Source organism: Phocoena sinus, chromosome 14 (genome assembly GCF_008692025.1).
Source record: "Phocoena sinus isolate mPhoSin1 chromosome 14, mPhoSin1.pri, whole genome shotgun sequence".
NCBI lineage: Eukaryota > Metazoa > Chordata > Mammalia > Artiodactyla > Phocoenidae > Phocoena > Phocoena sinus.
Window position 1 is genome coordinate 65,246,617 of NC_045776.1, and position 126,768 is coordinate 65,373,384.

At 46.3% G+C, this 126,768-nt stretch overlaps 2 protein-coding genes and 3 gene segments (V, D, J or C); all 5 read right to left on the reverse strand.

Moving 5' to 3' along the window:
- Positions 1-4,468: 4,468 nt before the first annotated feature.
- LOC116739221 (microspherule protein 1-like) lies at positions 4,469-5,980 on the reverse strand. Its single transcript, XM_032603448.1, is given in 1 exon segment — positions 4,469-5,980. A coding segment is annotated over 1 exon segment (1,386 nt). The 5' UTR covers positions 5,855-5,980.
- A 7,262-nt stretch (positions 5,981-13,242) lies between these two features.
- LOC116739226 lies at positions 13,243-13,694 on the reverse strand. The segment is given in 2 exon segments: positions 13,243-13,529; positions 13,625-13,694. Coding segments are annotated over 2 exon segments (357 nt in total).
- A 10,870-nt stretch (positions 13,695-24,564) lies between these two features.
- Positions 24,565-25,194, reverse strand: LOC116765018. The segment is given in 3 exon segments: positions 24,565-24,594; positions 24,656-24,987; positions 25,101-25,194. Coding segments are annotated over 3 exon segments (408 nt in total).
- A 20,177-nt stretch (positions 25,195-45,371) lies between these two features.
- LOC116765019 lies at positions 45,372-46,819 on the reverse strand. The segment is given in 3 exon segments: positions 45,372-45,387; positions 46,227-46,638; positions 46,761-46,819. Coding segments are annotated over 3 exon segments (474 nt in total).
- A 20,977-nt stretch (positions 46,820-67,796) lies between these two features.
- Positions 67,797-120,904, reverse strand: SLC5A1 (solute carrier family 5 member 1). 2 transcript variants are annotated; one of them, XM_032603555.1, is made up of 15 exons: positions 120,759-120,904; positions 118,994-119,065; positions 100,279-100,383; positions 99,618-99,677; positions 98,336-98,440; positions 90,459-90,564; positions 89,294-89,374; positions 87,416-87,636; positions 87,035-87,170; positions 85,524-85,631; positions 81,588-81,738; positions 79,464-79,632; positions 74,692-74,907; positions 73,064-73,169; positions 67,797-69,886 (listed from the first exon to the last, which is right to left on the reverse strand). In XM_032603555.1, exons 1-15 carry the CDS (start codon positions 120,891-120,893, stop codon positions 69,669-69,671), a joined length of 1,989 nt encoding a protein of 662 aa, XP_032459446.1. In that variant the 5' UTR covers positions 120,894-120,904; the 3' UTR covers positions 67,797-69,668. The 2 variants fall into 2 exon arrangements, with proteins under 2 accessions (XP_032459446.1, XP_032459448.1); XM_032603557.1 differs by lacking the exon at positions 120,759-120,904 and adding an exon at positions 119,152-119,218.
- Between the last annotated feature and the right edge of the window lie 5,864 nt (positions 120,905-126,768).

The window sequence follows — 126,768 nt, forward strand, 5'->3', positions numbered from 1 at the left end:
CTTTTTCTTTTAGTTTTTATTTATTTATTTATTTTAATTTTTTGGCTGTGTTGGGTCTTTGTTGCTATGCGCGGGCTTTCTCTAGCTTCAGTGAGCGGGGGGCTACTCCTTTGTTGCAGTGCGTGGGCTTCTCATTGCAGTGGCTTCTCTTGTTGCGGAACTCAGGCTCTAGGCACGCAGGCTTCACTAGTTGCAGCACGCGGGATCAGTAGTCGCGGCACGCGGGCCCTAGAGCACGTGGGCTCAGTAGTCGCGTTGCGTGGGGCTCTAGAGCTCAGGCTCAGTAGTTTGTGGCACACAGGCTTAGTTGCTCCATGGCATGTGGGATCTTTCCCAGATAGGGATAGAACCCGTGTCCCCTGCATTGGCAGGCGGATTCTTAACCACTGCGCCACCAAGGAAGTCCCCTGCCAGCAATTCTTGGTTTAATTTTATACTGTACTTACGGATTTGCTATTACTAAAACATACATGTGGATTTTGTGTGGCAAGGAGCATTTAGAAATATAGAATACCTGCCCTCATCCCAGACTCACTGAATCAGAATCCACATTTACGAGATGCTCAGATGATCCGTGTGCACGTTAAAGTTTGAGAGAAACTGGTCTAACGCATGCTCGAAAGCACTGGTGTGATTTTGATGTGAATTGTCCCAAATGCCTCAATCTGTTCTGCCTCCAACTAATGTGTGCTGCAGTTAACTCCCTGTTTCCTGTTCTATTCACTGTGAGGTTAAGAATACTGTACTTGAGACCTTACCACAAGGCTGGGGCAGGTTAATGTCTTGGTTCCTCCTTTGGGTCTGTCACTGCGGCGAGCACCACTGTATACCAGCCAACAGTAGTATTCAGCCTCGTCCTCGGATTGAGCCCCCGAAAGGGTGAGGGCAGTTTTGCCCCCAAGGAGGGAACCTGAGAACCGGGCTGGGTCCAAGAGAGTTACTGCTTGTGTCCTAAATCAGCGTCCTGGGGGCTTGGCCAGGTTTCTGCTGGAACCGGCATGGATAGTGACTGTTGGTCACTGGTCCAGTGCTGGAGCCACAGGTGAGGGTGACTGCCCCTCCTGAGGACACGATCACTGAGGGCTCCTGAGTCGCCCACAGCCTGGGGACCCTGAAACCAAAAACAGACACATGTTAGGAATGAGGAACAAAGGCAGAGGGCATCCCTCCAAAGGCTGGTCTCTGCATCTGTGTGGACCTGGGCAGTGAGTGAGGAGAAGGAGGAAGAAAGGAATCCAGGCCCATGGTGCAGACATTGGAAGGACCCTGCCCCAGGGGCGGGCGCTGGCTCTGATGGTTCCTTATCCCCTACTGAGCTTCCCTGCATGAAGCGGGTGTGTTGAGTGGGGCATTATGCAAATCTGAGCCCTCTACCAGCCTCTCCACTACCCAGGTCCTCAGCCCTGAGAGCAGCTGCACCGTCAGGGGTAGCCTGGGGTGGCTGTGTGCTGTGGATTTACCCTGTGAGAGGAAACAGCTGCTCTAAGATATTCCCCGGGCCAGTGAACAATTGGTTCAGGGTCCCATTAAATCTGAACCACTGGGGGACTTCCCTGGTGGCGCAGTGGTTAAGAATCCTCCTGCCAATGCAGGGGACACGGGCTCGAGCCCTGGTCCGGGAAGATCCCACATGCCGCGGAGCAACTAAGTCTATGCGCCACAACTACTGAGGCTGCGCTCTAGAGCCCGCAAGCCATAACTACTGAGCCCGTGTGCCACAACTACTGAAGCCCGCACGCTTAGAGCCTGTGCTCTGCAACAAGAGAAGCCACTGCAATGAGAAGCCCGCGCACCGCAACAAAGAGTAGCCCCCGCCTGCCGGAACTAGAGAAAGCCCTGCGCGCCAGCAACGAGGACCCGACGCAGCCAAAAATAGATAAACAAAATAAATAAATAAATATTTTAAAAGGTTTTTTTAAAAAATCTGAATCACTGGGGTTTTCTCAAGTCCTCTGAGAAGACTCACAGCGCCTCCCAGTGGCCTCCCCATGCTGAGGGCATGTGGTCTCCTTTAACAAGTACTAGTAACTGTTGATTTATATTTTTGACATTGCAACTGTATTTCCCAGGCCAATCCACATTCATTGCTTGTCTCTTCTTTGCTCGGTCCTGTTTGTAAATACTTTTTTTTTCTAGCTGTTGTTGAAATCCCACCCCAGTGTTTGTAATTTAATTTTAGCGTTACACGATCTTAATTTCTTATCTAAGTGTTTTGAATGACTAAACGAATTGTTTCATGAACAACTCACTCTATTGGAGTTATTAATTTAGAATCTCAAGTTGAATAAACAGCTGGCTTAAATCAGAATTATTTTAATAATTTACTTTAGAGAATTTTTTAAAATGACCAAAACCTGAGGGTTATAGGTTTTTCTGCCAGTTCAGTGGAGACTAAAGTCAACAAAGTATACTTGACCAACCCCCCAAAAAGCTCTGGACACCAGGCTTGGGTGAGCTTTCCTGGTCTGCAGTCCTCCCTGCACAGGACCACACACTGGTGCTGGGAGAAGCCAGCACTGTCTCTGACTCCCCTGGGAGAAGATAACTGGAAGCTTGAACTTGGAATTCTCTTGGACCCTGCCCAAGTGCCTCTTCCTTTGATGGATTTTAATCTGTACGCTTTTGATGTAGTAAACCATATTTATGAATACAAATATGAGTCTGAGTGAGTTATGCTAGGGAATTATCAAAACTGAACTTGCAATTGGTGTCAGAATTGAGGGTGTTCTTAGGTACCCTCAGACTCTGCAGGATCCCAGCTCACATCGGTTTATCACATTGACGGCATCATTCTGAGTCACCTGTAATGAGGCAACTCCAAGTCTCTTGGCCTGTTAAGGTGCCACAGGGCAGCATAAAGGAAGGATATCCTGGATACTTATGCACACCTTCCCAGTCCTGTATTCTTCCACTGCTCTTGGAAACTGCACACCATAGAAACCCTCCTCATTTTTTATTGTGGTAAAATATTCATAACATAAAATTTACCATTTTAATCATTTCTAAGTGCACAGTTCAGTGGCACTGAGTAAATTCACATTATTGAACAACCGTTACTACCACCCATCTCCAGAACCTTCTCTTTTTCCAAACTGCAGCTCCATACCCACTAAACAGTAACTGCCCATTGTCCCCTCACCCAGCACCTGGAAAACATCATTCTACTTTGTGTGTCTATGAATTTGACTGCTTTAGGTACCTCTTTTAGGGGAATCATACAAGATTTTTCTTTTTGGGACCATCTTATTTCACGTAGAAGAATGTCTTCAAGGTTCATCCACATTGTAGGATGTGTCAGAACTTCCTACCTTTTTAAGGCTGAATGATATTCCATTGTTTGTATATACAACGTTTTGTTTTTACATCCATCCGTTGATGCTATTAACATAGGTGTACAAATATTTCTTGATGACCTTGCCTTTAACTCTTTCGGGCACTTACCCAGAAGTGAAATTTGGATCATATAGTAATTTTAGGTTTAATTTTTTGAGAAACCACCATACTGTCTTCTACAGCGGCTATACCATTTTATATTCCCACTAGCAATGCACAAGAGTTCCAGCTTCTGCACATCCTTTCTAAAACTTGTTGTTTTCTACGCTTTTGGTAATACCATTCTAAATATAAAGTGGGGGGCTTCCCTGGTGGCGCAGTGGTTGAGAGTCCGCCTGCCGATGCAGGGGACACGGGTTCGTGCCCCGGTCCGGGAAGATCCACGTGCCGCGGAGCAGCTGGGCCTGTGAGCCATGGCCGCGGAGCCTGCACGTCCGGAGCCTGTGCTCCGCAAAAAATAAATACACAAATAAAAATAAAAAGTAAATATAAAGTGGTATCTCACTGTGGTTTTGATTTGCATTCCCTGAATGATTTGTGGTGCTCAGCATCTTATCACATGCTTATTGCCCATTTGTGTGGAGAAATGTCTCTTCAAGTCTTTGCCCATGTTTTATGTTGTTGGTGGTGCTGAGTTCTTTATATAGCCTGGATATTAATCCCTTATCAGATATAAGCTTTATACGCACACACACTCACACACACGTATGTATTTTTCCATTGTGAGTTGCCTTTTCACTCTGTTGGTAATGTCCTTTAGTGAGCATACATTTTGTTTTGGGGGGGTGGAACTCAGTGCTTTGTATTTACAAAAGAAAAATAATAAAGGAAAAGTCTGAAGCTAATCAGCTGGAGACAGAGGGCAAAGGTGGGAATCTGGGGGAAAGGGTAGGGTCCTCTGCAGAGAGGGAAGGGGAGGGGCTCTGGCACTAAGGAAGCCTGAGGGTCCCAGCCTCTAGGGGCTTCCCCAGGGCCAGCCCTACCCTCCCCGCACAGACTCAGATCAAGGGGCCAGGAGCTGAGTCTCCCGCAGCCCCCTCTGGTTTTTGCAGGAGCCTGAGTTCCCAGCTCCAGGGCTCTGGGATGGCAGGGGAAACTGAGGCCAGAGAGAGCCCATGGGCCCTGCCACCACTTCTCACTGTGGCGTGATCTTGGCAGCCTCAGCCCGAATAAGGGCAGTGAGGTCCCAGTTGATGAGGAAGATGAATCACAGGCTGGCAATCTCCACCACAGAGTTGTTTCTAAGGCGCCATTTAGAGCCACACAGCACAGGCCGTCCATCAATGTAGATGGGTCGCCGGCCCTCACTGACAATGAAGAAATTACCATTGTTCTTCAGCCTGATGACACCTTGTTTCTGGGAGACCTTCCAGGCTGGACCCTCCAGAGACAGGTCCATGTCAATCTGGTTATCCTTGGTTGCTCTGCCTACGGTGATCTCTCTCGAGCACAACAGGTAATGCAACATGCGGCCCCGCAGCACTGCCAGGGTCTGGTTGTCAAAGTCCGGAGAGCTCATGCCTGTGATGCTATCTACTAGCACCTGCCACTTACGCAGTTCCTGTTCCAGCTGCCGAATCTCTCGTTTCTGGCACCGGTCAGCCACTGTCAGCTCATGTTCTAGGACTTCATCTCACATGTCCTTGAGCTTACTGTCATCAATCAAGTCCTCTGCATTGGAGAAGTTCAGCACTTGGTCCCCCTTGGACAGCGGCTGCACTGTCTGGTCCTCCAACAGGTAATACTGCTTCACGAGCTGCCAGTGGGCCTGCAGAGCCTTGGCAGTACGGGCCAGGTAGAAGGCATCGGGGTGTCTGTGCAGCAGGTCCTGGAAGGTCTCCAAGGTGGGCTGGCTGGTCGATCCCACGTTGCTCAGCAGCTGCTCTTCAGCCTTGCTAAACAGGGCCTTGCTCTGGAAGGTGGCAATGGCCTCTGGGTGCAGCTGTCTCATGGCCTGGCAGGCCAGCTTGGAGATGACAGGATCGTAGAGCAGGGCATACCAGCACTCCTGGACTTCCCGCAGGATGAAGGGGCAGCTGAACTTCACGCCCAGGTGGACAGATGTCAGGTCATTGGTCTGCAACACGGCCCTGATGAGCAGGAGGCCGTCCGCAGGCTTCCAGTGGCCCAGATCCTTGGTCACCTGGAGTGGCTGTTTGCTCTTCTTCACATGCTTCACGAGTCCAGGGGCTGGGGCTGGGCTGGGTGGCACAGGGGTTCTGGGGGCCTTGGACACCTTCTTCTCACTGGAGGAGGGTTCACTCCCCGAACAGTGCCCTGTTTCCATCCCACTGGCCCCCTTCGCCCGGGTAGAGGACTTAGTCAGGCTGCTCTCCACCAGCTCATCGTCAAACTTCTTTCTCTTGATGAACCTGGAGGAGCTTCTCCATTTAGGGATGGTGCCCAAAGCCTGTGAGGAGGCCCGCTTCTGCCCTGCCAGTGACTCCTCATCCTCTGAGCGGCTGGCAGTGCCTGATGCTATCAAGGATGAATTTGGCAGCCCCTGAAAGTCTTTGTCCATCCTCTTACAGTCCCAAAGCCACTGGTTCCAAACCACAGGGCTAGAGGGAAGGGTCCCACAGGCTCATCCAAGGATTCTGACCAGGTGAGCTTAGAGGCTGAGAAGAGATTCATTCCTAGGCTGCCAGCTCCAACAGTTTCTCCGTGGCGACGGCAACAGCCACAGGGCCTAACATACATTTTTAATTTTAATGAAGTTCAATTTATCTATTTTTTAAAAAATAAATTTATTTATTTATTTGGCTGTGTTGGGTCTTTGTTGCTGGGCGCAGGGTAAGCAGCGAGCGGGCGCTACTCTTCATTGTGGTGCCCGGGCGTCTCATTGGGTGGCTTCTCTTGTTGCAGAGCACGGTATCTTGGCACGCGGGCTTCAGTAGTTGTGGCACTCAGGCTCAGTAGTTGTGGCTCGAGGGCTCTAGAGCGCAGGCTCAGTAGTTGTGGTGCAGGGGCTTAGTAGTTGTGGCACAGGGGCTTAGTTGCTCCGCGGCATGTGGGATCTTCCCGGACCAGGGCTCGAACCCATGTCCCCTGCATTGGCAGACGGATTCTTAACCACTGTGCCATCAGGGAAGCCCAATTTATCTATTTTTAATTTTTAAATTTTGCCTGTGCTTTTGGTGCCATACCCAAGAAGCCATTGCCAAATCCAATATCGTGACAACTTTTCCTATTTTTTTTCCTAAGATTTTTATTGTTTTAGATCTTAGGCCTTTGATCTTCTTTTGAGTTTTTTGTATCTGGTGTAAGGTAAGGGTCTAACTTCATTCTCTTGCATGTAGATATCCAGTTTTCCCAGTACAATTTGTTGAAAAGACTGTCCTATTCTGATTGAATGGCCTCAGCACCCTTGTTGAAAATCATTTTGCCATGTACGTAAGGGTTTATTTCCAGGCTCTTTATTTGATTCTATTTATCTATAGACCTACTACTATAGATTTTTTTTTTTTTTTTTTTGACTGTGCTGTGCTGCATGCGGGATCTTAGTTCCCAGACCAGGAACTAAGTGCCCCCTGCAGTGGAAGCATGGAGTCTTAACCACTGGACTGCCAAGGAAGTCCCCTGACTACTGTAGCTTTGTAGTACATTTTGAAATCAGAAAATGCAAGAACTCCAATTTTGTTCTTCTTTTACCAGATTGTTTTGGCTATTTGAGGGGTCCCTTGAGATCGTATATGAATTTTATGACACATATTTCTATCATTTCAAAATGCATTGTTGGGATTTTGATAGGGATTGCAAGTAATCTGTATATTACTTTGAGTAATATTGACATCTTAACAATATTAAGTCTTCCAGTCCATGAACATGGGATGTCTTTCCATTTATTTGTGCGTTCTTTAATTTCTTTCAGCAGTGTGGTGTAGTTTTCCCTGAAAAAGTCTTTCACCAACTTGGTTAAATTTATTCCTAAGTATTTTATTCTTTTGATGCTGTTGTAAATTGAATTACTTTCTTCATTTCCTTTTCTGGTTACATTTGTTGTTCGTGTACAGAAAGGCAACAGATTTTTGTCTGTCAGTTTTGTACATTGCAACTTTGCTGAATTATATTTTAACTTTTTTTGGTGGAATTATTAAGGTTTTCTCCGTATAAGATTGTATTGTCCGCAGACAGATAATTTTACTTCTTCATTTCTAAGTTGGCATCCTTGTCTTATTCCTGAGAGTACAGGAAAAGCTTTTTGTCTTTCGCCATTGAATATAAGGTTAGCTATAGGTTTTTCATATGTAGCCTTTGTTATGTTAAGGTAAGCTTATTCTATTCATAGTTTGTTGAGTGTTTATATCATGCAAGGGTATTGAATTTTGTTAGTGATTTTTTGCATCAGTTGAGATGATTATGGGTTTTGTTTTTCCTGTATTGTGTTAATATGGTGTATTGCATTGATTGATTTTTGTGTGTTGAACCATCCTTGTATTCCAGGACTAAATTTCACTTGGTCATGGGGTAGAATCCTTTAAATATGCTACTGAATTCAGTTTGCTGGTATTTTGTTGAGAATTTGCACATCAGTTTTCATAAGGTATATTGGTCTGTAGTTTTCTTTTCTTGCAGGGTCTTTGGTATCAGGATAATACTGGTCTCATAGATTAAGCTAGGTAGTTTTGGACTTTTCTTCAACTTTTTGGAAGAGTTTTTGAAGGATTTTTGTTAACTCTTTTTTTATGAGACTGATGCACTGCTTACTTCACTAAGAAGGAACTTGTTAATTCTTTTTTAAATCTTTGGTATAATTCACCAGTGAAGCCATCTTGTTCTGGTTTCTTTTTTCCTAGGAAGTTTTTGATTACTGATTTAACCTCTCTACCTGTTTGAGGCCTATTCACATTTTCTATTTCTTCATAACTTAGTCTTGGTAGATTGTACATTTATAGGAATTTTGTCCATTTCATCTACAGAATCTAATTTGTTGGTGTATAGTTGTTCATAGAACTCTCATGTAACCCTTTTTATTTCTGTTTAATTGGCAGTAATGCTTACTCTTTATGATTTTAATTATATGAGTCATCTATATTTTTTCTTAGTCAATTTGACTAAAGGTTTGTCTAATTTTTTAAAAAATCTTTTCAGGGAACCTACTCAGTTTTGTTTTGATTTTCTATTGTTTTTGTATTCTCTATTTGGTTTTTCTCTGCTCTAAAATTTATTATTTCCTTCCTTCTGTTAGCTTTGGGTTTAGTTTGTTCTTTTTTTTTCTAATCCATAACTCTCCTGTCTCTAAGGGCTGAGCTCTCTGAGCATATGAGGATTTTTTTCCACACTTCCCCATGGATATAAATCACTACATGAACATACTACCCACATATAGAGCACAACAATACTTGGGCTGGGCCCCCGTGATGGTGAGGGCAGCTTTATTCCCAATGATGGATCCAGAGAAGTGACCAGGGACCCCAGAGGAGTGGCTGTTTGTGCTGTAGATAACAGTTTGGGGAGCCTGGCCTGGGGTCTGCTGGTACCAGCTGGGGTGGTAACTGGTAGAGACTGACCCAGAGCTATGGCCACAGGTGAGGGTGACTGTCCCTCCTGGAGACACTGAAAGTGACGGCTCCTGGACCACAGTCTGAGAATCCACCCCTAAAACTGACAGGAGAGAGACAGGGCTTGTTATGGAGACAAGGTCCCCTGAGCCCCTACTTGTAGGTGCCCCCAAGGATGCATAGCCCTGGCCCCTGACCTGAGCTGTAAGTGAGGAGCCCGAGCAGAAACATCCAGACCATAGTGGGGACACTCCCAGGACGCCAGCTCTTCAGCCTCCTGGGCTGGAGTGTGGGGTCCTCGGGCCTTTATATGCCTCCGCGACCCATTAGGAGGAGGAGGGGCCTCATGCAAATAAGCTTCCTGCCTCTCTGTGCCCAGTGTCCCCTGATGTCCCCTGGGGGAGGTCTCGAAGGAGGCAGATGCTGGGGCTTCACAGAGACCGGGGACAGCGTGGGGATGAGACAGAGTGATGAGGGTGACGTCTTTCACCAAATGTTCTCCCCAAGACCCTGGTGACCTTGGTCCTCCATGTCTTCCCTGGAGAGTCTGAGAGCTGAAGGAGGAGATGTGGTGTCCTCACGTCCTGCCCAGAATCTAGTCCATCCCAAATCTCACCCCATTCCTGGGTCATTTCCTCCTTCCTCAGTGAAACCCCTGCTTGTCTTCTTTGGAGGAGCTTAGCAGTCACTCCTCCTCCAGTAGTGAGTCCACTGTGACATCACAGAGCCCACGTCTGGGGTGTGAGGGGACAGGGGACTCCCTTGACTCAGCCCTGGACCCTGTCCTAGCAGCAGCGGTGTGGGGACCAGGGCTGGGAGGGCCAACACGTAGAGCTGCATGGCCAGGTTTGGGATGACAGCCTCCCTTTTTGAAGAAGCATATATTATATGACATCCCTTCAATTTAACTGCCAATTTTAGGAGAAAAATTCATAATGTCACATAGAAATTAAGATAACTCACAACATCATAGAAAACAGAGTTGAAATACATGTCACATAACCAGAAATAAAAATAACGCTGTGTGTGAATAAGTATGTGTGAGCATCATGGGATGTTTTAAAACTCCCTTCCCTTTACATTCTGCTGTGGAGCCAAAGGACTAGGAAGGGTGGAGAAGCGATTTGGGATGTAAAGAGGATGAACAGGGAGTTCAAATTTCTTAAGTATTTGGGGAAGAGAATGTAAAAATCATGTTTAACTCACTGTTAATAAAATTATTATTTGGTATTCATATTAGGTTTGCTGGTAAATTAGCTATTTAATAAAATTCACATGATTCGTTTTCACATGCATTTGAGAACCTCAACTCACAGAGGAGAAAAATATTCATACTAAATTATCTTGCTATTATACCAATGTATTGATGATAGTGTAGGGAAAATAGGCAATTCATATCTATCATGTTTTTTAAAAGAGACGGAGTATTGACACAAAAGAAAAACAAAGAATTAGGAACAAAAACACAAATAGTTTCAGTTTCCAAAATTCACTTAAGATGTTGAAAATAACAAATAACACAACAGTGAAAAAATGAAAAATAGCATAAATAGTGACAAAGGGCCCCTGCGTTCATCACACTTTTGCCGTGAACACCCTGGGGGTCATGTTGTCACGGAGACAGTTCCCCCCCGAGGGGTCTCTTAGCCTCTGTCCAGGTATCACTGGAGGTCAAGTTTATTGAAGCAAGTTTATTTTGTTGTGTGACTGTCTGTCTGTCTTTGCCTGAACGGCAGGTATGGGCACTGACCGCATGACGGAGGAGGAGGAAATAAGAGGTCAGCGTGTTACTCAGAGCTGAGAGCCCTCATGTCCCCTTGGGGCCCAGGTGCAGGAAGGTCACCCTCCAGTGAGGACACTGCTGCCCACATGGGCAAGAGCCAGTGGAGGGTGTTCCCAGCCTGCCTGGCCCAGGACCCTGAGCTCTCAGGACCAGGCCCACAGTGCCCGCTGCTGGACTCAGACCCACATCCTCCCCCAGTTCACACATGCAGCCTCCTGGAAGGGCTTTCTGACACTGGCAGCTGGATCTTTCTGATGTCACCATTCAGGGCAGTAGAATGCGTCCCCTCTGTGTAGTTTGGGGCTGAGATATTAATTTCTCCAGGTCACTAATGACCTCCATACCCCTAAATGGAATGCTGATGTGCCAGGAATCCCTGATGTCTGAGTTTGATCTGACCTGCTCCCAGATTCATTACCAGAACATAACCACCTTGAACCAAGTGCCAGGCTTAAAATTCCCAGAGTACCCGTGGGTCATACCTGGTCATGATTCTGTCTGAGTCACCTTCCCAGGTTGATATGTGGTTGCTGTTGTGTTTGTAAGGTCTCCAGGTAGCGTCCCAGCGCTGATTGCACGTCTCTGTTCTTATTTCTGCCTTTGCTGTGAGAATATGATGTTCTCGCGGAAAACGTGTCTTTTTCTTGATTACTTCCATGGGTCTCGTTAACTGCTGAATGATACTGACAGTATTTATTTGCGACTCTGATGTATTTAAGATATTTTTAGTCTAGTTTCATAATCTTTCTCAGTAAAATGTTTGATATAAAGATTGTGACTATAGGGCTTCCCTGGTGGCGCAGTTGTTGAGTCCGCCTGCCAATGCAGGGGACATGGGTTCGCGCCCCGCTCCGGGAAGATCTCACATGCCACGGAGTGGCTGGGCCCGTGAGCCATAGCCGCTGAGCCTGCGCGTCCGGAGCCTGTGCTCTGCAATGGGAGAGGCCACAGCAGTGAGAGGCCCGCGCACCGCAAAAAAAACAAAAAAAGTTTGTGACTATAAATGGCACTCTCATCCTTTCCAGGGCTTCCCCCTGCATTGCTGGACTTAGAAACCCTTATGTCCTGTTACCTGAACTTACTGGATCCGGGTCAAGTTCATTTGTTAAACTCCATAGATTTAATAGGGGTGGGTATATAAGGTCTGTGTCCAAAATAGTGATATTTATCCAATATCACCCCAAACAAAGGACCAGAGGGGGAAAGGTATGACAGGTCATGAAGCAAAATAGGAGAAAGTAAGCAAGTGACGGGTCTGAAAGCCATGTCCTTAATGGGGAGGGTCTCCCAGGACCTGGAGACGAGGAGCTCCTCAGAGTGAAAGCTCCAGGAAAGGGGGGAACCCAGCTTGCTTAGGTGTCAGGGCTCAGGGCAGGAGCACAGAGCCTGGACCAGGAGAGGGACATGCAGGTGGTTGGCAGAGGCCCCCTGGGTCTCCCAGGGCACAGATGCTGGACCTCTGCTTCCTCGTCATCCTGCCCTGTACCTGTGATGGATCATTAGTATCTGGGCCCACAGTCATTGTGTTTGTACTAAGAGACCAGTAAGGAATAGAGACATTTTCACTGACGCCATAAAGATGGACCAGGATGAAAACATGAGGGTCTCGGGATTCAACAGCACAAGTGAAAGCAGAGGCCAAAGCTGAGCTGGCGTCGGTCACAGTCAGGGTCAGACAGGGGTGTGGAGGGCAGATTTTTATCTCACTTCCCCAGAGCACAGGAGTCCCTTGTGGCGGTGGGTAGTGATTAGATATGTGACAGTGGTAATCGGCCTCCTCATCGGGACGGGGCCCAGAGGTGACCAAGGAGGCCGTGTGGACAAACCAAGAGCCAGAGAATAGCACTGAACCCCCAGTGTCCCTCACCTGTGTCCTGGGTCACAAAGGTAGGGCCTCTGTCTGGGATCTCTTGTCACTGTTGCCATGATAACCCCACGTCCCTGCTGCTCCCTGTGCAGGAGAAGGTGCCCTCGGATCAGGGCTCGTCAGGAGCGTCACAGGGGGAGGGGCACAGGCATGTATTGGGGAGTCCCTGCTCCTGACGGTCCCCAGCCCTACCCCCACCCTGCAGTGCAGGAACTCCTCCAATGGGGTAGAGAGAAGAGGAGGACACAGCCAGCACCTGTGGGCTCAAGAGAACCCACTCCCGGGAGTCCCCTGGGTCCTGAGAGCTGTACCCCTGACACCTCAAGTTCTCTGCTCTGACCCTCAAGGAGCAGAGTCCACACTGTAGTGGACGGTCCACCTGCTGGGCTGGTCCCCGGGCTCTGCTGAAGATAAAATGAAGAATGACTCATTTCTTTATAGTAAGAAGAAAGGCCAGATCTACCTCTCTGGTTGCTTACACATGGATAAACAGGCAGTATTTCAGTGCCATCATGAATTATTTTGTTTTATTTTTGTTCTAAGTTTTTAGAAGACTAAGAAGGGTTGAATTAAAAATTGGGAGTAGATCCATTACAAACCAGAATGTACTTCCCAGTACACTTTGTATATATACAATTTAATGTGAAATTTAAAAGTTGTCATGAAAAAGGTTCTGACAGGCTAAGTTTCTTGTTCCACTTTCCCATCTGCCTGTGTCTCTGTGAGGAGCACTGTTGTACCAGGTTGCACAGTAATGCTCAGCCTCGTCCTTGGGCTGCAGCCGAGAAGAGTAGAAGCCCTGCGTTGGCCGAGGCCTCTTTGGATCCAGAGAAGCGGCTGGGGACCCCGGAGCCCTGGTGCTTAATGGAGTCTGAGTTGTAGGACAGGAGGTACCAGGGAGGCCTCCCTGGCTTCTGCTGGTACCAGGTTATAACATAGCTGGCAACACTGTACCCACTGCTCAGGGTGCAGGTGAGTCTGGCTGATGCTCCCAGAGTTGCAGAGAGGGAGGGAGGCTGAGTCAGCACAGGCTGGGAGACGGAACCTGCAGACACAGACACGGGGGAGATGGGGCAGGAGCTGGAGGAAAGATTCCAGGAGTCTGAGCCACACGGGCTGATGCAGGCTGGGGACTGAGACCTGGTCCCCGCGGCCTGGCTCTCCCTGTGCAGTGAGAGAGGAACACGAGCAGGAGAGGAGTCCAGGCCATGGTGCTCACAGCCCCCTGGTCCCCACAGTGGGGCTGGGCTGCCCCAGGCCTCCTTTTCTCCCCCAGCCTCTGCCAGAGGAGGGGCTCCCGTGCAAATGGGTGTCCACCCAGGGCCCACCCAGCCCCTCCCTGAGCCCTGGTGCTGGAGCTCAGCTCACAGCCCAGACTCAAGGAGATGGAGGGCAGCTTCCCCCTTGGGACCCCCTGGGAGGAAGCACCTGCTGAGACCACGCAGGTCCCTGCTCAGGGGCCTCTGCCAGCCAGAGAGGACACACTGCTGAGTCCCCACCAGGGAGCACAGGTCCCGCCCTGAGACCCAGCTCCTGGAGTGAAAGATCCTCCCTGAGCAGCTGTGCAGGGATCCAGGGCAGTCCTACAGCGCACCCTGCTGGTTTTATGTGGGGAAAAGAATCCCAGAAAATGTATGGTAAAAAAACCTATAAAATGCATCATTGCCTAGTAAGGTACAACATTGTCTACATCAGATATAACATGAGTAACAGACCAATTTCCTTATAAAATAGAAAATTTTATGGAACTGCTCCAAAGAATGACATAAGATACAGATAGTTTCACAGGAAACATTGAACAGAACTTCAGAGATCAGATGGTTCCGACTTATTTGCTTCATATTTTTTCACAAAGTTTGAAAAAGTAGACAATTTCCTAGTTCTTATAGAAAACATATAACAGCGATGAAAGCACCTGACTCCTTACACAAAACTATTACAGAATAGTAACATTAAATATTGATGAAAATGTTCTAAATAAAATATGAACAGAGATTTCTTACTAGATTAATAAATTGATACTTTTACTCCCATGATACAAGTTGGGTTCCCTATTATGAAATACTTTAATATAATACCAATAATAAATAATACAATATATTATTGTCTTAAATGATCACGAAAGAAACTTTGACCCAACCTAACAGCAATTCCTAAAAAAATCCACATAAAAATACAAACAGACAGATACCTTTATAATATGATAATACATACTATCTCACACACACACAGATAACATAGTCCTTAAGCCAGGATTTTAGGGTGGTTAAAGATCAGGAACAGGCAAAGGTGACCTTTAGCTCCATTATTATTCAATTATTCTGCAAGTAGTAGAAAGTCAGTGAATGAAATGATGTCAATGGTGAGGACGTAGCATTGATGGGAAGGACCAGCAGTTCTTCCTAAAGATCCAAAAGGACATTTCAGCCTCAGACAGGCCGGTGCTGGTGCAGAAGTGATGGCAGAGGTTTCCCCACTGAGGGACTAGCTGCAGACTGTGACTAGTACAGGTAACAGCTGGTGACCAAGTAGAGATGGTGGAGCCAGGGGGGCAGAGGGGAGTCTGGGCCACCTGCCCAGGGTGAAGAGAGCCTTGGAAGGTGAGAAGCATAGTTTGCCTCCCACTCATGCTGCATCCTGAGTCATGTCAATCCTCACTTTATGGGGGGTCCTCAAGGGGGAAGAGAATGAGAACATCTCTGCAGACACAGAAAAGCGAGGACCCCAGAAGAGGCATCTGGTGTGATGGGCCCAGGGGGGCTATGGACGGGGGCGCTGGGGAGAGGCTGGGGACTCACTCTGCCCCGTGCAGGACTCTGGACCCTGGAGACAAGGTCTGTGACACACGGCAGACGACTTGTCTTGAGCCATCGTCTTGCTGCTGAAACTCGGCCTCTGTTCACTAGTGACAAATAGAAACGCGGAGACAGAGTTTTGGGTGAAGTAAAAAAGAGTCGCTTTTATTGCTTTGCCAGGAAAGGAGGCCACAGCGGGCTAATGCCCTCAAGACTGTGTGACCCACCCTGGAGCAGGTAGTGAGGAGTTTTATAGTGTTCAAGGATCAGGGCATAATCAGCTCGTGGACAATTCTCGGATTGGTTGGCATCAAGGTGACGTTTCAAGCATCATCAACCTTCTGGTTCCAACCAGTCTAGGGTCTATGTGCTTGTGGTCAGCAGTTTTCATCTGGTGGGGGTCTGCTTCCTGTACAAACAACTTAGGAATGTGTGTCAGGCCTGTATCTACCTTCATCTTTCAGGGAACTGGGATTCTGGTGACTCTGCAGGGACTGGGAGTTTGGTGATTCTGCGATGTGGCAGAATTATAGTCTAAATTGATACCAGTTCCCCAGCCCAACAGCTATTCTTTGTCTCTCCATCTTCACATTTCCCAATCATTCACTCCTGAGTCAGCATTTTACTTCAAAAGACGTGGACACAGGGGCTTGTACACGGTTTCAGTCTCAGGACTAACCTGGAATCAGATCAGCCAACAAGAGCACCTGAGGGCCTGAAGGATGCCTGTGATGGAGAAATAGACAGTGAAAGAGGGGTCCGTGTCAGACCTGGTGTATGAGACTGGTCCCCACCTCTGCCTATGAGCAGAGGGAGAGGGGAAAGGAAGTCAGCCTCTCAAGATTGGATAGTTCAGCCAACCAAATATGCAGGTGGCAAATCAGCACAGGAAAGGAGGCTCAGCATCGTTTGTCATTAGGGAATGTGTATTAAAACAACAATGAAATGCCCCTACGTATCTATTTGCGTGGCTAAAATGAAATTCTAGTAAGTGAAAAAAATACCCGACAGGTAGTTTCCCATGGTGATGTTGGTATGAAAATAAACAAATACTGAATCCATTTCCCTCCATGGGTCGTACATCTACACTGGTGAATTGTTTGAAACAAAATAGGAGTCAGAATGTGAAACTGCAGTAACACAGATTCAAAGATGCGCGTTCAGTGAGCATCTTTTTGACAGTTGGCTAGAGCCATGCTGTGGGTCACTGCCTCATGACGTTTATATACTGATTATTGAAGGAAAATCACTTCAAAAAGGGTGAAACGGCCACGCAAACTCTCTCACCTTTAAATTCAACACAAGGGAAGATTCTGGAATTACTAAGCTGGAAAACTTTTAAAAGGAGTGTAACATTTCAAGCACATTTTATGGTACCGAGAAATTTTATAAAACTTTATTCTTCTCCCGTTCTAAGGTTTTTGGCACAGTTGATTTTGAAATTACCATCATGATTCAGAAAGCTCTCATAAGGGACAAGGAGACTTATTTTGGGATCCATAGTGCTGCAATGTCCAAAAAAATCCTCTTAAAAATCCTTCTAATATTTCTTTACAAGAAATACATACATTTCCAACTGGGGTGAACCATCAGAATTCTGTTACCAACATGGATACTTTGCTAGACTCTGAAAAAATGAAGGAATACAACACTTAAAAAAATGTCTGAGTGCCGGTCTACAGAGGTCCCAAGGCTACGTCCATGTTTGACCCACTGATGCCATTTTATTTTCAAAGCAACGCACTCACACCACGCAGTCTCTACACTCAGGTTCATTGCTGGTTCCTGCAGCGCTGACACTGATCTCTGGTGAAATCTCACTCTTGCAGTAGAGACATGTCAAACGCCTTATGTTTGCAGTTGGCCTTCTCATTTGGAGGCTGAAAGCACAGCTTGGGGGCCGGGCACGGGGTTACTCTCTGTCTCTGTCTGTCTCTCTCTCTCTCTCTCTCCACACACACACACACACACACACACACACACACACACACACACACACACATCTTTCCTAGGAAATGTGTGGTACCATGGATTGCCCTCTGGATGGGTTTCACCTTCTGTTCCATTGCTCTTTACTATTGGAAACATGTCCTGAATTCTGCATGTAAGTGACTGTCATTTTTCAATTATCAGTTTTGGTATAAATTTTAGTATGTTCGTTTAAACTTTCTAGAGTTGTCACGGACATTTTCCATAGACAGTAGAGAGTTCTAGTGTGGCACCAGTCTACAAAAGAAATGTTCTGTTGATCTTATCAGTAAAGCTATTAACTACCTCAATAAACGTGTCAAAGCTTGGAAACGAGGGGCCCAGGGTTTTTGTCCCATTCGTCATCTGTCTCTGTCACTGTGCTCGGCACCACTTGTATACACTTGACAGTAAGAGTCAGCCTCGTCCTCGGGCTGTAGCCCAGAGATGAGCAGGAGCCCTGCGTTGGCCGAGGCATCTTTGGACCCAGAGAAGCGTCTGGGGACCCCGGTGCTTATCAGAGTCTAACTTGAACCTCAGGAGGTACCTCAGGGGAGGGCTCCCTGGCTTCTGCTGCTACCAGTATATGCCTTTACCACCTACACTGATGTCACTCTCAGGGTGCAGGTGTGTCTGGCTGATGCTCCCAGAGGTGCAGAGAGGGAGGGCAGCTGAGTCAGCACAGGCTGGGAGAGGCACCCTGCAGACACAGACACATCAGATGAGGAGAAGGGACAGGAGGCAGCTACTCGGGGACCTGAGCCAGAGGAATTCCTCAGGCTGGGATGGGTCCTGGTCTCTGAGGCCTGTCTTACCTGTGCAGAGAGAGGGGAGCATGAGGAGGGCAAGGGTCCAGGCCATGGTGATCACAGCCACTGCTCACGACACAGAGCTGGGGCTGGGCTGCCCCACTCCTCTCTTATGCCTCCCCGCTGGCGCCACAGAGGAGGGGCTGTCACGCAAATGTGTCCCCACCCACTGCCGCTCCCCCATGACCCCTGACAGGTCTGGGGCCCTTGGACCCAGGGAACCTGCCTGATGCACTAGTTTCCCCCATGAGTCGGGACGGGGAGGAGGCAGCTTCCAGGACCACACACGGGCCACGTGCAGGGGACTTGGCCAGGCCCAGAGAGGACACAGCTGCTCCCTCCCCAAAGGAAGCAGAGAGCCCTGCCCTGGGCCTCCGGCAGAGGAGGGCTGCCCAGCTGGGCGCCCCTGTCCTGCCACATCCACCAGAGACGGCCGCACAGCGCCCCCTGCTGGTCCCAGGGCCAACCTCTCCTCCTCTCGCTCTGGTCCACAATCTCACGGTCACCTGTGTCCCTGACCCCTGCGTTTCCCACACGTGACTCCTCCCTACGCTGCTCGAGGCAGGTGTGGTCCTGGTGTAGCCTCACTGATTCGGGTCCCTGCTCCGCGGGCGGCGGTCTAGCGGGAGGCACACGCGACATCCTGATCCAGGAGGGCGTGGGAACCGCTGCGGAGCTGAGGACCGGACTCAGGGAACAGGGAGCACAGCGGATCTTCCCACGCGGGGGCTCAGAGGAGGCGGGGTGGCCCTGGTGCTGTGAGCAGGAGCTGCCGGGGACAAGGACGCTCACAGAGGAGGACACAGAAGGAGGGGACGCTGGTCCTTCCAGAGCAAGTCAGGGAGGAGACTGCACACACCCTGGGGCGCAGGGCTGGGGATGGAGCAGGGCCTGGGCGCCCAGCAGGGACCCCTCGGGCCGTCCTGCCACCTCCCCGTGTGCGGGGAGATCTTTAATCCCGGCGGTGCTGGTCCTCAGTGGGGCCAGATAGAGACCGAGCTCTGAGTAAAACTCTGGGACAGAACTTGGGACAGAGAGACCCAGCCAGGGGACATTCGGGGAGACTGGATGGACAGGACACAGAGGAAACAGGAAGGGGTGACATGGCACGTGGCCTGAGGAGGGACACAGGACGGTGACCAGCTGACCCCAGGCCGTGGGACAGGAACGGGTGGTCCAGATGTCAGGTGGATGCCCGACTGACACAGGTGAGGAAAGCTGCAAGGGCAGGGGTTGGGACTGGGGGGTGGGTGTGTGTACATTTGTCACATAGAGACCCATGGTAGGAAAGCCTGGAAACATGTTAGTAAAACTCAGGACAAGGGACTCATGTCCTCCGCTAGAGGAAGGACACAGGGGCTGTAAGTCACCACCCGATGGGGGACTTAGCTGCATCATTCATTCATCCAGCCAGCCAGCCATTCATTCTCTAGAGGATATTTAAGGACTGTCTCTCGTGTACCAGACACAGGGGGAGGATGGGGATCGAGGACAGGGGCCGGGTCCCTGGAGCGGGGGAGCCAGGCCAGCAGGGGTGAAGGTGATCCCAGAGGACACGCTAGGGTCTGAACCCCAGGTCCCCACAAAGACCCTGAGATGTCAGAGTGTCAAGGAAGCACAGGTCAGAGACTCCAAGATCTCCCAACGTTCATGACGCCTAGAGCACATCACCCCACAGGACAGGCCACATCCCCGAGTGTCCGGGGACATATGATGGGGTTGCTTTGAACGCGCAGATCAACTGGGCAGGATTGATCGACACCTTCACAGTAAGAAGTCATCCAATCTATGAACACGGGTCTCCTTTCCCTTATCTTCATCTGCTTTAATTTTTCTCTGCAAAAAGAAAAATTGCAAGGGCCCCAGACCCTGTCAGGGGTCATGGGGGAGCGGCAGTGGGTGGGGACACATTTGCGTGACAGCCCCTCCTCTGTGGCGCCAGTGAGGAGGCATAAGAGAGGAGTGGGGCAGCCCAGCCCCAGCTCTGTGTCGTGAGCAGCGGCTGTGAGCACCATGGCCTGGACCCCTGCTCTCCTCATGCTCCTCTCTCTCTGCACAGGTAAGACAGGCCTCAGAGACCAGGGCCCATCCCAGCCTGAGGAATTCCTTCTGGCTCAGTCTGTAAGCTTCTCCCCTACTCGGCTAATCCTAGTCCTAAGTATTTTATTCTTTTTGATGCCCTCATGAATGGCATTTTAAAAAATATCCTTTTGCTTCTTCATTTTTAGTAACAAAAAAACCAAGAAATTTTTGTAGGTCATTACTCCTCATAACACTGTGGAAGATCCTAGTTAGAGCCCGATATGGGGTTGTGATAAGAGTTTCTTCTCCTTTTTGTAGGGCAGGTAACAAACAATGGAGCAGGTGGGAATATTGAGGTGGGGTCTGCCGCCCGTGGACAGTAAGATGAGCCACACAAAGGGGCGGCCCTGGACGTGTGACCATCTAAGGGACTGAAATGGCCCAGCACTGCCTCCACTAACTATGGGGGAAAGGAAAAGCATAAAACACTTTTTCTTTTCAGTTTGAGAAAAATGTCATTAATGTATCAAGAACTTATGTAGTGATTTGTGAAACATACATGGTAAGAGCACCCACTATTCTCTGATTGGTGCCTGGTGATGATAATTTGTGGAAACGCCACAAATCAGGAGCAGCCAATGTGACTTTTAGCTCCATTATTATTCAGCACCATTCAGCAAGTGTTAGACACCGCAAGTAAACAGGAAGAATCAATGGTTGGATGATTGAGGGGCACGGAGAGGTAGTTGTTCCAAAAGACCCAAATGTATGATGCACCTTAGATGCTCTGGTGTCAGTGCAAAAGTGTCCGAAGAAATCTCCCCTGTGAGCAAAGCACAGGCGTTCATCCTGAGGGCTGATGAGAGGGGGTCATAGCCCTAGAAACTCCTGGGAATTGGCAGATGACCCCAATGATGGAGGCTCAGGGTTCCCGAGTCAGAGTTCAGGTCTGAGATGACCTCCACCGACTCCCCCACCTCATCCCCTGAGCTTCAGGGCAAAGAACGCTGCATCCCCAGCAATGGGCACATGGCCTTTCTGTTTCCTTTGAGACCCTCCCCTAGGAATGGGCTGCTGAAGGGACTTTGAGGACGGAGGGGAAAGAGGAGCCTCCACACCCCGGCAGGCCCCCAGGGATGAACGTGGACCCAGGGCGGCAGCAGAAGCAGCAACAGAAACTCCAACCAGACCCTGAGCAGGAAGCTGCTGGGTGGCCCCACCTCCCGCAGATGAGAAAAGAGTCCTGGTCTCGGTTACTGCTCTCCTGGAGCTCTGGGTGAGCCTGAGAGGCTGTCACAGGAAAGGCAGGAGAAGCAGCCTGGTATCAGCTCAGCCCAGTGATGGCTAAGGAGGCCAAATGCCAGACTTGGGACCAGGGAACTGATCAGGGACCGCTGTCTGTCCCCCACTAGCATCAGAGTTGAGGAGCTTGGGGCCCAATCCTGGGAGCTGCTGGTCCCAGGACACGTACTGGACAGTCTGATGTGTCCTGATTCGGACACAGCTGGACTCTGGCCCCTGGTTCTGACCTAACCCATCATGGACTCTGTCCCCAGGGCACCTTACCCTGGCATCCAGGGATTCTGCTCAATTTGAGAAAAATTGGACAGTTTTGCTGCCTAGGAAAAGCCTGGGCGGCGGAGGGGGCGGGGTACAGAATTAAGATGTAAACAGATTTTCTGGACCAAGTTCCCTGGTGTGGGTCTCAGACCCCAGTTTTAGGCCAAACAAACAACGGAAGCAGCTGACTTGGTAGAGGATGGTTCTGCCCCGGGAGCCCCAGTGCTGGGGGGACAGCAGGTTTTTGTCTCACTTCCCCCCTGGCTTGCACACTGTGTGACCATCCAGGCTGTCATCATAAGACTGGCAGTAATAATCAGCCTCGTCCTCAGCCTGGAGCCCAGTGATGGTCAGGGAGCCCGAGTTGCCAGACTTGGAGCCAGAGAAGCGATCCAGGACCCCCGAGGGTCGTTTGCTATTGTCATAGATCAGGAGTCTGGGGGCCGTTCCTGGGACCTGTTGGTACCAGCTCACATAATTACTCCCGATGCTGCTGCTGCTTCCAGCGCAAGAGATGGTGACCCTCTGGCCCAGGGCCCCAGACACGGAGCGCGGCTGAGTCAGCACAGCCTGGGCCCAGGATCCTGCAAGTGGAAGAGACAGAGATGGTGATTCTGGGGTCCAGACACAAGACCAGGAAGCAGGGCCCATGGTCTTCCCTGGGTCCCTTCCCCTGTCCCCGCATCCAGTCACCTGTGCAGTGAGCGACCAGGGTGAGGAGCAGAGGGGACCAGGACATGGTGGACATGGTCACGGGGTCCTGCCTTCTGTGTCCCCACAGCTGAAGCAGAGTGTCCCCAAGTCTCTCCTTCCCCTCTTCATACTCTGAGAGAGGGAGGGTCCATTCATGCAAATGACACCCCCCCCCCCACCGGCTCTCTGGTCCCTCCCTGGGCCCTGGGTCAGGTCCCCGTGCTGAGCGTGGCCAGGGGGTGGGCAGGGGCGGGGCTGGGTGGGACCCAGGGGTGGGAGGTCACAGCAGGCAGCCCTGAGCAGAGACCACCAGGCAGTGCTGGGGGGCTGCTCCCAGCTCTCATCTCCCCAGACCCTCAGGAATGGCCCCCGCGCGCCCCCTGGTGTCCAGGCCCTGAAATACACACCGTGTGCCCTGGTGACCAGAGCCCCTCAGGGTCAGCTCCTGCCCCCTGCTCTGTGCACTGTCCCCTCCTTAGGGCCATTCCAGGTGCCCCTTCAGTGTCCCCCGTGACCTCAGAGCCATCTGTGGGCTCCCCCCAGACCCCTCAGGGTGAGTCTGTCCACAACGCCCTTGGCTGCTCAGGGGTCAGGACTGAGGGGGCGTCTGTGACCCAAATTCCTCTTACATCAGGATAAAGTGAGAGCAGTGCTGGCCCCGTGGAGGCCCGTCCCCTTCTGTGCAGGACAGCGGGTCCCCTCCTCTGTGTGACTTGTCCCTGGTGGCCAGAGCCCCCCTTCCTCTGTGTGTCCCCTCAGCCCTGAGGAGGAGGGAGCTCCTCTCTGTGGAGGGGGTGAAGGTGTGGCGAGAAGCCTGGGGGTGACCCTGAATTCCTAAACGCCTCAGCCTTTATTGTGTGTGAAGCTCTCCACACACGAGACCCACCGTCCCCCGTGTCGTGTCTTACGAAGTGACTCCCTCCTGGGAATCTCTCTTGCAGGCACACGTCACAGGCTGCAGTGAACAGGGCCTAGTGATGTTCTTGGCAGTTTTTATTGAGACTCTGAAGGGCTTTGAGCAGCATCTGTTCCCAGGGAGCCTGATACGTGGGGCTGTTAGGATCAACAGAGCCCCAATAGTGGGTTTGAAAAGACATAGTTAGGGGAGTGTTTGGTTGGAAAAGAACAGCCTGACTGAAGTTTGCCCAGCACTGCGTGTGTGTGTGTTACACAGATGGTGTGTGACTGTGACATTTTCAATTTACCAAAATGCGTTACCAAAATATAAGGCCATTACTTAAAATTAGTGCAGGATTTTTTTTTTTTTTTTTTTTTTTTTGCGGTACGCGGGCCTCTCACTGCTGTGGCCTCTCCCGTTGCGGAGCACAGGCTCCGGACGCGCAGGCTCAGCGGCCATGGCTCACAGGCCCAGCCACTCCGCGGCATGTGGGATCTTCCCGGACCGGGGCACGAACCCGTGTCCCCTCAATCGGCAAGCGGACTCTCAACCACTGCGCCACCAGGGAAGCCCTGTACATGAATTTAACTGAAGGAAAACCTATGTTCTATTTTAATTTTACATTGACAAGTGTAACATTTCTGAAATACTATATTTATCTTTGTAAATACTGTATTTTTATCAAGGACATTTTAATAAAATGACACAACAGTTATCCTATGAAATTTTATTTATTATCAAGTGAAAAAGGAGTCTGAGTGAGGCAGGGCCAGAACCAACCTCTCTCTGCCACTCATAACATCCCCACTGGAAGTTTTTTTTTTTTTGGCTGCATCGGGTTTTCATTGTTGGGTCTTCGTTGCTGCGCGTGGGCTTTCTCTAGTTGTGGCGAGCGGGGGCTACTCTTCATTGCGGTGCACAGACTTCTCATTGCGGTGGCTTCTCTTGTTGCAGAGCATGGGCTCTAGGCACGTGGGCCTCAGTAGTTGTGGCCCGTGGGCTCAGTAGTTGTGGCTCACAGGCTCTAAAGCACAGGCTCAATAGTTGTGGCGCACGGGCTTAGTTGCTCCACGGCATGTGGGATCTACCAAGAACAGGGCTCAAACCCGTGTCCCCTGCATTGGCAGGCAGATTCTCAACCACTGCACCACCAAGGAAGTCCCCACTTGGAGATTTTTATCTCTGAGCATGGAAGTTTTGTCTGTGCAAACATGAGCAGACTGAGATATCAGAGCAATGGGTCAGTCTCAGATCTGAGGGGAGGAAAAGCATATGACAGGGTCAGATTTGTCATTCTCAGGAAATTCAGAAGTGACAACAGAAGGTCACCCTGAGTTAGACGTGGTCCAGGCAGAGCAGCAGTGCCTGTCTCAGGGGGAGGGCACAGGGGAGCTTTTAGTCTCATTTCCCTGTGGGTCTGGAGCACCCTGTAAGTACCAGTGTTGCTGTGAACTGTAGCACAGTAATAGTCAGCCTCGTCCTCGGGCTGCAGCGCAGAGATGAGCAGGAGTCCTGAGTTGGCCGAGGCCTCTTTGGATCCAGAGAAGCGGCTGGGGACCCCGGAGCCCTGGTGCTTATCAGAGTCTGACTTGAACCTCAGGAGGTACCGGGGAGAGCTCCCTGGCTTCTGCTGGTACCAGAATATGTGGTAGCCGCCAACAATGTACCCACTGCTCAGGGTGCAGGTGAGTCTGGCTGATGCTCCAGGAGATGCAGAGAGGGAGGGAGGCTGAGTCAGCACAGGCTGGGAGAGGCACCCTGCAGACACAGACACATCAGATGAGAAGGGACAGGAGGCAGCTACTTGGGGACCTGAGCCAGAAGGAATTCCTCAGGCTGGGATGGGCCCTGGTCTCTGAGGCCTGTCTTACCTGTGCAGAGAGAGAGGAACACGAGCAGGAGAGGAGTCCAGGCCATGGTGCTCACAGTCCCCTGGTCCCCACAGTGGGGCTGGGCTGCCCCAGGCCTCCTTTTCTCCCCCAGCCTCTGCCAGAGGAGGGGCTCCCATGCAAATGGGTGTCCACCCAGGGCCCACCCAGCCCCTCCCTGAGCCCTGGTGCTGGAGCTCAGCTCACAGCCCAGACTCAAGGGGATGGAGGGCAGCTTCCCCCTTGGGACCCCCTGGGAGGAAGCACATGCTGAGACCACGCAGGTCCCTGCTCAGGGGCCTCTGTCAGCCAGAGAGGACACACTGCTGAGTCCCCACCAGGGAGCACAGGCCCCGCCCCCAGGCCCAGCTCCTGGAGCGAAAGGTCCTCCCTGAGCTGTGAGGGACCCCAGGGCAGTCCCACAGTGCCGCCAGCTGGTAACATGTGGAAAATGGAAAAAATAACACACAACTGGTAGGAAAGAAGAGATTAAAATGCATGCTTTTCAATGAAGATACAACATTGGCTCTATTTGAGAAAATACGTAAATGCACTCCTTTCCAAAGTAAAAAATTTATTATTGAATTTCTGCTGAAAGATATGATATATACATTTTATTGGGAATAGCTAAGAAATCTTCAGCAATCATATGGTTCCAATAGATTTGCTTTGTGTATTTATTACAAAACATTGAAAAAGATGTAAAATTTCTTAGTTCTTTTGAGACAGCAGTTAAAACAGTTATACATACACCACATAAATTGAACACCAAAGAGGAACACTGACAAACCACTATCAGTGAATATTGATCCAAATGTTCCAAAAAAAATGTCAACGAAGAAATATTTATACTGGTTTAATAAATCGATACTGAATCTAAATGTCATTTTTTCAAATATACAACTTGTGTTTTATATTAAGACATTAAAAAATAAATTTAACACCAATAATAGCAAATCCACATAAAATAGAATCAAACAACACATTTGTAATATGCTAATACACACTCTTCACACATGCTTAAGTGCACACAGGTTACCCTATGGGGCCTCTGCGCCCCCAAGCTTGTCTCACCGTCGGCACAGACGCTCCCAGGAGCCCCGCTCCTCCTTGGAGACACCTTCTGACTCCTCACCTTCTAACAGCCCCTCCCTGACCCAGACATGGCAAAGACCCCACAGGGGACTCGGAGGAGGTGACCCGAATCTGAACCCTGTGGTCAGGGAGGCCACCAGGAGCTCCTGGGTGACCGGGCCTCACAGGAAGGAGGGTCCCACATCAGGGAGGACAGTTTGCCCAGCGCTCTGGAGCCCTGAGTGGTTTCCCCGCTGTCTGGCCCAGCCCCCTCTCTGAGACTCTGCACTGCGCCCCCTGCTGGCCACAGGCACCTCCTCCAGCCACTGGGATGTCCCAACCCCCTTGCAGAGTGTCCCATTGTACAGCAGGCTTTGCTGATGTTACTCCCAGGAGAGTCAGGTGATGGGGCCTTTCCAGGTCCGCCCTGGAGACAGGAATACTCTCACCCTGGGACTCTCGTCTCCATGGAAACTGACCATATTTCCAAAATGTGCATCTCTGTGAACTGTAGCCCCACAGCTCAGCCCTGCCTGCCGTGCAAACACGGCACGTGTGTATGAAAGGACAGTGACAGGGAGCAGCAGGCCACACACATGGTGACGTGTCCTGTGTGCAGGTTGGGGTGTGCTCAGGGGTGGGGACAAAGGAGTCTGAACAAAGCTGTAATGGGTCAGCAGGAATGTGAGGGAGGAGTCAGGTGATCCCCCTGCAGAGACAGACAGAGCCCTGGGCCAGAGGTCAGAAGAAGGGAGAGGGTGGCTCCTGGTGAGGCTGGTGAGCGCTCACTCGAGGTCAGGGAAGTGGACCCTCTGAGCTTGTGACTCCAGCTCCTTCAAATGGAACAGAAAGAAAAGTCAGGGAAAAGATTATCCCCTTAATTAAACCCTGAAATCCTGTTTTTACTAAGTCTTAGTGCATGTGAAGATGCATACGTTTATACAGCCTCAGCTCCATTCACTGGCATTATTACTTTTAATAACCGGCATCGCACCCATCAGTGTCAGTGGGAACCCAGCCCGGTCTTGTCCGGGGACAGTAACTGGTGCTCTGTGAGCCCCACGTGCCCGGTGAAGCCGGGAGCTCAGGGCTCGGGGCTCACCACCCCTCTGGCATGAAGCACCGGGTGAGGAGCCGGCCTGCCGTCCCAGGCTGAGCAGGAATAATCAACCTCGGCCTCGGCCTGGAGCCCAGAGATGCTCAGGGAGGCCCCACCGCCTGACCTGGAGCCCAAGAACCTCTCTGAGACCCTGGGCGCCGGTTGTGACTCCTGTGGGTCAGGAGTTTGGGGACCCAGCCAGGTTGTTGCTGCACAAGCTGCCCCCTCGCTGCCAACGTTGTTGCTGTTTCCAGGGCAGGAGAGTGTGGCCATCTGTCCCGGGGACGTGGTCGCTGTGAGGGGACAGAGAGGAGGCTGAGAGCAGGACCCTGCTCCCTGTGCAGGAGAGAGGGCTGAGGAGCAGAGCTGGGGGTCCCCAGCCCACCCCCAGGTGAGGCCGTCCCCCCATGTGGGGAGAGAGGAGGTAAGCAGGGGGGGCGCCCAGGTCACGGTGAAGCCTCAGACACGGAGCCCTCAGCGCTGGTGTAGGGACTGTGATCCCCGAAGTCCCTTTCTATCCCCCAGATCCACATGCGGCAGAGTCACATCTGCACATAGACCTGCTGTCTGTGCTCCTGGCCTCCCTGCCCTGGGTGCCCACAGGGAGAAGGAGGGACCCAGGGGGAGGTGCCTGGCTCCTGGTGACCCCTGGATCCTGGCAGGTCAGCGTGGCCCAGTGAGCACACGGATGGCCGGACCTCCTGGAGTCCTGAGCAGTTTTCCAGTGGAGAGGGGCCATGTCAGGATTGTCCCACACTGTCCCTCATGGCCTCAGAGCCCCATTTTCAGTCCTGTTGTGTTGTGGTCGTTGCTTTTCTAAAGTACCGACAGGATCTCTTTCGACTCCCTTCCTTTGATGGGTGAGTTTAGGGAATTGGGATGAGATGGGTGAGTTTAGGAAATTGGGGTGAGATGGGTGAGACTCAGAGTTTGACCCCTGGGAGGAAGCAGGAGGAAGCAGTGACCGGAACCCACAGTGACCTGTGAGCAGGAACCCTCCTGCCCAGTGCAGAGAGGACACACTGCTGAGTCCCCATCACACACACAGGCCCCAACGCCCCAGACCTGGGAGTTTGGGGGCTCACACAGCAGGGGGCGCCCATTTTGCAGACCCTGGGGAGACCAACAGCGCCCCCTGCTGCTCCTGGTCAAAGTCCAGCTCTGAGTGGAAGTGATGCTGGGGCCCTGGGCTGATGGCTGGTCCCTGTCAGTCCACGAACATCCACGACCACGCCCTGTACTGTGAGCACAGTTAGGGATAGACACTAATTGTTCAATTTCTCAGAAAGCAACACTTTCCAAAATGAAACATACACATATTTAAAAATCTACCAATGTAGTCATCAGTAAAATGTAAAAGAATTTTAATATTACATTACAAAATATAGAACTATATATAAAATTCCATATAAAACTATGTAAGCTTTAATTAAGTGATGCTCAAAATCAGAAAAGCTAAAAAGTGTGGGGAAAGGCTATAAAAGAGCAGGAACTGTCTCTAGGACACCATCGAACATGGAATTTTTTAAATGCTTATTTTCCATCATTAGCTTCACAATGCAATGACTCTAAGCATGTGGTATATAAACAGACCAGCAAATGTGCTATGGATATAGCTGTTGCACATATATGAAAAAATCATAAATATTAATTTACCCCGCATCATCAAATTGATGAAGTTGGGTATGTCTGTTAATTCTCTTTGGACAAGAATAGTCGTGCTGGTCATACTGGGGTCTCTCAGTGTCATTGTTGGTTGATATGATTGGGAGCTGGGCCCCCTCCCCATCTATAGTCGGAGAGGGCTCCCCTTGGAGAGATGGACACACCTGGGAGAGACTGGAGGAGGCACGTGGCCATGAACCACTGGACAGGAGATGGGGCCCCGGAGCCTCACTCCCCACGGGGTGCTGACCATTTGCACCCTCTCTCTGCCTCTCCTGCCTCTAAGGGCTGAGCCCTCTGAGCACATGAGTCGGTTTTGGTAGCACTTCCCCATGGGTTTATATCACTGTGCAGTAGTAATTACCACTACTCACGTAGAGACTACAGTAATAGTCAGCCTCGTCCTCAGGCTGGGCCCCTGTGATGGTGAGGGCGCCTTTGTTCCCAGTGATGGATCCAGAGAAGCGACCGGGGACCCCAGAGGGGCGGCTGTTTGTGTTGTAGATAACAGTTTTGGGAGCCTGGCCTGGGGTCTGCTGGTACCAGCTGGGATAGTAACCAGTAGTGACTGACCCGGAGCTAAGGCCACAGGTGAGAGTGATCGTCCCTCCTGAAGACACTGACACTGACGGCTCCTGGACCACAGTCTGAGAATCCACCCCTAAAACTGACAGGAGAGAGACAAGGCTTGTCATGGAGACAGTATCCCCTGAGGCCCTGCTTGTAGGTGCCCCCAAGGATGCAGAGTCCCAGCGCCTGACCTAAGCCATAAGTGAGGAGCCCGAGCAGAAGCGCTGAACAGGCCATGGTGGCGACACTCCAAGGACACAGCCTCCTCAGCCTCCTGGGCTGGAGTGTGGGGTCCTCGGGCCTTTTCACGCCTCCCAGACCTGTTGGGAGGAGGAGGGGCCTCATGCAAATCAGCTTCCTGCCTCTCTGTGACCAGCATCACCTGATGTCCCCTGGTGGAGGTCTCGAAGGAGGCAGATGCTGGGACTTCACACAGACCGGGGACAGCACAGGGATGAGACACTGAGTGATGAGCTTGACATCCTTCCCCTAATCAGCTCCCCCACATCCTACGTTTCTCAAATCTGAATTCTTCTCTGCAGAGCCTGAAGGCTGAGTTATAAATGGATGTGCTCTCCCCCTCCTGGCCCCAGGGATCGAGTTCATCCCAAACATCACATTCATCCCGTGACTGTGACCCTCGCTCCCTCCCCAGTGGAATCACTTCTTGCTCCTTGTGGAGGATCAGTGAGCCCTGCTTGCTCCAGCAGGAAACCCAGTGCAGACCCGCAGAGTCCCGTGTGGTCTGTGGAGGGACCGGGGTCTCCGCCGACACAGCCTTTGACACCATTGCTGGTCACAACAGTCCAGCGCATCCAGGCTGGGCATGCTGACACCCAGACCAGCACCAGATGTGGGGGGCAGCTTCCCTTTTCTCTGAGAAGCCATCAAGAAACTAGGGTGGCTTCAATGTACCTGCAGTTTTTTAGAAGAAAAGTAATAATACAACCATTAAAGTTTGGGATTCTTCCAAAACATCAGATAAAAATAGGAAAACATGTGACTCATGATCAGAAATTAAAATTATACTGTATCTGAACACGTTGGTGTGAACATCTTGGAGCATTTTTTATCTGAATTTCCCTAAACGGTCTGATATGGAGCAGAAGGGCTGGTAAGAGAAGGCGAGGGGGGCTGGGATGAAAGAGGAGTGTGGGAAGAGAAAAATTCTCCAGTTAAGTTTTGAAGTACGGCCACAAAATTCTTGTTCTCACAGTGTGATATGAAACGTGATTTCATATTCATTTCAGAGTTGCTGCTACAGTGTCTGTTTCACACAATGTGCGTGGTAATTGTGTTCCTTTCTCATTATCTGTGTCTGAGGCCTCAAATCCTGTCAGACAGAGATCCACACTAGACGCTTTGATGCCTATTAAACAAAGTTCCTCTGCTACAGTGGGAAAGATATGTAATTTTGTGTGCATCAGATTTGAAGATAAGGAGGATTTAACACGTAAGAGAAAAAGGGAGAATTAGAAGGAATAATTGCACAGTGATTGTCCTCAGATATTTCAGGATCACCTGACAGTTGAGTTTGCCCCTACCAGGGGTCTGGGGTCATTACGGGTCCACCTTCACCTTAAGACATGTAAGAGGTGTAAGGTTGTGAGTATCAAAGTGGCTCAGACCTCATCCTAATTCTCCGTGGTTCTCTTACAGTTTGACGTTGTCACTGTGGTGGTTGTTGTAGATTCTCCTGTTGGGTCCCCTCAGCCCACCTGGCACAGGCCTTTTTTTTTTTTAAATGGCTAACACGTGCCAAGTTTTGGAATGCAGCCTACCATATTACCCATCCCTAGCATTCAATGGGTATTAGCTTTTAATGTTATGAGAATAATGAAGTGTTTGTTATTAATAAATACTAGCTGTTAATATTATGTGAATGCTGAAGTGTTTTACTGCAGCCAGACCCCAGCGACTGTGAGAGGCTAGGCTGTGTTGCTGGGGGGAGTATACCAGTTTGTCTTCTGGGTCTGGGGGCTTTCTGTTCCTAGTGAATGTAGTCAGTCACCTGGGACACTTACTTCTCCAAGGGGATGGGTGGGGTCTGGAGATGCGGCTGGGTGAGCATGGTAACTCTTTCTCTCACCAAGTGTGTGCAGAGGTGGAGGGCTACCAGCTACTCCAATTTGACATGACTGCTCTTCACCCTACTGGGCGTGTGTCTGCCTATGGATCTCTATATTTCTGTCATTTGTAGGGCGGCACAGGCCTTTTGATGCCTGTCTTTGCCATGGAGTAGAATTCCAGGGGTTGGGTATCTAATATCTAGGTCCAAAAGAACAAATATTTTTCCACCTTCCTCCCAAAGAACCAGAGCGGGGTGATCTGTGGACCTTTGGGGATTAAACTGGGAGAAGGGAGCACATGATGGGGTTGCTTTGAACGCGCAGATCAACTGGGCAGGATTGATCAACACTTTCACAGGATGAAGTCCTCCAATCCATGAACAGGTCTCCTTTCACTTATTTACATCTGCTTTAATTTTTCTCAGCAATGTTTTGTAGTTTTCAGTTTATAAGCCTCTCACCTACTCGGCTAATCCTAGTCCTAAGTATTTTATTCTTTTTGATGCCCTCATGAATGGCATTTTAAAAAATATCCTTTTGCTTCTTCATTTTTAGTAACAAAAAAACCAAGAAATTTTTGTAGGTCATTACTCCTCATAACACTGTGGAAGATCCTAGTTAGAGCCCGATATGGGGTTGTGATAAGTGTTTCTTCTCCTTTTTGTAGGGCAGGTAACAAACAATAGAGAGGAGGGAATATTGAGGTGGGGTCTGCCGCCCGTGGACAGTAAGATGAGCCACACAAAAGGGCGGCCCTGGACGTGTGACCATCTAAGGGACTGAAATGGCCCAGCACTGCCTCCACTAACTATGGGGGAAAGGAAAAGCATAAAACACTTTTTCTTTTCAGTTTGAGAAAAATGTCATTAATGTATCAAGAACTTATGTAGTGATTTGTGAAACATATATGGTAAGAGCACCCACTATTCTCTGATTGGTGCCTGGTGATGATAATTTGTGGAAACGCCACAAATCAGGAGCAGCCAATGTGACTTTTAGCTCCATTATTATTCAGCACCATTCAGCAAGTGTTAGACACCGCAAGTAAACAGGAAGAATCAATGGTTGGATGATTGAGGGGCACGGAGAGGTAGTTGTTCCAAAAGACCCAAATGTGTGATGCACCTTAGATGCTCTGGTGTCAGTGCAAAAGTGTCCGAAGAAATCTCCCCTGTGAGCAAAGCACAGGCGTTCATCCTGAGGGCTGATGAGAGGGGGTCATAGCCCTAGAAACTCCTGGGAATTGGGAGATGACCCCAGTGATGGAGGCTCAGGGTTCCCGAGTCAGAGTTCAGGTCTGAGATGACCTCCACCGACCCCCCCCCACCTCATCCCCTGAGCTTCAGGGCAAAGAACGCTGCATCCCCAGCGATGGGCACATGGCCTTTCTGTTTCCTTTGAGACCCTCCCCTAGGAATGGGCTGCTGAAGGGACTTTGAGGACGGAGGGGAAAGAGGAGCCTCCACACCCCGGCAGGCCCCCAGGGATGAACGTGGACCCAGGGCGGCAGCAGAAGCAGCAACAGAAGCTCCAGCCAGAGCCTGAGCAGGAAGCTGCTGGTGGCCCCACCTCCCGCAGATGAGAAAAGAGTCCTGGTCTCAGTTCCCGCAGGCCTGGAGCTACCTGGTAGGAAATCTACGTGGGTCACAATTGCATGTTTGTTTATCTGTTGTTGTTATACAGTTCCCTGTTTTGGTCACCCAGTCCCCACTGTACATTCTTTGACTTTTATTTATGTCTTTGCCCAGAGAATATCAAAACGTTAGGGGAACAATGTCTATTGTTCTTTATTCCATCTGTGGGTTCTCCTTGGCCTGTGAATGTTATTCTGGCAGTACTTAATTTCTTTTGACTCTCTAATGTACCAAATGTATACATTTCCAATTTACAGACATTTATTTACAATTTCTGTCAATAAGAGGTTGACATAAAAAGAATATTATTGTAAATGCAACTCTCACCCTTTTTAAGAAGTTCTTCCTGCATTTCTGACCTAAGGAACCCTCAGGACCTGCTCCCTGATCTGCGTCATCCTCTGATCAATGAATTTTTTTAATGTTTATTCATTTATTTATATTATTTTTGGCTGCATCAGGTCTTAGTTGTAGCGCACAGCCCTCTGGTTGTGGCCCACCTGCTCAGTAGTTGCGGTGCGCGGGCTCGGTTGCCCCGCGGCATGTGGGATCTTAGTTCCCCACCTAGGGATCAAACTTGTGTCCCTGGCATTGGAAGGTGTATTCTTAACCACTGGACCACCAGAGAAGTCCCTGATCAATGACTTTTGTTAAGAGCTTCATGGATTTAATGGTGGTTTGGATTTATAAGGTCCAAGGCCAGGACAACTGGTATTTATCCAATATCATCCCCAACAGAGTGGGAATGGCATTTGAAGTCGTGGGGTTAAACTGGAGAAAGTAGCAAGCGAAGGATCTGAAGGCCACGTCCTTACTGAGGGGGGTCTCCCAGGCCTGGAGATGAGGAGCTTCTCAAGAGCTCAAGAGAAACAGAGCAGCTCAGCTCACTTAAGCCTTCAGGGTCAGGGACAGATCAGAGACTCCGGACCAGGGGCAGGAGGCCTGCAGGGAGCGGCTGGAGGACCAGCGGGGCACCAGTCACAGGTGCTGGATGTCCACTTCCCTGTCATCCCACCAACCAGGCAAGGGATAGTTCGTAGCTTGGCACTTGGTGATTCTGTTTGCACTGGTGCCCAGTCACACTCATACTGCTCACCCCAGGACAGGCCAATGAATGGAGAGACGAGGTCTTGGGACCAGGAATAATGACTTTACTTGGAAAGCCAGCAGACAGAGGAGATGGCGGTCTAGTGCCCCAAAGACATTTACCCGAGTTAAAATCCAGGCTTCTTTTAAACTGAAAGGGGAGAGGGTGTGGCTGCTTGTTGCAAACTTCTTGGTGGAGACCAGACCCCGGAGGCGATGCGATGACCCTTTGTGCAGCTGTCCACGCAGGTCCGGTCAGGATGTTCCTGGAAACCTCCAACAAGACAAAGGTTATTCTTGGTGCTGCACCTTTCTGTACCTATATGAATGAAGAGTGTTAGACCTTGACCTCGCATGTCAAGCCTGGGAGGCAGAGCCCTGACAGAGGGCTACTCTGCATATTTTAGGCTGCAGGTGGCATTCCTTTTCAAGATGCAGAGCCAGCCTGACCATGCTCAGGCCACAGAGCACAGACCTTGAGCGAAAGGACCAGATCCAGCATGGAACTGTGTTTGTTCTTATCTGTGACACCTGCTCCCGTGTCCAGCTCTGTCAGGAGGGAGACAGAACTCCCTCCTCCAAACACCCGATCACTAGAGGAAGGGATTTCTATTTCCCACTCTCACTGGACCCAGGAATTTCTGTCAGATGTCCCAGGTCTGAGTCGTGGGGAGTGGAGACAATGTGGACAATGTCCCTGAGGTGACAGGCCCTGTGACTCTGGGCTGGGACGGGAGCCTTGTGAGCAGAGGTTCCGCCTGGGTGGGAGTGTCAGGGGTGGTGACTGAGTGAGTGTCCGGGCTGGACAGCACAGGGTGCGAGGGCTGTGCCTCGTGTCCCCTCGGGCCTGAAGCACAGCTCTGAGGCCGCCGTCCCAGAGTCCCGATCAGCCTCAGGCACCATCTGGACCCCAGAGACTGTCCAGGGGGTGAGGGGCCGACAGGGAGCAGAGACTCACCCTGGGATCCTGAGGGTCAGACTCATCCCAGCAGAGAAGGGGGTCGGGCATCCTGGCCATCCCTGACCCAGGACCCAGTTCTGTCACTGTCACTGTCCCTGGTGTTCTCTGTGGAGGGACATCCTGACTCCTGGGGAGCCTGACTCTAAGGAAGGCTGGGTGAGCACAGACTGACCCCTGATTCCTGGAGGGACAGAGAAGCCTGGAACCTGCAGAATCCAGGACAGTGTGTGTGTGTGTGTGTGTGTGTGTGAGAGAGAGAGAGAGAGAGAGAGAGAGAGAGAGAGGCTGTGCCTGTGTGTCCTCAGGAAGCCATTCCCTCAAAGTCCACCCTGAGCCCCAGTGGCCCCTGTCCCTCTTGTGGCTTCTCCACCCCTGAGGTTGCATCTCCAAGCAAACCCATCCCTGGGGTGGCTTCTCTGTATGAGCCTCCAGGCTCCAGGGCTGGGGCTGAGGAAGGAAGCCACATGGGCAGGAAGCCACGTCCCTGGAGCAGGATCTCCTTCAGGTGGAAGGAGGAATCAGGGTGACACTTCTGTTAGCAACTCCACAGAACAGAAGCCCGGGTCACGTGGAGTGTAGACGCCTGTCCCCTGTCCTCCCTGCAGGACTGGGAAGGATGGAGCCCTGACACCACAGCTGCAGGTCTGCAGGCCCAGGAAGCACAGGGCAGGGGGGCCACAGCCCCATCTTCCTGCGCCCTCACCAGAGCCCAGGCTCACGGGCCCTGCTGGGTCCAGGTGTCTGCAGCTGGGGGACCAGGGGAGATTGTCTAGTTTGATTTCGGAAAAGAGAGGATGATTCGGACTTCAGGGACCTGAGGAAAATGTTTCTGCAGTTGAGGTTCTTTCGGAGAATTCATGGAAACATCACCTGGGGCAGAAGAAAACACAGCCCGTCTTGAGAGATGGAGCCAGGGCTTCCTCTGCTAAATCCTCAGGACTCACCTCGTGTGGGGTCTCAGTTAATTCTGAAGGAAGAAATAATCCATAGCTTCCCCGCGCAATTACTCAGAGGCTGGATGACCCCTGAGTTTTAGGAAAATGCAGCCCTGTTTACAGCACAGTAAAGAGGTTGAGGGGGGAGGAGGGAGCAGAAAGCAGAGCTCATGTCAGTATTTGAGCTGTGGGGACATCCGTACAGCCCGGGACTCACAATTTGTGGGATGAGGTGAAGGAAATGAGGAGGGACGTGGCTGTGCTGGGAGCATTTCTGGGTCCAGACACAGCACCTACTCTGGTGAATTTACTCCAGACGCTGAGGGAGGGGCAGGTGGGCTCTGTCCTCACCTGTGCGGGTTCCTGGGACACCTGCGCTGTCTCGGGTCACAGGCACGACCCTGTGTTTCTCCTCTCTCCATTCACAGAGATCTCAGTGCAGAGAAGCCTCCCTTGCAGATCCCTCCACAGAAGCTTCTCACTGAAAAGAGGCTCAGAGCCAAGGTCTGTGGGCCCAGGGGTTTTTGTCTCACTTCCTCGATGAGCAGAAGCCCTGCATTGGCCGAGGCCTCTTTGGATCCAGAGAAGCGGCTGGGGACCCCGGAGCCCTGGTGTTTATCAGAGTCTGACTTGAACCTCAGGAGGTACCGGGGAGAGCTCCCTGGCTTCTGCTGGTACCAGAATATGTGGTAGCCGCCAGCAATGTACCCACTGCTCAGGGTGCAGGTGAGTCTGGCTGATGCTCCAGGAGATGCAGAGAGGGAGGGAGGCTGAGTCAGCACAGGCTGGGAGAGGCACCCTGCAGACACAGACACATCAGATGAGGAGAAGGGACAGGAGGCAGCTACTTGGGGACCTGAGCCAGAAGGAATTCCTCAGGCTGGGATGGGCCCTGGTCTCTGAGGCCTGTCTTACCTGTGCAGAGAGAGAGGAACACGAGCAGGAGAGGAGTCCAGGCCATGGTGCTCACAGTCCCCTGGTCCCCACAGTGGGGCTGGGCTGCCCCAGGCCTCCTTTTCTCCCCCAGCCTCTGCCAGAGGAGGGGCTTCCATGCAAATGGGTGTCCACCCAGGGCCCACCCAGCCCCTCCCTGAGCCCTGGTGCTGGAGCTCAGCTCACAGCCCAGACTCAAGGGGATGGAGGGCAGCTTCCCCCTTGGGACCCCCTGGGAGGAAGCACCTGCTGAGACCACGCAGGTCCCTGCTCAGGGGCCTCTGCCAGCCAGAGAGGACACACTGCTGAGTCCCCACCAGGGAGCACAGGCCCCGCCCTGAGACCCAGCTCCTAGAGTGAAAGGTCCTCCCTGAGCAGCCGTGCAGGGACCCCAGGGCAGTCCCATGGCGCCCCCTGCGGGTCACAGAGCACAACTTCGCGGTGACCTGAGGACCTGAGGGCTCAGCAGTTTCTGCAGCTCACCTGGTCCCTGTCTCCTTTCACACATCCAGGGTGGTTCCCAGTTCCTGGGATTCCCACACAGTGTACATTGATCTTTGTTTGTCTGTTTGTTGTGTGTGGTTTCTATAGTAGCCTCACAATCTTTAAATTATTTTCGCTGTAAATATGTGTCACTATCTAGTCATGTATATCTCTCTTCATTTTTGTTCACTTGTAAAATGTCCTAGACTATTCCTGGATTTAAAATTTTTCACACAAATGTTAGAAAAAAGGTCTCATTTCTCCAAAATTCTGACAGGTATTTTTAAAAATAAATAGAAACTATTGATAAGCTAAATAAGCATAATTTTCAGATTTTTTCATTGCAATCCATCCTGAGCATCAATGGATCTCTTTCTACATGTATGCAAGTCTTGTTTTATCCCCTGTATGGAATGTTCATCTTTCCTGGGATGTCTGTACGTTTTCTTTGTCAGGAGGTTGTCGGAGTCCGTGTGGACTGAGTGGTTCCTGACAACGGTTTTGCGTGGGGGAGGTGAGGGGCATCCAAGCTGCGTCCAAGTCCTGGTTCCCAGGGGAGGGGCCTCTGCTGAGACATCAGGGAGTCGCCTGCTGGGCTGCTGTTTTCCTGAAGTGGTGCCAGGGAGAGTCGTGCTCAGAGGGGAGGCTCCAGAACAGCCCTGTGGAAGGCTCGTGAGCCTGAAGTTGCAGTGCCCCCCAGGCAGATCCCAGAACACTCCTGCCTAGTGGTCCTCACATGGGAGGGGGCCTCATGCCGCCCATTCTCTGGTCTCTGAGAGCGATTCTATCCCTGAACAGGGCTTTCTGCTGAGCCCAGGGGAACAAGCTGAGTGTGTGATTTCAGCACTGACTCATTTTAAAGGTTCTTAAGGTCAGTGATCCATGGGGAGGGCCTCAGAGCCTCCTACAGAGCATGAAAAGGGACTCAGCATCAGGGGTCATTAGGGGAATGCAAACTACAATGACATATTGCTTCACCCAGACTAGAAGGGCTATAAAGTAAAGTGAGAGATAATAACAGTTGCTGGTGAGGACAGGGAGAAATTGGAACCCACATACATTGCTGGTAGAGATGCGAACCAGGGCAGTTGTGTTGGAAAACATCTGACAGTTCCTCAAATCTCAAAATGTACTGTTGGCATAGTTACCATAGGACTCAGCTATGCCACTCCTAGGCATCTACCCAAGAGAAGTGAAAACATACTTCCACCAAAAACAAAACACCTAACTACTTGTACACAAATATTTCTGGCAGCATTTTGCATAATAGCCAAGAGAAGATAAAAACAACTCAAATGTCCCTGAAGGGTAAACAAATGGTGGTCAGCTCATACAATGGAGTATTATTTGGCAATAAAAAAATGGATATTGACCCACACAGATGGAACGTCAAAATGTTACGCAAAAGAATTAATGAACTAAGACAGTCACAAAGGACACCTATTTTCTGGTTCCATCTATATGAAATTTCCAGAATAGGCAAATCTGTAAAGACAGAAAGTGGAGCAGTGGTTCCCTAGGACTGAGCAGAGGTGTGATGAGGTGTGATCACGAATGGGTGGGGACGTTCTCTGAGGAATGTGGGCAGGTTCTAAAATTAGAATATGGTGATCCGGAACTTCCTTGGTGGTCCAGTGGTTAGGACTCTGAGCTTCCACTGCAGGGGGTTCGGGTTCAGTCCCTGCTTTGGGAACTGAGATCCTGCATGCCGCGCTGCAAGGCCAAAAAAAAGAATATAGAATACAGTGATAGCTACACAACTCTGTGAATATGCTAAACACCCTTGGACCGTGCACATGAAACCGGTGAACCTGTTGGCACGCGCAGTATATCTCAATGAAACTATGATGAAAACAGTATGAGATGGAGCCTGTGTCACTGACCCTTTAAAGTGGGTGGGTGCTGGACAGTCAGACCCTCATGCTGTAAGCTGGGCCACGGTCACCCTCCTTATTTGCCACAGGCAGTCACGGGGGTGATCACGGGGAGAGGGGGTGGGTTTTTGTCTCAGTTCCGGGTGGGTCAGATGCGCTGTGTTACCACTGATGCTGTCATCCCACGTTGAACAGTAATAATCAGCCTTGTCCTCAGGCTGGAGCCCGGAGATGGTCAGAGAGGCCGTGTTGACAGACGTGGAGCCAGAGCACAGGTCTGGGATCCCTGAGGGTAGAGAACCTGCGAGCATCGCCGTTTTGGGGGCCCCGTGAAAAATCTGTTGGTACCAGTTCACGATATTAGCTCCAACATTGTTGCCATTTCCGGTGCAGGAGTGGGTGACCGTCTGTCCCACAGAACCTGACATGGAGCCTTCCTGCGTCAGCCTGGACTGCGCCCAGGACCCTGGAACAGAGGAGGGGACACACAGAGAAGTGAGTCTGGGCCATTGTCCACAGCATGTTCTCCACAAGAAGGAATAAAGCGGCCCAGGTGTCCCCGAATCCCTTCTCCCGGCTTCCACCGCCTCTCACCTGTGCAGTGAGCAAGGATGCCGAGGAGGAGAAGGGTACAGGCCATGGTGGAGACACCCCAGCTCTGCTTCTGAGCCCACAGGGGACCTGCACAGAATCTCTCTTACCTTGTCCCTCATGGGAGAGCAGAGGACCCCTCCATGCAAATGACCCCTCCCCTGGGGACCCTGGGCCGAAATTGGGTGAGACCTGAGCATGGAGTGGGGCTGGGGAGCCTCCCCTGGGCCCTGCGTGGTCACAGCGGCTAGACCGGTGAGCACAGAGCAGAGGGCACAAGGCAGGGCTCCAGGGCCTGGATTCCCAGCTGAGAGTCCCCCCACAGACCCTCAGGGACAGGCGCACAGCGTCCCCTGCGGTCCACACCCAGGCTCCCTTAGGACTGGGATGGACATTCCCGAGCTGAGCTCAGCGGGTGAGACCACCTTTAGCCCCGCCTCACACACCCCAGTTTCCACCCAAACTAACCTGGATCTGGCCACCACCTTCTCCTCCCAGGATGAGACCCACAAACCCACCTCCCTGACTTGTGCATTTTATCCCCATTGCAGCTGGAGAGTTAGTGTAGAAAGGCCAACGGGAGTGTGTCACCCCCACCTTACAGTCCAACAATGACCCTACGTCCCCTGAGGTCACTACAATGGTCTGGTCTCTACCTGCCTCTCCTGCTCTCCGGCCACTTTCCAAGGAGCTCCTCCTAGGAGCCTTCCCTACCCCAACAACCCACAGCACAGGCTAAAAGCAACTGTTCTCAGTTACTTGAATGGCCAATATCTCCTTCTTTGAATTCTTACCTCTTACACTCCCTCCCCCCTACTCCTACCATCTCATTGGTCTCAGTCCTTTGGGATTTTGAAAATCCCAAACGAGATGCAGCTCCTATTGATTAGGCCTCTTTGGACCAACTCCCCGCCCCTCCCCCGCCTCACTCTTTAGTTTTTCACCTCTTCCGGGGCTGGAAACCACAAGCAGGGTTAGAGCTGTAAATACACAGTTGACATAATTTTGGTCTGGGTTTTAATTACAAGGAGATGTGTAATTCCTTCAGATAAAAATCCAGTTCTATAGAGCATTCCCACATATTCCTCCTACTCCCTCCACATTTCCACCAGTTTAACATCTTGCATTGGTTTCGGGCAACTGGTAAAACTGCATAAACCAATACTGATACATTATTATCAACTAAACTCCATTGGAGTTCGCTCTTGGTGTCACACAGTTTTATGGGTTTTACCAAGTGCGTGATGTCACCTAACCACCATCCCATTAACATACAGAATATTTTCACTGCCCTAAACATCCCTTTTGCTCCATCTGTTCAGCCCTCTTTCCCTATCCCCGAACTCCTGGCAACTCTAGATCATTTTACTGTCTCTAGGCAGTAAATGTGCCTTTTCCATAGTATCATATTGTTGGAATCACACAGTAACTGTATTTTACTTTTTACAGATTTGGCTTCTTTCACTTAGTAATATGCATTTACTTTTTGTATCGCCCTTTCTTTTTGTGACCCCATAGCTCATTTATTTTTAATCACTGAATAATGTCCCATTGGGTGGATGTACCACAGTTTGTTTATCCATTCAGCTATTGGAGGCCATTTTGCTTGATTCCAGATTGTAACAACTATGAATAAAGCTGCTGTAAACATTTATATGCAGCTTCTTTCGTGGACACACCTTTTCAACTCATGTAGATAAACACCTAATTCAACTGCTGGATCGTACAGTGAGAGTATGCTTAGCTTTCTAAAAATCTCGTCTGTCTTCCATAGTTGGCCAACACCATTTTCCATGACTACCAGAAATGAATGAGAGTTATTAAATGACTAGTTTAGCTCTATTACTAGTTTAGTCCATGTGCTATACAGGGTGTCTCCACTCTGCCAGGTTAAAACTCAGGCATCCTACACATTTTTAAATAAAATTCCTAAGGTCTATTCTAGTTACTCACTTGGCTTCCATAATCCATCTAATCCACCACCTCTCTGCTCTTTTCTCAGACCTGGACAGTGGCTCTCTGATGGTGCAACGTTTTCATTCAGGAAATTCTCATCGTGCATAAGCGCCTGCAATGATGAGCATAATAGCTCTCCCCACAGAGCACTAGCCCAATTCAGTTTTCATTATATTGGCATCTTTCTCATGTCCTATAAAGATGATCGTGTAATTTGAATTATAACTTACTAATTGTAACTTGTAATATGTCACCTACCTTATCATTCTCAGCAGATAAATTATTCCACCATCCAGAAGTGAAATTTCTGGAAAAGCATTTTGAAGACCTATTACACATGTTCAATTATAATATGGTAAGTAACTCATCCCTGTTTACCCTGGATGTTCCTGGTTTCACCACTGGAAGTCCCATGTTCCACGACACCCTTCAGTCCTGAGTAATAAGGGTGGATCTTCCCTCTAAGTTAAACTTAGAGTTTTAGAATTTGATAAACAAATTCTAAATTCTAAACAAATTCTAATTATTATGTTTGAAAAGATTTTCCGTATACAAGATGATAATCAATAATTATTCATACAAAATATAAATTTTAAAATACAATAAAATTTTATTAGGACGTACATTCCAGAAGGTACAGTAACCCCTGTGTGGTGTCAGTTACTGACATTGATCACTTACCCATTCTTCCTTCTGACATCGGAGGGCTCTGCACTGTCACCTCTGCTTACACCCACCCACGCACCTTCTCAAGGGAGAACATGTATAAATAAGCAATAATATAAATAAGAAAAGTGCTTGTATAACCTGTCTACTCACTTCTGACATTTTTACTCAGTGTTTTCCTGTAAGAAAATATTTTACCCCTTGTTCAAATTTTCCTTTATGTTCCTTGCTGAATTTTTGTTTTCCTGCATATATGGTCAAAGTTTCTACTTTTTTTTTTAATACTGGGACTGGAACAACATACACTTTGAAGTACTTTTAAATTTATATAATTTTAAAATTATATAGTATTTTTATTAATTGAGAATTTGAAAATGTTTATATTCATTCCAATGAATTTTCGGTACAATCTCTAGGCTTCTATGTAAATTGATTCTTTGTTTTAAAATATGTTCATTTTTTTTACTTCTATTATTGGTTTGATGCAAATCCCAGGTTAAAATCTTTCACAGGAGCGGCCAGCAGCCATCATGTGTGATCAGATTAAAATGGAAACAATTCTAGCATTTCACCTGGAGGAACAATGCTCTTCTCCAGTTTAAAGATACATAATCATTAAGCCATTAAGGAAGTTTCCTGTATTTCTTCATTTCTATATTTATTTTTATAAAGGCAGAAATGGTGATAGAATTTAAGTGGCAGGTTCTAAATCATTTATTGAAAATGGAAAGTATGTTTTTCTATTCAAATCTTATGCATTGAGAAAGGAGCCAAAAAATGGTGGTTTTTGAAACAAATTCATTCATTTTGCCCTCATGACTGATCCTCCCTTTTATTTCTCTTTGATTTATTATAAAGCTTAACATTTACTGATTCTCACGTTTGATTCCCAACTCCTGCTATACAGCCTTCATCTTCCATTTCTAGAATCTTCCCGGGAACTGAAAGCCCTGAGGCCAGTGCCTTGGTTGAATGATAAGAAAATGAAGACTGTTGTCTCCTTTTTGCCCTCATGGACCATAGCATAGTTCTCCTGATCTAGTTAAAGAACCACACACCTGCAATCCTGGCAGCCCAGAGATCAGGGACACACGGTACTGAGGACATGGATCCACAGCCATCACAGTTCCCTCCAGCCGACTCTCAGAGTAGCCTCACCCCTGGTTTCCTGTGTCTGCAGGAGGGCCAGCCTTCACAAGGAAGCCTGGCATCTAAGGACAGGGAGCTTACAAGGAACATGTTAACCCAGAGGTGAGAGGCTCAGGCCCAGGAGACCAGAATAGTTGGTGAAGGCTTGTGGCCTCAGGAGGACAGGAAGAGGGCCACCAGGAAGGGTTTGAGTACAGACAAGAAAAAGTAGTTATAGCTTTGGGTTCTTAACAGATGAAGACCAGGTACTGGATGAATGGATGACCTATGGTCTATTCCAGTAGTTTTTAACTCCTGTGCTGGGCACGGCCGGTGTCAGCCTCCCTCTGGCCCTTCTATCAATTGCCCTGAAGGATTCTGTGTCCTGAAGATAAAGTTTCTGCCTGTGGAGCAGTGATGAGGTTGAGAAATAGTCCAGCCACCCTCAAAGCCACAAGTCCTTGAAAAGTCTTCAGGTCCTCAGGTGGTGGTGGCATAGTTAGGAGCAAGGTCACCCTTGATGTAATGTTACGCACAGGCAGCCAACGTTTATAGCCTGACGGTGGGAGGACAGGGGATGGCTGAGTCTCCAGTCCTCCAGGGTCTGGAACTCTGTGTCAAGATCATCCCATGTCTGGTCCTAATGACCAGCATTTTTGTAGGACAGGGTCTAAGGGACCCTCAGGAACCATCCATTGGCCAACCTGAAGCCAGAGTTTCCATCTCAGATGGCACTGAGTCAAGATCTCCTCAGTCCACATGTTCAGGACTCTTGCCTTGATGCTTTTCTTGCCAGGCCATAGCAAGCTTTTCTTGTTCATTTATATGTTGCTGATTTTCTGCTATAAATGAACTTGTTTTTGAGATCTCACTCCAACATCATGGATGGATGTGTCCACAGAGCCTAGAAAGAAACAGAAACCTAAAAGATATAAAAAATAGGGAGAGGTGAGATTTGGGGTCCCTGCTCACTTTGTCCACAACCCAACCCACTTGAGGATGGATGGATAGATAGAGTTGCATCCCATTGGTTCTGTCTCTCAAGAGAACTGTAAATCATACACAGCGCTTTACCCAAATCTCTGTCCTACTCTGCTTTTTCTGGCCCTTTGCAGGGTTCTATTCTGTGGAGCCATCTGTGATAATTGGTGGCCCAAGGGAAGCCTGTACTCTGTTCCCACAAAGACCTTGAGAGGTCACAGTCACAAGGAAGTGAAGGTCAGGGAACAAGATTTCCCCCTGTGCATAATTGCCCACTCCACATAACCCCACAAGACCAGGCTATCAGCACTCCGTTTGTTGCAGGGCATCTTCACACTCTTTCTGGGACAAGTCAGTGCAGCTATTGAGAAAATCTATAATTTGGAGGGGGTTGGTTCTTTGGATTTTCTATTCAGGATTCACCATTGTAGGTTCCATTTCTAAGCCTTGGAAATATTGCCGAGAACCCTGAAATCACACTGGTGCCCTCTTCTCTTTAGAACCTCTGGGTCATAATTCTCATCAACAGGTTGCAGTTCCCACGGTCGTTCTTGGGGGTGAGAAACCCGTCACACCAGGTGCACACTGCAGGTGAAGCACAGGGAACACCCAGCAGCACCCACCCCAACCTGCTGCACCCACACTCTGCCGTCCTCTCCCACCTGGTCTGGGACTCTTTTCTTGAGTCCAAAGTGTCTGTATGATTGGGAGGTGTCTCTTCCAGGCTCTCTGGATAGTGGAGCCAGGGCTGGCTCAAGTTAAGAGCACTGTTCAGTGGACATTTGAGGTCATGAAGGGAAGACAGCACTGACCATTCTTGTCACTACTCTGTGTACCTCATCCCATGCACTCTACCCACCAGGTTGATCAGGTGGGTACTTTGTGCCCACGCTACAGACAATGACACTAACACACTGGGAAATTCAGAAGCAGGTCCATGATGCACGTCTAGTATTTGAAAGATCCAGGTTTTCAATCTAGATTTTTCCAAGTGAAAAACAAGTTCTCTGTAAATTCCCTCTCTTGATGGGTGAGTCTTGAGAATGGGGAGCAGGGGAGGAGCAGGAGTCTGGGAATAGGAAGAGAACATTCTGGGAACATCTGGTCCTAGACTAGGCTGAATTAGTGGTGACGGTGATCACAGCAGCTGGTCTGGGCCGCACACTGCAATGAGTTCATATCTGTGACTTCATTTAATCCTCTCCCAACCCTATGAAGCAGACAATGTCCTGATCTCCCCTTCACAGGTGAGGACTCAAAGATGAAGGCCTTTTTGGAGCTAGGAAGTGAACCCGGGGAATCAAGGGGATAGGACCTGTGGGCCAAGGTCTCTTCTGACCCTGATGTGGCCACAACCTGAGGGTCTCTGGCCCGGGACTGAGGGATGTCTGAGAGGTTCTGTCTGTGCAGTTCTGAGGGCCCACCCGATGCTGGGGGAGGTGGAGCAGAGCAGAGCAGAGCAGTGAGGAGATTTTTGTCTCACTTCTCCATGGGTCTGGAGCTCTGTGAAAGCCTTTGAGTTGCCGTGATATGTAGCACAGTAATAGTCGGCCTCGTCCTCAGGCTGGAGTCCAGAGATGAGCAAAATCCCAGCATTAGTTGATGCATCATTGGATCCAGAGAATCTGCTGGGGACTCCGGAGCCCTGGTGCTTGTCTGAATCTGAGTGGAAGGTAAGAAGATACCTGGGAGGGTTCCCTGGCTTCTGCTGGTACCAACGTATCCAGAAATTACCAACATTGAAGCCGCTGTTCAGGGTGCAGGTGAGTCTGGCTGATGCTCCCAGATATGAGGAGAGGGAGGATGGCTGAGTCAGCACAGGCTGGGAGAGGGCACCTGCAAACATAGACACATGTGGGTGCTGGGGCAGGGACCAGAGTTGAGTTGCCTGAGATTCTGAGCCAGAGAGGCTAACATAGACTGTGGGGCTGCTCTGTGTCTCTGAGGAATGTCCCCACCTGTGCAGTGAGACAGGAGCATCAGGAGGAGAGGAGTCCAGGCCATGGTGAATGCAGCCCTCCTGAGACACCTGAACTGGAGCTGGGCTGCCCAGACATCTCTTATCTCTTTCAGTGGCCTCAGGGAGGAGGGGCTATTCATGTAAATTTGTTTCCCATACTGGAGACCTCTGTTCCACGCTGAGGACCAGCTGTGGTCTGCACTTGGTTCTTTAGACAGAGGGGCTGATGGGTGAGACTCAGAGCCTGCCCCATGGGAGTGACTAGGGAGGAAGCAGCTGCTGGGACCTGACACAGACCATTGAGCAGGAGACCCTGCCCAGCCCAGAGAGGACACAGCACCTGAGTCTCCACCAGCAAACACAGCCCCAGCCCTGGAGAGTGTGAGTGATTACACAGCAGAGGGCACCCACTGTGCAGACCTGGGGAAATCCCACAGCGCCCCCTACTGCACAATGAATTCGAACTTCAGTTTCTCTGTGGAAATTATGTTAACGGCGTTGGTCTGAAAGCCTGGTCACTGTCTTTCCAGAAATATCTGTGGACCACACCCTGTAGTGTCCATTGATAATTGATATTAAGAAACATCCTTCTCAACTGAGTTCTTTCTAGATTTTAAGGTGAAAGAAATATGACCACCATACCACGTGGCGAAGGCTGCAGGGAGGTGGGAAAGCAGATGGCTTTGGGAACAAAGACTTGAGCAGCCCATTCAAGAGGGCAACAGGAAGGAGGTGACTGGTCATCTGGGTCGGAATGGACTGGAGAGTAGTGGTCTTGTTTGTGGAGCAACAAAGCAAGCAACACTTCTAGAGAAGGGCAGGGTTCTCAGAAGGTGTAGCAGAGTGTTCAAGTATTCAGAGACACCAAATAGTGTAGGGTATTGGGAAATGGCAAAACGTCTCATATTTCTGGGTCTGGCATTTTTTGGATGCTTTTGTTGTCAGGCCACAGCATGTTTCAGAAAGTTCTTCCTAACATTCCTACACCATGGATGGGTGAGTCAGCACAGTCTGGACAAAGGACCCTAAAAGATCAGCATAATGGCTACTTCTCACTTAGAAAAATGCTTCCATCCATTCCAGAAATACTTATGAAAAGAGTGGAACAAGCCAGTAGTGTGCCAGATGTGAGGGAGATGAAAGAAGGCCGCTGTGGCTGAGACAAGAGACAGAGAGAACAGAGAGGTGAAGATGTTCCCAGGGGCAACACCAGCCTTTGTCAACGGAAGATACGAATGTTCTTCATCAGTTCACTTCGTGAGGCCCCCGGATATTCACGAGGTGAAACTCACCATTGTCTTTGTGGTAAGATTGCCAACACCAGAGGCTCTCTCTTCCTTCCTCTTCCTTTGCTCTCCTGGCTTGAAGAGGGTCTTCAATGCCATATTGGCTGATGAACCCTAAAGTGTTGTTTTTTCCTCCTATTATGGACATATTCCATCAAAATCCAGGACTTGACTCTCTCCTGATTAGTTAGACAAAAAGATGAGAGTCTCTTCTAAAATCTAGTTTGGGAAGTTCACTTCACTCCCTAGCTCTACTGAATTCGGACCTGATATATATATATATTTTCATCTTTACCATTGGATGACCCCTCTTGTTAAAGCAACATCTCTATCTTTTAGTTAAGGGGCAGAAATGTACACAGATGCTCCTTATTATTCAAAGGAATACATAAGGTGACTGTCTACATTAATCTTTACGTCTGATAAAGGTGGGGGAGTGAAAAATAAAGATAATAAAGAGGGTCAGGTACCTTGTTTTAAAGAATTCAATACTGAAATATCAAAGTGTGGAAGAGGCCCGTGTCCTTCGATTATCTTATAGTCAAAGATTTACCCAAAGGGGCTTCCCTGGTGGTGCAGTGGTTGAGAGTCCGCCTGCCGATGCAGGGGACACGAGTTCATGCCCCGGTCCAGGAAGATCCCACATGCCGCGGAGCGGCTAGACCCATGAGCCATGGTCGCTGAGCCTGTGCGTCCGGAGCCTGTGCTCCGCAACAGGAGAGGCCACAACAGTGAGAGGCCCGCGTACAGCAAAAAAAAAAAAAAAAGATTTACTCAAAGAAGCTTGACAAGGCATAATGGTTGTGCATAATTCATATGGGACATTTATAACGAAGCCATGGGTTATAAGGAAAAGCTATTAGGCAATCCATTGACATCATAAGCAGTGAGGGAGTCCAGTGTGGTCTCATCACATTTCACTAACAGTAGACATTAAGGCTTAACCCCACCAATGCCTACACCCTCTCCACATTGCCATGTCCATCTCTTAATGTATTCATTATCTATTTCCTCACATCAAATTTCTCCAAAATTAGAAGCTAAGAACAACAACGTGTATGATTCCACAGTTTCTGTGAATCAGGGAGTTGGCAACAGCCTGGAAGGGTGTTTCTGGCTCAAGTTTGTTTGTTAGGTTACAGTCAAGATTTTGACCAGGTGATGGTCATAGAAAGGCTTGACTGGGGCTGGTGGACCAGCTTCCAGTTTGGCTGAGTCACAAGGCTGGTTGCACAAGGTCTCAGTCCCTTGACACGTGAACCTCCCCATAGGGCTCCTTGAGAGTCTTCACATCATGGCAACTGCCTTCCCCGGAGCGAGTGATCTAAGACAGCACAATGGAAGTCCTTTATGATGTAGCATCGAAAGTCATACACAGTCATTTCCTCAATATTCCATTAGTTTCACAGGTCATCTCTAATCACTATGTACGAGGGCAAGAATACCAGGAGTCAGTGAGAGCATCTTGGAGATCGGCTACCAACACCAGATCAGTCCACACGAGACACAAATCTGGGATCTTAAAGGCCCCACATTGACACAGAGTGGAGCAAACCCTAAAGGCCAGCAGGAGCATTAGAAATCCCACCTGTCCCCCATAGGATACTTGCCAGTATGGTCGGGAGTCTTTTCAGTCTGCATATCCAGATCTCTCTTTTACTCTTTTTATTATCATCACTCCCTGGTTAAAATTCATGCACATAAAAAATGATACCCAGGCTTCCCTGGTGGCGCAGTGGTTGAGAGTCCGCCTGCCGATGCAGGGGACATGGGTTCGTGCCCCGGTCCGGGAAGATCCCACATGCCGTGGAGTGGCTGGGCCCGTGAGCCATGGCTGCTGAGCCTGTGTGTCCGGAGCCTGTGCTCCGCAATGGGAGAGGCCACAACAGTGAGAGGCCCGTGTACTGCAAAAAAAAAAAAAAAAAAAGATACCCTAGAGTTGTATCCAAAAGAACCATGCCTCACAGCACACAGAAGAGTTTTCACAAGAATACTTTTTACTAAATGGGCTGCCTTTATCCCTGAGTGACAAGTGAATTGTTCAAGTCAGCACTGTCCAGTAGAACTTCCTGCCATGGTAGAAATGTTCTATTACCTGCACTCTCAAAAATGGTAGCCATGAGGCACATGCAGCCATTGAGCAGCTGAAGTGCAGCAAGTGTGATTGAGAAATAGAATTTAAAATTTTACTTAATTTTAATTAACGTAAATTGAAATATAAATACCCACATTCTGCTAATGGAGACTATATGTACTGAACAGTGGAAGTCCAAGGACCAAAATTTGAAGAGAACCGAATAGAACCAGAGCAAAATTTGAACCTAAACACTCTGGTAAAAGAAAGGACATTTTTTTTTTTCTTTTGCTGTACATGGGCCTCTCACTGCTGTGGCCTCTCCCGTTGCGGAGCACAGGCTCCGGACGCGCAGGCTCAGCGGCCATGGCTCATGGGCCCAGCAGCTCCAGCGGGCCCAGCCACTCCGCGGCATGTGGGATCCTCCTGGACCAGGGCACGAACCCGCGTCCCCTGCATCGGCAGGTGGACTCTCAACTACTGCGCCACCAGGGAAGCCCAAAGAAAGGACATTTTAATACACCCATCTTTGCTGCTGTCCTGGTCTGTTTTCTCATACCCATCTTAAAATGTAAACTGTTAGAATACCAGACCTTTTCATGTCTTCATCTTTGTATCCCATGCTTGAAAAATGCTCCCTGTGGGGATAAATGAAGAGAGATTTTCATGTGCTTTGTATAAAGTTTTAAAATATTAATCACACACCTAATCTGGCCAAAAATCACACTCCAGTTGGAAGGAGATTCCTTATGATTGGGTCATAGGTTCTCTGATCTCATGATGCTTAGAATGTTATTCATCCATCAAAACAATCATTTGAATTATGTGTTATTGTTTTGCCTAAGTTGGGAAAACAGAAGCATAGGGCGATGATACATCCGTACACCCAGCTGATGGTATAAACAGGATTCAAAGCCAAAGCCTTCCTAATAGCTGAGATCATGCTCTTTTAAAACCTGTAGTTCTCAAACTGGGGTGATTTTGCCCTCCTATGGGACATTTGAAAATGGCTGGAGGTTTTTTGTGTGTCACAATATGGAGAGTAGGTTGTTACTTGCATCTGATGTGTGGGGCCCAAGGATGCTTCTAAATGTCCTCGATACACAGAACAGCCCCTCCACAAGGAATACTGAGGTTCAGAAACCCTGATTTGAACTAAAGCTCCTCCATGCAGTGATTGCAAAGGATTATGAGATCATCTATCAAGACATGAGAGGAAAAAATTATATTTTGGAAAGAAAAGAGAGGAACTCATGAAAAGTCCAGCTTGAGCCTTCAAGAAGAGCACAGGGAAAAACTCAGCCCTCCCTGGTGGGGATGGGTCAAGGGCAGACCCAGGACAGGGAGGCTCTAGGGAATTTTGATCTCACTTCTCCATGGGTCTGGAGCGCTGTGTCCTTGTTGCTGTCATAACCGGACTGACAGTAGTCGTTGGCCTTGTCCTCAGGCTGCAGCCCAGAGCTGGTCAGGTAGGCAGCACTGGAGGAAGTGTCAATGGAGCCAGAGAAACGACTGGGAACTCCGGAGGGTCTCTGGTCATCCTTGTAGATTACAGTGGTGGGGGCACTGCCCGGGCGCTGCTGGTACCAGTACACAGAGTAACTCCCAATGTTACCGCTGCTGTGGGTGCAAGAGATAGTGACCTTCTGCTCCAGAGACCCCAACACAGAGCGGGGCTGAGTCAACACAACCTCTGCCCAAGACCCAGTGAGGACAGGACAGATCCCATTCCCAGGAATGGGGGAGAGGTCATCCTCCCAGGTGACAAACAGGAGGCCTCCCAGAATTCCCTGCAGGCATCCACCTGTGCAGTGAGCGAAGAGAGTGAGGGGGGAGAGGAGCCCAGGCCATGGTGAAGACACCCCCAGGCTCTGCTTTCTGAGCCTCACAGCCAGGCCTGAGCCCACCAACCCTTCTTATATGTCACCCTGATCCTGAGGGTAGGAGGTCTCCATGCAAATATTCCCCTTTCTGGAGGCTGTTCAAATCCCTCCTTCAACCTTAGCCTTGGCTCCACCTGATAAGGAGAGAGACTGTACGAGGGAGGTGTTATTCACCCCAGTGAGGTCACAGGAACACCTGCAAGAGGGGAGGGAAACAGCTGAGAAACTGGAGAGCATCAAGCGGTGCATAGGACACAGCGCCCTCTGGTGGATGCAGGACACATGCCGACCCTGGGCAGGTGCTGTTGCTCAGGACTCCTGCCTTCCCCAATCTGCACCCCTCACAATTCCAGCGGTGAGTCCAGGGTGTGTCTGTGCAGCGTGCTATGAGCAAAATACATTTAAACCTGCACATCTCTAGATGCACCAAGGGCCACTACTCTGGTCCAGACATTTAGAGTCACTTTGTGTTAAAGGAGGTGATAAATATCACCAGAATGAGCTCTGTTTGGAAGGAAATGGAAGCAAGGACACTCCCCTCTCCAGGACGGACCATGTGGGGTGAGATTCTGAGCCATTCACTGAAAGGAGCCCAGCTATTCAGGCAAGAAGAGCTAGGAATCCTGGAATTGGGACCAGACTTCACCATCAGAAGATGCCAGATGTCCGGAAAGGAGAAGGAATCTGAGGATGCAGTGAGGGGAGGGGCCAGATGTCAATCAGGGGTCAATTCAATCATAGCCCATAATCAATAAGTGCAATGAAGGTTTGAAATAAGACATTAGAATGGAAAGTCAACAGGACCTGATGAATTTGAAAGAGCTTTGGAGAGAGAATCTACAAAGTTAGTGATCAGTTGGATACCTGGGTAGGATAGAAAGAAGAGTCCATATACATTTTAGTTTCTCATTTTGTGGACCAGTTGGGTATTACTACTTTTATTTTTATGTTGAAGAGTTTAAGCCCAATTTGGGCCTTTCTATTAAGGAAATTATTTTATTAGAGTTGGTGATTCTGAAGTAGGTTGAGGTTAAATGGTATTTGGAGATTCTATGGCCACTATGTTGTCTTATGAAAACACCTATGACTTCCTTTGGTGGCATGGTCATAGCCAGTGTCACCACAGCTGTGGCTTGTTGCCAATACCCTGAGGGGATGGACATGCTATTCTGCCACACAAGGTGAGTGAAAATGTAGATGGTATTACCTCCTGTCAGTGTTCACACACCCTGACTTCCATTACATACTCCATGCCTATGCTTCTGCAGCACCCTTCATCTCTGGCCCAGCTTCTTTCTAAAAAAATTTTGCTAAAAAACATATAATATAAAACTCACTGTCTTAACCATTTTTAAGCGTGCAGTTCAATAGTGTTGGGTATATTGACATTGTTATATGACAGATCTCCAGAAATTTTCATCTTAGAAAACTGAAACTCTATATTCATTAAACAATAATTCTCCATCTCTCTATCCCCCCAACTCCCCCAACTGCAATTCTACTTTCTGTTTCTATGAATCTGACTACTTTAAATATTTCATATAAGTAGATTCACACAGTCTTTGTCTTTTTATAACTGGCCTAAATCACTAATCATAATATCCTCTACTCATCCACGTTGTAGCATGTGACAGGATTTCCTTTCTTTTTAAGGCTGAATAATATTCTGATGTATGTATATATACCATAATTAGTTTATCATTCATCTGTCAATGGACATTTGGGTTGATTCCATCTCCTCCTTAAAAGGAAGGCTGGAGAGATCTGTGGGAACCATCTTGTGAAGGAAAAAACAAGCAAGGGGAAGAAATTTAGAGTTCTACCAGGTACAAGAAAATTAAAAAGACAAGTGAGAAACAGCCCATCTCACCATCACAAGAAAAGTAACAGGTTATGTGGTAGAGGATAAAAAATAGTAAATCTAACTGGCACATCAAAATCTTTTTTTAAATGACAGAATAGGAAAACCACTTACTAACTTTTTCAATGAAAATGTATAAAGTCAAATATGTGGAAAATATTGAAAAATTAAAATGAAAAAAATCCTAAAGAGATAACTTCCATTGAAAAAAAAACTAGATGAAATGTATACATCCTTGGAAAATGCAAAGTTGGTCCCATTAAAGATAAAACATCTAAACAGACTACTTTCCTTAGGAAAAAAATAGAGAATGTTGTTATGGAACTACTCCACAGAAAGAAATGAGGCCCACGTAGCTTAATAGAAAACTTCTAACAAATCTTCAAAGATCAGATGATTTCAATTTGTTTGCTTCATAATTTTTTCCAAAGCACTGGAAAAGAGGGAAAATTTCCTAGTTCTCATAGAAAGCTTTATAACACTGCTACTTAAACCTGACAAAGAAATACAAAAAGAGGACAGTTACAGATCAATATCATTAACTATGGATATAAAATTTCTAAGTAAAATATTAACAAATGGAATGTAATACCAGATTAATAAACTGAAATGCCATTACCAACTGGAATTTATTCTAGAAATGCAAGTTTGTATCAATATTAAGAAATCTTTTAATATAATATGCCATAATAATAGATCAAAAGGTAAGATCAGATTGTCTCAATAGATACTGAAAGAGCCTTTCACCAAATTTAACAACTTTTCCTAAGAAAAACCAGTTAAGAAAATAAAAACAGACAGATACGTTTATAATATGGTAATACGCTCTCTCTTGCACACATGTATAATTTAGTCTTAAAGTTAGCATCTCACTTAACCCTTCCACTAAGATCAGGAAAAGGTAAAGTTGCCCATTACCTCCATTATTATTCAACATTGTTCTGTAACCATGGACAATGCAATTTAAAAAGAGTAATCAGGAATTCCCTGGTGGTCCAGTGGTTAGAACTTGGCATTTTTCACTGCCGTGGCCCGGGTTCAATCCCTGGTCAGGGTAACTAAGATCCTGCAAGCCGCACGGCATGGCCAAAAAAAAATTAGGTCTAAGCTTTGATGGGACCACACAAGTAGACATTTCTAAAGACCCAAATACTTTAGTTCTTCAGGTGCTGGTGGCAGAAGTGACAGCAGAAATATCCCCAGTGAGCTAGTGTTGGTCACATGTTGTGATAGGGAAGTAAATGACTGAGCAAAGGGTGTGGAGGGGATGGCTTGGCCCACTTTCCCAAGGCCAAGATCGTAGTGCAAGGCTATTATTCCAGGTCTGCAGTAGTAATCAGTCTTTCCCCTCAGGCCATAGTCCAGGGAACAACAAACATCAATCACATTTACAGTGCTTCAGAATAACAGCTGTTGATGCAAGACTGCATCAAAATTGCTTACATTTCTAAGGCTTCCATTGCAGAAGGTGGTGACCTTCTAACCAAGTGACCAATACACTGAGACAGAGGGGTGTGAGTCTAGTATCAGAGGACTGCTTCTTATAGACCAGAGGATAAAGGTAGAACCTGTCTGACGCCAGGAGCCCCTTCACCTAAACCTCTGGAAAATGCCCCATTTATAAAAGGCTGAGGGGAAAATGCTCTGGGGCACGTTGGAGACGCCTCAGAGCTCTGTCTCCAGAAGCTCCATAGTGGGGATTATGCCCACAAGCTGTGTTTGCTTCTTTAGCCAGACTCTCCTAGGAACAGACTTACTCTATCCACATTCTGGATCCTCACTGTCTATCAGTCCTTCCTGGACCAGATTTGGGCAAAGACTCTAGAAGAAAAGGATCTGACTCAAATCTGAAGCAATGGGAGAGCCAGACCTAGGATCTCGTAGGGTGATAAGGAGGCATCACAGGTGAAGAAAAGTCACACATTAGTGAGAACACAGTTTACCCAAATACTCTTGAGCAAGCTGAGTGGTTTATCAGCTGTCTAGCACACCTGCACTCTCTGGACATCACAAGCGCCCCCTGCTGGCCACAGGGGCTACATCCTCTGGTCACTGTGATAACACTTAGCACATGTCCTCAGATATTACCTCAGATAACAGAGTGAGTAGATGTCTCAGAAGATCCACCACTGGAACAGTGATGCTTTCACATCTGGATTTTTATTTCGATAGAAAAATATCAATTTTTTTAAATGTCAGTCTCTGTCAACTGTACCCCTACAGCTCCAACTTTGCCTGCTGTTTCCAGACACTGCACACATATGTGGAAGGGCAGTTAAAGGGTGCAACAGGAACACACACATGGGAAATTACCCTTTATGCATGTTGAGGAGCAGAGGGAAGTTGGGCCAAAGAAGCCTCAAAAAAGTCTGATGCATAAGTTTGGATCTGTAGGATGTCAAGCGGTCTCCATGGCAGAAAGGAAGAAAGATCCCTAGAGTCAGATATCAGGACATGTGCCAAGGGCAGAAGAAGAAGGCAGGCTGGTGGCTGATGACCCGAGCATGTGAATCTAGCATCTCCAATTGGAATAGAAAAGAAAAATCTGGAAATAAATATGTTCCCTTAGTTAAACCTTCTATTCCTTTTTACCAATTTTTACTGTGTGTGAATGTATATATCTTTAAGTTGCCACAAATATATTCACAATGATAAATATACATTAACCGATTGTGTAGATCCAGTCATTTTAACTCATATTTTTCCTCTCTCATTTTTAATGCTCCTGAATAGCACACGCTATTGTCAGTTGGAACCCAGCCCTTGTCTTTTCATGGGCCAGTTAAACAGTGCTCTGTGAGTTCCCCCAGGTGCTGGGTGAGGTTGGGGGAGCTCAGAGTTTGTGTCTGAAGCACTGTGTGAGCTCTGAGGCTGCTGTACCACACTGAGCAGTAATAATCGGCCTCCTCCTCAGGTTGGAGCCCAGAGATGGTCAGGAAGGCCACCTGCCTGACCTGGAGCCCAAGAACCACTCTGAGACCCCTGTTATATTATACTATACTATACTATAATATAGATTGCATATTATAAATTGTATATTATATATAATATGATATGGTATAATATAAATTATATATTGTATCATATATATAATATTATATAAAAATGATGCCTTTGGGGATCCAAAGAAATAAAATTCTGAACCACAGAAGACCACAGACCAAGCTAATTATTTTAGAACCAGTAAATCTCAAGAAAAATTGAGTAGGGCTCCCAGACTTCTGCTGAATAATTCATAGATCATCACCTATGACTCCACTGATGCCCCTCCCAGGGGGACACAGCTGCAAAGTCCCCGATGGTGAGCAGAAGTCTCCTGCCCTCAAGCTTGGGGTTCATCCTCCTGGGAGCAGCTGAGAGCAGACTACCCACGATTAGTCCCACAGCACCCCCTGCTGGTTCAAGTTGAACTCCCTCTCTTCCAAAGACCTGATTAATCCTGGGGCTTTTCTTGTTCTAACTGGGTTACAAGAGTTTGCAATGCACATCGTTTTCATGACACCTACCTGTCACACGCTATCCTAGCCTTAATGTTACAACAATTAACACAGCCCCTTACCATATGGCTCTTTATATCTGGGTCTCCTGGAGAAGGTAGAACTTCTTCTAGTTCTAAAGGGATAGCAGAAAGGACATCTTAAGGAGAAGAAATAGAAGGCATAAAACCTCTGCATCATTTAAGGTCAAGGGACATCCAGGAGGTGGCAGAAGTCTGATGTGTGTGCCAACCGCCGAAGGTGGTGAGGTGGGGAAAGCCTAGGCAGATGAGGAAAGGAACAAGAGAGGCTTGTGGTGGGGGAGGGGAGGGTGCTTTATATGACAGGTGGCAGACAGAAGGCATTGTGACTTCAGCAGGGAGATGAGGACACAGGAGGTGGATGGAACCATTCCCATGGACTAACCCAGACTCATATATATGCAAAAACAGTTTTCAAACCAACTCTTCTCTATAGATCTCCCAGAGAAGGCAGTAGAGCTTGTTCCTCTTCTGGAGTAATAAACTAATAAAGTTACTTTACCAATTTTTTCCAGACTGGTCAATGTTCAGCAATTGTATACCCACAGGTCTCTGAGGTGTCCTCGTACCCAGATTCCCTCCTCCTCCTTCTCCCTGTCCCTGGGCATGAGATGAGAGTATGTGAGTGCAGCTGCTGGAACTAGAGAAGCTGAAGACACATAGCCTAGCAGAGCAAGGGCTTCAGAAGGAAGGGATGCAGCACCTTGAGCCTCCATCCTGCCCACAGGATGAGGTAGGAGCTCAGAGGGTCAAAACTCCAGGACTATAGGTGGAAGACAATGTGATGCCCAACAGAAACTTCTCACTCAGAAAGAAAAATGATCCAAAGGAGACCTGCTGCTTGATGGGTTTATTTATTTGGTAAAGGCAAGTTATAAATATGTGTCCTTTGGTGGGAACTAACCAAGTCCTTTCTCTCAGGCAGATTTCCTCATGCTTTATGAGGGTCTTGGACTCAGGTTCACAGAGCTCTCTAGAAAGTGACTTTTTCTTGCCTTATTCTAAGGTCGATCTTTAAATTATTTTCCTAGTGAGATACAGCTGTGCCGCAAACTTCTTTTATGTTAAATTAAGGTTTAGTTAACTTAGCTCTACTCCTACTTTCCTGTATTGGGACCCATTCGATTTTCCTCTCGGCTCCTATTGAGGCTCTTATTTCATCAATTTTACTTCTTGTCCTGCATTTAAATGGTCAGAAATGCACACAGATGTTGCTTGCAGAGCAGAGGAAAGGACAGATGTGCACAAATGCCTTACGCAGGATAGGATCTCTGGGAGAGTGTGGGAGGGAGCAGTAATGACCTGATGAGAGGTCTCAGTCTACAGAACTCCATTATAACCATAAGATGACCAGGAAAATGGTGGACTAGGACATTTCAAGATTTCATTCCCCAACAGAAACATCAAAAAAACAACCAGAACATTGTGGGAACAATGGAAAACAGTCAAAGGTTGACAACAATCAAGCAAATGTTCAACAAAGAAAAAGACATCTTCAAAATGGTATGGGAGTTCATGAGGTGACATCAGCAAGATGGTGGAATAGGAGGTCCCTGGCTAGTATTCCTCCTCAGAAATAATAATTTGGTATCCTTCCACGGGCAAAAGTGCCTTTGGGAATTGTGTGAATCCCTGATGGAGTCCAAGACCAAGGAGGGAAATATTTAGAAGGTGAGCCCACGCCCAGGTGGCTGACTCACTGATTGGAGTCCCATCTACAGACGTGAAAACAGATCAGAAAAAGCAGTTAACAAAATTCAACACCTTTTAATGATTAAAACTCAACAACTCTCAACTCTCATACTTCTCAGGTATGGAAGAAACTTACCTCAATGCAATAAAGGCCATATCTGACAAGCCCACAGCTAACATCATACTCAATGGTGAAAACCTGAAAGCTTTTCTTCTAAGATCAGGAATCAAACAAGGGTGCCCACTCTCACCACTCCTATTTAACATAGTACTGATAGTCCTAGCCAGAACAATTAGGCAAGAAATCCTAAAATTTAGAAAATCCTAAAGGCTCCACACACACACAAAAAAAACTGTTCAAACTAATAAATTCAGTAAAGTTGAGGATACAAAATCAACACACAAAAATCAGTTGCATTTCTATACACTAAATGAACTATCTGAAAAAGAAATAAATGAAACAGTCTCATTTACAATAGCATCAAAAAGAATAAAATACTTAGGAATAAATTTAAATTTAACCCAGGAAGTGAAAAATCTGTATACTGAAAACTATAAAACCTTGATGAAAGAAACTGAAGAAGATATAAATAAACGGGACGATATCCCATGTTCATGGACTGGAAGAATTAATATTGTCAAAATATCCACACTGCCCAAAGCAATCTGTAGATTCAATGAAATCCCCATTAAAACACCAATGATATTTTTTCACAGATATAGGGGAAAAATCCTGCCACAAAAGTTTCCAAATAGACAGGGGCTTCCCTGGTGGTGCACTGGTTAAGAATCTGCCTGCCAATGCAGGGGACACGGGTTCGAGCCCTGGTCCAGGAAGATCCCACATGGCATGGAGCAACTAAGCCTGTGTGCCGCAACTACTGGGCCTGCGCTCTAGAGCCCGTGAGCCACAACTACTGAGTCCGTGAGCCACAATTACTGAAGCCCATGCACCTAGAGCCCGTGCTCTGCAACAGGAGAAGCCACCACAATGAGAAACCCGGGCGCCGCAACAAAAAGTAACCCCTGGTCGCTACAACTAGAGAAAAGCCCGCATGCAGCAACAAAGACACAATACAGCCAAAAATAAAATAAATGAATCTTTAAAAAAAAGTTTCCAAATAGACAGAGAAATCTTGAGAAAAAAAGAACAAAACCGGAGGCATCACACTTTAGGATTTCAAACTAAATTACAAAGTATAGTAATCAAAATAGTATAATTCTGGGATAAAAAGAGACACATCGACCAATGGAAAAGAATCAAGAGCCCAGAAATAAACCGGAGAAAATGGTCAGTTAATCTTTGACAAAGAGGCCAAGAACACACAATGAAAAAGGATAGTCTCTTCAATAAATGGTGCTGGGAAAAGTGTATACCATATGCAAAAGAATTAAATTGAATCCCTATCTTACAACATGCAAAAAATTAACTTGAAATGGATTAAAGACTTAAATGTAAGACCTGAAACTGTAAATTCCTAGAAGAAAATATAGGGGAAAATCTCCTCGACCTTGGTCTTGGCAGTGATGTTTTTGGACATGACATCAAAAATCCAGGCAAGAAAAGAAAAACTAGATTGAGACTACATCAAACTAAAAAATTTCTGCACAGCAAAGAGAACAATCAACAAAATGAAAAGGCAACCTACAGAAAAGGAGAAAGTATTTGCAAACCATATATCTGGTAAGGGGTTAATATCTAAAATATACAGAGAACTCTTCAACTCAAAAGCAAAAACAAACAACCTGATTTTAACATGGGCAAAGATGGGACTTCCCTGGTGGTCCAGTGGTAAAGAATCCATCTTACAATGCAGGGGTTGTGGGTTCAATCCCTGGTCGGAGAATTAAGATCCCACATGCTGCAGAGCAACTAAGCCGGGGTGCCACAACTACTGAGCTCAGGCACCTCAACTAGAGCCCGCGTGCTGCAAACTACAGAGCCCACATGCTCTGGAGCCCGTGCGTCACAACTACAGAGCCAACGCACCTTGGAGCCTGCACACCACAACTAGAGAGAGAAAACCCCCATGCCACAACTAGAGGGAAGCCTGTGCACCACAGGAAATATCCCACGTGCCTCAACGAAGATCCTGTGTGCCGCAACTAAGACCTGACACAGCCAAAAATAAAAATTAAATAAATAACAAATCTTTTAAAAAATAAAATGGGCAAAGGACCTAAATAGAAATTTTTCCAAAGAAGATGCATGAATTGCCAACAGGTTTATGAAAAGATGCTCAACATCACTAAACATTAGGGAAATGCAAATCAGAACTAAAATGAGATATCAGCTTATACTTGTTAGGATGACTGTTATCAAAAAGACAAGCACTTAACAAGTGTTGGCAAGAATCTGGAGAAAAGGGAACCCCTATGCACCACTGGTGAGAATGTAAATTGATGTAGTCATTATGGCAAACAGTATGGACGTTCCTCAAAAAATTAAAAATAGAACTACCATATGATCAAGCAAGCCCACATCTGGGTATATATCTGAGTCCTGAGAATCACTATCACATGCTTTTAGGTTGATTCATCCATTGTCAAAACCTCTGACCCGGGTTTCCCTGGGGGCGCAGTGGTTAAGAGTCCGCCTGCCGGTGCAGGGGACACGGGTTCGTGCCCCGGTCTGGGAAGATCCCACATGCCGCGGAGCGGCTAGGCCCGTGAGCCATGGCCGCTGAGCCTGCACATCCGGAGCCTGTGCTCCGCAACGGGAGAGACCACAACAGTGAGAGGCCCACGTACAGCAAAAAAAAAAAAAAAACCTCTGACCCAACCCACTCCACAGCCCTGCCCCAACCCTTCAGTATGCAGTGCTCATAGAATCACTTCCCCTTTCCTGCATGGGCCACCACTGTCCTGATGTGTAATATAAAGCTTGATTTATATTACCTGTTCCAAAGAAACATAGAGCTTGGGAACCTAGGAAATGCAAAATTACTTCACCTCCAAGGGATATAACTCTTTGGTCAGGAATCTTATCTGCTCTGTAAGGGACCCTTACCCCCTGTCCTCCTGACTCTTTTCTGGACCCTTCACATCTTTCCTTCCCCACTTTCTGTCTCCTTTATCTCTCCCTAATCCTCACTCAGCCTGGTCAAATCTTCTTAAAGACCCTGTCTTTCCACTCAGTAACACCCCACTACCCACCTCCAATTTTACCCCATTTCTCATCTCTCACCACTCCTTCCCACACTCCACCTGGTCCAACATGACTGCTGGAGGGCCGGGGTCTCAGAGCTTCAGAGAAGAGATTTAAAAGTCCTCCTGGCCAGGAGATGGCTCTGATAATGCTCCCCACCTGCTCAAGCCTGATCATTAACCCAGAGCTCATATGAGAAAACAGCCATCCCTGGGATGGGGAAAACAGTTCCTGCAGCCATGGCCGGCATGTTAAGCCCCAGCACTGTGACTGAGACGCTGGACCCTCCTGAGATATCAGTGCAACCGAAATGCTGCCGACATCTCCGTCATTGTTGTCTATTTCGTGGTGGTGATGGCTGTTGGGCTGTGGGTATGTAGGAGCTTAGTGGGGTGTTCAGGGTGGGCACACGTCTTGGGGGGAAAAATGTCTGAGAGAGGGAAAAGTGTGATGTGACGAAGCTGAGAGGACATTACCAGCTGTCACAGGTTTCATTGTCCTTCTCTCACAGTCATTTTCCCATGTGTGACATCAGTAATGCTTGCACTGAGCTAATTTATTCTTCTAACAACCCCATCGTGTGAACGGGGCCAGCAGTGAGACTTCAGACTTATTCTGTTCAGCATCTCCAGCACCTGGCATAATGAATAAAGATGTTGTTTTATTACCTCATTTATTTTATGTTCCTTTGCTCACTTTCTAACTTAGTTGAGTTGGATGCTTAATTCATTTACGTTCATTCTTTCTTTTTTTTTTTTTTTTTTTGTTGTTGTTGTACACGGGCCTCTCACTGCTGTGGCCTCTCCTGTTGTGGAGCACAGGCTCCCGATGCGCAGGCTCAGCAGCCATGGCTCACAGGCCCAGCCGCTCCGCGACATGTGGGATCTTCCCGGACCAGGGCACGAACCCGTGTCCCCTGCATAGGCAGGCGGACTGTCAACCACTGCGCCACCAGGGAAGCCCTCAGCTACTGTTTTGATAGAGATTTCCTTGAGTGACAGAAGCTCTCCCAGTCTTTTAAAGTTGACTGTGCTGGGGGCCTCCTTCAACTCCTAGCCGGGCTTGCACTGAATCTGACCAAGGTGAAAGCTTAGGGTCTTCTCAGGTCTTTTCTAAGCATGTGTCTTACCCTGGTCATAAATATGGCTTTCTAAATTCCCCATTATATACGGTTGTTTTTGGATGTCTTAATTTCCCAGAGACACTTTCCCCAGATTTTGCCTTAGGCAGTCTGTTGTGTTTTGACAACACAAGAGTCTTTGCAAGTTTGGCTTGCAGTGTTTTCAAGATTTTCCAGTCTGAGTTCAGAGTTAGGTAAAACAGAGCTGCACCTAGTGTCAGCCCTTCAGGTAGCCTCCCAGACAGGTTAGAAGAGGCATACACAATAATTTGTGAATGTGGTCTGCTCTGCTCTCTCTGGAACTAGGAAAATGGTTCCACACTGGGGACATGAGCTACCCCTACTTTAAAATTGGTGCCAATTTATGACTGGTGCTGCTTTAAAACTGCCACCACACAGCGAGAGGGTAAGGGAAGGGCAGTAAGATTGCCACAAAATCTTCCTACCATTTTGTAGTGACTTTTTCTTGATTCCATGCTTGTTTGGTCGCTATAAACTTTTATAAATCATTTTCCATAATTCTCACAAAATTGGTTCTGACAGTTCTGCTCATTTTTCTTTCTTTTTTTTTAAACATCTTTACTGGAATGTAATTGCTTTACAATGGTGTGTTAGTTACTGCTTTATAACAAAGTGAATCAGTTATACATATACATATGTCCCCATTCTGCTCATTTTTCAATGTTTCTATTGGGGGATGAGAGTTTGCAGTGGCCTACTCCACCGTATTGCAGACATCATCGTTTTTATGATCTCTTCCTGATTTCTTTTTCTTTGAAGACTTTTTAAATTCTTTGTCCTTTTTTCCCTAATAGTTTCCTGCTATCTTTTCCTCGTTGATTCGCAGGAATTCTTTGAATAGTCTACCTACCAACTGCTTGCTATTTTTTGTATTACTTCCTCACTTCATGTTCTGCCTACTCTCTTTCTGGAACGTCAAAGAGATGAATGTTGGCCTTCCTGGGTCCATGTCTTCTGAATTTTATTTCACAGTTTCTATCACTTTACCTCTTTTTAGTACGTTTTAGGATAATTCATGGGCTTCATATTTCCATCCACTAAGGTCAGTTCTGTCCATTCTGCTATTTAGCCCATCTTCCAAGTATTCTGTTTCAACAAGTTAAATTTCCCTTTTCAATATCTTTGGGTAGATAGTATAGTACAATATTAACAAACTGGAACTCAGAAGTCAGGACCATGGCCCTGGAGCAGTCAGAGTTGTGGTGTGAGAATGAGAGACAAGGAATGTAAGCCTGTAAAAACAGCTTGTGCTAACTAACATCGTGGACATGGTGTGAAAACTTGTTCTCTAAAATCATAGACTGAGAAGCTTGGCTATTTAAAATGATATCAGTGAGAATGAAATAGCTCACTCTTGCCTGATGGCTCTGAGTCACACAGGTCACTAACAGAGAAACAGTCTCGCTTTCCAACCCAGGCGCAGAGCTTCAGATAGGGGTCTTCAGACATAATATTCCACATTTAACTTTGAATTTCCAAGATAACAGGAACCCTGGGTCTGTTTCTTAGACCAGCCTGTATATTAACCCCTTTACACACTCTCTCTGTTTTACTTTGAGCCAAACACAGTCTCACCTAAATTTTCCCTAAACTCCACACTTCCTCCAAATCCCATGGTAACTCTATCTCTTCCTCTATTTGGTGAGAAGCTGCACTTCTGCTTGATTGTCTCCCTTGCTGAAGCAAGTTGAATCAACCTAGCTTTGTGGGGCCATAGGTGTGTTCCTGGCTTCAAGAGGGGTCAGAAAGTGATGAAAAGTGGTGTTGGGTTCACTGAGTAGAAAATATGGAGTCTGCAAGATGGCTGGACCAGGTGAATGACTATTGAGGAGACAAGAATGGAGACAGAGAGAGAAGAAGAGAGGGTGAAGAATAAGAGAAGGTTAAGAAGAAGGAAGGTTGAGAAGAAGACAGATAGTCTTGTAAGGAAATGGAAATGCAATTCCTGATCAAGAGTCTGTCTGATAGTGCCCTATAGACCTTTGAGACAGCTAGGAGAAGTGGATCTGTTCTAATAATGTAGGTGTGGGGTATGGTATGGTGAAGTCGGTGCAGCCACAAGAGAAGAGAACCAGGCTTGAAAGGCAGAAGTTTATTATAGTCACAGATCCCAAAGAGGAGGGCACTGCATGCCATGCAGGGCCACAGGGGGAAGCACCACTGTCAGTCAGAAGGCAGAAAGGAGCAAGAGGAAGGCCTAGGCCACAGACTTTATTGGGGTTTCTGCAGGAAAGGCAAGGCAGGGCAGGTAAACAACTTAGGATTGGCTGGTTTGAGTAATTCTGGTGCGCTTTGGGCTATTGAGGTGGTCTCTAATTGCCAAGTACCTGGCCCTGGGATGATTTAGGACAGAGGAAATATTGCCTTGGTGTGTGAGAGTTAGATAAGGAGGTGACTGGTGTATAGACATGATTGGTTGGTCAGTTTATGACAGATGTGATCCGGAACAAGCACTTTGCCATCTCTCCCCAGTCTGCAAGGCCTCCAAATGCCAGAGCATCAAAGTACAGAAAATAGGAAAATATAGTTAATATACTTGACCCTGTGATAAATGCCTATCAAACTGACAAATACAGAATCTAAGAAAATGCAGAACAGGATCTAATCCCCTTACAGATTATATTAGTTTGCTAGGGCTGCCATAACGAAGTACCACAGACTGGGTGGCTTAAACAGCAAAAATTTATTTTCTCACAGTTCTGCAGGCTGGAAGTCAAAGACCAAGGTGTCAGCAGGGCTGGTTTCTTCTGAGGTCTCTCCTTGGCTTATAGATGGGCAGTCTTCTCCCTGTGTCTTCCCATGATCTTCCCTCTGTGTGTACCTGCATCCTGATCTCCTCTTATAAAAACATCAGTCATATTGGATTAGGTCCCACCCTAGTAATCTCATTTTAACTTAATTACCGTTTTAGGGAGCCTATATCCAAATACAGTCACATTCTGAGGTACTGGGGGGGTTAGACTTTAACAAATGAATGCGTGGGAGAAGAGAACACAATTAAGCTTATAGCACAGATAAAGTTAGTTATGCATCTTATGGATTTCCAAGTCATGGGTTCCTGTGGAAAAAATAATCTAATGTGGATGTCATGCAGCAAAAGGAAATAGAATTACAAACTGAACATATAGGGCCTGAGGGTGAGGGAAGGCAGGTGGGGCAGCGCCTTTGGGTGGCTGGATCACAGAGGTTTTCAACAAAGAGTTAATGAGAAAGCATCTGCTGCTCCCAGGACTCAGGCACCTTGACTCCTGGACTATCAGAAAATAAAGCGAAGCACCAGCATTCTAATTTGAATTTTCTCCAATCTGAAATATCTAGTGTTTAGTTTGACAATTTGGCCTTTGAGTGTGATCTAGGAATGCAGGTCCACTCAAGGACCAACTTCTCTCAAGCTGGGGGTGCCCTAGAACCAGAAAGCATCATTATCCATGTCCTGGGAGTCTTGGAAGAGCCCTCATAGAAGAGCAGAAGCTCCTCTGACAGAAAAAGCTGGCTGGGTCAGGGATGCAATGTGGAACCCGGGGACTGAACACCACTCACCTGAATCCTCCAGAGCTAGTCAAATAATGCTGCCCCATTAACCTCACCCACATCTCCCTAATTCCATCCCCACCAACCCATCAATGCAATGGCATCTCATTCAAACAACTTGGTTCACCGAAATCCAACTTGGAGTTTAGAAGAAGTACTCTTCGGGCTGAGTTTGGGGTAATGTTAAAAAAATCTCTCTCCTGCAACTAAGTACACACATGTTTTTCTCCCAAGGTTTGCCTTCGTGAAGCAGAACAAGCTGTAGCATATCTTTTAGGAAATGGTGATTTCAGTACTAGGAAAAAGTGGGTTCTAGTGAGTTTCAGAGGTAGAAATTTTTTCACGTATACACCAATGCCTGACTCAGCTATATGGAAGTAAGAAATGCTCCCAAGTATGTCAAAGTCCCCAGGACCAACGTCACTCTGCAGAGAAGGAGCTTTATCTTCTCATTTTGAGAGATTCCTTTTAAAATGGTCACCCATACTTAAAGAAGCTTTATTCCTGACAGTGCATGGTTTTTCAGTTCTAAAATCTAGCATTAATGAGCAATCACTCTGCACCATAACACACACCTTCCATCTGAGGAAACAAATAGCTCTTTCCTGCATCCCTGAAATTATTCTAGTATAGTTTATCACTTACTGGGCCCTGGTTACCCAAGTGGTTCAGTCTGTTCTAATGGGACATTGTACATCGAAGGTAGTTACTCACCTCATGTTTACTAGTGGTTTTCAAGTGGAAATCATCTCCAAACTTTGCTACTTGTTGTTAAACTGTTCAAGTTGTTAGATTCTAGTCTCAACTGTCCTGGCTCCTGCTTCCTAATCCATATCTTGTACCAACAAATGCTCACCACAGACAAGGTCAGTATTTGTCTAGAAAACAGGAAATCAGGATGTTATGGTTTTTTAATGTTTTTATTTTTTACCAAGTAATAAATTTTAATGTAGAGGACTAAATGCAGCTTAATATTACATCTGCTTGGCATCTTTCATGTATGTATTGCTCATCCTCTTTTCAAAGTAACCTCGTCACACCCAGAGGAGGTAGGTAGATGCTATGAGCACTATGGTCCCCATTTTTCAAAGAGAAAAATACAGAGTTGAGACAAAATAATTTACCACAATATATATAGTGAATCATTGACAAGGTCAGAAACAGAATCTAGGACAATCTAGATACTTTATGATGCTCCATCCACTAGCTTTCAATTCTCTCCCTTTATCCTCTCAAAGCTCAAAAATATCACAAACTCCCCACAAAACTGAGTACTCTGAGTAATACTAGCCATGTGAAATTCTCCACTTTTCCTTGTTTTCTGCCTAGCTTAAGGGGAATATGAGAGCACATCAAATATTTTCTTTTCCTTTCACAAGAAGTAGCCATTCTTTACCTGTTGAACCATTTTTATACCCAAGGAACCACTCTCAGCTCTTTTCTAAGCTAGCCTGAAATCAGTCAATACTAACATCATGACTTCCACAGGATTATATTACAATATGATTAAGATTCCACAGGTGGAACTAAAAGAAATAAATTAATTAATTTTAATTTAAAACATTTCTCCCTAGGAAACAGGTAAAACAAGAAATAAAAGTGTTGAGTGCTACCACCTGGAACAGAGACCACCCACCCCAAACTTGGTCAATGGATGACCACCAATCAAGACACCTAAGAAAAGAAGAGCTGTGGTCACATGAACTCACAGGGAGGAGGATCTCTGGCTAAAAGTTTCAGTGTTTCAGGAGAGTGTGGCTGCTTTGAGATGACAGATGCCCCCAAGAGGCATATGTGCTCTATTTTGTGACACTGAGTCAGTTACTAAGCCTGTATGTCAATATCAGCACCATGAGGAAGAGGAGCCTCTGAAAAATGCACCCCAATTCATTATAGTCACCAGAGTGTGTACTCTGTGCAGCCATAAGGTTAACCAAAAATAAAGCAAGCATTTATTAACAAATACCCACATCATTCATTCAGTCCACAAACATTACTGAGTGGCTAAGACAGTTCAGGCACAGGAAATGCTAAAATGAATGAAATCTCAACACAAAGAACTGACAATGGACACTTTTAAGAAAACCAGAAAATCCCCTTGACTCGGAATTATCTGCTTTCCCCGCTGGCCTGAGGCTGGAGCCTAGGTCCCTCCCTTTGGCGGTAGTACTGCCATGTCCAGGCCCCTCCTTCAAAGAGCAAACACCCAGGACAGGGACCCCATCAAGTTCACATCCTCAGCTTCAACCTGTTCATCAGTTTATCAGATTGATCTTTCCTGTGCCAGGAAAACCTTGACAGGGATATCATGAGGAGGTGGGGAGATTTTTCTTTTAAAAAAAAAAATGAAGCGGGAAGTTAGATAGGGAAAGTGGTAGGAACCAGGGAGACCACAACTCTTAAAATAATATTCAAGAGTCACAAACAATGTTGACATGCTGAATCTACCTGAGACAAACTTGCATCAGACATCACCTTGGTCTGCCTTTTCCTAGACATCAGACTGCCTTTTCCTAGACATCAGACTGAGTGGAATTTCCTTCTGCAGCTCCGATATGTACAGATGATTGTATCACACTGGCCTCAAATACATAAGTTAACAGCAAAACAGCAATTTTTCTCTAGCTAGCCTGTAATTACAAATGTACACATTTATCAACTGGGCAAACTTTAAAACTAGCTGGTGTCCCTTCAACACTGCAGAATGGGATTAAAAGGAGACAGAATAAAGATCCTAGCCTTCACAAGCACAGCCTGCAGCAGAAGGCAGGACTCAGGCAAAATACCCATGACAGAAAACGGCCACGGTCAGCAGGATAATGCCATTGATGTTCACTATCGTCCTCCACAAAGGCTTCTCCGAGGTGTCTGTCATCTTCAGCTTCATGGCTGCCTCCTCTTCCTTTGTCATTTTGGGACCCTTCTGCTGGTCCAGACCACAAAACAGGTCATAGGCCCGCCTGAAGCATCCTTTTTTCTCCTCAGGAACTTCTGTGTCAAGGGAAAAGCATAAAAGGATTGTTGGATACAGAAGCAGGAGGCACCAGAAAAGGTTTCCAGGGGAGATGCCATTCCATGAAACATCTGCCATTTTGCAGACATTTCCCAGTTTTCTTGTTTGCAGGAATAAAAATGGTACAAATTTATGTTTGTATAAACATAATTATAAGATGATGTTAATAGATGGATTCTACATCCTTATGATCAGCTTGCCTATGTTTTATCTCTGTTGGGCCCAATGTAAATACATTTTGATTTAGAACAGTCAGAATCAAACAGGAAATAATAGTTTATGAGAGAGAAATGTTAACAATTGGCTGGGGACTGTGACGTATGAAGAACATGGAAAACCCACCTCCCAAACACAGAAACTCACGTCTGTTTGCTACATCACTGAAAAGCAATGAGATTGGCATGACTCAGGAGTGCACTGGCTACACCTGGAAACTCCAAGGCTTCACAGCAGATCCAGCCATGTGGTAAGGATTGGTCTGAATAGTCCCTGCTACAAGGCAGCAGTGAGCAACACTTCCAGGACTTAAGATCTGATACTGCTGAGTTGAACCATCCAACTGACCTTGCCATTCAAAGTGGATGCCCACCAAGGGAACTAATTCTGTCTGCTGAGCCCAGGTGTGGCATTAGAGGTAGGCAGACCTGGGTTAGAATCTCAGGTTTGTGACTCACTAGATACAAAATCAAGCCCACTGTGTTTTCAGCACCATGGTCAGGGACCACTGCTCTCCACTCTCCCAGTTCTAAGAATCACAGACTTACTGAATTGGAAAGAACCTCAGTGGTCAAGCACATACATGTGTCAGAACTGGAACCAAAACCCAGCTTTATGGCCTTCTTTTTTTTTTTGCTTTTTTGAATTTTATTTTATTTATTTTTTTATACAGCAGGTTCTTATTAGTTATCCATTTTATACATATTAGTGTATATATGTCAATCCACTTTATGGCCTTCTTAATTCACCTCTCATATTCAAGTATACATAAAGTTGGATAAATAACACCTTCTTCATTAATAAGATTTCCTGAGAGAGTGCCCAGTGTGTAGTAGGGGTTAAGAAGTGTTAGTCCCCTTCCATTCCCTCTCTTTTCTCTCACACACATAAAAAAGATAGACAACCCTCCTTGTACCCCTCCATTTCAGTAAACTCTACCAAAATAGGAGAATGGGGAGGGATTAGCAAGGAGTTGGGCTCACTAACCAGCCCAAGTGAGAAATGCCTGGTTATCTGGGTCAATAAAAAGTTGGGTGGCCTTGAGAAAGTCTTTATGTCTCATTTTCCTCATCTGTAAAATTGGAAGACTTATACTTGCATTCTATGCCTTATAAGTATGACGCAGTGCTAAAATGTATTACTAGACTCAAGTACTCATAACTAAAATATGTTATGATCATATCAATATCAGTCATGATGACAATGGTGCTGGTGGGGATGATGATGCAGCTGCAAGTTTCCTCATGCTGCCATTTCTCAGAGAATGTTGAGGGTCACACCTGTTGCCTGCAAAAGCCCTCAAGAGATCTTCATTTTTTGAACTTTAATAGGGCAGAGTGTTCAGTCTGATTTCACCATGAGTTCAAGAAACAACAGAATTCAAGTGCTGCCAGGAACCTCAGAAGTCACTAAGCCAGTTCTCTAGTCAGTGTAGGAGTCTCCTTTATGGCATCCCTGTTAGATGCATACTTGCTGCCCACCCCTTTCCAGACAAACACAGTTAGAAAACTCTTCCTTAAGTATCAGTAATGACGGTGATAACTATAGCCAATTCTTATAGTGGAGGATTATCTTATTCAATGTTTCCAACAGTGCTATGAAGTGTAGCCTATCATTTAGAATACTTTTGTGAGGAACTTGACCTTTAGAAAAATGGAATCTCTTGCCCAGGGTAGTAAGTAGAGAATTCAGGATTCAACCTCAGTTCTCCCCAAATCCAAATACCACACAGTTTCTGCACTATCCTGCCTCCATACTTCAAGTTAAATTGCAAGAGTTCTTTCCACCCATCTGTCTTAAGCCTTCCCTGTGGTGCAGAGCTAATCTCTTCTTCCACATTAAAACATGCAAAATATGCCTCATCCACGTTCCTTTCAAATCTGATATTCTCACTCAATGTGGAGACATTTTGAGGGGTGGGAGAAGTAGGGGGCATGTTCACACCTGCCTGTCCCAAGGAAGCAGGAAGGGGCAGCCTTTTTTAATACCATGGCCAGCTGCCTATGGCTCTAGGTTCCTTCCAGCACTTGCAGGGTTACATTTCAGAACTGAGAGGTCTTTAGAGATCTCAGAGCAGACTACATCAGAGCTGGGACCATAGGCAAAGCCTCTCCCTTCCTGGCCCTCAATTTCCATGTCTGTAAAATGAGGTGATAAGACCAAACAATCTCTAGGGCCCTTTCCAGAGCTAGTTCTATGAGTTTCCTGATGGCCAGATTCAGACCTTGATGTGCAGCATCCATGCTCCCCTTCAGATGGAGTGATGAGACCTCCAGCCCAGTACCAGGTAGAACACATATGACCTTGTGCTACCACACCTCTGCACACCACACATCACCACAACCATCCTCCATGTGTGCACCCCTCCCATCTAGGGAGGAAAAGCTGCAACACAGAAGTTGAGGAAAGCATTGCTCCATGATCAGGATAAGTCTCTTGGCATTGCCTAAGCATTATCTTACTGGACTTCCAGGGAAATTTGATTTTTTAAATATGATGTGGTAAGCCGGTAAGACACAGGACCCTACGAGCCTCTATCCCATCTCCCTGATATCACTAGAACTGACCATAGCTTCGGTTCCAACTTCTTTCAGCTCACAGGCTATGTCAGAAGAGTCCTGAGCCTTCCCTTGTTCCTAGCCAAGCCCCAAACCAAGTCAGGGTGGCATGTATCTCACCCACGCTTACTCACTGAGCACTAAAAACCAGGGACTGAAGAGCTGGGACAATTTGGTATCCCCTTCCTCCCCTTGACCAGACCTTGAGTAAACTGCTCAAAACCTACTTATCCATCTCACCCCACACCCCACTCCTCACTCCCCTCTAGTAGAAAGATCTGAGCTTTGATGAGGCACTTAGTGAAGGCTTCAGTAAGGTGGTCTTGCTGTTGGAGGAGTAACTCTTTAGGGCTTGGGAATAGGCTCTGAGCCACAAATCACCTATTTCAATGGTCTCCTCTGAGGTTTCTTGAATGTCCTCCTCTTCTGCATCCAGGTCAATACGCTCCTCTTTGCTGTTACGCAGGCTCCAGCACAGGCGGTAGAGCTGTGGAGAAAGCAGAACAGGTTAGCAGAAAGATCCAAACAGTGTCTTGGGCCAAGAAATTGAGAGAACAAAGAGATGTACATCAAGAAATGAAAAGGAATGTGGCTCTCAATACCATCAAGAACACAGATAACAGTTCCCATCCACAGCACTATCTCTAAATATGTTGGGAATGTGGATATAAATCTTACACACGTGCACACCAGCCCCTATGCTATGTGCATATTCAGAGGCTATGAGACTGCCTTGAACATAGAAATGTTTTGAATGAATGATCTCTTGTTACATATGATAAGTGAATTTGTTCCATTTAGCACTTGTGCTGGGAAACAAGGCTAGACACCCATTTATCTAGACCAGCAGTGTAAGATCAGGTTTTCTGTACTATATTATGGGGGGAGAATTGTAGGCTCATAAGCCATTTAGAACAGGGAACAGCTGGAGGTGCAGTTTCTATTGACATAAAACCAGAAACTACTTTACTTCAAGAGGAAGCATGGAATTAAATGTGTTTGGGGCTACAATACTTACAAAAACTGAGACATCAAGAAGCAATTAATACAACATAAAGTGAGCCTGTGACAGATTTGGCCACTAACCATGATGGCGGTTCTGCTGCTATAAAAGCAATATTTGTTGATATTAAGGTTGGTCACAGTTTTGAAAATTTGGCAGTGAGACTGAAGGTCTCTCAGGGATTCCATAAGCCCCTGTATTTGTCCACGCACCAGAAAGGGATAAAAAAAACCCTTTCTCTTTCTCTACAGACAAATGCGATCTTGGGTTAACTCTCTAGCTCTGTTCCTTGGAAAACTGAAAAGGATAGAATGTCACCTGTGCTGGGTTATCAGACTATATTGCTTATGGTAAAAATGACCCATAATTGATAATCTTCATCTGCATTGGGAGGGCTGCAAACATACCCTAAACCAAGGGTGACATCTAGAGTTAAAGAGGAGTACTTGCAATTTTTAAAGTCTTAAATCAATTAGACTTTGATACTATTTGAAATTTCTTAAATTCTATGGGCAACTGTTTGGAGGCTTAATTGGGAAAAAAATAAAGGGTAAATCATACTTCAGATTTCCCTCGACGTGGTGATTTTTATAACCAGGTATGTCCCTTGCTGGGACCCCTGGAAGCTATGACCAGGAGACTGTTATAAGAAATATGTGTTGCTATCTGGGACATAAGCATCCAAGCCAGGGTGACCCCTGTGCCTGCCCATGTGATCTCATTCCCTTGTACCGAGCTGTCACTTGGGGAGCAGGATCCAGAGAATAGACTCTGGAGTGAAATGAGGCCTGCTGTGAGGACTCCTGCTGAGGACACACTCTTAACACTGCTCTACTGGGAAACCGTGTTTTCTGTCCTGTATCCTTCTACATGACACCAAAAGCAAGGATGGCCTGTTTTAGTCATGTGAGTTGGTGACGTCTGATTGAGCCAAAGGCAACCAAGACGGGTGTTGCAGCATGAACATGAAACCAGGGCAGGACAGGTCTCCCAGATGGATACTCACATGCACATCTGGAATGGGCTTGGTGAAGAGGGAGACAGCCAGGATGATGATGAGAGAAATGACAAAGAGGATGATGGCAAAGTACAAGTAGTGTACACCACAGATAACTGTGGGACAGTTGCTGGGCTCCATGCAGCTCCCAGTTCCATAGGCAAACTCAGCAATCATACGGGACACCCCAATCACAAATCCAATGATCAGTCCCCAAAAGGCTCCCTGTGAAAGAAAAACCTGGGTTAAGAAACACTGTATACAGAAAACAGCTGCACATTCACTGTGGGGACAGAGGCAAAAGAATAACAGTGAGAGAAATGAGAGCTCCAGGCTATCTAAAACGGAAACAGTGGAGTTCAGAATACGGCTAGAAATGTTACATCAGGCCTTCAGTGGTTGCGTTTACCACGTTTCAGTAATGTGATTTTATGTAAGTCATAAAACAAGGATTCACAAGATAATGGAGTAAAGTGTCTAAAAGCTGGTTAGAATAGCCACCTCAGGCCTTAATTCCAAAGGCCTAAATTCCCTTTAACTTTAAAAATAATTTTAATTTCTCTACCTGCAGCTACTTTTACCATCAGCCTCCAGATTTAGGCACATTCAGATGTACAGCAATTATTTGTGAAGTAATTTGTATTCCTTGAAGACATGGAAAAAGAAATTGGGTCTTTTAGGGACAGAGGAGAAAGGAATTTTCCATCACCCCCCCTTTATAGATCCAAAGTCACTGTTTTTAATTTGAGAACATAAAATTATACTGTGTGTTTTTACATTAAATTTTGGGTTTACATATTAGAATTATGGAAAGCCCTTAAGAGACTAGTAACATTGGGGGACAATTTTTCAGGTTTTTTAAAAAACCCTTTCTTTCCTCCCTCCCTCCCTCTCTTCCTTCCTCCCTCCTTTCCTTCCTTTCTTCCTTCCTTCTTTCCTTCCTTTCAGTCAGTTCTCACCTAGAGGACAAGGTCTGAGTCTACAGGTCATATTTTAAGAGGACCAATGACAAAGCAGAGTGAGCACATAGAAGGGTGGCCAAAAGGAGCCTTCGTGATTTTGTCAAGTGTTGGTCTGAACAGCTCCTTTGCTAGCCTTCTGTACCCCGACACTGTATATTACAGGTGTGCTAAATTACCAGCTATTCTTTAAACGTGTCATGTATGTTCATGTCCTGTCTCTTTGCACAGGTCATTCTCTCTACCTAGGAGGGCACAGGTTCATCCCTTCCTGGGAATCTTGCCCTAGCTGGAAGGTCTCCTCTCCTTCTGCCTAGACAGAACTGGGTGGGTGCATCCTCCTTGCTGTGGCTGCAGCACTGTGGACACACCTCCACACCAGCACCCACCACACTGCCGTGTAATCATGCATTCGCTCCTGTCTCCCCATCTGAACTGGGAGCTTGCCCAGAGAAGGAACCAGGATTCATTCCCTGTGTGTTGCTAATGCCTAGCCCTATGCTGGCATCTGGAAGTGTCTGCTGGATGAATAAATGAATAAGGAAGAAGAAAAAGATGTTCCATTTGTCCCTCATACACTTTTTCAGTAAAAAATTTATTTCTTAACTTTAGTTTGTGTGAATAGTATTGATAAAACTCGCTTAGGTTTTCCTTTTCTTTTGGCAATTAGTCTGCTCTTATTCCTTTAGTCTCTATTCTCAAGAGGCTCTTGAAAAATCCGGGGGACTTCCCTGGCGGTCCAGTGGGTAGGAATCCACGCTCCCAATGCAGGGGGCCTGGGTTCGATCCCTAGTGGGGGAACTAGATCCCACATGCATGCCGCAATTACAAGTTTGCGTGCCACAACGAAGATCCCGCGTGCTGCAACTAAAATGCAGCAACAGCCTAAATAAATTAATTAATTAAAAGTAAAAAAAAAAAAAAAGTTAGTGTAGCTTAAAATTTATTAAAAAAAAAAAAAAAGAAAAATCTGGGATCCTTTGAAATTTTCCTCAAGACTTGGTCACCCCTCAGCAAACAGAGTGCAAGACGAGTCCTGAGAATCACTTTGCAGTCTCTGTGTGCTACTCTCCAGAGACTCTGGGCCAAGGCTTCTCACCCTCAGCACTGTGACATTTGGGCTGGATAATTTTTTGTTGGGGGAAGCGGGGTAGGAGGGTGTCTTGTGCATTGTAGAATGTTGGTCTCTACATACTAGATACCAGTAACATTCTCCAAATCATAACAATCAAAAGTGTTCCCAGGGCTTCCCTGGTGGCGCAGTGGTTGAGAGTCCGCCTGCCGATGCAGGGGACACGGGTTCGTGCCCCGGTCCGGGAAGATCCCACATGCCGCAGAGGGGCTGGGCCCGTGAGCCATGGCCGCTGAGCCTGTGCGTCCGGAGCCTGTGCTCTGCAATGGGAGAGGCCACAACAGTGAGAGGCCCACATACCGCAAAAAAAAAAAAAAAAAAAAAAAAAAAAAAAAAAAAAAAGTGTTCCCAAATGGGAATTCCCTGGCCATGCAGTCGTTAAGATTCCGTGCTCTCACTGCAGAGGGCCCTAGTTTGATCCCTGATCAGGGAACTTTAAAAATCCCACAAGCTGCACGGCGTGGCCAAGAAAAAAAATGTTCCAAAATAATGAAATAAGGGCTTCCCTGGTAGTCCAGTGGTTAAGAATCTGCCTGTCAATGCAGGGGACACGTGTTCAAGCCCTGGTCCGGGAAGATCCCACATGCCGTGGAGCAACTAAACCCGTGCGCCACAACTACTGAGCCTGCACTCTAAAGCCTGCGAGCCACAACTACTGAGCCTGCGAGCCACAACTACTGAAGCCCGCGTGCCTAGAGCCCATGCTCTGCAACAAGAGAAGCCACCACAATGAGAAATCTGTGCACCGCAACAAAGAGTAGCCCCCACTCGCTGCAACTAGAGAAAACCCAGGTGCAGCAATGAAGACCCAACACAGCCAAAAATAAATTAAATAAATAAATTTTTTAAAAAAATAATGAAATAAGAGAATGTTGCATTTATGACATGAAAATTAGTCATCTCATTTCCTAATTAAAGAGATGAATTTAGTGCACCATTAAAAGAAATGTTCCCAATACAGTAGTTATTGGGTGTTTACATACCCAAAAAGCACTCCCTTTAATAACTTGGAATACTTCTAAAGTTAGTTGAAGAGTGGTTGTAAATAATTGCCAAATGAAGGAGAACAATGCTAACAAAATGTGTTTATTCCTTTCAGAGTGTCATAGACATGGACATAAAGATATATAGCTATATCTCCTACCAAGGAAATCAAAATAGTAGGATAAACTGAACCTTTCCTTAAGGAATTTTGAAATGTAGGTAATAATCTGGATTTGGGGTATCAAAGCAATTTCTGTTTGACCAAAATTTTAAAATATGAAATATAATTTTAAAATTTTCAGATACGAAAAAAAAATGTTCCAAGACATCACCAAATATCCCCTGGGAAAGGGAAAAATTACCCCCAGTTGAGAACCATGACAATCTATTCCAATTCTTAGCCTTACTTTTTTTTTTTAATATTTATTTATTTGGCTGTGCTGGGTCTTAGTTGCGGCACACAGGATCTAGTTCACTGACCAGAGGTCGAACCTGGGCCCCCTGCATCGGGAGCTTGGAGTCTTAACTGCTGGACCACCAGGGAAGTCCCTAGCCTTACTTTTTGAAAGCACTTGTCCATTGCTGAACTGAGTCTGCTTGTGGCCCACTGCAATACCCAGCTGGGCTTCTAGCCACACTTTCCTTACCTGAATTTTAGAAATCTCCCAGTGAACCAGTTTCTGTCAATCCCTATTGAAACGTATTCCAAGATGTGTGCCAATTTCCCTAACTTGCCAAGATCACTTGCAGGTTTAATTCTGATCTCTCAAGGCCACTTATCCATGCACCCAGTTTTGTGTTCCCAGCAAATCTGGACTATGTTCCTAATGGCAAATGACAAAGGAAGAGAGACACGTGTTGTGATTCACACACCTCAACTCTGGGTCACTGCAGTGAAGTGTTTCCCTGATATATATCTGTCTCTGTCCTATTGAGAGAAAGGGGTTGTCTAACCAAAAATACATCATTGTTTATATTGTTTCAGACAGTCAGCTACATAGCCAACACCCCTACCCCTTCCCAATCCTTCCCAGGCATTGAGATGGTTGGATACAGAGACACTAAGCAACATCCCAGTCAGAAGCCTAATCCAAAGGCATCCTTTTCGTGGTGCTTCAAAATCTGCAACGTTGCCCCACTGATGGCCCAAATTCTTCAGCCTGGCTTTCAAAGGGACCATGCCTAGTCTAACCTTAACCTGCCTTTCCAGCTGAGTCTTCCATTATCCACACACACAAACTCTCTCAACAGGTGAGATTCCTGACAGTCCCTCATCCCTATCCTGCTTGAGTATCACTACTTGGTCCTTCACTGGGCCCTGAAAAGTGCTGGGTGGAAAATCTAGCTCACTGCCGAACCAAGGAGGTAGCCTGTGCTAGAACTTCCTCTGGAGCTGCTCACCCAGGGGCTACAAACTTCCCAGGGAGTGCCATGCAGTTGGGTGAAAATCACCAAGAGTGGATGGAAAACATACATCATTAGTTGGGAATTAATTTGGAACCTGCAGCAAAGAGAAGAGGGAAGTCCGAGAGAATGTGAACCCAGGAGAGTCCCATGGTCACTGGAGGCTTTTCCATATAAACCCTCAGCAGCACATTCATTCCTGCTTAAGATCTCTGGGAAATAGAATCCCTCCCAGAGAATATACAAATCCAGATGGGAATTTCTGTTCCAGAATGATTTTTCTAGACATGTATGATACCTACCTGCTCATTGACTCTCTTGCAGAAAATGGCAAGCAGGAAGACAGCTGCAATGGGTGGTCCCAAGTAACTGGTGATGGACTGGATGTAATCAAAGAGCTGCCCACTTTGTGCTGACTGCACAATGGGGACCCAGGCAATGCTGATGCCAATCAGCACCAGCATGAACAACCTGAAATCAAAGCCCCCACAATAGGGTATCAATAAATGCCTCCACATGAATAAATATATATCACTGTATATATATATATATATATATATATGTGTGTGTGTGTGTGTGTGTGTGTGTGTGTGTGTGTAACTAGCAACTATAGATGTACACATAAAAATAGATAGATAGATAGATAGATAGATAGATATAAAGTTTTATATGACCACAGCAAGGAAAAATAATTAGCAAATTCACTGAGACTCTTTTCTTCTGTATTCTGCTTCTTCAGGAAAATCTTCTTCACCTGTAAGTAAAATGCACTTGATTTTCAATAGTAAAGTAGACCCAGTAACCACCAGGAGAGAATCCCACTTTGAGAGGCAGTGGAGTATAGGAACAGAGGTATGGACCTTGGAGCCAGCTCTCCTTTTTTTTCCTTTGGCCACGCCACGTGGCTTGCAGATCTTAGTTCCCCAACCAGGGATTGAACCTGCGCCCTTGGCAGCGAGAGCACAGAGTCCTAACCACTGGACCACCAGGGAATTCTCTAGCTTTCCTCCTTTTGAGTTTCACTTCAAGTCCTGAACAGATTGGAGGGTTCCTTATAACGTCTGGATTTAAATAGAAGGAAGGCTGTGATTCTCTTATCTCTCCTACCTGAATTTAAGGCAAGAGTCTTAAGCTAACCTTTGCGGGGCAGTGTTTTCACTCACATATTTCTCCCTCTAAAATGCCCTTCCCACTGCCTCCCATTTACCCAACTCTTATCCACTATTTTGGATGCAGCTCCCCCAGGAGCCTTCCTCAGCTACTGCATGGTACACTCATCTCTCCCTTCTCTGAGCCCTTGATTGCTCTTACAGGTGCCACAGCAAAGTTTGGAATTGTTTCGTGTAACTGTAAGTTCATCTAGGACAGGGACAAACCCCTGGGCAGCAGTCATTGGATGCACAAAAAAAATATGAGCCCCAACATAATCTCAGGGCCAAGAGGTCCAGCCCTGAGCAAAGCAACAAAATGGTTTTCTTCCCATGTTGCATCTTGAGCCTTATAAATAGCAGAAAAACACCAGTAAACTTCTTTCTAAGGAAAACCCTATCAGGGTAACCGTGCTGCTTCCGGTGAAGCGGAGTGGTGGACTCTGGCCCAGTGGTCAGACCTCCCCTGAGTGCCAGGTGTCTCATCTCCTGCAAGTGGCCTGCCATTTCCCTTTCCTTCCTTTGCCCTAATCTTGCTCATGAGATTTATGAGGTGGCAGCATTCCCTGGGAACCTTTCCCTTGACAGACATCCCAGGGACTTTTTCCAGCTCCCCTGAGGAGTATGGCCTGCCTTAGCCCCATGGAGAGACACAGCAGAGCTTCTGCTAATCCTCTATCCAAAGCATCTGCTCCATGATAATCGGGATAATGGGCACATCTCACCCACGGATTAATGCTTACTGCATTCAGTATCCTGTTGTGCCCATTACAAGCATGCACATAGCCTGGTATTTTAGACTTTACGAAGCAGGTTCACAAGCGTAATATCACCAAATCCTCACAATGGTCCTGAAAAATGTTACAGCAAAGGGTCAAGGTACTGGAGGCACCTGGGCCTAAAAGAAGTCCGGTAAGGAGAGCTGCAGTGTGGAGGGCTGAGAAAGAAAGCGTGGGACAGCATAAAGGGCCTTGGACAAGGACTCAGTTGGCCGTGGGTTCCAGTCCTGCCTCTGCTTCCTGATTTGGGCAGGACAAGCCTCATCTTGTTTATTGATAAACTGAGGTTAGATTAAATGATCTCTGATGTCATTTCCTGCTTCAGAAGGACATTGTTTGATGATCTCTTATTTAAAGGTAAATGCCACTGAAAGCAAATATAACTTGCCACAGAGGTTACTCCCATTCTACCCAGCATGTACCAATCTTCCCCAGCTTGAGGGAAACTCTCTGATCATTCAAGCTTTCTATGGTGCATGACAGGGGAAGCTGAACTTACCTTCCTGCAATCATGAGCTCTTTCTCAGATGCTCTCTTCCGGATCTTGGTGTAGATGTCCATAGTGAAGAGGGTGCTGGCGCTGTTGAAGATGGAGGTCAGGGAGCTCATGAGAGAGGCCAACATGACTGACAGCATCAGGCCTCGAAGTCCTGAAAGAAAAGGAGGTTCTGAGTGGTACATGGAGAACCTCAGCTCTTTTGTGCTTGGAAAGTGTGAAGACTTAGAAAGTGTTTTGCCTTCTTACACCACACCATATTCTCTGATTTATCTCTCCAGAAAAATTAGAACTTTAAGGAATGGACTGTAGCTTAAAAATACATTGTAAGAAAAAAAAAAATACATTGTAAGACCACAGCAGTCAACAAAGAGCTAGGGACAAAATATACATGAGGTAAATGCTTTGCAGTTGGGTGATTGATGGTGGTGGCGATGATGGTGGTGGTGGTGATGGTGGTGTGTGTGTGTGTGTGTGTGTGTGTGTGTGTGTGTGTGTGTACGTGTTTCCATCTGAGCAGACTTTTACAAGCTCTCTCACTCAAAAGATTAATGATAATGAAGAAATAGTTAAACTAGGATTCAAAAGACAAGGTTTCAAGAAAGTGAAAAGACAGCCCACAGAATGGGAGAAAATATTTGCATATATCTAATAAGGGTCTATTATACAGATATATTAAAAATTCCTACAACTCTATAATAAAAAGACAAATAACCTAATTTAAAATGGGCAAAGGACCTACATAGACACTTTTCCAAAGAAGATAAAGTGGCTAATAATCACATGAAAAGTTGTTAAGCATCAGGGAAATTCAAATCAAAATCACAATAAAATACTTCTTTGCACCCCCTGGAGGGGCTATAATTTTTAAAAAGACAGATAATAACAAGCATGGGTAATGATGTGGAGAAATAGGAACCCTCATACATTGCTGGCAGTAATGTAAAATGGTACCACCACTGTGGTAAATATTTACTCAAATAGTTAAACATAGAGTTAACATATGACCCAACAATTCCACTCTTAGGCATCTACCCAAGAGAAATAAAAACATAGGTTTATACAAAAACCTGTACATGGGTGTTCATAACAGTATTATTTATAATAGCCAAAAAGTAGAAACAACACAGGGTCCATCAACTGATAAATGGATAAACAAAATGTGGTATAACCATCCAGTGGAATATCATTTTTAAAAAAGGAATGAAATACTAGTACATGCCTACAACATGGATGAACCTTGAAAACATTATGCTAAGTGAAAGAAGCCAGACACAAAAGGACAAATATTGTATGATTCCATTTATATGAAATGTCCAGACTAAGCAAATCCACAGAGACAAAAAGTGGATTTGTGGTTGCCTAGGGCTGTGGGGTGGCTAGGATGAAACATAGAGTGATTGCTAATGGGTACAAGATTTCTTTGGGGCGTGACGAAAATTGTCTAAAATTGACTGTGGTGATAGTTTCACATCTCTGTAAAATACTAACCAAGGAGAGCACGAGGTTGTCCCTACTGAGGCTAGGAGGCCAGGCCATGCTGAGGGCCCACTATTGAGTGTACAATCCCAGAAGTAAAGGTAACCTTAGAGGTCACCTAGGCCTACCACCCATCTGATACACAAATCCTTTCCACAACTTTTCTTCTGCCTAAACCCTGCAGCAACAGGAGTCTGCTCCCTCTTGGACAGTCCTAACTAGGCAGATATCTGCCTGTTGATAGCCTCAGCCACCCACCAGAAGCGGTATTACTCTTCATCCACTTTTCCATCTTTCACATATTCAAAGACAACTCATATTCTCTTGAACTCTCTCTTCTCCAAGCTAAATATCTTCAGTTTCTTGTACTATCCCTGTATAATAGAACTTGACATATATCTCTACTAAACTTCAGCTGGTTAGCTTTGAGTCAACATTCCTGCTTCTTGAGATCTTTTTGGAACATTGTTCTGTCACCTTCTAGGTATTGTATCTGTAAATAATTTTATAGCTGTGTTTTCATCTACAGCCTCACAAGAAGAAAAATAAAGGTTGCCTATTCTGATTACTTTGTCATTTGTTGGGACATTTTTTTTAATGGTCCCACTTGAATGTCTATCATGTAGACTACAGACTATTGGAGCTATAGTAGGAGTTATAAAGACCATCTCATCCAACTGTCTCATTTTTCAATTAATAAAACAAAGATCCATTTCAAGGAGTTAGTAGGTAGGGCTTCAAGTCTTAGTTCTGCCATTCGGTCGGAGTTACTTTACCAGTTAATTGCTCAGCTGGGATAGAGTTTTCTTCCCTCTGTGTGATACTCTTCTCAGACTCACGTTCATTTATTCACACAACAAATATTTGTTTAACATAATTTTAGAGCAGTCCAGGCAACAAGTAACGGTATATCAGAGTAGAGTGATGGAGATAACAAGAGAAGGAGGTAGATGAATATAAGAGATACTTAGGAGGTAAAATGGACAGAATTTGGTGATGGATCGGTGGGGGAATATTTACTGGCTGAGTGAAGGAGGCTGAATCTGTAAATGAGACAAAAAGGAACAGCTGGAAAGGATGGGGATGGGGGCGGGGGTGGGGGAAGACAAACAGAAGAGGATAGCGTTATGGAATCCAAGAGAAGGGAATAACTCAAAAAAGATGAGTGATCAATAAGGCTGAATGCTACTGAGGGACCAATGGAAAATATCTGTTTGATCTAGCATGGAGAGGTCATTGGGGAATCTGGTGTTTACAGAAGCCAGATTCCACCCAAAAGTGAGGAACGACAATGGTACATGCAAAAGCAGCATTTTGGTGTCCTATGTGCCACACAGCTTTCTGTCATGCACAATCCACTCTAGCACAGTATTCAGAGCTACAGTCCTCACCCAGGATCTGCCAGTCTAAGGAAATAGTATAAACACGCCACAGAGGCCAGAATCCCAGCCAGAACTCTAAAAGAGCCACGATTCTTGTTAATTGCAACCTTGATTAATAAGCAACCCAGCTCAGTGGAATAGTTAACTATTACTCCCATTTCTACAGAAGTTGAATGCAAAGGGTTTGCCCAAGGTCATCTATCCAGTCTGTGGTTTAAAAAAAAATCCAAATTCCTAAATTCTAGTCTTCAGCTGAGTTAACCATGCCAGACGCTGAGTTACTGTGTGGCCTTGGAAAAGTCACTTTCTCTCTGTAGGCCTCAATTTCCCCAACTGTAAAATGAACAGGTTTGACTAGATTATCTCCATGTTTCCTCTCAGTAATAAAATTTTATGTTTATTCTAAATTTTCCTGATCAATACCTTTGAATTTTTTGTCTCCTGGGACCCCTAACCTAATGAGATTTCCATCCCTTAAGCCAGAATTAGATTTTTCTTCAACATGAAGATGAACAGTAACCATACAGGTCTACCCCAAAACTAACTATTCTGGACTCTAAGTATTCACTTTCTTAGGACACCACATTCTGTATAATGAGAAAACCCCTTGTATCCAATCTACCTACTGCCTTGAACTTCCTCATTCTAGAGCTAAAATTGCTCTTTGCCTTTCTCTCCATGTTTTTCTTTGGAACAGCTTGGAAGTCAATTCATTCTCCAGGTAAAACTCCATTTAGTTCAAGCCTCATGTTAATGTCTGTTGGAGAGCATCGAAAGACTTTCTAGATGAGCATGAAAAAGTCATGTTTTTCCCTAACATGTTTTCAGATTATCTCCTTTCCATGCCTGACTGATGGACAAGTGCCAGGACTCATGGAGCCCAACCAAGCCAGATGTCTCCTCCCTACTAAGGCAAGACCTGCTCAAAAACTGAGGACGCCCGGAATGAGGCTTTCCCTACTAGCACCCCAGGCTCAGAAACGGCTTTGCCCCAGAAGGCCCACAGACCACTATGTAGATAGAGCCCAAGCCCAATCAGCCTCCCAAGAAAGACCCAGCCAGCAGGGACAACTCTCACCATTGGGCATGAGCTCCACCACCAAGGTCGGGTAGGCCATGTTGGTACAGCCAACCTTGGTGCCGCAATATTTCTCACACTCCGAGGGGACAGTGCAGGCAATTTTTTCTGAGGAGAGATGAAGAGTCATGTCAGCAAGGAGACATCCGGGAACTATTTCCAAGATTCACCTTCTTAAGACAGGGCTTCAAATAGGACGTTCCTGCCCATGGCCCTGAAATGGTTCCACAAAGAGCACAGCTCCCACTAAGCCCTTCCATGCCATCCCCCTGCCCTGCTGGCCCTGACCATTCCCAAGCTCTGCCTGGGGAGGAAAGACAGTTCCTAGGCAGATGAGGGAGAAGCAAAGAAATGCTTACGTAGGAAAGGAGAGGGCATGGTCCTCAGACTTTAGCTAGCTACTCTGCTCAGCATTGACTGTGTTCTTGTTTCTCCTGAAGATCACAGTGGCTTGCAGTTCCTAATTTTGAGGTTTGTTTTCAACAGCTCTTGCAAGTAGGGTTGGAACATCTAGACAACTAAGGGAATTCCCCAGTGGGAGGAATGTGGGGTAGAACTTCCCAGATGTGGAAAATCTGGGCTAGAAATAGAGAGGCAGTAACCTGGGAGGGGAAGGGGACATGATCTAGAGACTTGGAGGAAGTTCTAAAAACTTCTATAGAATTCAGATCTACACGCATTTATTAGGTACCTACTACAGGTAGGTCATTTAGTGCTGCCCCATATAGTACCGAATCATCACAGCACCACCTCAAATATTTGTCTGTGTGTTATATCCATTATACTTTAAAATCTTCAGTTAGATATACTTTTCTCATGACAGGTGAGCCAGTATAGGAGGGTGAAAGCACTATTAGGAGCACGTAGCCAACAGCAACAAGTGCCCCCAGACTGTCTTGTCTTCATTTTGGAAGGTGCTTATCAAACTTTCACTCTGTGGTGCTCTCTTTTTGCCATTATTTTATATTCCAGGAAACAGTTTGGACCTATGATGGCTGACCGAAAAACACAAGCAAATGGAAGTGTAGGAGAGGCCACAAACAGGCCAGGGAAGAATCTAACACCCTGGATAGCAAAGTGCAGGGCTCGGGGCCCCTTCACAGAAATGGTCCAGGAAACAGGGCAGCAGGCAGTTAGAGACTGGCTGCGGTCCTTTGACATTAAGGGCATCATACACACTACTATAGCCTGGGGGTTGGGGAGAAGACAGAGCAAAAAATAAGTAAATATTAGCTAGAAGAAGCTATAGTTGGAGGCATGTCATGACTTTAGAGAATTTGCAAAAGGGGAAAAATAATTGCCAATGTAAAGAACCAGGGAACACAACTCCACACATTCTGTGGCCTCAAGTTGCTCACTGTCTGGGGCAGGGGGATACAATAATGCTTCGTAATCATGGCAAGAAAAGAAGAGGGCAGAAAAAAAGAAACAGGGATCTACAGGACTTTAGAAGTGACTTGGAGCCAGGAAAATGGAAGAGAGAGGCCAGCAAGTCCAGCAGAAGGCATCACCTGTGTATAGGATGCGGCTGATCATCCCTGGCATCACCATGAGGAACATGGGCAGCAGCTTCAGGTACCCACACATGATGCAGCCAGCCTTCACGTGTGACATGTTTTTGGCCGAGAGGCACCGCTGCACAATGACCTGCCAGGGAAAGCCCAGTGAGGGAGGGGTGTAGGCAAGAGACCCCGCAACAGGCTCTAACCACCCCAGCTTCCCCCACCATCCCGGGTCTTTGGCCTGGCACTCCGATGTCACCGAGGCTCAGCAGCCCTCAGACCACATGAGCCCTGCCCTACCTTTCCCAGCCCCACAAGCCACAGGCAGACAGGAGTCTCTGTAGCACCCTAGGGAAGACCCTCTCCTCCCCACACATCCAGCATGGGTACCTGATCTGTGCACCAGTACCACAGGGCGAGGATGGACAACCCAAAGATGAGCCCAGGCCATGGCAGGTCTCCCTTGAGAGGATCTCGGAAGATGTGGAAGGAGTCAGCCCTTGGGGTGTAGCATTCTTTCCTGATGGTGGTGTTTCCATCAGAAACCACAGTTGGAATGGCATTCATGTATTTCGTCATGAAGGCATCATACCCTCCCACTTCGTGAAAAGCTGGAAAACAGTGGTAACATAAGTCAACATTATGAAACTCTCAACTCTTCATAGCAGTTTCTTCCTGTGGATGCCTGAGAAACCCACAGCCAGAGCCCTCACTGTGGGGTCTTGGGCAAGTCATTGTCCCATTCTGGGCTTCAGCTTTCTCATCCATAGAATGGGATTATTAACCCTGCCCAGCCCCCTCAGGGGGCTACTGTGAGGGTCCAAAGCAACAACCTGTGAAAGTACTCCAACCATAAACTTCTTTACAAAGGGAAAGTATTTGAATTATTAAAAGAAAGACCTTGCTTTTGAACCAGATTCAAAGACTCTGTTTTTCCCCTCACCCCCTGCTATCAGCAGTGGCCTTTGGGATTCTGGACACAGACACAGACTAGGCCCCCAGTCCCAGCAGTGTGGTGGGATGGGAGCGAATGGGTGAGGAAGTCTGGAGCCCTGCCACCTCTTGGCTGTGGGAATAAGGCATTCCAGACCCTGTGCTGCAGAATAAGGCATTCCTTTCCCCTGCTCCAGACCCCTGAGGACCACCGGGGAAAATCAAATGGAAGCTCTTGGAAAACATAGCATAGAGAGAGGATAAGAAGCTTCAGAGGACACACAGAGAGCATAGGCCCCCTTAAAAATAAAATGGCATTTTATGTCCTCCCAAAACAAGTACCTCTATTTGTAGGGTTTCCAGTCTTGTCCTTAGGATTTCATAGACAAATAAAATTTCAAAACCGAGAGGACGGGGATTACAGAGTGGCTGATTTTTTTTTTTAACATCTTTTTTGGAGTATAATTGCTTTACAATGTTTTGTTAGTTTCTGCATATAACAAAGTGAATCAGCTATATGTATACATATATCCCCATATCCCCTCCCTCTTGAGCCTCCCTCCCACCCTCTCCATCTCACCCCTCTAGGTGGTCACAAAGCACCCAGCTGATCTCCCTGTGCTATGCAGCTGCTTCCCACTAGCTATCTATTTTACATTTGGTAGTGTATATATGTCCATGCCACTCTCTCACTTTATACCAGCTTCCCCTACCCCCACCCCCACAGTCTTCTCAAGTTCATTCTCTACATCAGTGTCTTTATTCCTGTCCTGCCCCTAGGTTCATCAGAGCCATTTTTTTTTTATTCCATATATATGTGTTAGCATACAGTATTTGTTTTTCTCTTTCTGACTTACTTTGTGGCTGATCTTTTAAATTTTACCAAATCAGGAGATAAATAAGAAAATGGTCCATTCATAAAAGAAAGGACATTTAACATCAAAATGTAGATGACATAATCTGAGATTTAAGATGCAACATTTAAATATATTTAGCCTAATCCTTTTTTAGTCCAGTTTCTCTGTGGAGAGAAGACCTCTCGTGACATCAGTGGCCCACACTGGGGCCCACTGGCCCAGACTGTCTAGAGAGGGCAGCAAGGAATCCAGGTATTGTCTGGGCCGGGCCCAGCCTGAAACCTCCAGGGCTAGGGAAGGTGTCCCTTGCACACCCACAGTGACTGCCAATCTAGGCCAGTCTACTCCCCTGGGGAGAGCAGAGCATACCGAGCTCACTGTCTAGGACAGCAGCAGACAGGGAGGCTGGACTTGTTTTTTCTCCCTGGGCCTCTAACTCTGCCCCCCCACCTCCTCAGCCTGCCCCAGCCCCACTTACCAAACCCAGTCAGGATAAAAGACCCCACCAGCATGATCACCGTCTGCAAGGTGTCCGTGTAAATCACAGCCGCCAGGCCCCCTGAGCAAGCAAAGGAGACAAGGCATCTAACCTCAGGTAGGAGGGCAACCTGTCAGCCCACCTCGTTTCCCCACCCTCACCCCCACCCACACTCCTTTCCCTCTGCACACCTTCTGCACCCCTCAGTCTGCCTTCCTTTCCTTCCCTCCCTTTTCCTGTTACAGAGGTCTGCCACCCAGCATGTTCCAGTATCTCCACTTTTCACAGAAATGCTGGAAAGGCCTTGGAGAGAGGATGTTTCTCCCTATTTGAGGACGGAGAGCTTGATGTGACCACTTTAAGCCAGGAAATGGCTATGGTGAGAAGCATCTGCGCAAACAAAGGCAGAGAAGAGCAAAGAGCTGACATCTCGACAAGATGTCTGGGGACATAACCAAATCAGTCCACTCTCTCTTCTCTCAGGCCATCTGAGTAACTTCTTATCCCCAGCGCCATGGGGCTCCAGCTGGGCAGCAAGCTCCATCGCTGGCCCTGGCTCCCCTAACTGGGCAGAGCAACCTCTGCAAAGGTGCCCCATGGTCACTAGTGCCGCCGGCTTCTCCAGTCACCTCTGGAGCCTTCCTCTAAGGTCTCTGTGTGTCACTCCCTCCCTTCCTCCCTACAGTGCCTCCCAGTCCCTGTCACATCAAATCCAAGGCCTCTGTCTGGCTTCCAAGGCCCCTGTACTGTGACCCCACTTGAACTATCAGGTCTTAGCATCCTCTACACCCCCCACGCTCAGCTACCTCCCATTGATGCCCCTCCTCCAGCTGAACTCATCTGCTTGCTCACCCTGCCCCGGCACTGCCACTCCCATTCCTGACTCCATTCCCTTGCTCCCACCTCTCCCTGAGCCTGGCACTCCCTCCCTGCTTCTCCCGACTCAGCCAAGTTCTCTCCACAACCTGCAAAGCCAAACCCTGTCCCACCTCCTGTAAGAAGCTGTCCTGACTGTTCCCACCAGCACTGGATTTTTCTGGGGCCACCTACAACTGTTTCCTTGAACTGTTTCCTGGGTGGATCTCTTCCTTGAGAGGAGAAGCCACGTCTTCACAAGTGCCTAACCCCAAGCTGGGCTTGGGCTGAGTCATTCGAGGGGACTCACCTGTGATTGTGTAAAGGGCAGTGATTACCAGTAAGATAAAGATGGCCAGGTACAGATTCAGGCCCAAGGCCAGGTTGATGAATATGGCCCCAGAGAAGATGTCTGCCTGGAAGAAGAGAAGAGGTGGGGTTGGGGAGAGAGGGGCCACTGGCTGCAGGGTGCACGGGGCCTGGCTGAGGCACGACAGCGGCAGGGACAAGGGAGGAGAACTTGGAGGGGTTAGCAGAAGCCGACTCCCAAGTAGTGCCGATGCCTGTGATTTCCGAGGCCCCACGTTGGCCCACACCCCTTTGCCCTTTGGCTGAACTTCCACAATTAGAGGTTCATATTTTTATCCCCAGTTGAGAATATGAAAGACAAGTAGTGTACAATTCCATGTATACAAGGTTTCTAAAATAGTCAAACTCTAAAATCTGAGACTGGAATGGCTGTTACCAGGGGCTGGAGGAAGGGGGAGTTATTAATCAACAGGTATAATGTTTCAGTTAAGTAAGATGAATAAGCTCTAAAGATCTGCCATACAACATCGTACCTAGTCAACAATATGTATTATACACTCAAAACCTGTCAAGTGGCTAGAGGGCAAGCTAAGTGTTCCTACCTCAATAAAATAAAAATAAAAACAAAAGGGGGACTTTCCTGGTGGCACAGTGGTTAAGAATCTGCCTGCCAATGCATGGGACACAAGTTCGAGCCCTGGTCCAGGAAGATCCCACATGCTGCAGAGCAACTAAGCCCGTGCACTACAACTACTGAGCCTGCGCTCTAGAGCCCATGTGCCACAAATACTGAAGCCCGCGCACCTAGAGCCCGTGCTCCACAACAAGAGAAGCCACTGCTATGAGAAGCCTGCGCACCACAACGAAGAGTGGCCCCCGCAAACCGCAACTAGAGAAAGCCCGTGCGCAGCAACAAAGACCCAACACAGCCAAGAATTAATTAATTTTAAAAAAAAATGATATGAACACCTGAGAGTCATGCTCTATTCCTAAATTTCCCAACAAGATTTATTCAAGATGATTATAGATATTACATGATAAAAAAAAAAAGAATTCCATAGTCAAAGAGGTCTGTGAAATACTGGATTAAATAAAGTTAAAGCAGTTTCTTTACCACACAACTTCTCTGAGCCTCTAATGTACTGTGAATCCCCAGGAGGAAAACATAGTAAATGACCCTTCACAAACTTATATAACTATGGAACTCTGTTTGCCAAGGAACAACTATTAACACCTTGAGGTTCCTCCCAACCCACTTTGTAGACTGCTGCTCTAAGCTATTATCCTTCATTTACACCTCAGTTTAAAAGGTTTATCTGATCTATTCCCAAAAGCAAGTTTGAGTGCTGGAGTCCATGAGAGGGAAACCCCGCCTCACCCTGGAGTGGAAAGAAATGTTAGCAACATCATAATTTTATCTCCTCTGCACAGATGGGATCCATCTTGACTCAGACACAACCAGAGCATCACCACGAACCTCTTGTGTGGCAGGCTTGTTGATAGGTGGTTTTATCTAGATTATCTCATGTAAATTTAGGGAGAATTGCTCCCTCTTCACCCCCCAATTCACCAGTTCTTGATGCAGTTCTTTTTCTCCCTGCCTCATTTAGCTCCATAAAGAACCTTCTACTTGGCTGGATGGATATATGGCTATACACACATTATGTAGTAAAAATATTAAAAAATAGACCAGAAGAATACATACCAGGTTCAAGATAGTGTTTACCTTTTAAGAAGGAAGGAAATAAGGTCAAAAGGGTATAGATAAGCCTTATCTGTTATGTTTTATTTCTTTTTTTTAAAAGTGATAAGCTGTTTAGATCTATAGAATCCTGGTGGTGGTATTAGTATAGTACTTTACTGTATGTTTGAAGCATTTCATTACTTTTTTATTTATAAAAATCAGGGACTGGATAGGGAATATACCACCAGCTTTGATATAAAAGAACTCTCCTCTAATCCTATGAGATCATTTATTTCACAGCTCATCTCAGATTGCTCCTTCTCTAAACTACTCTTACCTCTTAATAAAGAAGAAAAAAAGGAAAGAAGGAAGGAAAGAAGGGAGGGAGGGGAAAAGGGAGGGAGGGAGGGAATAAGGGAACAAGCAAATTTCCCCAGTGCTGCTAAGCAAAACTAACTTGAAGTGAACTAAACAATTATGGTCCTCTAGACCAGGGGTCAGCAAACTTCTTCTGTAAAGGCTCACTTCATACATGCTTTAGGCTTTGCAGGCCATACAGTTTCTTTCCAACCTGCTCAAGACGGCCTGCCGTTGAAGCTTGAAAGCAGCCGTAGATGATACATCAATTAATGGGCATGACTGTGTTCCAATAAAACTTTATTTACAGAAACAGAAAGTTGGATTTAGTCCACCACTTTGAAAGTCTGGCTGAACAAGCTCCACGGAACTCACAGGGGACAATAAATACAGCTCCAGTCGGAAAACCTCTTAGAGTAACAGTCTCTGACCATAAGCCTTGGGTAGTTTGTTTAGTCTCAGCTCTGATGTTTGAAATCCTGGGATTTTACATGTATTCATTTGCTGCCCATTCTAGTCCTAGTTGTATCTGAGCACCCAGTAGATCTTGCCTGGCAACGAGGTTTGAGATGGAGAGCCCCATTACTCAAATTTCTCTTTCCATTTGTGAGTGAATGAACCAGGTGATAAGCATTCAAAACTTAAGCAAGCTCCAAAGCTCTTATTTTCACCCAAGGATCCAAAACAGATAGCATAGTTGCTATAAAAGTTTATTACAGCTGTGATCTGTGATAATAGCCCCAGGAAATATAAATAGGGACATTTGGTCATCACATGTAATTCATAAAATCTGAGGCTTTACCTCAAGTGATTGTGCACATTTGAATAAGACAGATAATGCCAGGAAATTTTACAGAACAGAATGCTTCTCTGAACTTGGTAAGGCAGGGTGCTGGGGTGGAGTGGGTGGGCGGGAAGGAGCCTGTAAAATTCAGGATTACATGGAGGAATAATCAAGTCTGGGTGGAATAATCAAGTCTGGGTCTCAGAAACCAAAAGGACATAGCCACAAGATGGCAACCATAGTCAAGACTCCACACCACCCCTGTTCAATGGCCTGGGCCACATCTGGGACTCTCCATCTGAAATGCATTTCACTTTTTCTCTCCTATCAATTACATGCCCACTGGATCCCTGCATCCTCCCAAAGCCTTCCTGGTAGGTCCCTGATTTTTCCCTGTCTGGACATGAATATCACAAGGCCACTCCTCTCTTCTTACCCATGTCTACACACACACAACAATAGTGATTAATCTCTGTTTGTGTGCAATGTAAATACTTGATTACCTTACTTTGTTAACTAACAATTCTTTCCTTTTGTTCATAAGCCCTGAACTCGTGTATCTTAATGTGAGCTCCTAGCAAGTACAGTCAATATCAGTGTAATCCTTTTAAAGATTTCATGCTCTGTGACCCATGGTGAACCTGAAGTCAGCCAAATTTACAAAGTCTTGCCTGTCTGACCCTTCCCTGTCCTTCCCCACTGCCTAGATGTCCCACCTGCAGATCCCTTATACACCCGGTGTGCAGCTGATGTTCTCCCTTTACAGTCCTCTCAAATCCTACTCTCAGAAACTCATTTAAATTGGAAGGTCACTTAACTGGCTATTTAAATTTTCCCCAAGGTCTTGAATTTTGACTTGTTTGTACTGGACTTAGAAGGCCAGGGGACATAAGGTCAAAAGCTTTCGATTCAGTATCAGGGACTCTGCTTCTCAATCTAGTTCTGCTACTGTTTGACCCCACAAAGCCCCTTCTCTTCTCTGTAAAATGGGAGCATAGATCATAGAACTAGATGATCTATCCTGTTATCCTATGCCTTCATCCCATCCAAGCACAGAGCAGAATTGTGAGAACACAGACACTGGGACTAGAGAGACCCAGACTCCAGTCCTGGCTTTGCAATACACTAGCTATGTGATTTGGGACAAATTACTTAACTTCTCTGAGACTCAATTTTCTCCTCCATCAAGTGGAAAATTAAATAAAAATCCCCACCTGCACAGAACTCTTATGAGGACTGGAGATGGAATAAGTTAAGCCCCTACTGGAGACTAAGTAAAGCTATTGGCACCAAATAAAAGGCAGCTATCATCCTTCGTGTGCATTATTCAACGGATTGCTGGCTCTGGGCAGCAGGTGGAGCTGGTAGGACATTGGGCAAGGCCTCCAGTAAGGAACCGCAGAAATCACACAGAAAGGGGGCAGACCATACTAAGTACTGTTCAAAAGTAAAATTCAGAAAAAGCCATCTGCTGGGGGATGGACTCCATCAGGGTCTGAGCTGAGGGAGGCTGCCCCTCAGGTACCTGGGGGTTCCCAAGTCCAGGGAGGTTTAATCAGTAACCTGAACAATAGGTGAGGTAATTGGGAAGGCAGGCAAAGATGTTGAGCAGTAAGATTATTTTTATGACTACTGCTACATCAGCTCCAAGGGCAAAGCTCAGCCAACAGACTTTCACCGACCTGAACTGTGGACTTGGAGAAGGCTTGCTTCCAAGAAAGGGAATCCCAGTGCCCTCCTCTACATGCTTAGTAGACAGGTGCTATCTCACAAGTTGAACCAAGGAGCTAGGAGCAGTTTCCTCACCAACCTCCACTAGTGCCAGGGTCACCTCCCCACCCTCCCACTTACATTCCTTTTCTCCTCTTGTACCTGACCTTCCCTCCCTCAGGAAGCCCGATTTCTCTACCCCTCCCAGCAACTCCCAGTCCAGGCTATGCACACCAGTCTCCAAGGAAATAAGACTGAAATGCCCAGGGTTTTCATCTTGTAATTAAAAACTACCCTGAAGGAAAGGAGGAGAAAGTGAAGGAGGTGGAATCACCACATAGGCAGGGAAAGCACACAGGCACCAGTCAAGGGCAGTAGCACTTTATGTCAGGAAGCTGGGCAGGGAGGGAGCAGTAAGGCTGGGTGTCAGTCCCAACTCCAAGACAAAGCCCAATCCCGGAGCACATGTTCCCACTGAGACCATTCAGTGGGGACATGAAAGTCTCTTCAACAAATGGTTCTGGGAGAACTGGACTTTACTTCACATCATATACAAAAATCACTCAAAATGGATCAAATATCTGAATGTAAGAGCTAAGACTATAAAACTCGTAGGAGCAAACCTAGCATTCAATCTTCATGATCTTGGATTTGGCAATGGATTCTTAGGAATGACACCAAAAGCATGAGCAACAAAAGAAAAAACAGGTAAATCAGACTTCATCAAGATTTAAAACTTTTGTGCATCAAAGGACACAAAAGAAAGTGAAAAGACAACGTACAGAATGGGAGAATATTTGCAAATCATGTATCAGATAAGGGTCTAGTATTCAGAATATATAAAGAACACTTTCAACTCAACATCAAAAAAGACAACCCAGTCAAGAAAAAAAAAGTGTATGCATGTGGAAAGTAATAACATAAAAGTGAAAAATTATTGTGGTAGGCTGAAGATATATATATACATTTCCTCTAAAGAAGCAATAGTCAAATGCAATGTGTAGATTTCATTTGAATCCTGATTCAAACAAATCAACTGTAAGAAGACATTTTTCAGATAATCAGGAAAATCTGGATATGGACCAGGTATTAAACTACTTAAATTAAGAAATTACTATAAATTTTGTTAAGCATGATAATAGCACAATGGTTAAGTTCTTTAAAAGTTAAAGGTGCATTCCGAAGAATTTACAGTGAAATGACATGATGTCTGGGATTTGACTTAAAATACTGTTGGAGAAAAAAGGTGGAAGGGGAGAGATGAACCAAGAACGGCAAAATATTGTTCATTGTGAAAGCCAAGTGATGAGAATTTGGTCCATTAGTACTCATTATACTATTCTATCTCTGCTTGTGTATGTTTGAAATTTTTCAAAATTAAAAAAATTGAAAATGTTATCTAATATTGTTGTTTTCTCACTTTTAAGTAATCAGGGCAATAAAAGCATGAGCTGCTATTTTTTCATTACCCTACCTAACTAGAAGAGAAGGCTCAGTTCAGATCCAACTGACTCAGATTTCAGCCAGGGCAGATCTTTTACAAGTGCTGAGATTGGTCCAATCTCACCTTTAGTGCTAGATGAGGAAGAAAAAGAAAAAAGAGGAAAATTGACGATAGTCAATGAGATAACCCCTCTGATAGAGCAGTGAGTACTTTGTAACTGCTGGCTAAGGGGGAAAGCTGGAACCACTTCCTATGTGAGCACAGAAAATGCCATTTCTCTCTCTGCTCTTGGATTTGGCAATGGATTCTTAGAAATGACACCAAAAGCATGAACAACAAAAGGAAAAAACAGATAAACTAGACTCTATCAAGATTTAAAACTTTTATTCATCAAAGGGCACTACCAAGAAAGTGAAAAGACAACCTAAAGAATGCAGAAAATATTTGCAAATCATATGTCTGATAAGGGCCTAGTATCCAGAATATATAGCCTTCTTCTCTAGCTATGTTAGGGTGCTGAAGCAATCCAGGGAGCTTCTTACGGGTTCTTACGGGAGCGTCGATGGTTCTCATGTTCATCATCATCATAACTTACATCCCAAAAACGCTTCATGTTTTCAAGAAAATCCATTTGATCCTCACTACCACCCAGGGAGGTAAGGAAGGCAGAATTTTTATCCCCATCCTACTCACAAAGAAGCTAAGCTCCAGAGAAGTAAAGCAATATGCTACTGGCCCCTGGTCACTGCTGGCGAGCAGTAGAGCAGAAGCCCAGCTCCTCCACAACCCCATGCTTCCTCCAATTATTCTCCTAGATAGTTTTCTTACCAAGGTCCTATTTTCTTTCTGTTATTCTTTATTCACATTTTCCTTCTTTAAAAATTTTTTTCCACTGTTGCTTTAACCTTTATCAGACTGACAATCTCCTTAGGGGTTAAAAAAAAATTCCAGGCAAGACCTATAAGCGGACTTTTTTCTTCCTGCCATCTTTTGGACTGTCAGGGGGAATATATCTCAGAACTTCGATGATTTCCTGGGTCTTTCGCTTTGTTTTGTTTTACCATCAAAAGGAGTTGACTTGAACATTTTCAAGAAAGGAAAAGAGAAGTAAAGAAGGAATTCAAGCCTTGCTCCAGTGGGTCAGCCAAGAGCTCTGCACAGCTTTCAAACACACCGCAATGGCCAGCCAATCCCTGAGAAATCTCAGCTCTGCATATTGGGACCTGCAGCTCCAGGTTGGCAGGGAGGCAGGCTAAATGGAAGGGGGTCCACCCCAGTGGCTGGGTTCAGAGAGAGCAAAAATCCCCTGGAGGGTTAGCAACTAAAGGCCCAGGAAGCTGATTCTGAATGAATATAAGAAGGCTTGTTCAGTGAAAAGGACAGTGAGCTGGAGACAGCAGTTTGGGTTCTACTCCTGAGCAAGAATCTCCATCCCCAGAGTTTCTGTTTCCCTGTTCACGAAGGAAGAGGGGAAATCTCTGAGTTCCCTTCCAGAGTTGCCACTGACTGCCCATGTTTAAGTGCATCAGAAATGTCACTTGGAGCCAGATTCTGACCCTGACAGGGCATAAAGGCTTACAGCTACCTCTAAGGTCGGGGCCAGCCCTCAGGCATCCCTAACTCCCTTTTAATCTTCTGTTAGAACAGAAGAACAGCTTTCACTGAACCTTCTTGAACCATTTATGTCTTCAACCTTCCCCACAGTAGAGGATAAGGAGTTCCATGTGTTCACTCCTTGATGTGTGAAATAGGACTTTACCCTCAGAAGCAAAAAAGCCTAAGGGACCGAGTTAATGGAAACATATAGCACTGCCCTTTGGTGGGCCAGCATGTGGTGAGGAGCGAGGGTAGGCAGGTTCTGAGACAGCCAGTGCTCAGCCCCTAGGGCAGAGGACTCACCGAGATCTTGGTGAAAACATACAGCAACAGGGACAGAACAGAGAGGTAGACCTGGATCCGCTTGCCTCCAAATCGCTTCCGCAGGTACTCTGGCATCGTCACCACCTGCATGGGATGAAAGGGCGGTCACTGCCAGTCTGAGTGATCAGAAGGCCCAGAGCAAGCAGAGCAGAGGCATCCACCCCGGTGTGAGAGGTATGATCAAGGGTTAACCTTCATTGGTCAGAGAAGTCTGCGAGGTGGCCAGATGTCCCCATCCTCCATCCATTTGCTCATCTCAATCCCACATGCCCTACCACTGCAGAGGCAGCTGGGACACATCCCAGGACATTGGCCCCAGAAGGGCCCAATAAAAAATTTTTTTAATGAACACATGCCTGCACATAACCAAGAAGGCAGATCCTTGCCCTGAAGGAGGAGGAGATAGATAAATAGATAGTCCTATACAAAGCACCTTCTGTGAACAAGACATCATAACCACGGTGGTACCTTTTCAGTGCACCAAAAAAGGTGTCCAGGCTGGGTGTGTGCTTCACCCTGCTCTGCACATAAGCCTTGCCAAGGACTGTGGCTGCAGGCCAGCTCAACTGCTCTCCCAGTTCCTTTCTGCAAATTCCAACCACATTCTGTCTCATGTTCTCAACCCTGAGCCTGCTGTCTCCTGGAATCAGACATGTATCACCAGCAGTCCATAAGCCTCCAGAAGATGCAGAGTCTGCCGGTGCCTTTTTCTTATTGATTTCAGCTCCTAATGTATAGACGTACACATGGTAGGTGCTCATTATATCTCAATGGACAGATGTTGCTAAAGCTCTCTTACGTAAAATGTCAGAGGTTTAGTCAAGAGACCGAGCATGCATTTGGTAGTTGAGTACCAGATGCATGCTCAGCACACAAAGGCTGCTGATGTTTTTAAATAAAGGGAAAATATGGTTCTTTTTCTCACGTTGCTTCTGTTCCAGGGGCCGAGACAGACAGTTACGTATCATGTGCAAATGCACGACAGTGCCTTGCAAGTATTCACCCAGACTGAGGGGATGTGATGCTTTCAGTGCTGAATAGAGTGAGGTTGCTTAGGAGGGCTTCCTAGAGGGACAAGTAGTGGCCAAGTAGATCTGTTGAATGCCCCTGAGAGCAGTCAGGAACTTTATAACCCAGGAAAGAGAGACAAGTCATAGGCTCTTATCCCAGAAAGTCTCCTCTGCCCTCCAGGAGGACCAAGTTCACACAGATATTTGCCAGCAGGAAATATATATTACATAATAACAGAGCAAATACTTACCCCTGCCTTAATGTAAATGGGGACAAACACCCAGCCCAGCAGAACCACCAAAAAAAGGGCCTGAAACCAAAAAAGAGGTGGAGTCAAACCAGGAGGAACCTTAGCCCATCCTGCTGCCTGCAGGGCTTGCAGCTGCTGCAGACCATCCACCCAGCATTTTCTCTTTGGGCTCTGGGCACAACTCCCTAAGTGGCCATCAGTGCTTGGAGAAGGCCTTTGATGCCTGATTGGTCCACAGGAACAACAGTTGGGCAACAGTGGAGAGGAACCCGGGGGGCTGCCCACTGACATCACAGCTCCTTTTGCCTCTTCCCTGGTTTACAGGAGTAAAATACCATTTAGAGAGCTTTTAAAAATAAAAAAAATAATAATAGTGGAAATCTGGTGGTATTTCCAAACCTCTGATATGGCTGAAAGGGTACAGGAGGGGTTGGCTTTTTAAAAGAAGAAAGAAACGCTATCGCCATCAAATCAGTGATTTCTCATGGTGGAAGGGGAGCAGGACCCTGGGGTTCCTGAAGCTGTGCCCCTCATCCATCTGTACTCCAAGGTGGCCCTGGGAGGTTCTCTAACATCTAGAACATCTCTGAGTGTAGACTGAGCTGGCTGACAGCTAGAGATCCTTCCAGCTCCAGGACACAGTGTCTCTGATGTTACTCACGTTCCACTCAAAGCCCCCAGTGGCGATGCCTGCAGCTGCTCCCGTTCCTGCCAGTCCCACAAAGTGGCCACTTCCGATGTTACTGGCGAACAGAGAGGCTCCAATCTGGAAACACAAAGAGATGGTCGGGTGAGGACCCCATGCTTCACCAGGACTCTCAGGGGTGGACCAAAGATAGAAGAGACATGTCATCCAAGAGAAGGACAAGAAAGAGCAGAGGCCAGCCAGAAACTTGACTATGCTGGAGTCTGCCGGGACCACTGGTTCAGAAGGCAGATGTGAGGACTTGGGTAATAGCAAAGATAAAAAGGAGAGGACTGCGGAAGGAGTCGTGGGATGTATCCCCAAATCAGATCTCTGTGAGTCCCTTGTGAGCCCAATGCACAACAGTCAAGAAGGCATGGGAAGCTCCACAGCCCGACCGACCTCCTCTGGAAGTCTCCCCAGCAGCGGAGGGCTCAGAAGCAGGACCTGTGCCATTCACCTCTGTGTCCCCCAACACTCCTGACTTGGGACCTTGACCAATACAGGATCTCAGGAAATGTGGACAGTTTTTTTGAAAGAAATCATTTAAAAGGAAGCTTCTGGACATCAGTTACTTGTCACTTGTCAAAGAAGGCAGGGGGTAGAGCCAATGATTTCCAAGTGACTCTTAGCTGTTAAATTCTGTAATCCCATGAGCTCCCAAGTAACAAGAGATGCTAATAATAACTCTCTAAGTCGATATAGTAGTTTTTTTGGCCGCACCACGTGGCTTGTGGGATCTTAGTTCCCCAACCAGGGATCAAATGCAGGCCCCGGGCAGTGGAAGCATGGAGTCCTAACCACTGGAACGCCATGGAATTCCCTTGATATAGTATTTTTATTTTTTTACAAAGGTCCTATGGATACATGCACAAAACACTGCATTTTTCAAAGATATACATGTGTCTAAAAACATAGCTTAGAAGACAAATTGGAAGGACATATACTAAATACCCAAGAGTTGATGCCTAGGAGAGGAAAGGAGAATGGGATTTTTGAATAGGAGATGAAGGAGAAAGTATCAGGTGAAACAAGAGAGGGATTTTGAACTGACCAATCATGGTACTGTACCATCAACTCAACCGCCTCTGAGGTCCAAGAGAACTCCAAAAAGTTCTAGAGCTTTTCTGTACCCAGGAGGAGAAGGCATAGCAACATTTGATGATCACCAAACTAGTATAATTATCCCCAGTTTTGCTGAGCAATTGGGGGAGGCTGGTAGTTATTTGTCTAATATCCCCAATATGGTTCAAATTTGGAACAAAACACATATTTCCCAAAAGGCAGATTACTCCAAGAAACTGTCCTAACCTTTCCTCGATATAAAACAGTGGGTGCTTAGTGCCATATGCTAAGTCAGAGGAGAGGGAGATCTCTGAAGCCCAGGCCAGGAGGTCTCCAGAATGATAAGGAGACAGTGGTGTAAGTGCCTTCATTCATTCACTCAACAAATATTAACTTAGCACCTACTCAATGTGTTAAGTGCCATTCTAGACACTGGGGATTCCTGTATGAAAAGCACCACCACCAACAACAAAAAAGATCAAAAAGTGGTTAGGTGCTGTGAAGAGAATAGAGAAGATGTGATAGATAGAGTGACTGCTTTAGTCTAGGAAAGGTCCCTCTGTGGGGTGACCTCTAAGCTGAGATCAAGATGATAAAAGAAGTCAACCATGCTGAGATCAGAGGGAAAGCTTTCCAGCAAAGCAAAGACCACGCCCCCACCACCCTCCCAAGTGAGAAGGTCATCATGGTTGGGAAGCAGAAAGAAGGCCAGAGTGGCTGGAGTATGGTGGGTGGTGTGAGATGAGGCTGGAAAGTTGGGAGGGGATACATCACGTAGGTCCTAGCAAGCCAGGATAGGAGAGTGGATTTTACTCTGTCTGATGGGAAGCCACTGGAGGGTTTCAAGCAGGGGAGGGAAAGGATCTAACTTGTTTTTAAGTATTGCTCTCAAGCATGTGGAGAGTGTATTGTTGGGGGCAAGAAAGAAAACAAAAAAACACGTGGGAGGCAGTTGCTGCCTGTAGGTAACAGGGGATAGCGGCTTGGTCTCAGGTGGTGGCAGTTGAGACAAAGACAAGCATAGAGATTGGGGTACATTTTAGAAACAAAGTTGATGAGCCCTGTTGATGTATCAGACGTGGGAAATGCGAGAAAGGGTAATCAACGGTAACCCCTAGATTCAGGACTTTAGTAACTGGGTGGACGTCATTCATTAAGAAGGGAAACTGTGTACTTTGATTATTGCTGCTTAAGAGTTTAATCTTTTGTTATCTGTACTTTAAACTGTGTTGTACAACATATGCATGCTTGCCTTTGTTAAAAGAATAGGACCCAGTAAGCTTTGCATAAAGAAGTAAATAACCATTGGCTCTGACCATAAGTGGAATTCTCATTGTGTAAAAATTCTATTGATCTAGACTGCATTTCGTCCTCATTATAGCACAAACAGTAAAATGAAAGCAGGCTGTTTAAACACATCCACCTCCTTCCTCTCCTCAGAGCTTGGTGGGGATAAGAGTTCACTTTTAATCAGGATTCCCTTCTGCATGTAGCCTGCCTGTCATTACACATCTTTTTTTTTTCATTTATCATCTCTCACTTGATAAATTATTAAGCCTAATGTTACACTATTAAGAGCATAATTACCAGTAATAATTAACAGCACTAGATTAACCTTAAGTTCAACAATTTCTCTCCAAGATCCCCCCAAAGGGGCACAGTGGGCTTTAAGCAGTTGTAGGCTTTCCTGAGGCAGCCCTTCACCATCTGATGGAATGGGGGCCAGGGGAGCTTTGCGGGTATTAGTCCAGGTTCAGTTCATTTCTATCATGGTCACTACTGTTTTCCAGTCGCTCACCTTGGCCTCATCCGACCTCCCCCGCTTCGCCCCGTGACCTGCACTCAGTCATTTACAAAACCCTGACTCTGCCTTCACAATGGCATAGGCAGCTAGCACTTTTTACATCGCCCTTGTACAGGCTGTCATTGCTTCTTAACAGGCTTCGAGGTGCTCTCCAGTCTCCCCCCACCCACATGACCTCTCCAAAGCACAACTCTGATCAAGTCACTTCCCTATTCAGAGACCCTTCCGGACCGCCAAATGAGCCTGCCAAGCAGTCTTTCCTGGCAGTTCCGGGTTTAAAGATGCAGTCCCAGGAATTCAGCAAGATTTCACACTAAAGGCAGCATGAGCTTAAAAATTAAAGTTTGAATGCTCTCTTGCCCTCTTCCAATCTGGGTGATCATAACATCTGCAAGCCTCAATCTTCTCCCATGACAAGGTTGTGCAGGAGTCAAAGGAGATTATAAATCAGTAATGACACACTCAGCAGACCCTCAATCAGTGTCCTTTCTTTCCTCCAAGAGGACAGTCACTTCACCCTCAAAGACAGTTCACAAGAGCTACAATGGACACTGTTATGGACTGAACTGTGTTCCTCCAAAATTTATATGTTGAAGTCCTAACCCTCAATGTGACTATATTTGGAGATTGGGTCTTTAGGGAGGAAGTTAAGATTAAATTAGGTCATAAGGGTAAGGCCTAATCTAATATTACTGGTCCTTATAAGAAGAGGAAGAGACACCAGTTCTCTCTATGTCTCCGTCTCTCTCTCTCTCACTGAATGTGCACAGAGAGAAGGCAGCCGTCCACAAGTCAGGAAGAGAGGTCTCACCAGAATCAACCCTGACAGCACCTTGATCTTGGATTTCTAACCCCTGGAACTGTGATAAAATAAATTTCTGTTGTGCAAGCCACTCAGTCTGTTGTGTTTTGCCATGGCAGCCCAAGCAGGCTAATACATACATCATCGCTTTATCATCTACACTCCTCTGACAGGTTTTCACACCACCCTTCCTCTCACTGGAGCTTGTTAACAATGCTTTCATCACTCTGACTTCCCAAAAGCCCTCTCTGTCCACACCTCACCCATGTTCATGTCCACTTGGGAATCATGCCCCATCTAGGGAGTGACCTATGAAGCATCTTGTCCTTCTCTGTAATTTCCTCCCACATTCCTTCTCAGTTCAGGATTTCAGACTTCCTCTGAAATGTTCCCAGCTTGACCTTGCTTCTGACTAACTTCTTTCCAGGACTTCCTCATTCTCTGATGGGGCTCAAGAAGCCATTCCAAGTATTTAGATGGTTTGCTGTCACAGTGCAAAATGTGCTGGGTCTGACCAAACCCAACAGGTTTCGCAGCATGGTAATTGGGGAAATAATGTAATGTCATTACATTACAAAGAGAAAAAGACTATGTTTTCCTTTGACTTTAGGGAATTCACAATCATAGTTTACTGCCTAAATTTCCTATCCTAGATGGTTGGCAGGAGGGAAAAACCTAGGGAGAAATTAGAGAATCCGCTCCCCCCGCACCAAGTGAAGGTCAGCTTCTGGATGCGTGCCTCTAGTGACAGAGAACGCCCCACCTCACGAGGCAGCTGAATCCATAGTGGAACAACTCTAATGGTTGCAATGTCCTTCTTTACCTTGAGCTTAAATCTCCCCATTTAGTCCTACTTGTGCCCTCTACAGTGCAACAGAACAAGTCAAATCTCTCTTCCACAAGCTAGTCTTTCCAGTATCTGAGGACAGGGGTTGTACCCACCCTCAAATCTTCTCCAGGCTAAGCTTCTTCTTCTCATGTGTCTGCTCCTCACTGGCAGCCCTTGTTGCTCTCTCTGTTGCCCTCAGCCCCACTTGTGTCCCCAAATAGGTCTCAGACCCTGGGCCTCTAGACCAGTCCAGACATGGGTTGTCCGGAGCTAAGCAGGCTGCCCTTCTTGACTTACCATCTGTTTTTAACATCATGTGGCTTCAAATACTTTTAAACCTGCCTCTCAGCCATGGGTCTTGGCAGTGCTGAGGACGAAGCCAGTCCCTCTTATTCCCATCACTGTCAGAGAATCTGCCTCTAAATTATCTGGACATTTAATAAGAATAGATTTCCTCTCATTGCAATTTAGATTCCTGATAATGTGGTTTGCCTTAACAATACAGTGGCTCTATCACTTAAATTTTTTTCACTTCAAGCCCTCCAGGGTTTGGCACAAATCTGATGTTTTCCCATGAGCCTTCTCTAAAGGGACAACCACTTAAACCACAAGGAAAACAACTGGCCAAATTCATTTCCCCATACCAACTATTAATGTCTGGAGTTGGAAGCTAGCCGGGACTGCATCTACCTCTCAAACCAAAGGCAGACATCAGTCCATCTAGTGATCGCTCCTTCAGTGCTTAACTCAACCCTAGAAATGGGCTCCCTAAACCATGCTACTCACAGAGTGCTCTGCGGGCCAGAAGTAGTGGCTTCACCCGGGAGCTTAGGAGAGCTATGAGTGCTCAGTCCCCACCCCACACCTACTGAATCAGAGAAGTAAGGGTAGTTCTTACACACAGTGAAGTTTGAGAAACCTGCCCTAGACTGCACTGAAAGTCACTGTTCCTCCTTAAACTTGTTTTGACCTCTCTTTGGGAGCAGAAGCCAGCGACTAACTACAAACTTGGGATGCTAAGATGAGGAGAACAAAAAGTTTGGGGTGAAAGAGGCTCTCTCTCCAAAATCCCCTACTGAACTTCCGGAGTTTACCATGGCATTTGGGCCACCCAGTGGGAGGCACTGTCACTTCTCTACATGCCAACATATAGCACATGGACTGAAACAAGCTTTGACCAGTCTCACTGGTGAACCCCAGACCCAGCAGGCTCAATTAAATAAAGACTTCCCAAGTATCCTCATGCCATAGCAAAGTTACTGAGACATTTCATACGGAAGTCTACAGAAGCCACTTAAAGTCTTTGTGGGAAATCCTTCCACAATTTGTCTTCTCAAGAGAGGGGGTTATAAGAGTTCCCAGAGGATGACCTCAACCACCAGAGTCAATAAATATTGCCGACTGGAGGGCTCCTCTGCCCTGCCATGGCATGAAAATGGTAAGAGGAATTACAGGCTCTCAAGGGTCTCTGCAATCTAGCCTCACCCTCCTTCTCCAATCCCAGCAGCCCCTCCACACTCTTCCAAGTCCTGTATGCTCTAGCTAAATCACACAGACCCAGCCTCCTGGATATGACCTGGGCTTTCTTGCCTTCTGCTTTTGTTTACACCATTTCCTTCTGCTTGGAACTCCCTCTCCATCAAGCTCTACCTGCAAAAACACTGTCCCAGTGACCAAAGGGAAGCCCAGTCCCATCTCTCTGCTGACACCTTCCAGAACTAATCTCTTCCTCCTCTGACCTCTTACCCCACCTGTCATCTGTTGCACACTCCTGGTGCCTGTCAGGCCCTATTTTGGTAACTGCTTCCGTACAAGTGTTGTCCCCCAAATATCCTCTAGCTCTTGAAGAGCATTTCTACTTCCACTTAGCATAGGACCTTTCTTGCACATGGCAAGTACTCAGTAAAAGTCTGCTGAGTGAGTGAGTGAGTGGGTGGGTGAGTGACAGCAAATCCTTGGAGTCTCCTCTTGGGGAAATGACAGGAACCATGGTGACCAAATGCCTTTGAGTTGCATTTATTCCCACTGGCTGCATGGAGTCAGAACTCTTAATGGGGACATGCCAAGGACGGCTCTCTCCTGAGGAAGAGCAATAAACCTGTCCTGCCAGGCCCACACGGGGCCCGTTAAAGACAGTGGGGCTGACTAGAGACTCTAAACTGCTCTGAGATGTCAAAAGGGTGACCTGTAAGCTCAGTGTTAGTGAGACCAAGACCTCAAGGGGGATCCGACCTTGAGGGTTAGTCCATCAAATAGGCAAAAAATTTTAAATGATAATATTTGGTATTGGCAAGTAAATAGTCTCTCCCACATAGTTCTGATAGAAATGTAATTCTGGAAAGCAGTTTGTTGGCACAAATCCAAAGATCATCTCCTTCCACCATACAATCCTACTTTTAGTATTCTATCTTAAGAAATTATCAGAGATGCAGAGAAAGACTTATACGTAAGGATTTTCTTAGTATGTTCAATGCTACCTTATTTACAATACAGGAAAGTTGGAAACAACATCAATGACCAACAATAGGAAAACCACTGGATAAATTAAGGTACATACTTAGGATGAAATATTACATTGCCTTTAAAATTATAGCTTTGAAGAATTTGTTATGAGGAGATGATTGTGACAAAAATGTCAAATAAAAAAACATACAAAGATATACCATATGATCCCCAAATTTTTAAAGATAGATAGATAGATATAGAGATAGAGATATCCAAATTAAACAGTGATTATCTCTGGAAAAGAAAACACTAAGTGTGTTTTTATATTTTTCTAAATTTCCCACAATGAGTTTGTGTAATTTTATAATCAGAACACAGTTCTTTAATACCTTTAACAATAAAGGGCAACAATTCCAGGGTGGTCTCAGATTAACTTGTAGAGCCTGAAGTCTTAGAACAAAGCATGCAAGGAAGTTATGTATTTGTTTTTGGGGTTGTAGAAAAAGACATGAAAATATCATTGAATGCTAATTGAAAATTATGTTTTATATGACATAAAATAGAAAATAGGAAATATATGGGAAAGCCTATTACTTGCCAACACTCAGTCATCTGATGTTAGAGCAGGGATTACCTTGGAAATAATTAAGGTCAACCCTATTCTTTCAAGTGAAAACAAAATTAAAGCCCAGAGGAAGAAAGTGATTCAAGTTTACACATTCATTTTTTCTTTACTTCCGCACCCTTAGCAAAGTAAGATAGTATGTGAACACTCAGGACCACGAGCTGAAGAGTCAAGAATTGCCTAAAGCAACAGACACTGGTTCTGTGTGTGTTTCTAGCTTTACCATCAGAGGTAGCCACTGGATTGAAAAAAGAGTGCCCTGTATATGCCTTGAAAGCACAGTTAAACGGTGTGCCTGCCCCCCACCCCACCTTCTTCCCCTCCTATTAAGCACACTGAGAGGCTTCCCACCCAGTTTTAATCTTGGTCCAGTGGTTAGGACTCTGCGCTCTCACTGCCGAGGGCCCAGGTTCAATCCCTGGTAGGGGAACTAAGATCCCACAAGCCATGCAGTGCGGCCAAAGAAAAAAAATTCTTGGCTCTGCCAGGACAAATTATGTGACCTTGAACAGGTCATATTACTACCCTGAGCCTCAGTTTTCTCCACTATAAACTGAGGATAAGAATCCTTCTTAGCCTATTTCACAAGGGTGTTCTCTGGCTTAAATGAAGTGACACATGAGAAATCTTTAGGAAAGTTTTACCCCACAAAGCCATACTCTTCAGAAGAAATATTAATGATGCTTTTACATAGCCCATGTTTTGATGGAGTTCCCTGAATTTCCTTAGACAGAGTGGTCATTTTCTCTTGGAGGGAGCAAGATCTTCATAGCTCAAATGGAAAATGCACTCAGCTAATTTCGGGGAATCACTTTCTTTGTTAATGGATCATATAACACCCAGAATGTCCAGAGCTCTGGAGATGGCTTCCTGTTCTCAGCTTCTGTCTTTCCTTTAAGGAATGCTACCAGGATATCTCAGGGCCTCCTCTCCACTACTCTGGGCTGTGCTGGATGCCTCCCTTGAGATATCCTCAGACAGTGGTTCTCAAACTTTGGCATGCACCACAATCTAGACTCAAAATACAGGATGTCCACTTAAATCTGAATTTCAGATAAAAGAATACATTTTTTAGTAAAAGTATGTGCCAGTATTGCGTGATACATACTTATACTAAAAAATCATTCACTGTCTGAAATTCAGAGTTAACTGGCCAGCCAGTATTTTTATTTGCTAAATCTGGCAACCCTAGTCAGAATCACCTGGAAGATTTGCTAAACCACAGATGGCTAAGCCCCATTCCCTCAAGTTTCTGATACACTGGTCGAGGTTGGGGTTGGAAATTTTGCATTTCTAACAAGAACCCAAGTTTGTTTTTTGTTTTTTTTTGCTGCTGCTGCTGCGGATACCACACTTTGAGAGCTCCGTCCTAGGAGAATAAGAAAGGGAGAGAGGATGACTAACTTACAGTGCCTCCTTGGAGGCCAAGTGTTGGGCCAGGCACTTCATTCACCTTATCTGATCATGCTCACAACAGTCTGTGAAGTGCATATTGTTCTCATCTTCATTTTACAGGTAAGCAGTCTGAGGACAAGAGCAGTGACGTGATTTGCCCAAGGTCCCACAGCCCAATGTGACTTCTGTCCAAGGGACAGAAGAAGAGGCCAGAGCACCACACTGTCTTTCCCCCTTCCTCCCCAGACATTCCCTTCTGAACTTCCCTGAAGGGGCACAATGCAGTCAGACCCCCCAGCCCACCTCATTGACTCATTGTAAGTTCAGGAACAGCATGTGTGTGTCTGCATCACACTTGTATTTCGATACTTCCCTCATCCTCTGGGGAACTGGTCTTTAATCTAAATTAACATCTTGGGGCAGGTGGTGGTGGTGGGATGAATTGGGAGATTGGGATTGACATATATAGACCAGTATGTATAAAATAGATAACTAATAAGAACATGCTGTATAAAAAAATAAAATAGAATAAAATTCAAAAAAATAAAATAAAATAAAATAATTTTAAAGACTCCAAAGAGTTTATGAGGATTATATCTATCTATATTTATATTGGAGATATAAAATGAGAAATTGAAAGAATATGTATTTGTGAAATCATTTAAAATAACAATAATAGACTTATTATATGTTAACAAAAAATAACATGTATTAATAAAAAGTGACTCTATTTTCCAAACTAAAAATAAATAAATTGATTAATTAATTAATTAACATCTTGGTTCCCTTAGTAAGGAATCTTTTCACAGGGGAAGTTTGAAAAGGTTTAATCTTTGACCCTTGCCATCCTGTAGGGATGACATTTCCTGGATTGGGACAGAAGAGAAGGTGGGGCTTACATATTCAGGCTATTTAATTTTGGAGACTCGTAAATATTTAGACACAGGCGTTCTCCAGAGTCATCATAATCTCTGTTTACCCTATGTCAGCTCATAATGGACAATGGTGGCCTTTCACTTATTTTCTTCATGAACTCTCTCTTTGCCCCAACAACCAAAGGGGCGTGAAATCAGGAAACCACTGCCAAAGCTGGCATCTTCCCACAGGCTGTTGGCACAAAAGGGGGGGTGAGTTCTTCTGTTGGCATTTATAGGTCAAGGAGGCTGAAGACCAACCCTCTCACCAGCTCAGACGGGCTCATCCTTGGGATCATCAACAACTCAGGGTCGCTCACCTGAAGGACCTGATCAATATGCATGGTCTCTCCCCTATGCTGGTCCTCTCAGTTCCCAAGTATCCCAAGCTCCTCCTCACCTCAGGCCTTTGACAATTCTGTTCCTTCTGCTTGGATCGCTCTTCCCCCAGTCTTCACATGGCTGCCTCCTCATCTTTCAGAGCTCAACCTAAATGCCCAATCCTCAGAAAGGCCTTCCCTGATCCTCTTATGTACATAAAGATTCAAACACATTTCCTTCTTAACCCTCACCACTATTTGTAATTTCAGATACATTTTGTAAGAATGTGTGTCACACACACACACACACACACACACACACACACACACACACAAATATATGCCAGCACCTAACACAGAATGTGGCACATAGAAGGTAATCAATATGTAAATGTAGAATGAAATAATAGCAATGCATATATGGATAAATGATTGAATTCACACTTTAAGAAGGAGCATCTGGGGACTTCCCTGGTGGCCCAGTGGCTAAGGCTCCACACCCCCAATGCAGGAGGCCTGGGTTAGATCCCTTGTCAGGGAACTAGATCCCACATGCTGCAACTAAGAGTTCGCGTGCTGCAACTAAAGATCCCGCATGCCTCAATGAAGATCCCGCCTGCAGCAGTGAAGATCCCGCGTGCCGCAACTAAGACCTGGAGCAGCTAAATAAATAAATAAATAAAAAGAAGGAGGATCTGGAGATGAGATACAATAATAAGGACAATTATGATGATGATGATAAGAATGTCCAACTTGGGTAGTACTAACTGTATACTATTCTAAGAGATTTACATGTATTAACTACTTTAATCCTCAAAACAACCCTGTGAGGTAGGTGCTATGACCTCTATTTTGAAGTTGAGGTAACTGAGTCAGGAGAGGGTAAGTAACTCAGCCAAGGCCACAGAGATAGGAATGGATGGAACTGGGGTTAAGACCAAGGCAGCCTGGATCCAGAGCCTGTGCTCTTAACCCCAACTCCAAATCACCTCCCTTGCATACAGTTCATCCAAAACAAACATATAGCTGTAGCCAACTCAAAATGTGCCATGCCACTAGTAGACAGGGAAAGCCCAGACACATTTCTAACATGAACAATCCAAAGACTTCATCATGGCTGATAGTTTCAGCACTCTTCTGACCTCAACCAACTAGAGATACTGATTATAACTTACTTTTCCCTTTCTCTGTTGGCAGAAGTGCTAGTGTGTTAGAGAATGCTGGGAAGACAGCCAGAGGGAAAGGAGAAGCCAGGAGCTTAGGTACAAACTAGATGACAGGAACTTGGCTACACACAGTCAACTGAGGCCGCGGAACACAAAGGATGCATGGAATGGTGAGTGCCTGTGCGTGAATCAGAGAAACTCCTCAAAGGAAACCAAGCCTTGAAGAATTGGAGGGAAATGGGTCCACCAAAGAGAGAGAGGGAAGGATGAGGGGGAAAGAGCAAGAGGAGGAGGAAAGCAGAGGGGAGGAAGAGGAGGAGAAGGAAGAGAAGAAAGAGGAGGAGGAATAGAAAGAACTGGTCCTTCGAGAGTAAGGCAGTCACTGGCATGCTAAGCAAAAAACTCTCACCACAAAGGAGACACAGATATATGGGAACTGACAAGGTTTGCAAAATCTTGACTTAAACTGAGAGAAACCAAATGTTTGAGATAGTGAGGAAGCATGGCCACACCAGACTTTACCAAGGAGTCCAATCTGGGCTGAAATCAGGCACCCTGATTAGGGCCAGGCTTGGTTTTCCAGTTTTACTACCATAAGCCAAGAAAAAAAAAAACTTAAAGGAAAAAAATGTTCTGTGTACATAGGAACAGAAATGTGGAGCACTGCTGGAAGCAGCCTTTCACTTGGACTCAGCACCCTCCTAACCTCCTGAATTCTTTCCACCACCTACACAGTGTAGTCACTGCACCAGAGAGCAGAATGCAGGCTGAAGGCTCAGGTGACATCAACAAAGGGATCCAGTATGAGGGTCTGGGGACATATCCCTCTTATCCCTCTTATTCCTTTAATTCAGCACATACTAGATGCAAGGCCCTGGACTAGGTGGTGGAAGAGATGTTAAAAAAAAAAAAAAAAAAGATTAAGAAAAACACAGGTTCAACCTTGGGACAAATGAAAGCACACACAGCTACATGCAATCAGAGCAGGAAGACAGGGCCACCTGGACTTGGCAGTCACTTCCACCCGGGCTTATGAAGGTCAAGTACTTGTCTGTCTCCCATCTCACATCTTCCCAACCCTTGCTCCCTTGGTGAGCTCTCTGCCTCTCCTATGTCTATTCGCCTTGTTCCTGCTCTTCCTTTCTCATTCATGAGTTCTCACCTAGGTCTTAGGCCTGCCAGGCTGTTCCAGGCCTCCCAGTGGCCACTCCAGTAGCATCCTAAGTGACTGAACTTTGAGCTGATCATTAGGTTTTAGAGACTTAATCAGATACATTTTACTCAAAAGAGTCTAAGAAGTATGAGAAGCTGTCCTCTTTCCTCAGAGAAAATTTCCATCAGGGTCTCTGGTCAAACCTAAATGAAAGATTGTCTTGGTTTTCAGATAAACCTGTAGACTGTACCTATAGATCTCATAAATTTCCATCTCAAAGGATAAAGAAAAAGAGACCTGAGTAACCAGAAGAACAGGAAGAACCCTAGCTCTACTGTTATCTTGTGTGAACTTGGTCAACCCATGGGGTTAATCGTCATTCTTGCTGGATCACTGAGGATTCAATCAGATAGATGATTGAAAAAAGAACAAGAGCTAAACCTGAGAGTTTGTGTGCCAGGTTCTGTTCTGAGACTGAGTGTGCATCCTCAAAACAACCTCAAGTAAGTACTGTTATCTCTGTTATAAGAAAACAAATGTAAGGCACACAGATGTTTAGTAACTCAAACAGGGTCACACAGCTAGTAAGGGGCAGAGGCTGCATTTGAACACAAGCAGCCTGGCCCAGACCTGAACAAGAGGTCAACAAACTAGAGTCTACGGGCCCAATCTGGCCATCCTCCTGTTTGTATAAATAGAGTTTTACTGGAACACAGCCATGCCCATCTATCTATGTATTGTCCATGGCTGCTTTCACGCTACAGCAGCAGAGTTTAGTAGTTGTGACAGAGATATTTACTTTGTGGGCCTCTGCAAAGAAAGTTTGTCAACCCGTGACCTAAACCACTGTGATATACTCCTCTCTGATGATTCTTTAATAGTAAAGGAAGGAAAGAAACTGTGGCTATTGAGAGACACACAGCCATCACATTTCCACTGGCAATGGACTGGCTCGCATGTACACACCCATTTCCCCCATGCTTGTTCCTTCCTCTGTGGTGTGAAATCTCAGCATTTTAGTCCTGGAAGAGGCTTTGAGATCTCAGTCTTACTGTTTCCCACACTGAGAAGACTCTCTGAGACTCAGAGAGGCTGATGATTTGCCTGACGTCACAAATCTAGGACAAAGCAAGTCCTCTGGCTCCTTGTGAGGTCCCCACTCCCTTTAGAATACTTACTTCTGAAGCGTTTGAAAATGCCTTGGGGGTTGTTGAAGGCTTGGCTCAGCCCTATTGTACTCGCTGCTCCCGTGGACCTGGCTCTGCCAGCGGTCCTGGCTGGTGTGACCAAACTCTCTTCCAAAACAAAAGTTCTCCGTGGGGCTGTGTACCTGGGGCTCTATCTCTCTAAGTAATTTCTGCTGCCACTAGCCAAGGCATGGAGAATTTCCCCTTCAAAGCTCACTTTCCTGCTTTCACGTCTCCCACATCTTCAAAGAATCATTACAGCACAGCACCCAGGCAGTTGTTCATCAAAGGCACCAAACCATGGTGTCAGCCCACAGTTACATAAGGTTTCATTTCACTCACAAGGTTTCATGTTTCTCAGTTGGCTTGGCTTGCCTCAATGTGACTCAGGTTTCTGGGGCCCTCCCTGCCTGGCCCTCTTTGTGAGTTGACCTTCCTTTACCCAGCCCTGGAGTCCTTGCTCCTCCTCCCAATGGTCCCTCACTTTTATCCCTAGGCCAAGCACAAACTATTTCTCCCTCCTGGCCTCATTAACTTTTTAGGAACGGGGTCCTTTTCCAAAGTGCCTGGATCTCCACCTGTTACAGGTCACAACTGCCGCATTCAAAGTCACTGAAGCCCCCAGGAATGCCCCCCAACTGGCGTCTCCTTTATCCAATCTTCTTTCAGATTTTATGAGCTCTGATTTCCACCTGCTTTTCTCATGGGTGACTATCCAAGCCCTCGGGGCCTCAGGTGTATCAATCCAAGGTCAATACAAGTCCTTTCCTCCTAAAAATCCCCTGGGACTATCTTTCTGAAGTTTCTCTGGTTGCTCACGCATCCTACAGTACAAAGCAACAGGGCTAAAGGCAGATGAAGGAGGCAAAGTGTCCCCTTGGAGGCTGAGAGAAATGTCAGCTCCAAGAGCCTGTGGCCCCTGTGATGTCCTCCTTGGGCCAGCACATTTGAGGACAGATATTCTGGTTATAAACTTGTAGACCGATGACAGGCTTAAACTGACTTTGTATTTTAATCCAAAGGGAAATTTAGAAGCATAGTTTTGTGAATTCCCTGGCAGTCCAGTGGTTACGACTCTGTGCTTCCACTGCAGGGGACACGGGTTCTATCCCTGGTCAGGGAACTACGATCCTGCATGTCCCGCGGCCAAAAAAAAAAAAAGAAAGAAAGAAAATACAGAATGTCTTGGCAGGCCCCAATTATCTGCACTACCTATTCAGGTATTTTTCTCTGAATGCCCACCCAGAAGGATCCCCTCCAGCCTGGCCAACATCAGCACAATGGCCTGAGCGAGGACAAGGACGGCTGGGAGAGGCACGCATCCACCCAAGAGAAGTCCCCAAACCTCTCCTCCCCACCAGGGTGTGGGTCCCTCAAATGTCCCTAAAACCTTGTGGGGGTGCCCCATATTTTCCACGCACGTGCCTCTCCTTTGCACCCAGAAGTGCAATTGAACTGGTCAAACCACACGTTCCAATTTGGGGACTGCAGAAGGCAGCCGTATCCATTTAAAAAAAAAAGAAAGAAATATATTCTTTCTGAAATATAGTTTTTTGTTTTTTTGTTTTTTTTGTTTTTTGGTTTTTTGGGTTTTTTTGCGGTACACGGGCCTCTCACCGTTGGGGCCTCTCCCCCTGTGGAGCACAGGCTCCAGACGCACAGGCCCAGCGGCCATGGCTCACGGGCCCAGCCGCTCCGCGGCATGCGGGATCCTCCCGGACCGGGGCACGAACCCGTGTCCCCCACATCGGCAGGCGGACTCCCAACCACTGCGCCACCAGGGAAGCCCTGAAATATAGTTTTGATGCAGTTTAAACTATTTTTCAATTTTGGAGAGAAAGTAGTTTGATTTGCATTTTCTTGCATACCTTGTTGTTCTTTCAAGTGTGTACTACAATAGTTTTTAAATCATTTTAAATTTTAGAATGGAAATCATCATGCTTATTTTTCTTCTAAATTAGCAGTTTTTAAATTTTGTAAGTCAGCAGAACCTTGCCCTCAAACAAAATCTTAGCAGATTCCCCTCAAATAAAATAAATAAAAGACGGGTTGCTGGGAAGGAGAGTGAGAGCAGCCCCTGAGGCATTTCAACAGCGTCTAAGAGTTGTAGTGAACATATTTTTAAAGACTGCTACCGGGGAGGGGGACGGGTAAGCTGGGACGAAGTGAGAAATAGCACTGACATATATACACTACCAAATGTAAAATAGATGGCTAGTGGGAAGCAGCTGCATAACACAGGGAGATCAGTTCAGTGCTTTGTGACCACCTAGAGGGGTGGGATAGGGAGGGTGGGAGGGAGATGCAAGAGGGAGGGGATATGAGGATATATGTATACATATAGCTGATTCACTTTGTTATACAGCAGAAACGAACACAACATTGTAAAGCAATTATACTCCAATAAAGATGTAAAAAAAATAAAAGATAAAAACTACTACCTTAGAATATAACCATACTTTACTGAATCAAAAACACCAACTATTGTAAGACATACCACGGAGCACGAAGAAGAAAAAACATTGCCACTTAAAGTATGGCATGCCACTAACTGTCAGACACAGTCAATCTCAGAATTGTAAAAATGCGGTCAATGTGTAGCTGGAATTGATGACTTACAGTAGTATAAATAAATTACATACAAATCGTGTTCATATACTCACACAATGTGAAAGTTAAATTTAAGTGATGTGGTAGCAATATCTTCACATAAATGCTAGCTTCCATTTACTGGGCACCAGACAAGTGCCAGCTGGGGCGTTGCCCTGACACTTCTTTTTTTTTAACATCTTTATTGGAGTATACATCTTTATTGGAGTATACTCATGACTCAGATACATGGGCAGGTTTATGAACCATTAACGTAATCTCGTGAAACCTTAGATGGAAACTGTTGTTGGAGGAAGAAAAGTCAAATTTCAACCTCATCAAGGAAGCAGGGACTTCTGCACAAAAGCGGAATGATGCCATGTTTCTCTGTTGGTTAGAATAATCTGAGACATGAGTAAGGAAAACAACACCCACCGGAAACCCCACATGAACCATTGAACCTTATCTGTTTTGGGTGGGGCTAATCCTCTCATCACCCAACTCTCAGCCCAGATCCAAACCCAGGTACCATCAGGAAGAAAGACATCTTCACTGGTTAAGATGTGATGTGTTCCCAGGCCTAGCCCAAAATGTATATCTCCTACAGGTGGTTCTGCCCCATGCCTCTGCCTTCTTGTTGGCTTCTCCAAGACCCAGAGATTGGAAGCTAAGGCCTTATCCCCAATAAATCAGCCCTAGAACGTTTACATGAAGAGATATGAGTTTCCTGTTAAAGAGGGAGGAAGGAAGAGAAAAGAGGTCAGGATGCAAACCAAGGCTGGATAAACAGCCTGGATGGCAGGCTTACTCTTGGGGGCATTGAAGCATTAGATGGGGTGGGGGTACACTGGTTTCCAAACAACTAAAGTAAACTTCAAGGTCCTATTCAGTTTTCTAATTCAGAAAATCTCAAGTCCACTGAGATTTCATACCAGTCTTGGCTGTGAAATCTGTACAGCAGCACTGTCCAATAGAACTTTCTAAAATGATGGAAATGTTCTAGATCTGCAGTGTCCAATATGGTGGCTACCATCTACATGTAGCTATTAAGCACTTGAAATATGGCTAGTGTGACTGAGGAAACAAATTATTTATCTTATTTTAATTTCAATTTAAAAAGCCAATGTGATTAGTGGCTACCATATTGGACAGTGCAGTTCTAGAGGAACTACTCCAACCTTGCCTTGAACTTTGTGATCAGAGCTGCCTATCCAACACCAGCTTTTAGGAAAGCACCAAAGTCCAAAGCATGAGAAGATAAAATGTGTCAGGAGAGACCATCATGAGGGACCCAACACAGAAGTCAGCATCTGCCCAGTATTCTTGGCCAAGGGTAAAGCAGAAATGACTTCAGGGATAACATTAGCAACTGTGAAGATGCCAAATATTAAAATCCATCCCCAAATAGGTGATCAAAGGCCAAGTGCAGGAAGTGGCATGATTTCCTCCTACATTCCCTCTGTTTCTGTGTATACGACAGTGACAGTCTCCACTTTCTTGCTTCTCTTCCTCCATAGCTGTCGCTCTCTTCTCATTGTATGTACACTTCATTACCCCTGCCCCTTTCACCAGTCAGTCCTGCTTGTATCTTACGCCCAAAGAATTTCACAATTTGGCCAATCTGGTCAACCAGTAGTTTCGATGAGAACTCTGCATTGAAATAATCATTGGGCTGACTGATAACCCAGCAGAGCCCTGTGCTGTTAGGATGGAAGGGCCCTTCCAGTCTCTTTTCCACCCATGCACACGTCCTTTGATTGGGATACTTCTGCCTATGTGCAAGTGTCAGGGAAAACACCTCACGTTTATACAAAATACAAAATCCACCAAGAGATGAGGAAAACTGTAACTGGGGACAGTAGGGGGCTCCTTCTCCAGCCACTCTACAAATGTTTATTGAGGGCCTCCTGTGTATCAGGCACTGTGTTAGGCTCCTGAGGTAGGAGAGATAAAGTCTCTCCTCTGTGGGCCTTAAAGTAGCAAAAAGGTAGCAAAAGAGCTACTATTTATTGAGTTTCCACCCCACAAGCAGTCTCCACTTCTCATCATACTCCTGGAAGGTAAATATTACCAACTTCCATTTTATAGAAAGAGAAGTGGAATCTCAGACTTGCCCAAGATCACCTCGGACTGTGTGCTCTTTTTGCTTCTCCACGCTGTCCTCCTTGTGAAGTCTTTCCTCTGTTTATCCCTTGAAAAACTTCCCAGTGTTATTTATTTAAAGGCTATTCCCTTACTGCAAGAGATTAAGGGTGCCCAGAGACCTGGAAAGCAGATGACCCATTGTCAGGGATCTAAGGCAAGAAGAAAGAATAACCATCACCCAAAGCCAACAAGAAAATGGCCTCCTATGGGGAATATCGTGGTTCAGCAAATAGTATTTCAGAGAAAACTTACCGGCCACCATACCATACTTCGTCCTGCCAGGAAGAAGCCTCCAACAGTCCCACGATTAGTGGAAAACATGGCCTGGGGAGGAAGTGTCAAAAATTTAATAGAAAACTAGAACGGAGTAACCTTGCCAGCCAAGAGGATCACCCCCATCCCCCATATACTTGCACTTTCTTCAACCCACTTCACTTTCTGAAACACTTCCACATTCCTTACTTCCTTGAAGCTCAGAAGACGGAGGCAGGAACCTATATTTGATAGACAATTAACACAGATTTGTTGAGCCCCCTGTGCCCTAGGCAGTGCCAAGGAGAGCATGGCTCAGATCTTTCTGGACTCCTGGCAGGGAGCCTTCCATAGGTCATAGTCTTAGGGCCTCTGTAGTGGTTTTTCTGGGAATAGCAAGGGGACCAACAGCCCCAAGGAGCGAGGAGGTAGCTAGGGCTGAAACAAAAAAAAGTTCCAAGGAATCAGGCTCTGAAAGTTGGTCAGGGAAAGACCATTCTGAAGGTCATTCTGAAGACTCCTAGAGTCCATAAGGAGCTTTCAGATACATCTCTGCAGATCCTCACAGCCACGTGGGGTGTCATAAGAACAGGTAAGATTGTACCCATTGCACATTTGAATAAACTGAGACTGAGTGGGGTTACCAACATCTCAAGGCTGGCATGTGTCACAGCCAGTGCTAAACCTGAGAACCCTGGCTCCTGGCTGGACTTTCCACCATGTCTGGGAAGCTGAGAGTACTGAGCAAGAATCAGCCACACAGATTCCTTGTGACACTTTAGGCTTTCAGTCACATCTGGTTTCTACAATTATTTTTTCTTTTTAAAAATCAACACTTCCTTTTATCTCTAAAAAAACCTCTTGGCCATGAAGGGGTTAATGCCCACCCTCCTCTGCTCTAAGTCAAATGACTTCAACCACCTGCTAGCACCTCAGCCTCCTGGCCTGCGGTCCCCCATGAAAGCCTTTGAGAGTGACTGGAATATGTTCACACTTAAAAATACCTCTCTTCCAGTTGCTAGGTGTGCCGGCGTCTGTCACAAGTGAAATTTCCAAGTTCAAGACTGCTAAGAACAAGTTTCTCTGGTTTGGTGTGTCCCCATAGTCCCAAAAAGGAGCCACACACATTTCCCTCTCCCCAGCACCAGGCCACCCTCCAGTCTTCCTCCTCCTCCTCCTCTTCCTGGGCCCAGCTTTTCAGCTCTCACTCACTCCAGCCCCTAGATCCCAGGGCACAAGACCTCTCCCAGGTGGGGGACGCAGGGCAGCCCCTCTGCCTTGGGCTGCCCCAAAGCACCTGCAGCTGGCAGAGGCTGGTGTCCTTCCGGATCTACCCTGCTTCTTTCCCCTCTGAAACTGGATGACTAAGAGGCAGGACAGTAATCACCTTCCTGGGGCTCATTTCCCAAGCCCTGGGATCCTTCCTGCAGCTACCAGCTGGTCCTCTCCTGCCCCTCACACCCCCAGCCCCCAGCCTCTCCAATCTCTCACTCTCCTTCTCTGCTCACAGAGCCGGGGTGGGGGAGCCTCCTCAGGCACTGGCCAGCACCCCCATTTCTGCTCACCCTTGCTTGGCCCTTCACCTCACACAGTGCCCCCTGAACTCCTCTCAAACATTTCCAAATCATTTCCACTCCGCTCCACACACCCTTCAGCCCACCTTCCCCTCCTTGCAGTTCACCAAGGCGGTGGCTCCTCCGTGTGCCCCCTCCTCCCTCCCCTTGGCCCTTGCCCCCTCAGCCCGCGTTTCAGGACCCCTACATACCCACAGCCCGACAGCCATCACCACCACGAAGTAGACAACGATGACAGAGATGTCGGCCGCATTGCGGATGCGCTCGTAGGCCTTGAGGGGCTCGGCAGTGGCAGTGGTCGCGGGGCTCCAGGTGCTACTGTCCATGACGGCGGCCGCAATGCGTCCCTCCAGGCCAGGCCGCTCGCTCCTTATATGGTCTCCGGGTTAATGATCAGTCCCGGGGAGGGGACCCGTGAAGTCTGGCAGCAGTGCTGTCTTGCAGGAGCCCCAGCGCTGCGCCGTCGGGGAGCAGCTCTGAGTGCACAACGAGGAGGAGCTGGTAGAGCTTTGGCGGGGAGGTGGGCGGGTAGATAAGCACTCTCCCTCAAGGTGGGTGGGGCCGGCCAGGGGGTGGTGCCCTCCTAGCACAAAGGCCCACTGTGCACCCGCACCCGCACCGGGCACAGGGCAGCCTCGCCTGGGCTGCTGTGTGGCAACACCCAGGCCAGGGCTCCAGCGGCTCCATTGAGGAGCCAGGCTTCCTGGTGCTGGGGGCCTAGAAGCTTCAGATCACCTGCCACCTGCTGTTGGACCAGTCTTGTGTTCTCTGTGGACCTGGCTTCTCCATGTGTAAAATGAGTGCGGTACTGTTCCAGGAATCAGCCAAGTTCTTGGTCTCCATGGAGAACATTCTGGTGAGAACCAGAAGTTGCTGGATGTTGCTGGAAGAAAATTCAGCATGATGGCAGTATCTTGACCACTCACCCATCCACCTTTCTGCCTCTCCCTCTACAGCCTGCAGCACCCAGGGGCACTGCTACCCCAGCTATAAGGAAGAAGGAACTGAGACTGGGGAAAAGGATCCCCCTGGGAGCTATTTCCTTGCCCTGTGCCTCACCCAGTAATGTTATTTGGGGCCCTTCCAAGGCAGGTGGGAGGGAGGAAATATATTACAGAATCCCTTCCAAGGAACTCATCAAACCCTAGCCCTTTCTGGGGGCTCAGCCTACCCATCTGGAAACACATGTCTAATTTGGAAGTCAAGGCTCAGAACAGAGATGACTGTGAGAAGAGGCACAACTCACCAAAGGTCACACAGTGAGCCAGTGACAGAGGTGACCATGCATCCCAGACCAAGGCAGGCCTAGTTCAGAGGAGGGTTGGGATGTTCTCAGGGGCTGGTGGTGGAGGCCCCAGAGCAGCCACTTTGGAGAGGGGACCCTTGCTAGGTGATGAGGTGAGGGAGGGGGAAGGACCATCCAAACCCGCCAGGATGCTATTCTGCCTCAGGCCCTCCCTGCCCACCACCAGACATCCATCCACTACTTAAAGTCAAGCAGCCCATTCCTTTGCACCTTGCTGCCTCTGAGGGCCACTGCCCTCCTTCCTCTTCAGTGCTTGTTTGTCCCCACTTCCCCCATCCATCCCCCAGGACTGTAAATTGTATAAGGGCCCATCATAACACCTGCCCACAGGAAGAAGAAATTCCCCATTTGGGGATCTTGGAAGCAGGGGCTCTTCACCATGGATGCCTCCCATGACCTACAGCTCAGCAGTCAGCCACAGCTTGGAGCAGCTTGCCTTCCATCTGTGTCCATTGGTTCCCACATTCAGCAAAGCTTTTTCACCTGACTCTGTGCCAAGCAGAGTCCCTGCCCTCAGGGAACTTCCAGTCTGGTCTGGGAGTGAGCCCACCCACAGCTTTAACCACCAGCTGCAGGCTGCCAGCCCATGCCCGGTTCTAAAAGTGAAGTCTGTGGAAATGAGCAAATCCAAAGCGTGAGTGGGAGGAAGCCTTGGAAGTGCTAAAGGACCTCAAAGGAGGGACAAAGCTGTTCTTTGATCTTTCTAGGACAGCAGAACATAGGTGGCCAGAGAAGGAAAGGGATGGGTGGCAGCCAAGGAGAGACCATAAAAGGCATTCATTCATTCATTCACTCTTACAACAAAAGAGTGGCTTCTATGTGCCAGGTCATGTGCGATGACTCTAGGGATACAGCTGTGAACAAGACTCACAGGGCTCTTACCTTCCTCACAGGGCTTCCAGCCCAGTAGGGGAAACAGACCATCATCAAAGATGAGACAAATCATGTACCACAATGTTCATTGCAGCTCTATTTACAATAACCAGGACATGGAAGCAATCTAAGTGTCCATCGACAGATGAATGGATAAAGAAGATGTGGCACATATATACAGTGGAATATTACTCATCCATTAAAGAAACGAAATTGAGTTATTTGTAGTGAGGTGGATGGACCTAGAGTCTGTCATAGAGAGTAAAGTAAGTCAGAAAGAGAAAAACAAATACTATATGCTAACACAGATATATGGAATCTAAAAAAAAAAAAAAGGTTAGGAAGAACCTAGGGGCAGGAGAGGAATAAAGACGCAGACATAGAGAATGGACTTGAGGATATAGGGAGGGGGAAGGGTAAGCTGGGACGAAGTGAGAGAGTGGCATGGACTTATATACACTACCAAATGTAAAATAGATAGCTAGTGGGAAGCAGCCACATAGCACAGGGAGATCAGCTCGGTGCTTTGTGACTACTTAGAGGGCTGGGATAGTGAGAATGCGAGGGAGACGCAAGAGGGAGGAGATATGAGGATATACATATATGTATAGCTGATTCACTTTGTTATAAAGCAGAAGCAGAAACTAACACACCACTGTAAAGCAATTATACTCCAATAAAGATGTTTTAAAAAGAATAACCTTCCTTTTAAAGGCTGAATCATTCCATTATGTAAATAGACCACATTTTGTTTATCCATTCATTCACTAATGGACATTTGGGTTGCTTTCACCTTTCAGCCATTGTGACAAATGCTGCTATGGACATGGGTGTGGAGGTATTTTTTGATCCTCTTTCAAATAAGAGCAATCACAGGATGGGTGGGTGGATGGATGGATGGACAGATGGATGGATGGATGAACAGTGGATGGATGGGTGGATTGATGGGTGATAGATGGATTGATAGATAAGTGAAAGAGCTCCAAACTGAATTAGATCTGTTTCCTGTCCTGTATGTCACACTTTCTACCTGCATGACACACTGGACATCAGAGATACTGTGACATAACAGTGACCCCATTGTAACAATGGCAGTAAGATTGAGTTAAAGGGAATTTCAAAATACTTATAAAGATGAGTAACTGTGCTATTTCATGATCACAGTTGGCATGTTATCAGTAAAAGGATTATATATTTACAAGACCTTAAGGTATTGCTGACTAAGAAGAATGGGATTTCCCAGAGTGGTAATCCTAGGAAAGAAGGGAGTATTCAAGTTGGGTGAAACTCACACTCAGTATCAAATGTGGAACAACCATAACATCAGTCAAAACAGCAGAAACAGAGTCACTGAAAATTCAGGACCTTGAGCCACAGATGATGCTGGCAGTGAATGGATCCAAGAGGCAAAGAACTGGGCAAAAATGAAGAGTATAGAGAGGATATTTTTGAGAATACTGAGCTCCGCTCTAAACTGGCCCATAGGATTTGTTTATCCTTAGTCTCACCATCCACAGCAATGTAAGAACCAATCCTAACAGAAAAATGAACAAAAAATACAAACAGTTCATATAAAAGAAAATACAGGATTTCCCTGGTGGTGCAGGGGTTAAAAATCTGCCTGCCAATGCAGGGGACACGGGTTCGAGCCCTGGTATGGAAAGATCCCACATGCCACGCAGCAGCAAAGCCCGTGAGCCACAACTACTGAGCCCGCGCACCACAACTACTGAAGCCTGCGTGCCTAGAGCCCATGCTCTGCAACAAGAGAAGCCACCACAATGAGAAGCCCACGCACCACAATGAAGAGTAGCCCCTGCTCACTGCAACTAGAGAAAGCCTGCATACAACAACAAAGACCCAACGCAACCAAAAATAAAAAATTTTTTTAAAAAAGAAAATACAAATGGCACATAAACATACTAAAAGATACCCAGTCTCTCTCTAATAAAGTACATGGAAATTAAAACTACAGTAAGATACTATTTTTTACCTATCAGACTGGAAAAAAAATCACAAATAAATTGATAATACATTGAGTCATAGAGGAAACATTTACTCTCACACATTACGGGTGAAAGTATAAATTGGTACCAACTTTAACAGAGTAATTTGAGAACATCTATCAAAATTATATCAGGAGAATGAGGACACAAGTCACAGACTGGGAGACGATATTTGTAAAAGACACATCTGATAAAGAACTGTTAACCAAACCTATACAAAGAACTTTTAAAACTTAACAATAAGAAAATGAACAACTCGATTTGAAAATGGGCAAAAGGTCTCAACAGACACCTGTTCAAATATACAGATATATCTTCTGACATACAAATAAGCATATGAAAAGATGCTCAACATCATATGTCATTGGAGAATTGCAAATTAAAACAATGAGATACCACGACACACCTAACGATATGACCAAAATCTGAAACACTGACAACACCAAATGCTGACAAGAATGTGGAACAACAGAAACTCTCATTCATTGCTGGTGAGAATGTAAATTGGTGCACCCACTTTGGATGATAGTTTGGCAGTTTCTTACAAAACCAAACATAGTCCTACCATACAATCCAGCAACTGTGCTCCTAGGTATTTACCCAAAGGAGGTGAAAACATGTTTGCACACAAACCTGCACACGGATATTTATAGCATGATTGCTAAAACTTGGAAACAACCAAAATGTCCTTAGTAAGTGGTACATCCAAACAATGGAATATTATTCAGTGATAAAAACAAATATTCTATCAAGCCAAGAAAAGACATGGAGGAATGTTAAATGTATATTAATGAGTAAAAGAAGTCAATCTGAAAAGACTATGTACTGTGTAATTCCAACTATATGACATTCTGGAAAAGGCAAAACTATGGAAACAGTAAAAAAAGATCAGTGATTGCCAGGGTTTAGACAGCAAAGGGAGATGAATAGAAGAATACAGATAATTTTTAAGGCAGTGAAATTATTCTGTATGATACTCTAGTTGTAGATACATGTCATTATCTATTTATCAAAACTCATAGAATGTGCAATGCCAAGAGTGAGCCCTAATGTGAACTATGGGCTTTGGATGATAATGAGGTATCAATGTAGATTAATTGATTCTAACAAATGTACCATTCTGGTGCAGAATGTTGACAGTGACAGAGGCTGTGCATGGAGGGGATATGGTAACTCAGTACTTCCAGCTCAATTTTGCTGTGAACCTAAAAGTGCTCTTAAAAAATAAAATCTATTTAAAAATTATATATTCACATACCCTTTGATCTAACATTTTTTTCCTAAGAATTTATGCTACAGATAGGCTTACATAAGGGCAAATGACCTATGTTCTAAGTTATTTATTGCAGCAGTGTTTGTAACGGGCAAAGATTAGAAGCAACCTAAATCCATCCATAAAGGATTGGTTAAATATATTACAGTTTATCCACTTAGTGGAATAATAATATGCAGCCATTAAAAATAAAAAAGAGGGACTTCCCTGGTGGCACAGTGGTTAAGAATCTGCCTGCCAATGCAGGCGACACAGGTTCATTCCCTGGTCCAGTAAGATCCCACATGCCGTGAGGCAACTAAGCCCGTGCACCACAAATACTGAGCCTGCGCTCTAGAGCCCACGAGCCACAACTACTGAGCCCACGCACCACAACTACTGAAGCCTGTGTGCCTAGAACCCATGCTCGACAAGAGAAGCCACCGCAATGAGAAGCCTGTGCACTGCAACAAAGAGTAGCCCCCGCTTACTGCAACTAGAGAAAGCCTGCACACAGCGACGAAGACCCAACGCAGCCAAAAATAAATTAATTAATTAATTTATTAAATTAATTAATTAATTAAAAAGCTCTTGTATATTTATATATAGTAGTGATCTCAGAGATATTTTGTTAGGTTAAAAAAGCAAAGTGTACAAAACAACATATAGTATGCTAAAATTAGTATAAAATATCAGGGGGTAAGGGAAGAATATAGGTATATATTTGCTTACATGTACAATTTTTAAATCTCTTGGATACACAA

Bases quoted from the DNA above. Each gene is read 5' to 3' on its own strand.
- SLC5A1 (XM_032603555.1), bottom strand. From the start codon at position 120,893: ATGGACAGTAGCACCTGGAGCCCCGCGACCACTGCCACTGCCGAGCCC. The intron at 100,384-118,993 runs GTAAGTTTTCTC...TTGTGTTTCCAG, and splicing joins GAAGTATGGTATGGTGGCCG to ATTGGAGCCTCTCTGTTCGC. The intron at 85,632-87,034 runs GTGATGCCTTCT...ATCTCTCCTCAG, and splicing joins CAGCCGCATCCTATACACAG to AAAAAATTGCCTGCACTGTC.